At 43.1% G+C, this 121,896-nt stretch overlaps 15 protein-coding genes across 29 annotated transcripts; 7 read left to right on the top strand and 8 right to left on the bottom strand.

The window, feature by feature from the left end:
* The first annotated feature begins 905 nt into the window (after positions 1–905).
* Positions 906–6,345, top strand: bcl6ab (BCL6A transcription repressor b). The gene is made up of 9 exons (XM_028427662.1): positions 906–944; positions 2,473–2,644; positions 2,725–2,946; positions 3,031–3,792; positions 3,896–4,014; positions 4,102–4,269; positions 4,360–4,490; positions 4,576–4,713; positions 4,895–6,345. Exons 1-9 carry the CDS (start codon positions 914–916, stop codon positions 5,033–5,035), a joined length of 1,884 nt encoding a protein of 627 aa, XP_028283463.1. The 5' UTR covers positions 906–913; the 3' UTR covers positions 5,036–6,345.
* A 235-nt stretch (positions 6,346–6,580) lies between these two features.
* cmpk (cytidylate kinase) lies at positions 6,581–11,243 on the bottom strand. The gene is made up of 6 exons (XM_028427663.1): positions 10,977–11,243; positions 8,917–9,063; positions 8,626–8,778; positions 8,433–8,509; positions 8,052–8,148; positions 6,581–7,166 (listed from the first exon to the last, which is right to left on the bottom strand). The coding sequence occupies exons 1-6, from the start codon at positions 11,118–11,120 to the stop codon at positions 7,125–7,127; spliced, it is 660 nt and encodes a 219-aa protein (XP_028283464.1). The 5' UTR covers positions 11,121–11,243; the 3' UTR covers positions 6,581–7,124.
* A 950-nt stretch (positions 11,244–12,193) lies between these two features.
* fam78ba (family with sequence similarity 78 member Ba) lies at positions 12,194–13,813 on the top strand. The gene is made up of 3 exons (XM_028427979.1): positions 12,194–12,557; positions 12,702–12,981; positions 13,571–13,813. The coding sequence occupies exons 1-3, from the start codon at positions 12,223–12,225 to the stop codon at positions 13,811–13,813; spliced, it is 858 nt and encodes a 285-aa protein (XP_028283780.1). The 5' UTR covers positions 12,194–12,222.
* Positions 13,814–15,579: 1,766 nt separating this feature from the next.
* On the bottom strand, positions 15,580–33,260 carry slc35a3b (solute carrier family 35 member A3b). 5 transcript variants are annotated; one of them, XM_028428068.1, is made up of 9 exons: positions 29,185–29,283; positions 22,397–22,439; positions 19,540–19,786; positions 19,264–19,418; positions 18,431–18,553; positions 18,165–18,339; positions 16,997–17,115; positions 16,755–16,888; positions 15,580–16,367 (listed from the first exon to the last, which is right to left on the bottom strand). In XM_028428068.1, exons 2-9 carry the CDS (start codon positions 22,406–22,408, stop codon positions 16,274–16,276), a joined length of 1,059 nt encoding a protein of 352 aa, XP_028283869.1. In that variant the 5' UTR covers positions 22,409–22,439; positions 29,185–29,283; the 3' UTR covers positions 15,580–16,273. The 5 variants fall into 5 exon arrangements, with proteins under 5 accessions (XP_028283869.1, XP_028283870.1, XP_028283872.1 ...); XM_028428069.1 differs by lacking the exons at positions 22,397–22,439; positions 29,185–29,283 and adding an exon at positions 33,115–33,260; XM_028428071.1 differs by lacking the exon at positions 29,185–29,283 and having other exon boundaries at positions 22,438–22,653.
* A 1,322-nt stretch (positions 33,261–34,582) lies between these two features.
* Positions 34,583–37,033, top strand: imp3 (IMP U3 small nucleolar ribonucleoprotein 3). The gene is made up of 7 exons (XM_028427058.1): positions 34,583–34,828; positions 34,951–35,058; positions 35,826–35,900; positions 35,987–36,066; positions 36,175–36,226; positions 36,359–36,431; positions 36,563–37,033. Exons 1-7 carry the CDS (start codon positions 34,692–34,694, stop codon positions 36,587–36,589), a joined length of 552 nt encoding a protein of 183 aa, XP_028282859.1. The 5' UTR covers positions 34,583–34,691; the 3' UTR covers positions 36,590–37,033.
* A 174-nt stretch (positions 37,034–37,207) lies between these two features.
* Positions 37,208–39,060, bottom strand: sec22ba (SEC22 homolog B, vesicle trafficking protein a). The gene is made up of 5 exons (XM_028427057.1): positions 38,872–39,060; positions 38,413–38,522; positions 38,085–38,245; positions 37,859–38,005; positions 37,208–37,772 (listed from the first exon to the last, which is right to left on the bottom strand). The coding sequence occupies exons 1-5, from the start codon at positions 38,944–38,946 to the stop codon at positions 37,618–37,620; spliced, it is 648 nt and encodes a 215-aa protein (XP_028282858.1). The 5' UTR covers positions 38,947–39,060; the 3' UTR covers positions 37,208–37,617.
* Positions 39,061–39,085: 25 nt separating this feature from the next.
* On the top strand, positions 39,086–44,067 carry LOC114449418 (uncharacterized protein C1orf21 homolog). 2 transcript variants are annotated; one of them, XM_028427065.1, is made up of 7 exons: positions 39,086–39,142; positions 39,256–39,469; positions 40,486–40,624; positions 42,331–42,410; positions 43,225–43,295; positions 43,369–43,432; positions 43,931–44,067. In XM_028427065.1, the coding sequence occupies exons 3-7, from the start codon at positions 40,534–40,536 to the stop codon at positions 43,967–43,969; spliced, it is 345 nt and encodes a 114-aa protein (XP_028282866.1). In that variant the 5' UTR covers positions 39,086–39,142; positions 39,256–39,469; positions 40,486–40,533; the 3' UTR covers positions 43,970–44,067. The 2 variants fall into 2 exon arrangements, with proteins under 2 accessions (XP_028282866.1, XP_028282865.1); XM_028427064.1 differs by lacking the exons at positions 39,086–39,142; positions 39,256–39,469 and adding an exon at positions 39,744–39,816.
* Positions 40,939–46,629, bottom strand: tsen15 (TSEN15 tRNA splicing endonuclease subunit). Of its 4 annotated transcripts, XM_028427061.1 has the most exons (5): positions 46,470–46,629; positions 46,314–46,395; positions 46,024–46,159; positions 45,719–45,932; positions 40,939–40,959 (listed from the first exon to the last, which is right to left on the bottom strand). In XM_028427061.1, the coding sequence occupies exons 1-4, from the start codon at positions 46,533–46,535 to the stop codon at positions 45,758–45,760; spliced, it is 459 nt and encodes a 152-aa protein (XP_028282862.1). In that variant the 5' UTR covers positions 46,536–46,629; the 3' UTR covers positions 40,939–40,959; positions 45,719–45,757. The 4 variants fall into 4 exon arrangements, with proteins under 4 accessions (XP_028282862.1, XP_028282861.1, XP_028282863.1 ...); XM_028427060.1 differs by lacking the exon at positions 40,939–40,959 and having other exon boundaries at positions 43,621–45,932; XM_028427062.1 differs by lacking the exon at positions 40,939–40,959 and having other exon boundaries at positions 43,621–45,932; positions 46,314–46,389.
* A 730-nt stretch (positions 46,630–47,359) lies between these two features.
* Positions 47,360–51,599, top strand: LOC114449687 (procollagen galactosyltransferase 2-like). Its single transcript, XM_028427508.1, has 12 exons — positions 47,360–47,601; positions 47,820–47,930; positions 48,014–48,131; positions 48,206–48,340; positions 48,423–48,627; positions 49,418–49,537; positions 49,817–49,890; positions 49,968–50,074; positions 50,642–50,774; positions 50,875–51,002; positions 51,088–51,294; positions 51,383–51,599. The coding sequence occupies exons 1-12, from the start codon at positions 47,360–47,362 to the stop codon at positions 51,597–51,599; spliced, it is 1,797 nt and encodes a 598-aa protein (XP_028283309.1).
* A 2,206-nt stretch (positions 51,600–53,805) lies between these two features.
* Positions 53,806–58,025, bottom strand: LOC114450175 (Krueppel-like factor 9). The gene is made up of 2 exons (XM_028428142.1): positions 57,215–58,025; positions 53,806–55,678 (listed from the first exon to the last, which is right to left on the bottom strand). The coding sequence occupies exons 1-2, from the start codon at positions 57,726–57,728 to the stop codon at positions 55,443–55,445; spliced, it is 750 nt and encodes a 249-aa protein (XP_028283943.1). The 5' UTR covers positions 57,729–58,025; the 3' UTR covers positions 53,806–55,442.
* A 30,554-nt stretch (positions 58,026–88,579) lies between these two features.
* Positions 88,580–92,807, bottom strand: LOC114449979 (V-type proton ATPase subunit d 1-like). The gene is made up of 8 exons (XM_028427858.1): positions 92,678–92,807; positions 92,042–92,213; positions 91,044–91,222; positions 90,565–90,644; positions 89,305–89,382; positions 89,051–89,227; positions 88,878–88,955; positions 88,580–88,801 (listed from the first exon to the last, which is right to left on the bottom strand). The coding sequence occupies exons 1-8, from the start codon at positions 92,805–92,807 to the stop codon at positions 88,628–88,630; spliced, it is 1,068 nt and encodes a 355-aa protein (XP_028283659.1). The 3' UTR covers positions 88,580–88,627.
* A 1,438-nt stretch (positions 92,808–94,245) lies between these two features.
* LOC114449996 (agouti-signaling protein-like) lies at positions 94,246–100,051 on the bottom strand. 2 transcript variants are annotated; one of them, XM_028427882.1, is made up of 4 exons: positions 99,928–100,051; positions 99,727–99,838; positions 94,858–94,934; positions 94,246–94,576 (listed from the first exon to the last, which is right to left on the bottom strand). In XM_028427882.1, exons 2-4 carry the CDS (start codon positions 99,830–99,832, stop codon positions 94,409–94,411), a joined length of 351 nt encoding a protein of 116 aa, XP_028283683.1. In that variant the 5' UTR covers positions 99,833–99,838; positions 99,928–100,051; the 3' UTR covers positions 94,246–94,408. The 2 variants fall into 2 exon arrangements, with proteins under 2 accessions (XP_028283683.1, XP_028283684.1); XM_028427883.1 differs by having other exon boundaries at positions 99,939–99,990.
* Positions 100,052–104,170: 4,119 nt separating this feature from the next.
* On the bottom strand, positions 104,171–107,983 carry LOC114450141 (sorting nexin-16-like). 6 transcript variants are annotated; one of them, XM_028428098.1, is made up of 8 exons: positions 107,877–107,983; positions 107,346–107,427; positions 106,969–107,270; positions 105,924–106,010; positions 105,513–105,661; positions 105,369–105,438; positions 105,146–105,282; positions 104,171–105,067 (listed from the first exon to the last, which is right to left on the bottom strand). In XM_028428098.1, the coding sequence occupies exons 3-8, from the start codon at positions 107,254–107,256 to the stop codon at positions 104,953–104,955; spliced, it is 846 nt and encodes a 281-aa protein (XP_028283899.1). In that variant the 5' UTR covers positions 107,257–107,270; positions 107,346–107,427; positions 107,877–107,983; the 3' UTR covers positions 104,171–104,952. The 6 variants fall into 6 exon arrangements, with proteins under 6 accessions (XP_028283899.1, XP_028283898.1, XP_028283901.1 ...); XM_028428097.1 differs by having other exon boundaries at positions 107,346–107,458; positions 107,877–107,975; XM_028428100.1 differs by lacking the exon at positions 107,877–107,983 and having other exon boundaries at positions 104,171–105,043; positions 105,151–105,282; positions 107,346–107,497.
* A 149-nt stretch (positions 107,984–108,132) lies between these two features.
* Positions 108,133–116,284, top strand: ripk2 (receptor-interacting serine-threonine kinase 2). The gene is made up of 11 exons (XM_028428095.1): positions 108,133–108,709; positions 109,598–109,751; positions 110,124–110,279; positions 110,531–110,688; positions 111,073–111,122; positions 111,199–111,360; positions 111,595–111,680; positions 113,280–113,375; positions 113,516–113,612; positions 113,753–113,941; positions 114,229–116,284. The coding sequence occupies exons 1-11, from the start codon at positions 108,468–108,470 to the stop codon at positions 114,615–114,617; spliced, it is 1,779 nt and encodes a 592-aa protein (XP_028283896.1). The 5' UTR covers positions 108,133–108,467; the 3' UTR covers positions 114,618–116,284.
* Positions 116,285–116,559: 275 nt separating this feature from the next.
* On the top strand, positions 116,560–121,328 carry LOC114449995 (Y+L amino acid transporter 2). Its single transcript, XM_028427881.1, has 10 exons — positions 116,560–116,722; positions 116,875–117,417; positions 118,381–118,506; positions 118,570–118,714; positions 118,788–118,911; positions 119,130–119,233; positions 119,328–119,424; positions 119,493–119,642; positions 120,085–120,268; positions 120,512–121,328. Exons 2-10 carry the CDS (start codon positions 116,898–116,900, stop codon positions 120,604–120,606), a joined length of 1,545 nt encoding a protein of 514 aa, XP_028283682.1. The 5' UTR covers positions 116,560–116,722; positions 116,875–116,897; the 3' UTR covers positions 120,607–121,328.
* Positions 121,329–121,896: the final 568 nt, after the last annotated feature.

The following is a 121,896-nucleotide window of genomic DNA, read 5'->3' as shown; positions in this document are numbered from 1 at the left end:
GCCACCACTAGTTATGGAATAAACAGGCTGCTCTAAATTAATCAGACATAACAAGGTGCACAGATATCTAAGCACCATTCCCACACTCGTTCATACACTCTTTGATCAATGTGTTTGTTATTATCATACTATAAATGGTTTATTGGGGACTTTTGTGTTATTTGTTTACAAACTTATCAGTAAGTACTTGGGACTTTGTACAAGAGAATCTTTGCCACATTAATATACCGCTGTGATGGTGAGACAGGAAGTGGTGGGAACACAGACAGCGAGTGAACTTAAAGGAGAGATGAGCGCACGCATTTGCTTTTGGTATCTTATGTGTGTCAGTAAAAGAAGATTAGTAATTGGAGCTGTTAGTATCACCTATAGGAACAGGACACAACTGCAGATAATATATTTAAGGATCCGATGTGAAACTTACATGTAGCCTACACAGAAAGTTCAAATATTTTTGTAAAAACCGTAAAGAATACAACAAAAAACAAATACACACATATTAAAAAGTGAAATTAAATCATGTTTTTGTTTTTTTTCTAAGTGCTCCTCTCAGTACCTTGCGGGGCTGTGGAGCCACAACAGGCGCTCATATTCCCCACGGTATTTATAACTCGGTCAGCTGACCTTGCACTTGGACTCATCCACTATAAGGGGAGATTAACTCAGGCTGAGAAGAAAAACACTTTAACTGTTACAATATTCAACACACTCGACACTAAATGTATAAGGTTGTATAAGAATGCTTTAATATGAGCAGATATTAATCATACCTCGGTATAAAGCCGTCACAGGGCCGAGAGCGGCAGCCTGCAGCGAGCAGCTCCCCCGCTCCGGACAGAATGGTACAGCCCGCTGTTGAAATTCCGAGAACTAAGCTGCTGTGTTTCTTAGAACTGGATTCTGAGAATTGGTGATGCACAGAGTTTCGAGGAAACTTTTACAAGGTGACTTTTTTTCCTTCCTATTTTCTCAGCATTAGGTCAGAAGTGTAGTGAAGTAACAGATGCTCATGTGGCTGCCTCGGCTGTCACAGGGCTGCATTTCTTCTCAATATTTTGAATACTTTCAGCTAAAAGTGAACCACTAACTTTGAACTATGATATTTGCTTTTAACGGCTTCATTCTATTTGACTGTATTATAGACGGAAGCGCGGTTTTAGGCCGTGTGTGTGGCTTTTATGTTATCATTTGTACAACAGACAGTAACAAACTGCTCTGGCAGCGTTAACTTTAGCCACGGAGGCATTGTGTATTTGTAGCTCGGTTAATTGTGTTTTTCTATTTATTCAGGTGCTTTATTGTTTTACTTTAAAACGAATTTGACGAGTTAGGAGGACAACCCGATGGTTTTGTCACATTTAATTTCCTCTGCGCATGTCTCATCGGGACACAATCTTTTTATTTGACTAATAAAGCCGACGACTTTTCACCTTTGATTAAAACCGAACAAGCAGACTTTTAACAATGTGAGTGAAATTCTGACTTGTGCTGGCCTGCTCGAGGGCTTAACTTAGAGCCGTAAAGTTGCGAAGCAGGAACCACTCCTTGAAATCACATCCTAAAAAAAATCATGCCTTCTCACTTTAGTTTAATATTAAGAGGCTTAGAAATAACAGGGGGGATTAGTTTAACAGGAGGGAAGCACATGTTAATGGGTTAAATGAGATGAGTTCCACTTATATCGGGCGAACAGGAAGCCTCTCTGTGTACTGGCAACCTAATCTGAGCAGGCAGGACGGAATGTGCTCCACGTCAAACGCGCTTACACAGAGCAGGCTGCCAGCAGACGGTCTGCAGAGAGCAGAGACGACACTGGGCCTGTTGAACCATTACAGCAACGGCTCGGGATGTACCACGTCTGCATGGCTCCTAACTTTACCTCAGTGTTATGATATTTAGATGTAGAGACGTCGAAAAATACAACTGTTTACAGAAATAAATGATAATGTGCTGCTTATGTCCCCTGTAATAACAAGGCGAGGGGTTGCGTGAACCTCACTTCTAGTTTTGCAATGGCGCCCCCTGTGGGTCATACACAGTTAAGACACGTGTTTGTTTTGATGGAAAACTTTGAAGACACATGGCTTGTATTATACGGCAGTAGAAGCCAGAAGTGATAAAAAATAATAGGTGTCTCTCTTTTATGCTGCTTCATATATTGACTAACTAGCAGTTATTATTTCATGTAGGTATTTTTTTGTGTTGAATTTTAGTTTGTAGGCCTACTTTTTCTAGTATCCCTGTGTGCAGTGATTTTTATTTTACTCATATGTTATTGTTTATAGACAGTTGTACAGTGGTACCTTTCAGTTCGGGGCCCACGTCCCTCCTATTTTAAACTTTACTTGTTGTTATTCATAAGTGCCCATAATTGGCCTCTCATTGGGAATAATGTGTCTGTCTCTGATCTACACTATGTGTATTTGAGTGATGCAGGCTCTCTCATATTAAACATGCATGCACTTTGCACAGATTGTGACAGCATGGCCACAACTGCTGATGGCTGCATTCAGTTCACACGCCACGCAGGCGACGTCCTGCTTAACTTCAACCGCCTTCGCAGCAGGAACATCCTGACTGATGTCACCATTCAGGTGGACGGCCAGTGTTTTCATGCTCACAAGGCCATCCTGGTGGCCTGCAGGTAACCACCGTGAAGATGCCTGTTTATTTCACACACACACACAATTAAACCAAATATTTCCTCTTTTTCTTTTTCCACAGTGGATTCTTTTATTCAGTGTTCATGGATCCTGAGAATGCAAACCTTAGTGCCATCAGCCTAGACCCCAAAGTGGACCCCAAGGGTCTCTCCCTCCTTCTGGACTTCATGTACACGTCTTATTTGAACCTGAATGACAGTCTGGTCATGGCCACTATGAATACAGCCATCTACCTCCAGATGGAACACGTGGTTGACACCTGCCACAGATTCATCAATTCAAGGTAAATAAGAACAGAAGATCTGGCACTTTGTGGTTTTGGTAAAACCTGAAGGGGGCTGACTTAACGTTTAATGTGTTTGTCCAGGCGCCAGTCTCTGAGTATGCAGACTGACGAGGTACAGAACAACTCATTTGAAGAAAAAGACAACAGCACATCAAATTCATTGTCACTCCAAGAGGGCAAGGACTACATCCCCAGTGTTTTCAGGGGGATCAACACCTCCGGCTCCTATCATGTCTATGAAGACTTCCATGTATCTGCTGCAAAGCTGGAGGGGTCTCAAAAGATCAGTTGCTTACAGGTACCTAGCAACAACATAGCTCGCAAGGAGTCCACCACCATCATCTCTCACTCTGTCCCATCTCACCCAAATTTCCCATCCGCTATTGTCCACAAGAGCCTACAGGGGCCTGTTGCTCCAATGGAGGAAGACCGCATTCAGCACCCACAAACCAGCTGTGTAAGAATGTCCCCAAGCTTTAACAAAGGCGTCATTTGTAGCCCTCAGAGTCCCCTCAGATCTGACTGCCAGCCAAACTCGCCCACCGAGTCCAGCAGCAGCAGAAATGCAAACATGAGCTTCAAACAGCCCTCAGACTGCCACAAAGACGCCAAGGCCCGCAACTGGAAGAAGTACAAGTTCATTGTCATGAACCAAGCTCCTGATGAGAGTGAAAAAGAGGCTCACGGAGGCGGTGCTCAAGTTGGAGCCCTGTCCCCTACGCTGAGCTCCTACAGTAGCAGCGGTGTGGGTGGACACAGTGAAATCCACCCAGAAGAAGGAGCTAGTGAGCACAGAGAAGAAATCACTGTGCCTCACAGTGTGGACAGCTGCAGCAGCGTCAGGTAAAATTACAGCTCACTGTCAGAACTAACAATGAGGTGGCACTTAATGTTGGTCAGTTGTAGAAGATAACTGTGGTCCTTGTCCTGTGTGGATCCTCCACAGCTGCTCCTCCTGTGGCTGTGACAGTCCTCAGCGCATGGATGTGGGTCACCTTTCTCCTGACTCATACAGCAGAGATGACACTGCCAAGCTGCATTCTGATTACTCCCCCTCCAGCTGTGGTTAGTGGACTCCACAAGTGCTAGACTCAAGTTCTATTTATAGATTGGATTAATTAAAATAACATGAGATTTACATTTTTCCTGCAGAAAACAACTTTTACTTCTGCAACGGGTGTGATTCCAAGTTCACAGATGAAGATTCCCTCAAAGACCACATGGTACAGGTCCACAGCGACAAGCCGTACAAGTGTGACTGCTGCCAGGCTGCCTTCCGCTACAAGGGCAACCTGGCCAGCCATAAGACTGTTCACACCGGTGAGTCCCTGTTTTCATTTTTTGAAGTGAGCTTACTTGATGGATGAAGCCCATTTAATCATCAGACAACCTGCCTCTTTCCATCTCCAGGTGCGAAGCCGTACCACTGCAACATCTGCGGTGCTCAGTTCAACCGACCTGCTAATCTCAAGACACATACACGAATCCACTCCGGAGAAAAGCCATACAAGTGTGAGACATGCGGCTCCCGCTTTGTCCAGGTGACAGAATGAGAAAAATCACACTGTTAGAAAAAAATAGTTCTCTTGATTGTACGTGGTTGTAATTAAAATGTTTTTCTTCCAGGTGGCTCATCTTCGCGCCCATGTGTTAATTCACACAGGAGAGAAACCATACCCTTGTGAGATCTGTGGAACACACTTCCGCCACCTTCAGACTCTCAAGAGTCACATGCGCATTCACACCGGAGAGAAGCCTTATCATGTAAGCTTCCTTATCCACTGTGTCTGCTGACTAAAAAGGAGTAATCCACTCTGTATGCCTATCAATAGTTATAATTCCTAAGTGGTAATCCAGGAGTGTGGTGATCTATTTCTGACAGGGTCGGAGGGGTGAAATTGCCTATTTAAGAACCCGCTCTAAGCCTGTTTTCTTCTTCTCTCAGTGTGAAAAATGCGATCTTCACTTCAGACACAAGAGTCAGCTGAGGCTTCATCTCCGACAGAAGCACGGCGCTGTCACCAACACCAAGGCTCAATATCGCAGGTCTCCCAGCAACCTCATGGCAGGCATGGTGAACTCCTGAACATGTCTTTTTTTTCATTATTTTTTTTCCACCATGCTGTTAAAAGATTTTATTTTTTCTAAACACAAACAGAAATCTTATATTTTTGCCTTACGTATTTGTAAATGATGCACAGTACTTTGTGTAAGCTCTTTAGTATTTCAAAGATTGTAGAGGTTTAGACTTTCATGGTGAATGTCGAAGAACAGAATGTACGTTTTGAATGTGAAGTTGAGAAAGTGTTTCTTTAAATGACTCGACAGAATGTCTGCATCAAAGATCAGTCCTCCTTTGTCAAGACTGAGAGTCACTGTTACACTTTGGCTTCAGATATCAGTATGAATTTGCCCAGAGATGTGGTCTTATGTGGTTATTTTCCACAGGGCTGCTTATGTAAATAAGAAAATAGATATTTTCAGATTCAGAGTACGAATATATATTAAGTACTATTTCTTACATCCAGTAAGCTTCACTGACTCAGTAACAAGTGTTTGTTATTTCGCCATGTCACATTGTGGTACATATTGTATGTCATGTGTACAGATTGTATTTTTTTTTTCGATCATTTCAAGGTTCATGTTGGTATTTTGCACATACTTATAATGCTGTTATAATGCATATATTTTCATATGTAAGCATTTCTACTTAAAATGTTCTTGACATGTTGAATCAGCTCCTTAAAACCCCATTCCCAGCACTTGTTATTTATATTTGTAATTTGCTGTATTCTGTCATATCTGGTGCTGCAACCATCCGTTTCTCTCCGTGGAATCATCAAACTATGACCATCTTTTTTTAACCCTAACCATATGTAACATAGTGCACTCATATAGACTTGTAGTGCCTTACATTCATACATTTCTATTGGCTACTTTCCCAGATAACCTATTAACACACTTTACTCATGACAGTGACAGCCGCAGTAGTTATGAGCTGCTTTTGTGATGCATTTCTCATTTGGTACTGCATGTTAAGCATGTTAAGGTACTGTTGTTTTGTAACGTGTGTGTGTGTGTGTGTGGCTCTTTAAATGCAGATTCACCAGGCCTCAAGCTAAAAACACTCAGGAACATGAATATGTTAGCAGATGTCTTTGTAACTGCAGAATATGTATATGAAAAAATGTATATTATGTATTATATACTCTAATGTCTCTTATTTTTATTTAGGTTATTATCTAAGGTTCTCTGGATAACATGAACCTTTCCTAAATGAGTATTTGAAGAGTTAAAGTGGTTTAATCGGTCAATGACTTGCCTACAGGAAAAGGTGAATCCTGCTTGACAAGAATGGTGAATGATTGTGGTAAATTAAAAAGCCAGTTATTTGTACCTTTAATCCCAAAATATATTTTTGAATGTGTTGAACTGGCCTCAATAAAATCCAGCTCAATGGTAAAAACACCCCATTTAACCTACATTTATATGTTGACATCAAGCGCCCTCTGCTGGTTGAAAACAAGAGAAGGCAGGAGACCAGGAGAACAGGTCTTCTAATAATATAATAAACATAATAATCAAATATCAGGGGTAAACCACTAAATACATTTTCATGAGAGTGGCAACATTTAGGTTAAAGACTGTTTTTATTTTTCGTCTTTGTGTCCTTCAAGCAGATACAGTACATATTTAACATCTCTCCGTTTCTCGATGCCTCCTTCCTGTGGTGCTACCCATTAAACATGAGACACATTCTGTGTTCCTTTTATTGGATGCCAGACTGTTGGGTTTTGGCTGTTCAGTCATTAGGTCAAACAAGTATTTGGTCAGAAGCATGATGGCTGTTTCTCATGACATGACATGATAAATACCCTTTTTAGAGACTTCAGGCAAAAAGGAGTGTCTAAGCTTTGTTTGATTGCAAAGGCATCAGACTGTAATGAATAAACTGTCCCGAATAACAGCTACTAGGCATCTTTGTCTCCCATTCACAACAATACATTTTTGTACACACATTCAAACAGTGAAGAATTTACAAAAGACATTGAAAACAAAAATAACCAAATGTAAAAAGTCTTATGATTGGACACATAAATGTATTTTAGCGTATTTGCAGTTGATAAAAAGAAAAACTAAAAAGGTAAATGAATGTTGTTGGCAGTTTGAGAAACTTAACCCTCTTTGTCTAAGATGGATTTCACATCAGCAAACACCTGGAAGAAAAGAACAGATCAGTGTCACTACACTTTACTGTATTTCAAAACTTATTTACTATTCAAAGCTGTGGGTCTGCTGTGAGGGCTGAAATAAAGAGATCAGACAGGTTTATTTTTGGTTATAATGGTTGTCTAATTATACAGTACTGTGATAAGCACTTACAATAAAGGCACTACAGTCCTGAAATTTTCTGGACTTCAGTGAGAACAAAAAACTTCCAGTTTATTCGGGCACTGAGATGATTTCAACCTGTCAGCGGTACAAAGAATCCATTCTCATTTCTTGTATAAGCACTTTGAGTTGCATTGTTGCTAAAATGTGCTTTATAAATTCAGTTTCAGTTACAGAAATGTTCATATTCATGAGCCCAAAAACATCATTCCAATGAGTCCTCCTTCTCCAAATCTAAAACTAATCTAATCCTGTGCTGTGTGCACAACCTGTCTCTCAAGAAAAACTTTGAGTCCCCTCACAATTTATCACATTATCAGTGCCAAAAACAAGATGAAGAACATGATGTTACTCAGGCTATTTCATGCAAGTCTACTTAAACCAAGAGAAACAGCTGTGGCTTCCTGTGATGAAGACAAAGTGCGTACATCCAGGGGAAGCACCAATGAACCGAGTAGGCAGGCCTATACAAATGCCAACTAGGCTAACATGCATAAGTAATATATCAATTTATTACTACTTTAAATAGAAGTCACACTTTTTATTTACTACTTTACAGCTTTGTATTTTCAGGCCTTGTGGCCACATTGTGCATCCTCCTCCTCTCAAAAGTACCAGGGCCAGTTTGCCTTGACTGACATGTTTCTCAGGCTCCACTCCTTACTTTTGAAAACTGAGTGGCGTTCATGGTTAGACTGCCATTTACTCACCTCGTCCACAGAACGAGAAGCATCTACAGTGCGCACCTTGCCGAGTTTCTCATACTGTTCTATGATTGGTCGTGTAGACTGCAGGTAGGTTTGGATTCTGCGAGACAGAAAACATGGCTGGTTAGTTATTGGGGTCAGAAGACACAGGGGACTCAAAGGAGACACAAATTAGGTCAAAACACACATGCAGGTATCCAGCAGACAGTAAAATGGGTCAGAGAAACTATCTGATACTGATCAGACATGCTTGTTGTACTTTGTTACAGGCAGAGGGAACTTCATAAAATCTTCTGCATGAGATCATGTCCATTTAAAAATGTTAAAATGTGTAGTTTAGTACTTGTAAAGTCTAAAAACTGCGTGTGTAACTAAGGACTGCACCTTTTTTCCAAGCTTTCTCTGTTGTCATCTGTGCGTCCACTGCTCTTGCCTCTTTCTAAACATCTGTCGATGCAAACCTTTGGACATAAGAGGTCACACACTCAGTGTAAAATGTCTGAAAAAGATAACAGCATGTGACTCAAAACAAATAGGGGGGGGGGGGGGGGTCAGCTCTCTTGATTCCATGACGTACCTCATCACCACAGTCAAAGAAAAGCACAAACTTGACATCTGCTTTGCCATCCATGACACTGTTCCATCCCTGGAGGTTGTCCTCATTACGAGGGAAACCATCGATGAGGAAGCGGAACTTTTTCTCATCGTTCTCTATAGTCTCCTCCATGGCCTAAAGAAACACAACAACAACAAACATAATCACTGGCTAGTTTCTGCAATGTGTTGAAACTTCAGCCTTGATTTATACAACCAGAGTAAAACTCTGCCTCTTCACTGACCTGAGTTTCAGCCTGTATTTGGTACATACCTTTCTGAGGAGGTTGATGGTAATCTCCACTGGGACAATTTTTCCCTCTTTGATATAGCTGGCAATGAGCTGTCCAAACTCTGATCCCTCTCTAGCTCGCTCTGCCCTGAGTAAATCCCCTGCTGACAAATGGGTGTAGTTGTAGGCCTGAGAGACAAAAACAACAGCCATTATTTAATGTGACTATATTGCTTGTTTTTGTATTGAAAAAGGCATCTCAAAGAAAAGCACATCAAAACAGAACCATCAAAAGATTTAAAACTACAGGTGACAAGTATGAACGCTTTTGATTTAACACTAAAACTCCAGTCTTAGTACAAAAAAAGGTAAATTTACATAAAGTGGGGAGGACTGCCTTGACAGACAGGGTAAATCCTTCTGACTCACAGGCCAGGAAAAAGTCAGTCTCTGTGTACTCAATGAAAGGGGCCTCTCTGTGTAGCTGCAAGTCTGGCCTAACCGCTGCACTTGGAGCAGTGTAGCCAACACCCAGGAACATCCGGGAACAGAAGGAGTTATAAAGTCTCTCTTACTCATTCTCACATATAAAGAATCCACAGGGAGTTTAAATTTCAAACAATCCTCCAGGAGAATTGTGGTTTTTCAAGCTTTCAGAACAGCTTGTTAAAAATACATTTCTGCTTAAATTATAGAGAAAGCTTGACTCAGTCAATAGCTTTTTTACAAGTGGAATATTCTACTCCACCTTGCTCTCCAAACCTATCCTGTTCACAGACTGAACTAGTTTATTAACTAGAAAAGGGCATTTCCTGAAGAAAATGCAAGTTTGATTGCTGCAGCTGAAGTATTGCTTTGAATGCTGATGTGAAGGATTGCTATAAATTGCTGGAGAATCAAAGCAATTCAGAGCTTTGTATGCCTTTGTGTGTCAGCCTGTCACCATGGTAACAGCAGAGGAGACCTCAAAAACCACTCCAACTTTGAGAGCCTGGCGTGTGGAAACGATTCGTTATTGGAAAATTCTGAATACAAGTTTGATAGAGCAGCATCTAATGAGCGTGTTAATGAGCGTGTTAAGACTAAAATGGACCCTGGTTGAAGGGCTCTCTCATAGACTCCCATGTTAAAATGACACTGAAATTGCTATTATTATTGCTATATTGCTATATTTAAAAAACTATAATTGTTTGAAAAAAAGTTGACCCGGAATGTCCTCTGTGAGATGAACATTTTGATAGTTGAATGGCTGAAATCAATGTATGCTGAAAATACGCTGCGCCAAAAAACGTATGGAAGAATAAGAAAGAAGAAGAAAGAGGGTGAAGAACAAGGGTTTGATTGATTAGCAACGGCAATCAAACTAACCAATACATATGTTGATAATCACAGAATTCACGAACAGCACAACAGACTAGAAAAAAAAACATGGCAATGACTGAAAACTGTTTTTGTGTTAAAGTCCAAGTTGAATTGACTGAACAGATTGAAGTGTGTCATATTATGTGCTAAACATGTATGGGGTGATCAGTTCATCCTCCAATATAATGTCAACATGTGTTTCTGTTTGTTCAAAGTCGATGAAGTGTACTCCAGACTCACACTGACCATTACATAACCCCAGCTGCACACATAAGTCAATGGTAAGCAGCATGGTAAAGCAAGTAAATAATAGTCAATAGAGTGTCTTTTGGCACTCTATTGGCATTAATTTCACTGTAACACAATCTATAATTTAGCTCATTCACTCATTGGCTTGACCGGATACATGTGACTTAAATACACACTAAACTTAACACGTTTGACTCAGAAATGAACACTGGGAGAGTTTAAAGAGTAAAAAAAGCACTTAGTAGCTGTTTATGCCAGCACTTGCTTGCTTATCATCACACTAACTGTATATCCTGCGTGGCTAACAAGCTAGCTGGCTAACACAGTTGTGTCTTTTTAGAGGACAACCGGAAGTCACTGAAATGTATTACACCATTAAAAAGCTGCTACTAAAAGACACAGCCATTTAGAAATCGAGTAAACATTGTTTTCATCGCGGCGAACTTAACCCTAACCATCAACGACCGTTTTCACTGTCATTGTTCCCGTACCTCCACAATTTTAGAGCACTGGGTCCCTTTGCCAGCGCCAGGCCCGCCCAGCACGAAGACAACCTGCGGCTTCATTATCAGCGATACCCGGTACAACAAGCTCGGCACCCTCTGAGACACGTAACCAGACAAAAGGCCGATCATAAACCAGCACCAGCAGGGACAGATGTGAGGCGGTGATGTGTGAGCAAAAAATAATAAGCCGAGTTGACCGGTGAATGCGTGTCAGGATCGGTCGATGAGCCTAACGTCACCACTTCCGCTATTGACTTCAGTGACCAATGAGATTTCAGATAGGCGTGATGCAGGCACGTAGCCACGCCCTCCTGCACTTGTTATTTTTTTCAATGCAGAGGTCGGGTGACGCCCCTCCTCCTCTGCCTCTCCACAGCATCAGCACCTCCAAACCGAACAGGGCGACCCGCCGCTGGAAGAGGATGCTCCCCGGTCCGTGATGCTTACCAGCTTGAAAAGAGGTAACGATGAGGCGGCTAACCGACAGGCTGAGGGTATAGTCAGTGCTTTCTTCATGTTTATGCTGCCTCGCTGGCTCCATTCATGATGCACCATTCATGCATCCCCAAGAATGGAAGCACACAGCGAAGAGAACATTAAAATAGCCCGTTACAGCCCCGTTGGCTCTCTTTTGTAGGGTACAGTGTAGCTCGTTTAGTCAATCTTCTTTTCATGTAGGTCAAAGTGATGAAGACCCCGATTTTGTCTTTTGAGGGCGCCGCGCGAATGTAGGGCTAATAAATAGGAAAGGCAAGCAAACAAAAGGCATCCAGCCCCCTCCTCTGGCGCACCTGGCTGCCCTGTCGCCACTTGACATGACAGCGCAGAGCCGGGAGCAGAGCAGCAGGATCAAGGGGCACCGACGTGCATCCGGACGCGCGGACTCGACGAGGAATAGAGGAGCCTGCGGACGGTCGGCGGAGAAGCAGCAGCAGCCCAGGGGAGGCCGGATTGCAGTTTCTGGGGACGAGCGCCAAGGGCAGTGCGGCAGTCAGCAGGCAGACCGGGGGGAGGAGGCTGCAGAGATCTGTGATACTTCCCCCCGAGTCAAAATTACCATCTCACCTCCATATCATCCTGAAAATATGATGGTGGATGTTTCTACGTTTGATCAGTGGTGACTGTGACACTCCCCGTCATTTCTCCGTTTTCTTCCCAACCAATCACTGATGATGTGCAATTAAAAGATTAGATCTGCTCTTCAGGCGAGGGTGGAACCCTGAGGGGACTGATGTGCATACTGGCCAGGTATCATTTGTTCCCTTCTTCTCTGGTTTTGCTCACTTTGCTCGTGGCCTGCACTATGGGCTGTATTCAGAGCATCGCATGCAAGCCCCGCATCAGACGGGAGAACATTGTGGTGTATGAGGTGTCTGCCTCTATTGACCAGTGCCCCACCATCATTGAGGAGAACTCACCGATCGTGCTCCGTTACAAGACGCCTTACTTCAGGGCCTCAGCAGGAGTTGTGATGCCACCAGTGCCCCGCAATGAAACCTGGGTGGTGGGCTGGATCCAAGCCTGCACCCAGATGGAGTTCTACAACACCTATGGTGATATTGGCATGTAAGCGCTCAGTCTTTAACTTTGACTCTGTGTACATAGACACCACATTCTCACATATAGCCCACAACTCTGCACCTGCCACTGCCAAAAAAACAAGCCTCTCACCCTCTTTCTCTCTGTGTCCTCTTCCATTCATTGCCGCAGGTCCAGTTGGGAGTTACCGGAGCTGAGAGAGGGTCGGGTCAAGGCCATCAGTGACTCGGATGGCGTCAGCTACCCTTGGTATGGCAACACCACGGAGACGGTCACCCTGACCGGACCCACGTCTAAACCATCCCGTCTGACGGTCAGCATGAACGACAACTTCTACCCCAGTGTGACCTGGGCCGTGCCCATCAGCAATAGCAACACACCCATGTTGACCCACATCACCCGGGACCAGAGTTTCATCACCTGGCTGGTGGCTATGAACTCCGTCACCAAGGTAGGAGCAGAGCACAGAGAGCAGCCTGACTCATCTGTGTTTGTTTGAATCCTTTCCCTGTGTATCCACTTGATGAAAAACACCAGCAGATACATGTGTAGACTGTGATGTAATCAGCTCCTCCTACACTTTCCCTTTCCGGTGTAAAGTTTCAAATTACCTCCTGAACACAGCCCCCTACATTGGCCATCAACAGTCAGTCCAGCATAAAATGTTTCAAAGTGGCTGCAGTCATCATGTATTCAAAACAGTTACAGGATGTTTTAGAGAAGGTCTTATTTGTTTATTTGTTGGTAGGAATGGCAGGAGAGGATGCCTGTATCAGTCTGGTGTTGGTGGCTTATTATAGACACACATACTCGAGTGTCACTCACATCATAATTTAGTGTCTTAGGAGAATGGTTTCCCGTGTCAGTCAAAATTAAATGATCACTCATTTATTACTCTTCACACATCTCTTAGTCGTACAGCATAATGCACAATCCAATTAGGCTTCAGCAACACTCTTAACAGACTGCAGCATCTGTGCACACATGCACATTATTGATAATGTTAATGCATCTCTCTACTACTCCTCCTCCTCCTCCAGGAGCGCATTGTGTTGCAGACCGTGCGGTGGCGGATGCGAGTGGATATTGCAGTGGATCCAGACATGCCTCTGGGCTCTCGGGCCTCGCTGGTGGGTCGTCCCTACCAGGAGCAACCACAAATCCTCAACTACCAGGAGCCCATTCCTCCCAACGCGCTGGGGAGGCCGAACGCCAACGACGCCCAAGTGCTCATGTGGAGGCCACGGAGAGGGGCGCCACTCGTGGTTATACCGCCAAAATAAAAGGTCAGATAGATGCACTGACAAATGAAGACTTGTTCCCTTTTGCACAAAAGAAAAAAGGGGGTGGTCAGCTGGACCAGAAGGTGATGTCATAAAGGTTTGCCTGTATGTCTGAGATATTCTTTATAATAAGCTGGAATGGAACATCTTGGATCTGACGATGTCAGAAAGAGAAATCAAGGACCCGGAGTTGCATCAAGGCTTGTTTGACCCCTGACAAGTTTTTGGACTGCGGTGAAGAGTTCTGCTTGTCTTTTAGCAAAGAAAGAACACTGTTTTTAAGCGACATACCACAGAGGTATTAGACAAATACCAGAACTGCATCCCGCATCCTTATGTAGACCTTATTGCATGAACGTGAGAGGGAGACAAAAAAAAAGACGGTCTTTGAAGAACTTTAAGCATAGCATTTGTTTTGTATACCTTGATACCTGAAGACAAATTGATTGAAGTCAGCCAAAACCTCGTCAGTGCCAACAAAGGCCTTCAGCACACTCAGTACCAGATTTAAAGGATGTATTCAGATCATTTAACAAAGTAATATATGAATCTTTTTAGGTTAAGAATAACTTATACCTTCTTCAGATTGTATTAAGAGCACCCACTTGGCATAAAAGTCTGGAAGAAAAAAAAACAACAACAATGCTGTAGTTTTCACTGGAGTTTTGCCACTGCACCAACACATCTTCACTCGCCTCTGCTGTGCAGCTGATGTTGTATTCAGATGGGTGTCAAACCCATCAGAGAGATGAGCTGGATCTGTTACTACATTAAATAAATAATGTCAGCCATGCTTTCAATAAGTGCAGTGTAAATGACTTGGAGTAGTGCCACACGACAGATTTAAAACAAGAAGGTGAGAGCAGTCAAGGCACATTTATCATAGCTGGAATGGGGCCGAACTGTACTCAGACCAAGGGTAGATTTGATTTGGCACTAATCAGGTCATGTTGCACTACAAAGTTACATCAATCTTCCTACAATCAGGGAATCTAAATGTACTCTTAATAGTTTCCTTGGTGTGGAGTTAAACCAGACACTATTTCGGAAAGGATTTATTTGGATCGGTGCCAGTGCTGGTTCTATGAGGTCATAGCACAGTTTCTCCTGGTATTTATTGTGCATGATGATCATCTTGTGTCATGGATCTGGTCTGTCCAGTGGCTCATCCCCGGGCTCTGCCTGCCTCTCCACACACAAATCACATGACTCATCCTCCATCTGTGCCTCTCTACAGGTTCACGCCTCACCTTCCCATATGCCTGCTCTTTTTCCTCCCCTGTCTGTCCACCTCATCACACACACTGTTGCCAAATTTATTAACATGTCTTAAAAAAACACAACTATGCAAATATGATCTGTGTGTAAAATATATCTGCTAAAAACAGCAAAAATAGGCAAAGTGTGCTTGTTTGTTACTCTGCTTTGATTCTGCTTTTATTTATCAGGGTCGCTGTTAAATAAAAACGGTTACTACTATTTACATAAACACTCAGAGGTTAAATAGGTTATATCAATTCAGTGTGCCTACATTTGTCACAACACCTCAGCTCATCCAGCCATCTGTTGCTATAGAGACTGGTTTGGTTTTCCTGAGTGCTCTGCAACTGGAACTGAAAAAAAACCTGTTCCCAAAATATTCATGGGTGTGCCTAGCTCTGCGTGTGAATGCTTTAATACGTGTGTGTGTGTGTGTGTGTGTGACAGGGCGCTTACAACACACCCATTGACTTTGATGTAAGAAGAGATCAAGGCAGAGCTGGTTCTTACAGCATAAACGATTCTTTAATTTATTCATTCATTCTTCAACAAAGATCTTTTTTTGCATTTAAATAACACTAGATTGAGTGCTTTTGATATGAATACTCAGACTGTGAGCAGCAAGGTCAAAGCAGTCAGATCCCTTTTACAGAGTATCTTATCTCCTCACATATAGAGAAATTAAAAAAGGACATTCAGCATGTTTGGGCAGCAGTAACCCCTCCTCTTTGCAGCAAGTCTGCTCCTTGATCTGCCACTAGATGGAAGCTTAGTCAAGGATGTGCCTCTCTTTGACTAAGGCACTTTTTCATTCACATTACCTCATATCACTTAAACACAGTTTCATTACAGTCCCTTTAAATTGCACAGTAGTTGTCTGTACCACTCTGTGTTGACTTATAAGATAGCTGCACTGTCCTCTTACATACAGTGCAGCTATCTTATATCTTGTTTTCACAGTTTTTACCCCTCATCTTTGGTGCAATGTTTCATTTTTTTCGAAGCAGTGTTCACCCCCTTTCACACACAGCTGTTGCTGTTTGGCAGTGACTAGCTGTATCACCTCTACATCTCCTGCATTTGTAATCTCCACCCAAGCCAAATGTAAATCCGCCGTCACAGTTCACAGAGTCCTGCTCCGTCACTGCCGGGCGGCCTGCGTCTCTGCTGCCAGGTGGCACAGTTCACGGAGGTCGCTGACTACAATTTGATGGCGCTGCTACTGGCAGGTTGGCGCTCGTAGCTGTAAAGAAATGTGGCAGCAATAACCATCACTGCCCCAAAGAAAAATACCCTGAGGAAGAAGCAAGAACAGACAAAAAGTCAAGTCAATAAACAATTTGTTTCAAAGGATGTTTCAGTGTTCCAAGACCTGCTGTTTTCAATATGTATGGGAACTTGCTTAGTGCCAGTGAGTGCCTGGAAAGTGTCATAACAATGTGAGAATAAAATAATCTCCTTCTTTAGATGGCTGCCATCTTGGTTACATAGTGGAAAAGTTGAATTCCAAACAAATATTCACATAATATTGAACATAATTCATTGTTGGATGTCTGTTGAAAAATTTAATGAAACCCAGTGATCCAGCAGCTCTTGATATTGGAGCCTGGAGTAACTACATGCTGCCGGAAAAAGAAACTCCAGGATGCAAGATTGTGTGCATAAGTGTGTATGTGTTTACCCAGTGGGCTGAAAGTCCATCAACAGGAAATATGAAACCAGTGTGGACAAGATGATTGACAGAGAGGTGGCGAATCCCTTAAGAATATTGTCTGCATACTTAATGACCACTGCAATGACCAGCCCGCCCATTGCCTGTAGACAGATACTACTGTGTTTCAAATGCAAAACAACAAGACAACAAACACAAATGCAAATCATCAAGTGAAATCAGGAGAAGGAAATGAACGACAGCGACCAAACCTGTAAGACAACTACTGTGCAGGTGATACTGTTGTAGCCCTGAAACATCCCTGACTGGCTCACTTGTTCACCGTCATACACCATCATCCCTATGAAGCCCAACACAATGCTGAACGCACCTGAAAGAGACAGGCGTCAGACATTAGGCCGAGACTGGAACAAAGGCAAGGGATGGTTCAGTAATGATTTACGTCAATAATAATAGTTCTGCCATCTTGAACCAGACTGCTGTCCTCAGGTGATGACCTAATTCACTGAATCACCCCAAGAGGTCGACGCTCATACACATGCAACATACTTTCATCATGTCTAACAGATGTCCCGCCATAAACCCACAACCATAAACACACACACACACTGAAAGGTTGCATTACATCAATGACACACAGTTGATTGCTTTGTTGAGACTTTTTAAGGTTATAAATCTTATTTGACTGAGAAGCTCTAATTAAAGGAGAGAAAGAGAGCTGATTTTAACCCTCACCTTAATCAATCAGAAAATTATAAGGCCATAAGTGTCAACTCTTCATTTTGTTTTTATGTAAAACTGTGAGTGAAGACATACTCTTACAATTCATGGCCTATTTCATTAAAAATATTGGCTGTTAAAACCTGTTTCTGTGAATGCGGACACAGTCCACTGTTATCTTATCCATGGCACATCAAAAACAAGTGCACAACAGCGGCTTTCATTTGGAAGAAAGCAGAGCCGTGTCCTGAATGTGTCCCAGTTATGGTTAATACAGAAAGCAACAGAGTAGCTTCTATTGGATTAACTGTGAAAGTCTCTAGAAATCAGATATCACACAAGGTTTTGAGTGCTTTGTGTCATAAAATATTAGTTTTGTGTTTAGCATTAAGGTCTGGTAGGATTCACAAAAAGGACAGTGTCTGTCTGTCTGTGGACACAGAGTGTGTAACACAGATGAACTAACCTTGTGGATGTGAAAACAGGAGTGGCATTGTCATTTTGGCTGGTGCATTGAAATAACAAGGAATTGTCTAGTGATTCTTTTCGTTTAGCGAAGTGTGACCAGATAAGGTGTGTTGAAGCAATGTTGTCAGCAGTACATTCTCCTGCAACTCAAACATATAATAACCCCACGTGTCTTCTGAAAATACCAACCACACAACACCAACCAGACAAATACAGTCTGTGATGACTCACCCAGCTGTATGTTACGGACCCACACGCTCTGTTTAGTCTCCTTGAGGATCTTCTCGAAGTAAACTCCCCCAAAACCGCTTGACACACAGGCCACCAGCACCGCCATGACCCCCACAAACCTGGAGCTCGCTGACAGCACCTTCTGCTCAGAGTCACCCTCAGACCCTGTGGGCCACTGTTGGGGTGATAGAAACCACAGAATTACCACATACATAGGATGAGAAGAGTATTTTACATCTTTCTGGTCAGGACAGTGTAAGAGGTACCTGCACCAGAATAACCCCAGCCATGAGTAAGAGCAGTGAGAGCCACTGGTAGAAACCCAACCTCTTCCCCAGCATGGAGACGGAGAACAGCGCCGTGGTGAGTATCTTCAGCTGGTATGTGACCTGTGACACATGAAGGATACATTCACCCCAAATGACAGCACAAACTAAGAAGAATCCAGCTAACACTTAAACCATCTATACAGGATTCAGCTCATTCCACTGAGGACACCTTTAAAATGTTGCCACTGTCTTTCAAATGCAGTTATAAAATAGCAGGGTTTAACGAGGACTACCAGCTTAGTTCAAAGCAAACAGTGAATAAAAAAAATGAAAAGGTTTGTTTACAAGGAACTGCAGACCTATTAACTACTATCAAAGTGGGTGAGCACAGGACACAGGAGCACATGAGCAGTTCCATTAAATTAAATTGTTACAAATAAAGTTGTATTATTGAAATAGGTGTTTGTGCTGTTTAAGTTGTGAAACAGGCTGAAAAGACCTGCAGACATGCTTTCTCTCTCAATAAAAAAATACGTACATAAGAAGTAAAATAAATAACTATAAGCTTGATATTTTAATACGTTTTAAAGTACATTTAATTATCTCTTAATTTTCTCTTGGCTATTTTCTCTTGGCTATGTATCATTTAAAGCACTTAGAACAAAATAACAAAAATCAGGAAATAAAAGAAAATGGTAGATACGGGCTGATAAAAATGTTTGCCTTACTATTGTACTTCTGTAGGACTAACACCAGCCTGTACAGAAACCAGTTCAGTTACATGCACAGGCGGTGAACTTGAACTATGAGTACATTCATTCATGTGTCACCTGATAGGTGGCTGCATCCAGATTGGATAAGGCAACATAGAGCAGGTTGTTCTGCAGTGTGTAGATCCCTGCAGGAACAGCCAGCTTCATGGTCTCCATAGGTTTGTTCACAATCTCCTCCTTCAGCAGCTGGTTCAGTGCCCACAAACTAAAATCTGACAAAGAGAGTGTTGTCAGCAGAGCGACCTGAGGACCACCCAGAGAACATATGAGCATCAGAGGCACCACATCTACTATCTGCAAGAGAAAGCAGATTTAATGATTTATCCTACTCACTGTTCTCCCTGAAGACCAGGCAGACACAGGTAAAGATCTTGAGGGCCTCAGCTGACACCACAGCAGAGGAGGCCAGGTAGCGTGGGCCCTCTTCCTTCAGTGTACGAGAATAGCGCATGGTGAGCACCAGTGACGCCGTTTGCAACACCAACACCCCCAGAGAGATGTACTTTAACCTGGAGGAGCCTGATGTCGGCAAAACCATAGTGGGGGACTCTTCTTCTGAGCTGGCAGACGAGGAGCGGGCCTACAGGATGGAGAGGAAGAAAGTAAGACAGATCAAACACAGTCAGAAAAAGCACTCATCACCCTTAGCTATCTGTGTTTGAATGAGATACAGTGACAGCAAGGCTGTGACAGCGTCCCTGACCAAGAAGCTCTGTGAGCGCGAGACCAGACAGAGAGCGACTGTGAAGAGCAGGGCTGTGATGACAGGGTAGTTAACAGGCTGTCTGTCCTCTGACTGCATCCAGAGCAACAGTAACAGCTGAAAACAGCTGTCACACAGTTCTTCAACAGGAAGCAGCGACTGGTCAATCATTAGTGAAACTGTGAGTGACCAGACTTTTATCTACTTTATTTTTCACTTCTTGTTAACACTTCACGCACTGACCCTTTAACAAAACCTCTCCCAGCAGCTTCCGTTCCATTTCCATGGCTACCATGGAGGCAGCTGAGAGATGTTACCTGGCTTTAAGAGTACTAAACTCGGAACTGCTCTTGTTTTCCTGGCAAGGCCATGTGAGCATGTTCTCTGACGAAAGCTACATCTTAGTGTGTCATAAAATGAGGAAGTTGTAGCTGCCACATGTTGGTACCAGAAGCTCTCCCTGGCTGCACAAAGCTACTGTTTTACACAGCTGTGTGGTACTTTCAGTACAGATTGTGTCACAGTGTGCTGAAGCAACAACTTTCCTTTTTATTTACTCTATTTGTTGCTCATTAACATCCGGCTGATTTTGTTATAACAGTGGTAAAATTGTTACCAGTCGCATGACGCCGACGTCCTGGAGGTTTGAAGTCAGGCATTCTTCACTTTGTCTTATATTTCCTGACTGAAGCATCTTGAACAGTCACAGCTGCCACTTCCACTTTTTGCTATTCGTCACTTCATCCACATGGTGCCAAATTAAAACGAGACAGGATGAAGTAAATGTGTGCAGCACGGTCGCTTTCAGACTCTCCACCAGCCCCCTTCAAGTGGTGGGAGGAACAGAGGGACGTTCTCTGGGTTTTACGAGGTGAGACTTTGGGTCAGGTGGTTTGTTTGCATTGGGTGGCTTTTAGCTGCCAACAGCACTGCCACTGTTTCACTGACTCCAGTCACTCTTGTGGCAGGATCAGCACAGAGTTTCAACACCTTCCTGATGTTTGTGTGAAGTGTCATTCTATCACACAATGACTTTGTTATTTGGTGAAATGTGATGCGAGAGTGTTTCACTTCTAGTAACCAGTTTAGAGGAAAAAGTCCACAGAATGTCCAGCATGTCATAAAGCAGTCATAATTTTTTTAATGAGGGTGAGCTATGCACTTCAGTAAAAAGAGGATGTACAAGAAGCCACGCGGGCTGAGGAAGTGTTGACAGAACAGGAGGTGTGGTGTTCGACACACTGATCTCCTTATGCAGCAGCTCTGCTTAGCAGAGGATCATGGCTGCACAACCCCCCTCTCCTGTGTGTGTGTGTGTGTTTGCAAAAATGTGTGTTCTTACACAGCCACCCACCTACTCTCTCCGAACATTTTCTTTGAATATCATTTTCTGTTGACAGCTGCGCTTCATTTTTAGTTTCTCTACAGTTGGAAAAATACAATTATTTTTTGCCTTTTTAATGATCTAACCACACCTTCATACCTCTAAGGTTCAGCTGACCGGCTGAATGTGGCACAAAGAAACTGTAATCCAGTATAGCACAACTATACACTGACAATCTAGAACATTATCACATTACTGATATTGGTTGGGCTTTATTTCTATATTTATTTGATTGTTTTACATATATTTTTTAGCATTTTGTGTGGTTGTCTCCTATTTTCTTAAATTGCTCCTCGGGGCAAATAAAGTTTTTGTTTCTTATTTCTTGTGTAAAGCACATTCTCTTACTCATTTCTCTTATGAAGCTGCATTTTATGTGATAAAAATGCCACATAAACAACATTTGTTACTAATATTCTACAGTACTGTACGCCACATGAAACTAAGTCATATTTATGATGGATCCTATGAGGTATATTTAGGCAGAAGAAACTGGGAAACAACAACTGAAAATTAAAGGAAGGGCGACATCAAGGAGCATATGTTAGAATAAAACGCTGTTTACACTAATAAGTATTCATAACTGCATTCTCCTACAGTTTGTAGGTAAACGTATCTGAGTATTTCCATGTACAGCTGCTTCCACATCACTGCATTTCAGGCTTTAATAAGGTTAAAGATAAAATAGATAATCAAAACAAACTCCTAAACTCCAACATTGACAGAGAACTGACCTGTCCTTTTTCTCTTCATCTTACAAACAGCAGTCTGTGGCCGGCCTCTCAGTCCACATGTCCATGGTTTCAGAACGTCACACATGGTTTCATCTCAACAAATACAAAAATGTCCAAAAACAGATCTGTGTATCAAGTTTCTCCCATTAATCCTCTGATGTGTGAGTTTTCTGAGCGCGTCCTGTATGAAAACACTACGTACTGTAACCTTAGACAATGGAATACTGTGTAACACTGCAGGCGCATTAAACCACCACCACCACCCATGTAAGGACAGAACTGGACCAGAAACCAACACCACAGCCTAACATGCTCAAACCTGTCACAGACAGTACATAACAGGAAACACGGGCCTCCTCCTCCACTAACCTGTGTGGACATATTCCAGCAGATGTCTTATCAAAACCTACGTGTATGGTCCTTTTCTCTGTGCTCAGTTGGAAGGTTGATCTACGCGTGCCGTTTAGTGCAGAAAATAAATCCAGTGTCCATTGAGTTTTTGTTGATTTATTTCCAAAGGTGCTTCAACAACAAGGTGGCACGGTCAAAGTAACTAAACTACTAATGAAACTAAAACTTCTGCGGCTATGGTCACGGCTACAGCTACAGTAGAAAAACTGTGTGCCTTCCTACCAACTAAGACCAGAAAGACCAGAAAAGGTGTGGCTTTTAGAGGTAAAACAAAGGTGCCCTCTACTGGCAGAATCAACAAATAACATAGGCCACAAACCATTTAAACCAAACTCTGAATAACACAAAAATTGGTCCCTACATTTCCGGCCCCTAATTGTTTAATTTTACAAAACACACAAAATGAACAATTACTCAAATAAGTCCTTTTATGGCTGCTCAATCAGTAAAGCAGACCTTTGTGATAGGTCTAATGAGTTCAGTGGTTTGAGTCTTTATTTTGACGCTTCTTATCAGTCCATGTTCATCCGGGATGACCTGGATTATCCTGCCCATGGCCCAGGAGTTTCGGGGAGCTGACTCATCCACCAGCAGGACAATGTTCCCTGGAGCAAAGTTCCTCCTGACTTTGGACCACTTCTGCCGCATCTGGAGTTCCGGTAGATACTCTTTGAGCCACCTCTTCCAGAAGAGATCCGCCATATACTGGACCTGCCTCCACCTGCGACGTGCATACAGGTCCTCTTCCTGAAACAGGCCTGGTGGTAATACTGGTTTAGACTTAAGCAGGAGAAGGTGGTTTGGAGTCAAGGCCTCGAGGTCATTAGGATCATTGGAAGGGGTGGTGACAGGACGACTGTTGAGCGTCGCCTCGGCCTCACACAGAAAGGTTTGAAGGCCCTCCTCATCTAGACTCTGAGTCCTGAGAGTGGCGTTGATGACCTTTCTTACAGATCTGATGAGTCGCTCCCATACTCCACCTTGATGGGATGCAGATGGTGGATTGAACCGCCACTGTATTCCTCGCTGCAGCAAGGTGTGTTCAATTTTTGATGTGTTCCACTCCTTTATTGCCTTCTTCAGTTCACGCTCAGCCCCCACAAAATTGGTCCCATTGTCACTGCGGATCTCACAAACCTGTCCCCTTCGTGCAATGAATCGTCGTAGCGCGTTTATGAAGGAGTCTGTGTCCAATGAGGAGGCTACCTCCAGGTGGACCGCACGTATGGCCAGGCAGGTGAAGATGACGCCATACCTTTTGACTGTGGATCTCCCACGTTTGATGTCGAAAGGACCAAAGTAGTCCACTCCAGTTCTTGTAAATGGCGGCTCATCTGGGATGAGGCGATCCTTTGGCAGGTCTGCCATCAGCTGTTGGCCTATGGCACTGTGAAGCCGTCGACACACAACACACCTAGACAGGACCTTTCTGATGGCTGAGTGAGCGTTGGGGACCCAGTATCTCTGGCGCAAGTGAGACAGCACGTGGTTGCGTCCACTGTGACCAATTCTCTGATGGATGGCTTCGATGAGAAGCTCAGTCACCTTCAGGTCATGGGAGAGGATAGTGGGGTGCTTACCCTCTTCAGGCATGGCTGCACGGCTGAGTCTACCCCCAACTTTAAGAACACTATCTTTCAGGAATGGATTGAGTTTGTAGATGTGACTTGATTTCTTGAGGTTTTCTCCTTTTTGTAGAGCTTCGACCTCGTCTGGAAATGAGTGTCTTTGGCAATGAAGAACAATCTCCAGCTCTGCTTCCTGAAGATCGGCCACGGTGAGAGACTGTCTGCTCCGGATCTTTGTTTGGTTCCTGGTGGTCCTTCTAGTCTGCAGGATCTTGGAGTCTTTGACTGACTGCAGCAGGAAGCTCTTTACCTTCAAGATCCACGCCACCGCCCTCTTCAGCCGGTCCCAGGAGGAGAAGTGCTGCACCAGCTGCTCCATCGGCTCAGTCCTGCCCACGGTAAGTATGTTGACTGTTGCATTCTTTTTCATTTCAGGATCTGTAGCTGGAAGTATTTTGAGATCGCCCGGGCTTTGTGGCCAAGTCTCTGTGGACTTTGTGAGGAATGGAGGTCCATTGGTCCAACTCCGATTATGGACGAACTGTATTACCTTCTGTCCTCTTGATGCATAATCAGCAGGATTCAGATGTGTGCCGATGTGTCGCCACTGAGATACTGTAGTTAATTTGAGGATTTCTGTCACTCTGTTGGCCACAAAGGTCCTGAATCTTGTGGTTTCGTTGTTGATGTACTTTAGCACTGCCATGCTATCGGACCAAAAGACCGAGTCTCTGAGTTGTAGTTGTAGTTGTTTCTTTAGCATGTGGTCTATGCGGACTGCCATGGTTGCTGCGGTGAGCTCTAAGCGAGGGATGGTAGTGAGCTTGAGCGGTGCGACTCTAGCCTTTCCCATAACGAAGGAGCAGTGGGTCTGGTTGCTGCTACTATGCTGTAGCAAGTAGGTCACCACACCGTATCCTTCTTGGCTTGCGTCGCAGAAATGATGCAGCTGGGCAGAAGTTACCTCTCCGAAATCTGCCGGCTTGAAGCACCTTGCCATCTCGTAGTTGCTTAGCAGGTGCAAGCTGCCAACCCACTCATGCCACTGATGTGCCAGGCTGCCGTGGATAATGTCATCCCACCGAGTCTTTAACCTGCAGAGCTCTTGAAGGAGTTTCTTGGCCTGTAGCACCACTGGGGAGACTATTCCCAGTGGGTCGTATATGGAACTCACTATAGAGAGAATGTTTCGTCTGGTTGGTGGTCTGTCTTGAATGGTGATTTTGAACTTGAACTGGTCTGACTGGACACACCACTGGACTCCCAGTGCTCTCTCAACAGGAAGACGATCTCGATCCAGGTCCAGCTCTGACACTTCCTTTGCCCTTTCCACCTCTGGTATGGCTGCCAACACCGTACGACTATTGCTGATCCACCTCATCAGCTTGAAGCCTCCCTTCAGACAGATAGCTTTGAGGTCTTGATACAGCCTTATAGCTTCAGCGTCCGTTCCCACTGACTTCAGGCAGTCATCTACGTAAAAGTTCTGCAACACTGTGTCGACTGCAGTGGAATCAAACTGGTCTCTGTTGTCCTCTGCAGAGCGCCTAAGGGCATAGCTGGCGCAAGCTGGTGATGACGTGGCACCAAATATGTGGACAACCATCCTGTACGTGGACAGCTCTTTGTTGAGATCGCCGTTGGTCCACCACGGGAAGCGGAGGAGGTCAGCATCTTCAGGTGGGACCTTTACTTGATGGAACATGGCTTCCACGTCAGCCATCAGAGCCACTGCGGCTTGGCGGAATCTGAGAATGACGCCGATTAAGCTGCTGGTGAGATCTGGCCCCTGGAGTAACTGGTCATTGAGAGATGTACCTTTGTAGGAGGCGCCACAGTCGAATACCACCCGTATCTTGTGCTTCTTGGGGTGGTACACGCCGTGATGTGGAATGTACCACACTTTCCCATCATCCCGAGCGAGATCTTCCGGTGGTACCTTTACTGCATAGCCCTTGCTTATGACGTCTGCCATGAATCTGATGTAGTCAGTCAGAAACACTGGATTCTTGAGTAGCTTTCTTCGTATGTTTAAAGCTCGTTGTTCTGCTAGAACACGATTGTTTGGCATGCAGACTGTCTTGTTCTTCAGGGGCAGACCTATGCAGTAATGTCCATCCACCATCTTTGTTGACTGTGTGACACTCTCCAAGAACTGCAGGTCTTCTCTTGACATCTCAAACTGTTCTTCTTGTTTACTTTCGGGGAAGTCGCACTTGAACTGCTGGTGCCACAGGTCGTCCAGCTTGGCAACAGATAGTCTGTTGGATGTAACAGCCACTGTAGCCCTGCTGTCTGCAATGTAGCCCTCCCGCAGTGGCCCATTAATCGTCCAACCCAGAAGAGTTCTCACTGCGTACGGTCCATCATTTACGCTCTTGATGACCTCTTGTGGCTCCATGGACTTTGGGACGTTTGTTCCAATCAGCAGCTCTATGCCAGCATTTAAATGTGGAATAGTCAACCCCTTCAGATGTGACCACCTGTCTACATCAGCCTGCTTGGGAATGTTGCTTTGGTGAGCTGGTATATTCTTTTGGGTGAAGACTTCTGGCAGCTGGATGAAGTTGCAGCTGGTCAAACTGCCCACCTCCAGCCCAGTCACCACATTAGCTGGAACAGCTCTTTTGTTCCCCATCGTTGTAAGAAGAATGTTTATCTTTCTGCCTTGCAGTTTCAGCATATTCATTAGTCTTTCAGTACAGAAGGTAGCTGTACTGCCTGGATCAAGGAAGGCGTATGCTTCAACAACCTTAGTTCCTTTGATAGCCTTCACTTTAACTGGAACAATGGGAAGAATAATGTCTGCACCTCCGGCCCCAGTACCATCACATGGCTTGCCTTTAGCATCCACAAGACCACTTGTAACTGGTCGCTTGCCACCTTGATGCCCTCTGTGTGCCTCCTCCTCTTGCCTTGGCCTGTCGCTCGTCTTAAAGTGAAGAACAGTTGGGTGAGTCTTTGAGCATAGTTCACAGCTCAACTTCTTGCCACATTGCCGGCTCATATGGCCAGCTTTTAAACAGCTGAAGCACAGTCCATTGCTTCGAAGAAAGCCTATTTTAATCTTGTTCAATGCTCGTCTCATCTTGTTGCATTCGGCCATGCTGTGGTTACCTTGGCAAAACAGACAGGGCTTGGCGAAGGCATCCTTGGAGCTGGAATCAGTCTCTACTTCGTCCAAGAGTCCTTTAAGGCTCCTAGATTCAAGCTGATTGATAGGCACGTTGTTTGGTGATGCAGCGGTAGTGAAAACCGATTTGTTTCTTCTCTCCTTTATAGTGTGTACTGAAGACTTGGGATGTCCCTTTGAGCCCTCCTTTAGCTCACCAAACAATGGATGCAGTGCCACCTTAGCTTGAGTACTGATGAAGTTCACCAGGTCCTTGAACCTTGGTCGTCGTTCTTGCTTCTCCTGGATGTCATAGGCCACACTTCGCCACCTCTCTTTCAGCTTGTATGGAAGTTTGTATATGATGGCTCGCATATTAGCCACATTATTCATCTCCTCTATGAACTCCATCTCTGTCACAGCATTGTTGCAGCTTGCCAGGAACAAGGCAAATGCATTCAGGGCCTCACCGTCATCTGGCTTGATTGTAGGCCAGCTCAAAGCCTTGTCGATGTATGCCATCGCCACGCTGTAATTATTTCCAAAGTGTTCTTTGAGGAGCTTCTTTGCCATCCGATACCCCAGTTCTGGATCCATATGTAGGCAGCTTCGTATCAGCTCTTTAGGTTGACCGCTGGTGTGTTGCTCTAAAAAGTACAGCCGATCTTCATTGTTATCAGTTTTGTTCTCCACAGCATGCTCAAAGGCTCTTATGAACAGTCTATAGTCCAGGGGGTTACCCTTAAATATCGGGATGCTTTGTGGTGGAAGTGTAGCAAGTCTTTGCTGCTTCACCAGAAACTCTGTAATGTCATTTTGACGCTGGAGTACACTGAAAAGAGTTTCAGCACCGCCAACCTCTTGCTGAGCCGAGTAGTTGCTACTACTGTCCATTAAAGGATCACTAAAAGGTGTCAGGTGACTACCTTGTGTTCCTTGTGGCTCTGTGCAGTCAGGGATTGTCCACTGGAGCTGATGGGCGGCGACTTGAGGCTGCGTGGGCTGCAGCTGATGGGCGGCGACTTGAGGCTGCGTGGGCTGCAGCTGATGGGCGGCGACGTGAGGCTGATGGGCGGCGACTTGAGGCTGCGTGGGCTGCAGCCGATGGGCGGCGACTTGAGGCTGCGTGGGCTGCAGCCGATGGGCGGCGACTTGAGGCTGCGTGGGCTGCAGCCGATGGGCGGCGACTTGAGGCTGCGTGGGCTGCAGCCGATGGGCGGCGACTTGAGGCTGCGTGGGCTGCAGCCGATGGGCGGCGACTTGAGGCTGCCATTAGTGCAACTTTGTCCAATTCAGCCCTCAAGCGTGCTGAAGATGCTTTGGAGCGCACAGAACTGCTGCTTTTAGAACCTTTAGTCCGTCTTGACACCACAGAAACACTATCGGCAGGAAACACAGTATCGTCCATTTTTCTTGCTGCCTCTACGCGAACATGTGCTTCTTTGATCCACACATCAGCCTGATCAATAAAGTCACAAAATACAGTCTCTTTGGGCTCAAACCAGCTCTGTTGGTCGTACTGCATATTTTCTTCCAAGCCCATGCATATAAATTGTTCCTTGACTGCATTATTGGCCTCTCTGAAGTCCTCAAAACCCGGAGTAAATTCCACTGATAACTTTGTTTTAACCAGGTCCATGTTACAGTCATTTTCCATAAGCTGCATCAGCTCATTCTTCTTTAAGGTAAGTTGGCTTAATTTACCTCTTCTGTTGTTCATCTTTCTCTGCAAGGCCTCCTCCAAGGCTCGGAGAGTAGGCTTCTCAGCCCGTTTAGGCCGCGTGCACACGCCGCCGTTCCCCTCCTCCATGGCTGTCCCCCTGGCTTGCACGCTCCGTGATTTCTCGTGCTCCACCACGCGGACCATAGGTGCCCCCCCCCCCCCCGCCCCCCCCCCTCCGCTATAAAGTCCTCAGCGCCGGGATGATTTAGTCCATGATGCGTGCTCCCGGCTCCTTTGTATCCCAAACGCGTGGCTCCTTTACTCACGGTCAATGCAGCGGTGCACGCAGATCAAGGGCCTCGTTTCCATACGTAGCATCAACGAGGGTAGTTTTTCTACTAATGTATGGTCCTTTTCTCTGTGCTCAGTTGGAAGGTTGATCTACGCGTGCCGTTTAGTGCAGAAAATAAATCCAGTGTCCATTGAGTTTTTGTTGATTTATTTCCAAAGGTGCTTCAACAACAAGGTGGCACGGTCAAAGTAACTAAACTATTAATGAAACTAAAACTTCTGCGGCTACGGTCACGGCTACGGCTACGGTAGAAAAACTGTGTGCCTTCCTACCAACTAAGACCAGAAAGACCGGAAAAGGTGTGGCTTTAGAGGTAAAACAAAGGTGCCCTCTACTGGCAGAATCAACAAATAACATAGGCCACAAACCATTTAAACCAAACTCTGAATAACACAAAAATTGGTCCCTACACTACGTCCGTCACAAGCTGCGCCACGGACAGCGCTCAGGCGTAAGTAAACAGCTCAGTTTAGGAATACATCCAGATATGTCTTTGTTTGACCAATGAAAAGAAAGGCTGGCACAGAAGGCAGATTCAACCAAAGTAACAGTCATGATAGAAAAAGAAACAAAACTCCTCACTAAGATGTGGAAAGAGACAAACTGTGCAGACTGTGCTGCTTTTTTTTAGGTGCAATGATCGGACGGAAATCTGCACCAATAGTTACATATTTCTGAAGCAAAGGTAAAGAGAAGTTAAGCTGAAGACTACTTTTTAATAATAAAATACGTTTTTATGATAGTTTTGCATATTTAACATAAAATACTGTACTGCAGGTATACATCATATTCACAGAGCACAAACTGTACCAACCAGCTCAGAGGGGAAGGAGAAGGAGCAACACCACATCAGGAAGGCCCTGCAAACCTGTGGCTACCCCAAGTGGGCACTCATCAAAGCCACAAAAACAAGACCCCCCAACAACAACCGGCGGAGAAAGAACATCTCCATTCCATATGTGTCAGGAGTATCAGAGAAACTCCGCAGGATCTTCAACAACCATGACATCCCGGTCCATTTCAAACCAATGACAACGCTGAGACAGAGACTGGTTCACCCAAAGGACAAGATTCCCAGGGAGAAACACAGCAATGTGATATATGCAGTCCAGTGCAGTGAGGAATGCTCTGATCTGTACATTGGAGAAACTAAACAACCACTGCACAGAAGAACGGCTCAGCACAGGAGAGCCACCTCCTCGGGACAAGACTCAGCTGTTCACCTCCACCTCAAAGACAAACAACACTCCTTTGAGGACAACAATGTTCACATTTTAGACAGGGAGGAAAGGTGGTTTGAAAGAGGAGTCAAGGAAGCCATCTATGTTAACCCTTGTGCAACGTTCGCAAACACTACCCTTATGTGTTGTTCGGGACAAAAACGTCACCTAACTTTAACGGTTTTATAAATATATCAGATAAATATTTTTTGAAATATTATTGCATAGACCTTTTAATTAACTTCAGTTCTAATCAAAAGTAGTGAAAAAATCATTTTCCCCCAGGATTTTAACCCTTTAATCACCAATTTTATAAGGGGTGGTGCTGAATATCTGAAAAAACACACAAAATGGCTCATTTTTCATAGAAAAGGTGAAGGTGGACTGGATTGTTTTAACCTTTATTACAGTCTTGGTCATGTCAAACATCAGTAAAAAATCAACTTTATTGCATTATTAGTTTTTGCACAGCACTGGATTTTCATTTTTTCTCCCTAATGTGTTGTTCGTGGCCATTTTTGTCCCAAAATTTGGGACAAGTGTAACAAATTTTACCTCCTACCAACAGGGTAAACCACCAACAATCAAGAATGCATAATTATGTAGTGCCATGGCTGTGCAGTCAAAAAATGTGGTTATAATGGAAGTCTATGGGACAAAAAATGGTCACGAACAACACATTTGGGAGAAAAAATGAAAATCCAGTGCTGTGCAAAAACTAATAATGCAATAAAGTCAATTTTTTTACTGATGTTTGACATGACCAAGACTGTAATAAAGGTAAAAAAAATCCAGTCCACATTCACCTTTTCTATTAAAAATGAGCCATTTTGTGTGTTTTTTTTCCAATTTTCCACCCCTTATAAAATTGGTGATTAAAGGGTGTAAATCCTGGGGGAAAATGTTTTTTTCACTACTTTTGATTAGAACTGAAGTTAATTAAAAGGTCTATGCAAAAAAAATTTCAAAAAATATTTATCTGATATATTTTTAAAACCGTTAAAATTAGGGGACGTTTTTTGTCCCGAACAACACGAAAGGGGGTAAAATTTACCCACAGTGTACTGTTGACCTATGAAAAATTTTAAAATCATATTAACAAAATGTATGTAAAATTAAGCTTGTTGAGCAAAAATTATTCAATTTGCTCACATATTGACAAAGTTATGGCCAAAATAAACAGAAAAATTACTCTCAGAGGACAAAAATGTCCCAAACAGTGCATAAGGGTTAAGCTGGAAAAACCTTCCCTTAACAGAGGTGGTGGCCTCAGACATCATCTTTCTACCACATACAATGCAGTGATTCCATCCATTCTTAGGAAGTTAGCACATACTGACAGCAAGAACACGAAACTGCCGGAGGGGGGCTGTCAACCAGTCCCCCTCCGGCAGTTTCATAGTTGTTAGCCAGTTGTTAGACACCCCTGGCCCAGTCAGCCAGATCATCACAGGTAATTATGGAAACATTTAGTGCTATTGTTTTTTTAAGTTTTACCCAGACCCACCCACTGAGGTCTGCAACCACATATAAACCATGTTTCCCCACCAAACAGTTAGAACTGATGAAGCTTCTTGGATGAGCAGCGACACGTCTTCAAGAAAACTCTACAAGTCCAGACGCCTTGCTTCAATCTTCTCTACGTATGATGACCTGGATGACTAAGAATCTTCATCAACACATTCACAAATCCTGTTTTGTTGATTCCCAGACATTTTTTAGACATTAATTTAACATGATTGTGCCTCTCACCCATAGATAGCTGGGATAGGCTCCAGCCCCCTCCCCCCGGACCCTGCACTGCAGGACAAAGAGGGTTCAGATAATGGATGGGTGATCAGGATTATGACTTTTTAGAGCTCCCTCTGGTGTTCAACGGAGACTCTTTCTCCTACACTGTTTACAATGAAATTAATCTAACTGGGATTTTACCTGATGAAGCTGTAATCAGATTACATTTAATGTGCCACAACCTAATGGGGACAAAATGCAGGCAACAGCTGCTGAAGATGAACGTGTGGATCACGAAGAGTTAACTAAATATTTTAGACCACCCTTTTTCCCTGAATTTCTTGTTCTGTTGCAACTTGTTGTACCTGTTATTTGGAATTAGTTGGAATGTGTTAATGATAACAACAAAAATAGCTAAAATAGTGTTCTAGGGCTGATATCAGCCATTGTTCATGGTTTTCTTGATCAATGGCCAATATAACTTAAGTTCTTACATCAATAGCTAAAACAGTGCTTTATGGCATTCCCTGTTATCTTTTCTGTCTGTTTTCCCATGGTACACACAGGAGTTAGCACTTGATTGTGTAACCATTGTTCTGATGAATGCAGCCATGCAGTCACACTCTCCACCAGCTTCTGGTACTGTTCTTGAATTTGGGGGGTTGGATCTGTTCAGCAGAAGGCAGAGCGGATCAGACTACAGGATTCATGTCTTCATTTGTGTAATGGGAGTTGACTTCAGCAAATATTGACTTCTATTCTCAGTGCATCAGGATGTAAGCCAACAAAGTTTTTTTTATCTACAGGTCCAGCCAGAGGCTCCTCTAACAGTAAAACATGACTTAATCAAACAGTCCCTGAAGGTATCACAACAGATTGAAATCACTGACAGAAAGCACAGACTCAGCTGCAGTTGTTTCCTCACAGACACTTTCTTCTGAACGTATGATAAACGCATTTATCGTCTATTTACTGTCCTCCATGTCTGAAAGAGACCCTTCATATAAATGTCCATCACACACACACTTACCTGTTAAATCTCAGCGGAGGATATACAGCGCTCATTCACTGGACAGTCTGCGTTTCTTCCTGTGTTATGCCAACTGTAAGTTGCTGTAAGTCCGCAAAGAGCCGGAGACGTGTCTTAACTGTAAGATAAACATAAAGCACGCTTTGTGTGTACTTGTGCAGTTTACGCTGCTGACGGAGTGTCCCCTCCTCTTTCTCTGAATGAATGAATGAATGGACGGGGTTGCCAGATCTGAGTGACAGTTTCCTGCCCAAAATGAACGTAAATTCAAAACAGTCCAAATCACAACCTCCCTAGAATCTTAATGTTCAGACTGCCACATGCAATAAAACACGTCATAAGCACACGTGACTTTGCTGCTGCACTAAATAACGAAATAAAGTAACACAAACAAGCAAGTAGTGCAATAAGGCAACGGCATAGACCACTCAATACCAACAGAAATGGGATTAACCAAACACTACGCCCAATCTGGCAACACTGTGAATGGCTCATGTACGGACTTCATACTGCAGCGGTTTGCTGACACCTGCTGAAAAAAATACTGCACTATTTAATGTAGAAAGTGTGGAGAATAAGAAGGAACTAGAAAAGGGCATTTCCTGAAGAAAATGCAAGTTTGATTGCTGCAGCTGAAGCATTGCTTTGAATGCTGATGTGAATTGAAGGATTGCTCTGAATTGCTGGAGAATCAGAGCAATTCAAAGCTTTGTATGCCTCTGTGTGTCACCATGGTAACAGCAGAGGAGACCTCAAAAACCACTCCAACTTTGAGAGCCTGGCGTGCGGAAACGATTCGGAATTAGAAAATTCTGAATACAAGTTTGATAGAGCAGCATCTAATGAGCGTTTTAAGACTAAAATGGAGTCTGTAGCTTAAAATTTGTAGGAGGAGATACATTTGGCAGATGACCCTCGTTAAAGGGCTCTCTCATAGACTCCGATTTTAAAAATGACACCGAAATTGCTTGATATTTGAAAAAAAACTTTAAGTTGACCCGGAATCTCCTCTGTGAGATGAACATTTTGATAGTTGAATGGTTGAAATCGGCCAATGTATGCTGAAGATACGCTGCGCAAAAAAATATATAGAAGAATATAAAAAAAGAGAAGAAAGAGGGTGAAGAACAAGCTAATCAAGTGGTGGAAAATTTTATGAAATTGTATGACGTTATTCTGAAAAATAAGCATCAAACGGAAAAATAATAAGGCACTACAGAAGAGGATTAGGGCCATTAAAAAATGTCATGAAAATTTATTCTGACTTTTTTCTCAAATTTCTGAGATTAAAGTCAAAATATTTTTTTTCAGTGGCCCTTATCCTCTTCCGCACGAGTCCATCTTCATCTCAAAGAAAAATGAGTTTTAAAATCGCGGATATAAAGTTATGACACAAAAAGATAGAGGGAGTATTCATGGGTGATGTTTACCTTTGTTGCGCGGTAGATGGCGCTGTTAGCGGCGGAAACTTTCAGTAGAAGAAGAAGAAGGGCGACCACGTGAGTCCTGTTTCCTCCTGAGTCTGCACTGGATGATGTGCTCCGTTTTTGAGTAACTCGCTAATAAACGGAGTGAAAATGGTTCGTAAGTTAAAGTATCATGAACAGAAGCTGTTGAAGAAAGTAGACTTCATCAACTGGGAGGTGGACAACAACCTGCACGAGGTTAAAGTGCTGCGGAAGTTTCACATCGAGAAAAGAGAGGACTACGCTAAGTGAGTAACAGCATGCTAATTTCAGAGATTTAGCGCATGTTTTAACTTTGTTTGTTTAGGATGGAGAATAATAAAACTCAGGATACCACGTTAATTATTTGTTTCCACCCCTGGTGTGTCAGGTACAACAAGCTGAGCAGAAACATCAGAGATTTGGCTCAGAAAATCAGAGACCTGGATGAGAAAGATGGCTTCAGAGCCCAGAGCACACATCGCCTACTAGAAAAACTGTGAGTGCCTGAGAGTTATATTCACTGCTGCGCAGTAAACGCAGGTTTAAAAGAGATAATATGGAAGTCTGGATTTAGCTACTGTATCTTTGTAGGTGATAAAATAATATGTTCTTAGTATATTACCAGTAATTTAATTGATTGGCTCCTATAAATATGGGATACAGTAAATATAGAATGACAACTCTATCTTTCAAATGTTTCCCAGGAACTGTTTATTGGAGAAAAGACGTTTTCACACATTTTTTACAGTATTTCTATCGAGAAATCAGACAAACTAATTGTATAATAGCTACTTGTTTAGCTATAGTAGAAAACACTGTTATGTGCTATGTTTTAACATTGTTGCATTTGTTTTGGGGAAAAGGAGAGGCGTACAACCCAAATAACTAATTTTCCACAGTGGTGGTGGAAGTATAATGCTGTGGGGATGCTTCAGTGCATCTGGAACTGAGAAGCTTGTCAGGGTGGAAGGACTCATGAAAACAAAAAGATATGAGAATATAGTGTAAGAAAAGCTAAAGCAGTTGGCAGCAAAATTGGGTCTTGGTCGTTGTTTTCTCCTCAAACATGACAACAACCCAAAGCATATGTTTCATTAAGTTAGGAACAACCTTCACTGGCCTGCACAAAGCCCTGACTTTAATCTAATTGAATATCTGTGGAGTGATCTAAAGACGGGGGTCCATGCCAGGGGACTCTGGAGGAGCTTGACTGCTCATTCTTAACGCTTACTGACATCACACCGTGCTGTTTTCTCACATAAGGTACAGCATCGGTCTCATCCCCACCAAACAGAATCTGTCCCTCACAGAGAAAGTCTCAGCTTCTGCATTCTGCAGGTAACTTACTTACTTAATTCAGTTCATTGACACAGCCTTCCATCGCCGGCCAGTTAATGTACCTGACAACTGTGTGACTCCTGCAGGAGACGACTGCCCACCATCATGCTGAAACTTCACATGGCACAGAACCTGAAGACAGCCATCACGTTCATCGAACAAGGACGTATCCTCCAGCAGTTTGTTTTGTCTGCACAATTTGTTGTCGAGTATCTCTTTGTCTGTGTCCAAGAGTAGGAATTGTTTTGCAGTGTTGTCCTTGATTCAGTCCCAGATGTGCGTGTCGGGCCAGACATTGTTACAGATCCTGCTTTTTTAGTTACAAGGTTGGTTTCCAGGCTTTTTCCATATTCTCAGTTTTGTTCTGTACAAAAACTATTTGCAGCAAAGCCCATTGTATTAAAGATAGTATAAATATACATAATCAAGTATTGACACTTTTACTGCAACATTTTTAGAAATATGGAGGATTTTGTCACGTGGGTGGATTCCTCAAAGATCAAGCAGCACGTCCTGAATTATAACGAGGAGGTGAGTGATTTTTCAAGACATCTTTTGTAAAAGTCTGTGTGGGGTTTGAATCATAAAACACCTGCTGATTACTTTGCTGGCTGCTGGAAAAAGTCTGATGTGTAAATGATCACTGTTTATTTATTTTGCAGAGAGATGACTTTGACCTGTTGGCATAAGTCTGGACAGAAACAAGAACTCTGCTTTTTAACTGAATGACTGAACACAGGACTCACCAGTTTGAATCTTATGGAGCTCCTCAAATATTCACTTGACTACATTTGTTTTTCCTCACACTGTGTTGGTCCTGCCCAGGTATTGTACCACTGGTTTGGGGAAAACCACACTGTATAAACTAGAGAAAGGTGAGGTGAACCATCCATAATTATCATTTTAGTCTGTCAAGGGGGATGAAAAAAAATTGTTGCCCTGATGTCTCTGGATGTTCATAGGGTCTTTTAGGAGCTTGAAAAATTGAAACAGTGAGGACGGGAGGATTACTACGTTTCATAGTGTTCACCATCACACCCATTGGTGTTTGAAAATTATAATTGAAATCTGACAACTGTAACAACATGCAAGGCACCATCAGTGCAAAATTATGTGATTTTGAAGGTCACTAATATGTAATATGGGATTTATATGATACTACAGGATTATCACACGTGAACATTGTGTGAACAGGAACTACGAGGGTTAGTGTGTTTGACTATGGAAAATTGTGTATATATTATAAATGGAGGACTGTAACAAGCCATTTGTCATATCTTATGTTCATGAGGTGTCATGAAAAAAAATACAATTTGATAAATATTTAATATGTTAAACAAGGTTTTTTGTGTGTAAACTTTGTAAACAATAAACATTGTTGTCATCGCAGTTGTAAGACTTTGCATTGCATACACATACAAGTTTTCCACTCAGTGCTGAAGCTCAGACCAAAGCTCCAGTATGAGTGTGTAAACATAAGAACTTTTCAGAGTCCCGTTTGTGATTTTTCCGGTTAACAGCGAAACCTGAAACTTAAGCTTTCATCCTATGAGACATGACCCAATCCAAAGCTGAATGAAGCGTAGAAGGAAAAACCTCAACATGGACAGACTATGTACGACCCCAAAGGCACCCTGGTATATAAATGAAATGTAACAACAACAAATGCAGAGGGAAACACCTTCGTAGTGTCAAAGTCCTGGGGTGGTCGGGTCCATCAGAGCCACCAGAAACGCACATAAATGATGAGCGTGACGAAGAATACTGCCACAGCAGCCACCTTGGCATAAGTAGAGCGGGTGTTTAGGTATTTGGCATCACTCCGGTACTTTTTTGACAAGGAGGACAAATTGCTGGCTTTCGTGTCCAGAGCTGAGGAAGAAAAATCAAAAATATTCATATAAATTACACATTAAAAAAAACACCAACTGCCTGCATTTTGACGCTGGTATCCTCACCAGAAAGAGCTTCTCCTCTTTGCAGAACTTCCTCAATATTTGCCACCATAATTCTCTGGACATCCTGCAGCTCTGAGTTGATGCTGCCAAAGTTCCTTCGAGCTCTGCTGTCAACATAGGACTTCTTCGATTTCTGGATGTAGGTGTCTGGAACAGAAAGTCACATTTTTGGATGTTTGTGTAGACAATGAGTGTGAACACTAGAAATTGTGTTTCCTCGTCTTACCAAACTCGATGAAAGAATATGGCCTCATTACTGTGGCTACTCTTTTTCCATACTGGTCATAGAACTCATTGTGGATATCTTCTAAGTATGCAAACGCCATCTTTTTGGGGAAGGAAGCTTCACACAGACACAGGTAGCAAACCCCATGGGCTATTAAAGAGCTGAAAGCACATCAATTATATATTTAAATTTATTGTGGTGTGTTAACATGTTGAAAAATGTAGTTATAGTTATCTGTTCAGCATCACTGCATGTCAACCACAGGTATAAAACCATACATATGATATAAACCTTCAAAAATGGAAGAGTCATTTCTGTATTGCCTTACTGGAAGTTCATGTCCCCGGCCTCCAGGGTGCAGCGGTCCGGGCTCTGAGCGTTGAGTTTACGGCACAGCTGCTTGGCCTGGCTCTGGTAGTGCTGAAGGTCTCTTCCTGACTGACAAAGATAAGCAAAAACATCTTGGAGCAGACCGATTTTAAATGACATTATGCTGTGGAACCTGCATCAACTTCAGCACTCAAACAAAAAAGCTCTGCTTGGAGCTGACAGGACATTTACAGTTGAATCGATTACTTTAGTCCCCTGTAAAATAATAAACGCATGGTAGCCAGAATTACTTTTACAACACTGGTAAATGATCACTGCAAGTATTTGACACCCTTAACTATGTTTCGAGTATTATTTACTAATGGTTCCCGTAAACAACCAAAAATACGACAGTCGCTAAACATCACAATATCTGACTGGAGTTCGGCGTGTACATGGAGCTAGCATTCATTCAAACCTGTTCGTCCTCCTGTATGGACGCAGCGAGCGGCAGTCCGTCCGCTACCCGAGCGACCATTGTTAGTAAAATCATACTGATCAATATCAGTACTGTCAGCTGCCTGTTTGGTCGAACAGTGGACTTCTAAAACTTGTATGTTTTTGTTGTTAACTTTGGTGACGCCGAGGTAATGCGTTAGACGGAAGTGCATGGTGCGCCGGTGAAATAGGTCCGGCTAACAACTAGTGGCAAATGATTCCGTAGTCATTTTTTCCGTCGCATTAATGAGGTATGGTGTGCCATTCAAAATCGCATACACAATTCGGATGGGTTTTTTTTAATGTTTTGTATTCTTCCTCAGCATTATTCATCGTCTGAATCCTTTCTTTATTTTCCAACCAGCCGGCGCTATTTTATCACTTTGACAGAGTATGAGGCCATGAGCTCCAGCAGTCCGACCAGACAGCTGGCAGACGGACTGACTGCGTCTCCACTGCTGATGCCTGTATTGAGCCGAGAGATGCAGATGCAGTCTGGCTGGCTCCTCCATCTGGACTAAAGCCTCTCTGAACAGAAACCAGCCGACGGACACCTGAACCATGGATACACCAGAGAGGTAATCTCGTCCAATAATAACGTTTTTCCCCCCAGTGTGGGCTATTGTTTGTTGATGTGGTTCTGTCTGTCTGTGTGGAATAGTCTCGGTGTTGCTGGCCGTGGAATGGCTGCGCTTTTAGCATCTTTTGTCATTATTTGTGTAAAGACCCTTCTTCTTGTTCCTCTCTGCGGTGTTGTAACATGAGAGGATGGCTGGCATTACGCAGCTTTAACCTTTTTTTATATTGCATTTGTGCCTCATCTCTCTGGTTAATTTGCTTGCTCACCACTGTAGAGTAGTGATGCACCATTTACGGGACGCAGCGGCGGCTTTTATCTGGATAGATGAACAACCTGGAACCAATGGTGAGGACAGTGATGGTTCAGGAACAGCTGACTCGCAGCTGTGCGCTCAGTCTGCCATATGGGGACGAATCTCTGCGTTTTAAGAGCCTATAATACAAAACACTAAGTCTGTGATCAAGGATCAGTCATTTGGTACCAGTGGGCTGTCGTGCCTGATATCGCGGAGATGGGAACACTTGCGCGCAGCCTGTTTAATCCTCTGCAGAAACCCCCTCACTGATAAAATGACCCCGCGGCTTGGCACTGTGGCACCCTGAAACACCATGAAAGGCCTTATTGTTGCGGTGCAGCTGGCACCGCCGTGCGCACGTTGTGATTGGTGTTTTCTCAGCCCGGCGTGTGCGTAATTCACAACCTGGGTAAAGCCTCCATATTATTGTTTTATTAAAGAACACACTGAGCGACCTGCAGGTTATAATGGCCGGGTGTGGCGCTTCATGAGTAATTGATTAAGGAAATAGTGATGCTCATAATGGAGTGCGGGGGATTTTTTCACTTATGAAACTGAGACTTGTTTACTGTATCACACACAGATGCTAAAGGTGAGCTGCCCAGTGACGTAATCAGACGCCTGCCTGTGGGGTTTCAGGGGTTTTTCTATCCTGTGAAGGGGGGGGGGGGCTGCTGATCCAAACGTGTCTAACCACTTTCTGCTGCCTGTCCCCACAGGTGTGCCTGTCATGCTCAGCGCTGAGGAGGAGAGCAGAGCAGAAGGAGATGGGCTGCACCTCTGCTAAGCAGGTGTCTGCCGTGCCCAACGGTGAGGAGGGCCAGAATAAATCCTACAGCAACGGGGACCTCCATTCTGGTGAGTCTGTCTGCTTTGGGATAGGAACACGCATAATGTGGCTGCTACATTAACAGAATCCCAGAATAATCCACCATATTAAAGGCCATAATACGCTTATTTCAGGATGTAACGATGTTACTTGGCCTGATAGGGTAACACACAATAACAACAATCAGAAGGAATGTAAGTAAGAATGTAGGATGGACGGCATGAAGTCGGATTTACAGATTTGACAAAGTTCATTCCATTCATATTAATACATAAACATGCACATATTGATACAATGATCCCACCTTGTTGAAGTCAATGAGCTCATTGGTAAAGATGTTGCTGTCCTTTGGAATGAAATCTGGCTAAAATAAGAAAATGGTGTTAGTGAATTACTGAAATAAAGTGATGAATATTCATCCACATAATTGTTTATTACAGCCCACTTCTATTGTATTTGCTTGGAAATATTGTCCATATATAGGCTGAGAGATGTTGAGAGTGCAAATATCTGTGGTTTGCAGAAAAGCCATAATGACAACAAATGATCCTGCTGACTGGGTTGTTCTGGTCCTCCTTTTTTTTCCCCACCACACCCGTTTTGTCCTTTGCTCATCACAAACAACAAACAAGGGAAAAGTCAAAGGAGTTATTGACGTTATTGCATCACATAATTTCTGCAGATTTATCAGCTGCACATTCATGCTGTGTTCCACCACATCACAAATGTGTTCTATTGGATTCCAGTCTGCTGACCTTGAAGGCCAACTGAGTCCACTCATTGACATGTTCATAAAAGCAGGTTGCACTTTGTGACATTATCAGGCATTATCCTGCTGGAGCCGGCCATCAGAAGACACTGAACTGTGACCATTTATAGTCAGAAGCAGCACTCAGACTGTGGTATTCTAACCATGACTGATTGGTATTAAAGAGCCCACACTGTGCCAAGAAAACATTCCCGCCATCGTCACACCAGCAGCAGCAGTTTGGATTCTCAGCAGCCTCAGCAGAAATGTCATTGGAACCTGATGTTGTCAATGTTTGGTGAGATTTCAGCCCGAGGTGTTTTTCTGGTTACCATAGCTGTTTTCTGTCAATCACCTCGGCCCTTATCTTCTTGACGTCTCACATCAGTAAACACAGAACTGCTGCTCGCGGCGCGTGTTTTGTTTTTTACGCCACACATGCCGAGGAAGGTCATCAGTTTCAGAGATGCTCACACCAGCCCACTCAAATTCAAGCCATGGTCAAAAGTCACACAGATCACTCTTTTCCCTGATTCCTGAATGAAGTGAGGCTCCTGTCAATAATCTATATTATGGCATGCACAGCACTGCTTTAATGTCAATAGATTCGCTTCTCATTATAGTACTACATCTGGACAGTAACCTGCCTTACACAGCATGAGTGTATTATGATCGTCCTTACTATGCTGTGGTTACATTGCCTCTTTTCTAACTGCGTGGGAGTGAGATGAGAGAAAAGATGGAGAGAATCAGGCTGACAGCTCATGTGTTTGCATCTTGCCAACCATTGTTAAGAGAGGATTTAGTCTGGCGCGTGAGAACTCGAGCACATAATTACTTTGCCCAGTACTGAACTGTGAGAACTATTATCCTCGAAGGACCGTGCTGATCAGAGTGGGTCGTCCTCTGTGTGCCTGCCACTGCCATCCTGTATTAATAAGAGACGACTTGCTCCTCTCTGCCTCTCTGTCTCTCACTCTGTCACAGATGAGTACAAGATGAAAGGAGTGGAGAAAGTCAAGTACATCAGTGGAGAAGAGGCAGGAGTGGACGGCCAGGACAGCACAGTGCGTAATTCCTCTTATGTTCTTTATATTTTCCTCTATAATAATGTTTAATGTTCTGTGTGTGTGCAAATCCAGTCATTTTGTTTTATTATGAATAGTCGTCACATGAGGAGATTTTAAAGGATGCATTTATTTGCATATTAATACGGTAACACGGCCCTAACTTAGAAACAACCAATCTGATCTAATCAATCATTTTAAAACAATGTTTTAAGAAATGGCTGTTTAATTGATCGTGATCTGTCACCTTCATGTCAGACAAAATGTATGTGACTGTTCAGTTAACAGCAGCCACACCCTGTTGAGTTTACACGTGGGCTCAACATGTGCGAGCACATTTCTGTGTGACTATCATATAGTCTTATAATTAGCAAGTCATTGTACACATTGGTCTTACAATTCCTCACTAATGAGTACAATAAAAAAGTTTTAGTAACAAGCTGGTGATCAGCAAGTCATTAAACATCAGAGAGCAGGGTTAATACTGACCTAATAGCATTAGATGTTAAAGTGATTTAAAGTGAGCCAATTAAATCACCCTCAGGAGTCTTGATGCTGTTAAACAATAAAGAAATCATTTTGGTTGTGAAGCAGGTGAGTTATAAGCTTAGCCAGCTATCTGCGATTTATAACCGCACTTTGCCAAATTTCCTTGAGTTACATTACAATCCATCAACACATTATTGCCAATAAAAACTGGTGAAAGCACTTTTCAGATGATGGCACCTGGAACATATGCATGCTGCGTTTACATTTTTCTTTATAATGGAGGGTAAAACAGCTATTTATCTACATTCCTGTCTCTGTCATGTAGGAGAAAAGTGCGCTCCTTGGTAAAAGTCAACACATGGATGAAACGGGATCAGACGGAAATGGGAAGATTCTGTGAGTATGACTTATTAGTGACGTTACAGCAGCATGTGTGAGCCTCTAACAAGCTGTACTGTCCTCCTCGCAGGAGCATCCACTCCTCAGAGAGTCAGCAGGAGTTCTTCCGGATGTTGGATGAGAAAATTGAAAAGGTAAAGACCGGTTTTTGTAAAACAGTGACTGATTAATGACATAATGACAACACACTCATGCCTAATACAATCCAACAGTGCAGGTATTTAAAATAAAGCAAGAATAAAACCCTGAACTGTCTTATTACTTTGGAGCTCCATTGTTGCCCAAAAACTATATATAAAAAAGAACTCAGTGAGTCATGCTGTTTCACAGGAACTGGAGTTTATTTTGAGATTATCCCACATGCACCATCCTGCTGCCGGAAATACTCACTACAGCCCCAAATGTGAATTAATCCACGGCTAAAAATATTTCATAAGAGTTACAGAGTGGCTTGCAAGTCTTACTTTTAGTAAATTTAGTAAATCTATGTGACTGAATGAAGGGAGCAGTGTTAGTGTCAAAATAAAGACACATATTTTAATTTGAACCGTGGTTTATTTTGTTTATTTTCAATCAGAGTATTGACTGGGCTGATCAGGCTACGCCTCTCTGTGTGCTCCTTGTGTTTTCAGGGCCGGGACTACTGCTCAGAAGAGGAGGATATGACATAACTGTGTGGTTGTGTGTCCGCCAGTACTAGTGTTTCATTCCAGTGTTACAGATGGACATGTGAGACCATGTGATGTGACGTTAGGACACGCTGAGAAGAATGGATTACTGACATGAAACAAGCACCTTTTTGCCCTCCTGCTCGTCTGATCTGCTCAAAGACAGATTACTACCAAAATCGAATCCGGGGTTCCTCCACAGTGAGAGAAGAGCTATACTTCCTTAATGAAGGGTGAAGCTGTTGCGTTTCTGTCCCTACCCCTGAGATAAAAGGTCAATACAGTATATGACTGTCACATATAACATACTGTCAATATAACATATAACTGACAGCAGAAGCGACAAGCGCTCTTGAGGACGCTGACTAATAAAAACGTCTTTGCATCCTTATGAATATTTCATCCTTGAACGCCTCCCTTGACAAGTCAACGGGTTGGAAACTTCCTGCATTCCAAGACACAGTCTGAACCTCTTTTTTCTACATTATGTTGGTCAGCACAGTGCGTTTGTCTGTCCATGTTTGTTTCTGTTCTGATGTAGAGTATTTATGTTGAATAAGGCTCAGGGTTGAAGTGTTGTAATCTTTGTCTCAAACAGTCGAGTCCCTCCTCTCATTAAGACACTGTTACACCATTAAAAAGTGACACATGCACTCACACACATGCACCAGGGTTACTGATTGTTCCCTGCTTCAGTATCTATTCTATGTTACCCTATAAGACGGACACTGCAATGTCACGTATAAGTCTGATTATATATTTCGCTCACCAGTGTTATATCATCATGTTCAGTTTGTATGTTAAATTTTTGGTTTTCTAGAAAAATAAAAAGTGTTTTTTTCGGTAATATGTCTGCAGTCCTGTTAGGGCAACTCAGGCTGGTGATTTCTGCATACACTTACTTTATTTTGTTGTTGTTTTGGTGGCACTTCCTGTCCTCACAGTGGAGATTCACCAGCTGTACTAGATTACATAAATGTATGGACAGTCTCACACAGTCTGGATTAAGTGCAGTCTCTTCAGCTTGTGTACCTGGAGGTACCAGGATAAGTCTACGGCTTGGGCAGACATACCCAGATTCTGCATCAAATCTATGCAGAAAGAGTCATTGGCGGCAAAGTTTCTGTCACTCTGTTGAGTTTTTAAAGTCTTTTACCTAAATTGAAAATTCACACATGCAAATCTGTTAAAATGAGACCAAAATAACTTCAACTCGTGCAACTGGTGAGACCTAAAACAGGCCAGTGCAACAACACAAAAGTGTCTCAACAGTGTCTCCCCGTTTCTGTCATCACAACAGACACAATCAATCTCAGATGGACTGCAGTGAGGCCCGCTGAGGGCAAAGTGAATCAGCTAATGACAAAGAGGTGACAGAACCACTGAGTACTGTGGAGTCAGACACAGCTGAACAATCTGATGCATGTGTCACCTGAGGACAAACACAGATTAACACATGCTCTGCTCCTTTCAACTCAAATCACACCCCACCCGCTCAGCTTTGGTTATTGGAATGGATTCACTGTCCGATCCCTTCGAAATAAGACACTTGTTCTAAGTTATCTTCACATAAACCCATAGAAAAGATGGGTCACAACTCAAAAGGCTAAATGTCTCTGCACTACCCTTGACTGGATGTAGCCTGAGGACTTCCAGGGTGGGCTTGATGCTCACATACCACCATGAGGGCCACTGTTCTTCATATTGTGAGTCTGTCTTCATGTTAATTGTTTGTGTAGCTCACAGACAAACCTCGCTCTTATGATTCATTTTCTCCTCAGCCTCAGCTGCTCAGTGCTGCTTCTGTCGTCTCTTGCGGTGTTGTCGGCGTCCCATATCCTGAAAAGAACCCGCAGGAGGGTCCGGCGTCACCAACCCGTCCGTCATCCTCTGGTAGACCAGGGTGGAGTCTGACGCCACAGCACACAGCAACATGGGAAAGCCTCTGTCCAACACGTGGCGTATGCTGCACAGCAGAGAGGGAGAACTTTGTGAAACACAAAGGAAAGTAGATTGTGGTGAGTGAAAGTGAGGGAACGTCTCCAGCGTCTCATTACCTTCTGTGATTCAGAGATCGGTGAACGGGCAGGGGAAGGACGGACTGGACAGGCCCTCCTTCCTTCTCTTTCGCCTCCAGTAGAACCAACTGCAGCTCAGGACTCTTCACACAAGACACCTCCTTCCACTGACGCACTGCAGAGATGAAGAAACACAGAGAGAGTTGACACAGCACAGACTACATGTGCACGCAGCCCTCAAACATCAAAACTAATGAAACTACTTCTTCTCTGCTGCAATATTTCTAAAGAAATAAGAACTCAGGCTCCTATAAAGTGTCCACACTCACCCTCAGTAAGATCCATGTACACAAGAAAAGCTGCGTGAACCTGCGCGCTGTCTGCAACCTCCAGATCCTTCATCTGCTGGTACTGAAACGAGAACAGCCGCTGGTTACTATTACTAACACACACACGCATACACACGCACACACACGCGCACTCACCGCCGGATGATGGAGGATCCAGTTCGGAGGTCCGGACGCCTCTGCTCTGTCTGACGCTCCCGACATTTCCGTCACTAAAGCAGGAACAGTGACTCAGTAACAACAGTCTAATGTCGGACACACTGCCGCTACCGCAGCATGGCTTCTGTTGTGTTTTTAGGTTTTGCCGGCGTGCAGCATCAAAAGTCGTCCGGGTGGAAACGTTTCTGTCTTTCTTTCTTTTTTTTTTATTCCGCACAGTCACCAGTCAGGATCTGACCTTTCCACTCACTTTGTCTTTATTCCTACAATGAGATTTATATAATACATAAAAACACTTCCTCATTCCTATTTTTATTTCTGTCTGTTAATGGTTATATAGCATTACCTGTTGGTGGATGAACGGCACCACAGTTTTACCACTCATGTTACTGTGACATGTGAAGAGCTTAACTGTAGAGTAAATGGTGCATTTGATGACGTGGAGCAGGTGAGTGTTGGGTGGGTGTTACACAGTTTGCTGTGTGTGGTGTCCTGTGCACCATTGTCATTACATTTTAGACCCATTTTGTGCCCTTTCAGTTTCCACTTGGCCCAGTGAAACATTTATGGAAATAAAGTCCCACAAGAACAGAACAATACTACTCAACAAAAGCAAGAAAGTGCAAAAAAAGCCCAGATGGATTTCAATAAAGATAGACTGCAGACTGACCAAAGAAAACAAAATTATTCATATCAGACTATGTGACCCTGGTAGTGGGTGTGAGACAAAATACAGACTTGTTCTCTCTCTCTCTCCTCTCTCTCCTCACTTTCCTCTCTGCATCATGTGCGTGTGAAACTGTCTCTGTCCCTCAGTTGAACTCATCCTTGCCTGCAGACACATACAGTACAGTTGCCCTGTTGGAAATATGCATTTTGACTTTGTGGGATTTAGGTTGTATTTTGTGATTTTAGCAGGAAGGCTCTTCCTGCACACCAGCACAGAGGAGCTGGCAGCTGACCTGCACCTCCAGCCTGCTCGGCCTGAGTCCTCCCTGCTGAAGCCCACAGTGCTGATCACCATTCTCGCACGCAATGCACAGCACAGCCTGCCGTACTTCTTAGGATGCATTGACAGACTGGACTATCCAAAGGACCGCATCGCCATCTGGTAAAAAGGCTTCTATTAACTCGTCGACTTGATTTGATTTTGAAAATATGTTCGTCTATCTGAAGAAAATGTAATAATGTATCCTAAAATTGTGTTGAAACATAAAATAACAGTAACAAAACATTAAATTACAGTCTCTACATTTATCAGCAAACAAACCTCTCAGGCAAGTGAAAGAAAGAAAGATCAGTGTTCGGTAATGTCCTCTGTGACTTCAGGGCTGCTTCTGACCACAGCATGGACAACAGCACAGCCATGCTCCAGGAGTGGCTCAGAGGAGTGCAGCACCTGTATCACTCTGTGGAGTGGAGACCTGCAGAGCAACCCAGGTGAATCTCTGAGGCCACCATCTTAATGTCATTTCATGTGAACCTGCCTGATGTTTTCCTGAAGCTTATGTTTTTCCTGTCAGCTCGTTTGCAGATGAGGAAGGACCAAAGCACTGGCCCAACTCTCGGTTCACGCATATAATGAAGTTAAAGCAGGCAGCCCTCAGAGCTGCCCGGCGGCTCTGGACAGACTACATATTGGTGAGACAGTAAAAATTAACACAAAGGAATTGTCAGAATGTGTCGCATCATCTCTGTCTTCTTTCCCTGTTCAGTTTGTGGACAGTGACAACTTGCTTACAAACCGCCATGTGCTGAATGACATGATAGCTGAGAACCTGACAATTGTGGCACCCATGTTGGAATCTAAAAGCCTTTATTCCAACTTCTGGTGTGGCATCACTCCGCAGGTAGACAGACCACTTCCTGTGCATTATAGTGGGTAAAAGCTGCAGCACAGTCACGGTTCTGGGTCTTTGGGTTTGCATGCAGGGCTACTACAGACGAACCCCAGAGTACATCCCCATTCGTAAGTGGAAGCGGCAGGGCTGCTTTGCTGTCCCCATGGTGCACTCCACATACCTAGTGGACCTCAGGCGCAGAGCCAGCCAGGAAGTTGCCTTCTACCCTCCTCACCCCCAGTACCCTTATCATCTGGATGACATCATGGCTTTTGCTTTCTCTGCAAGACAAGCAGGTCAGAACTAAGATGATGTTTAATGCCCAAACACTGCTGAATTTATGTCTCATGAGATTTTAAGCTTTGACTTGGTTGCAATACTTAATTTAAAAAAGACTTTTAAATAATGGTCATATAGATTTTTATGGTCATGACAAGATTTCTTATTAATTCATTTCTATACAACATGAACATACACACCATGCACTGTAAAAAATACTTGTGGAATCCACAGTCATCCAGAATAAAGTTTACAGTAACAGACTGTGTATTTATATAGAAAATACATCATTCAAGGAGTTGCTGTAAAAAAAAAAATATGTACTGTGGAAAACTATAGTAAACAAAAAAGTACTGTAGAAAATCACACTCTACCAAAAACTCTACTCTACTAAAAATGAAAATGGCCTCCTTTGGAGAAAAGTTCCAACTCAAAGAGTCTTCAGCTTAGGAGTGAAGTGCCCATGTCAGAGAAGGAGAGAAATCAAATCAAACCAAACAAAACATAACTAAACAGAGAATAAGTAGAAGAAGATCGAGAGCGCAAAGACAAAGAGGAGAAAAATCACCAGGAGGCAAAGAAAATAGAAAAAGAACAAAAGGAAAGAAAAACAGAGAAAAGAAGAAAGAAGGAAACAAGAGGACAAAGAGAACAGAGGAGAGAAAAAAACTGCTCAAATCAAAACATGAAATCAAATCAGAACACATGAAATAAAATAAAAGCTGGGAAACCATACACATAAAAATAACACAAATAAAAGCAAATGTATGAATATGTAAACCTTTTTTTCCATTTTCACTGCTGCAGGTGTTCAGATGTATGTGTGCAACAAAGACCACTATGGATATTTCCCAGTGCCCCTCGCACAGGACCAGACTCTGAAAGAAGAGGAGGAGAGTTTTGCCCACACGCTGACAGAGGCCCTCAGTAAGCACTTACTCTAATTAGAAATATAATGTGGTTAACAGGAGGGATTACAGTGCTCCCTGTCTTCAGTCTGTACTCACTATTTAGTCTCATTCACTCTCAGGGTCATGACACATTCCTCACTCTTGTGCCAAATCCCTCTGCCTCAGTTCATTTCGTCTTCCTTTTATCGGAGAATTTCACATGTTCCCATACCAAACTGATTCCAGTGAAACCAAAGGACTGTCCATTTTTTACTGTATTTCCTTTGAAAAGTGGATATCTGCTGTTTATTTTCAGTTGATTACACCATGGATCCATCACAGTATGTGCACACTGCACCCAAAGAACCCGGAAAGATGGGATTTGATGAGGTACCAGCATGTTTTTAAATATCAGATGAAACATGTTCAGCTGCATGAATGAACCTTTGATGCTTCTACACATGTAGATTTTTCTCATTAATCTGAAGCGGCGCTCAGATCGAAGAGAGAGGATGCTGAGCTCTCTGTCCGTCCTGGGCATCAACGCTACACTGACAGAAGCTGTGGATGGCAAGTATGATACTGAGTGGAGATCACTGAAAATATAAACTATAAAAAAATCAATTGTGTCAAAAATACTTAAGACCTCATTGATTACAGCTATAATTATACTGAACTGAAACCGCTCAATAAAATTACCCTAACAGAATTTAAATGAAAGTCGACCTCATGACAGGGACACACAGCAGTGGTCACACATTTCCATATTACAAATCACTGGATCATCGTCAATAATTCTTCTGGAAATAATTTGATGGAAATCACATCCAGTGCCATGCTGGGAGAGGCTGGAGCCTATCCCAGTTGTCAATGGGTGACAGGTGGAGAACGCCCTGGACAGCTTCTACCACAGGGCTAACACAGAGAGCTATAAAATGATGATTAATTACATATATTAACATTGTGGAGCTGTCATTATATACTGTATGTTCTGTATAGTCAGCTAATGTAAGGATTACAGTTGGGGTTTGACCTTGTTAACAAGCTTCCTAATGCTGTTAGAAACAATTCACCAAATCAGGTCAGGAAGTGTTTACCATGTGTTACACTGATAATGGGCAAACATGCATTGTTCCTGCAGAGCCTTGAACTCCTCTGAGCTGCAGTCTATGGGTATAGATATGCTGCCTGGGTACAAGGACCCGTACTCAGAGCGTGTGCTGACCAAAGGGGAGATTGGCTGCTTCCTCAGCCACTACAACATCTGGAAACAGGTGCAGCGCTTCTTTTTGTTCACCTGTGACTATTTGGTGACAGCAAAGCTGGGACAGTGTGGGCACATTTTCCAACAGGCTGTCATGTGTTGCCCTCTAGGTGGTGCAGCAGGAACTGCAGCTGGTGCTTGCCCTGGAGGATGATGTGAGATTTGAGCCCAGGTTTTACAGCCGGCTGGCAGCCATTATGAACAGTGTGATGGAAGCAGGACTGGAGTGGGACCTCATGTAAGAAATGTCCTCCACCTTTTCAGCATATCCATTTTGCCTGTCAGTGTTTAAGCTTCCCTAGTGGCTGGCCTTGTCTCTGTAGATATGTAGGCCGAAAGCGTCTGCAGGCGAAGCAACCAGACCACTGGGTGAAAGGAGTTCGTAACCTTGTGCACCCAGGTTACTCATACTGGACCCTGGGTTACGCCCTGTCACTGAGTGGTGCCAAGAAGCTCCTGCAGGCAAAACCCCTGAATAAAATGCTGCCTGTTGATGAGTTCCTACCTGTCATGTTCAACAAGCACCCCGAGTGAGTCCCACATACTGAATTTCAAAACTTTACACAGCAGTAAGACGACTCTGGATTCAGCCTAATGTCCTCTATGTTACCCCTTCAGACAGGAGTACATGCGGTACTTTGAGCAGAGGGACCTGAGGGTGTTTTCAGTGGAGCCTCTGCTGCTCTTCCCCACACACTACACCGGTGAGCCCGGCTACTTCAGTGACACAGAGACTTCAACCATCTGGGATGATGAGAAAATAGAAACAGACTGGGACAGAGACGCACCCAAACACAGGCATGAGCAGGAGGAAGCAGAGCCTTGGAGTTTGTGAAGTCACAGCTAGTAATTCAGACCACCTATCTAGATCCAGTTGGACAAATAACAGACTGTGTCATTCAAAAAAGTAAGATTTCTCAGTAATAAGAGACTAAAACAGCTAAAAATGTTGAATTCAATTGAAGTCAAAATTACAGTATTTTAGTGCAGTAATGAGTAAATGGTGTCTTTCTATATTAGCCATGCTATGTGTTGTCAACTTATACATTACTTGCTTGAACTTAAAACGCAGACTCAGACACAAAATAAGCAACTTAAGAGTTTTTATTGAAAAAAAAGCACTGTTCAAGCAAACATTGGAACCCTTTAATATTAGTACTGTTCCATATCACAAAATGAGTTATGAAAAGAATAATTAAGCCACGCAAATGATACGCTCTTTGATACGTAATAAATTAATCAGCATAACAAAAGAAATAAAAACATGCTTGTACTTCGGTGTTGCACGGGAAATATTGAAACTCCCGATGCTTAAAATGTAAGACACCTGAGAATATAAATATCAAAACAGCTTTGTTGCAGCAATAATTTAGTTCCACAGCTCCTCCTGTTACCTTAACTAAAGCTTTGGGAGGAGGATTTTTTTTAAAAAAATTACATTAATGTAAAAATTAGGCATTAATTAAAAAAAAACATCCACTTCTGTACAATGTGCATATCTGAATTAGTGTGGTGATGAGAGAAATGATCACTCAAGTGAAGCAGCATCAGTTAAATCCTGATTGGATGGCACTCAGCTGTCATCAAGCCACATTCAGTGATATGAACAAACAGATTTGGAATCAGCTTTTCAATTAATATTTCAGTGAATTGACTTGAGTCAACTTTGTACTTCAATGCCCCCTTTTTTACAGCCTCTGCTCCAGAAATGATAGTTCATTCAGAAGATTTTTTTACTGCTGTCTATAAGCAACAGAAGTTGAGAGAAATTCTGCTGTGACACAGGTAGTAATGATGTTGCATATTATCAGTAAGGACAAAGGTAGACAACAGACCATCTAGCTGATAAAAACAAATGTCTGAAATTCAAGGCTCAATGGCTTTATAGGAATTTCTGAGAGACAGGTTGGATGGATTTGTGTACAGACACTGCTAAAAAAACTGTGAGGTATGTTGTTCTTGTGATAGCTTTGAGAGTTTGTGTTGGTTGACACTCCCATCTACAAGGAGATGGAAGGAAGAGATTCCATTTGGGGAAATAAAACTATATTGTGTGTTTGTTAACAGTCCATATGTTTAAAGTTGCTGCCAGCAGCAACCAAAAACCTTCAACAGAGAAGACCTCCAGAGACAAAATGTGTACAAAAAATGTCAAAGCATCACATTCACTTCAATGAGCACGGCTCCTCATTGAAATGAAATCAACAGTGAACTGGTATGTGAAGATGGTGAAGGAGGAAGACACCTGCAGTTGTTCTTAGATGAATGTGTGCAGAAGATTAAAGTCAACAGATCAACAGTGAATCTAGAAAATAAACAAATTCCACAACAAGAGATGGCCTGGATCACTATGCAAACACACACACACAAAAAAAACTACCCAGTTATTTATCACGCTTTCTAAAGCACTTGGAAAAGGCAGTTTCTTTTTTTCTATCTTTTTTCTTTTTTACAAACCAATGGTTATTAACACATAAGCAAAGTTCCACAGTGCTTGCTTGTAGAAAACACAGTAACAGTGCAAGCCATTACACTATACCCCCAAAAACACCTGTAAGAAAAAGTGCCATATTGCATAATGAGTTTCTGTAATGTACCCACAACAGGGGCATATATACCTATACAATGACCCAACTGTAAACATGGTGCAAAGTAGTTATGACATAGTTTAAGGCTTTCTGAGTTTCCTGAAGAAGTGTTGTCTCTGAGATAAAGGAATATGTCCATGAGTGGGACCTAACAGTGTGAAAACATTTATAGAAAATTACAAATATTTGTGTTTGCTTGATTTGGTAAAATGTGACTCTTTTGAGGGATAACTCATGGAATACACAGGTCAATGTTTTGGCAAGACAAATATCTAGGTACCAGTTTGTTAGCGAGGACAATTCTGTTTGTGGACATTTTCCCTGGTGGAACATTTGGAAATTTACAATTCATTGACATCTACACAGAGTCACTTTTAAGGAGTTAAAATGTCCACCAAACACTTTATGCCCACACAAATATAATCAATCAGGTTATTGGTTTTTCTGCTGTTGCAACACCTGCTGTCTGGATCCACATCCCTGACAGGTGGGCAGAAGGTCAGGTGTGTGCATGTGTGAGAGCTCAAGTCATATTTCATATAATTGCATTCACACTTTTCCCACTTCTGTCACTAACAAAAAAAGTAAATAAAAACCATACACACAGACACTGACAGGCGATGCCATCCTATCAAGCGTATAATGTTACCCCTAATATAAGGACTACGATTCATCACATGTATTACTTCTGCTGCTAGTAGCATTACCATTTGTCTATATCAGAAGCTTAAAGCTTATATACATTTTCATCAGTATTAGACATAATACTGCTGTGTATTATGTGTCAGCATTTCATGCATGATAACTGATTTAGCTTTAAGGATGGCGTGCAAACAGCTCTTCTACAGTGACATCTGATACACTTTCTTGCAAAATTAAGGTTTGATCTATAGTTAAATTGGACATACAGCAAAAAAAATGATAATAATAATAATAATCGCCTCAATGATTATGATTACTAATGGAATAAAACAAATGAAGGAATGTGTCACCACTAAAACTTAGAATTAGCAAAGCTAAAACAAAAACAAGCAAAAAATTTAAAGCTTCTAGTCACTGCCTCACTATCTAATATAACAATATTGTGCTACTCGTAGTAAATAAGAAACACAATAATCTACAAATTAACCACAAGAAACCTGAAGAGTTGTGGCTGCTGATGAGTGTGTGGAAAAGGTGAAAAAAAAATCCCTGCATTTTGTGAAAGTGTTTGAGACGAGGTTATGTTTAGGGTTGGGTTTATTTTATGGATTGAAATCTACTTTATGATTCACAGATTCCTGAAATAGAAAAGAAACAAAAGTATTAAGGAAAAAAAACAAATGTTTATTGTCAATAGGATTTATGCTGCCATAAACAATAAGGTATTTGTGATTGGTTGTGGTTGAAAGAATAAATCTGTTGTGCCAGAGGTAACATTCAATGGCATTAAACCTAATTATGGCGTTAGGCAATCTTGTTAATTACTGAGCCCGCTTTTACAGATGGAAAGTTTTTGTATCCATGAAATGTAATGAATTATCCTATTTAATGATGTCTCAGCTATAATATTAAATATGACTATTATTGATATGGAACATGGCATGTATTCATTTGCATTTGTTTTGTATGAATCCAGTCTTTTGAAAGTTAGCTCCAGTCTGCCATCTTGTTACACTTGTAACACTCTACACACAGACAAACTGTGATACAGCTGGCAATCTAAATGGAAGTGCAGTAGGTCCAAACTTTTCTTTTTCTTTCAGGAAACAATAGCTGGAATCAAAAAGCACATTTCCTAATGAACCCCCTGGTCTGCTCAGTTTACATGTGGAACATCCTAAAACCCAACCCTCCTTAAGTTGAGCAGGTAGATAGTGGTCACATGACTCCATCTATGTTAAATGGATGATGAGGCAACTGCTCTGTGTGTGTGTATTGGCTTTTGTTTGTGTGTGTATGTGCACATGTTTTGAGTACAACACAGCAATGCTAAATCCTAATCAGTAGATCTGATTGTAGCTGGTTAGCCTGAAAACCCAACGTGACCTTCTTTGTTCCAGTTGACCCCTGAAAACAGGGAATCCACGACCCATCCTAAGAGTGCACAGCTACTGCAGGTTAGAGGTGGAGGATGTGCACTTGTTGCGCCCCAGCATGGAGGGCTGGAAGTCAGGATGACGGCGGGCGTGCTTGATCAGGTGGTCGCTGCGCATGAAGCGCTTATCGCACAGTGGGCACAGGAAGCGCTTCTCCCCTGTGTGGGTGCGGGTGTGGCGGGCGAGCTCATCAGAGCGGGCAAACTTCTTCTCACAGTCGGGCCAGGTGCACGGGAAGGGCCTCTCACCTGTAACAAGGAAGCAAAAGAGCGCAGAAGTTCGTGACAACTGTGCAATACATTTGTTTAATGAAGAGTAGAAGATGAAACAGAGGGCAAGACAGCTACAACACAGTAGTATTTCATGCATGCACTTTACTGAGTGTGTATTAATTATTAGCTAATTTGTATGTCTTTCAGCTTGAGGAGGTACTTTAAGGACAACTTGGGTATTCAAACCATCACACACAACACAAAGACGCACTGTGAGCACTCACATTTGACAAACTAAAGTAGGAAATGTTTTGTATATTTGCCAGTTTGACTAAGACCTGATTAAGTCATTCATCTTTAACATGAAAAATTGGTGTATGTAGCCCATGCATTAGGACAGGCCAGCATTTAACTACACTGCTGTCATAGCACCAATATGCTGAATGTATACAGAATGTATAAGCACTTAAAGCAATGCCACAACACGTTAAATAGCGTAAAAATATTAATCTCTACTCTGTTAAATGCGTGACAAAACATCTTCAGATTAGTCTTCCTAAACTACTACTAGCCTTAATCTCCTGCAGGCAACACGAGTCAAATCCAGGATAAGCGAGTGGGATGCTCGGTGCCATTTTCAAGATCACAAAGCCAGGCCACGTTGTTGTTACAGGACTCTCTGGGGGCGTTCCCACCGTGGTTTCTCTGAGCCCTTTCCTGCCCTTAATCCATTTGCGCCTGCTCCGTCACACTGACCGATTCTACTCATTTGCGTGAAAAATCACATGCACAGTTCAAATCGGTACAGTCGTAAAGTTGTCTGGTCGTTGTGTGGTATTTTTTTGAGAGAGTGACGAAATGAAACTGATAGTATACAAACGGATGTGTAGTAAAAAATGCAGCAACAAATTCAGGAATATTTCCTCTGCAAACCCCCAAAAGTGTTGAGAATACATAAATTAGACACAGAGATAGAGGCACATCCATTATCGGACGGGGCTCTTCCTATAGCCTTCTCCAATCGTGTTATCAATAATTTACACACAACAGGGAATGCAGCAGAATTCAACTCGTCAGCAGACGCGATGAAGAAACTGAGGAAGAGGATGTGATGCCCAGAAAGAGAGACTAAACAACTAAACAACACCCCGCACTTGCCGCGTCCACTGACGTGTGAGACCGTGAACACAGCGCCATCGCCGTTAAGGTTTCGTCTTACGTTCATTTCATATGCAAATCCAGTCGGGAGGAAGACTTTCGTCACATGTTTTAACGTCCAGCCCAGTTCTTTTGTTACTTTACTTCTTTGTCAGAGTCTCTGAGCAGAGTTGTCTTTCTCTCTTTGTTTAGTGTATCAAACATGTGGTAACATGAGAAAATGTGGCCGCAGCTATTCTCCTACAAGTTAATTCCACCAAGCAGAGAGCTCGACACCCCCCAACTTATGTGCCCGATATATGATAATAACACTATAGGCGTGCACCGAAAAGCAGGACAAGGCTACATACTTTAGCTACATATAGCTAACGTTACGTACACACATGGACTGCTGCTGTTTGTTGTCCTTCGTACCTGTGTGTGTCCGGATGTGTGCCTTCAGGTGAGACGATTTCCCGTAAACTCTGTCGCATCCCTCAAAAGTGCACTGATGTCGCTTCACCGGGGACCGCGGGGGCCCCACACCTCCTCCTCCTCCTCCTCCTCCCCCCCTGAGCTGTTGCTGCTGTCCGGGGACCGGGGTAACGGTGGGGGTCATGGTAGGGGTGGTGGGGTCGGACAACGTGGTGTAACCGCTCTCCCCACCACACGAGGAGTTGCTGCTCTCAGAGTAGGCCGACATAGGGCGGAACTTGCCGTGCAGGTCGGTGAGGATACCGGCCACCGCCATCATGTTAGCTCCCTCCAGCCTTAGCGTCTCCCGCACTTCCCTATCCTCGCTCGACCCGTCGGGCTCCCCAGGGAGCAGGCCCACCGTGGCAGGCTGGCTGGCGGGGGCGACCGGGGTGGGTCTGTGCAGGACAGGACCGCTAGATATCGATACCAGACACTCGGCAGCGAAATAATCAGATGAAGCAGTCAACGACATTGTTATCTACTTTTCTTTCTTGTCTTTAAGTAAAAAAATAACGAAAAAAATCCACCAGGAGGAGCTAACGGTAACGTTAGTCTGATCCCGACCTCGTTTTCATCAAACACGACGAACGAACCGCTTCCAGCCGAGCCCTGCTACCGCCATACAGCGGGCCAGAGGTTCAAAAATTACAAAGTAAAACAAAGAAAAGGCACAACAAGGAATAATAAGATACTAAAACTGTGCTAGAGTCTCGGGCCCAACATGCGTGCCCCCTCTGTCTGACGGTTCATTGTGTCTGAGCCTCGGAGAAGCCGGTCAAACCTACGCCCCCTGGTCCGGTCTAAAGATGCGTTCAGGGCCCATCTGTAAAAACTAAGTTTAGCTTTTTGTTGTGTCAAATAGCTACAAGGGTCGAGCTTCTTCTTCAATGTTATTCTCACTTTTACTCCAGTATCCACCCAATAAGTGATGCATTTAAACCATTGTTCTGCAGCATGCAAACACTGGGATATCTCATTTTTATTTTTTAAAATTGAAGTTTGAATTCTCTCTTATCCTAGTTTTCTATCGGATTACACGCATAACTGTTTGACATACTATCGTATTTATCACTATGAGTTTAAATATATGCATGATGACGCCTTTTCGTTCCATAAAAGCCGAGAAGATAACAAGTTTAGGATGTTTGTTTTGGAGAAGGTCCTAAATCTGATTTTTGTCCGGATCTTGAATGCAGCTTGAACCAGCAGCACGCAGTGACTGACGTCGCAGCCACGGGCGTGGACCGCGCCTGTGGGTGCATCGTGGAAAGTAGGTGGCACTGGAAGGAAACTTGGGTAATGATGGGGGGAAGGATATGGGGATGAAAGCCGTGTTGGGTGATTTAGCTTTAACTCAGGCTGCAGAACGTGGCTGAGTGGCGGGGGCCAGAATGGCTCTACAAATCCGCCACAGCAGCATCCAAAACCTCCACGTTTCAAGCCTGTTTTTGTCCATGAGACTCAGACACTAGATGTCCCCCTTCTCTAATGTTTGCATCTCTCAGATGTACTTATTTGTCCTGAGAAAAGTTTATGAATCATCTTCCAACTGATTAAAACCCACATGTGGTTGTGTGGCTTATTGATTAAAGGACAGTGTCCTCGAGGAGTTATCTACAATGTCTGTAGTGTCTGCTGTACATTGTAAGGTGTCCTTGTTGTTTTGTCTCTCACTTTACACTGCACCAAGTCATCACTCCTAACTATCTGTTTAACCCTTCCACCTACAAACTAAAAAAATGTTCTCCTCACACATCTGTCCAAGTCGTGGGGGGGGGGGGGGGGGGGGCAACTTAATGTTATGTGAGGAGGGCAGGGCTGTGTCAGTGAATGTTTGTAGCTCCATCGTGGAAGGTATTTCCTGATTGGTCGCTGTAAGCAGTGTGGGTCACTGTGGAAGTCCACATACAAGCCCGGTCATTCAGTGGCTGTGAACAGTGCTTGGTTTTCATCCCTCTTACATGTGGAGGCTCGGAGGCAGGCGGACTGCACTGACTCTGGGTTGCCATGGCTGGGTCGCTGTTATTGCTTAATTGTGCATATGTTATACTATTTTTTCTCCTGCTACATGGTAAGATTTATGGTTTGTTTTATAATTTTCTTTGTGTGTCTTTTGATTTTCTACAGAGTTGACCTATATGGTTCAAACGATGTTCATTCTAGCTTTGTTTAAAAATGTTATAATTGAATGTGCAGTATATGTAAGATATTTTCTCCTGTTTAGAAGGTGATTGTCATCAGGTGGAACCCAATCTCTGTGATTCAAGTTGTGCCGGTGAGAGTTTTCTTGGTTGCTCAGTGGATTGCACTTCAGTGCTCAAACTCTGTTCTCTTTAATATATATATATGCAACTATTATATATATATATATATATATATATATATATATATATATATATATATATATATATATATATATATATATATATATATATATATATATATATAATAGTTGCATATTACCCTATGTCTGTACAGGGCTCCCTGATGCTCGTCTGTATTATCAGAAAGGGGTGAGGTACACTTACAGGTATAGCACAACAATTACCACCACCCTTCATGGTTCCAGTGCTGGCAGGAATGGGCTGGCTTTGGACTGTGTGGTTGATATCGACGTGGTCTCTAAGTGTCACCTCATGATGCAGGTCAGCTTTGTGAAAGCTGTTTGTAAAGTATAAGAAAAAACACACAGATATTATGGTCTCATGCATATGCTTGTCCAACAGATAAGGAACCCCCAGATAAAGCGGCTCTCCCCTCAGAAGGAACATTCTGTGCAACGTTTGAAAAGTTTGAGGTAATACCCAGCACTGCCGGTACAATTAATTGTTCTTTGTATGGGATTTTATCTGCTTAACTCTCTGAAAGTGTAAGCTTAGATCATTTTGGAATGCTATGACTGTTTTTACTATGAATGTGATACTCTGCTCAGATGCTCCTCTTGTCTGTGTTTTCTGGTCTCGGGGGGCTCATCTGGTGTTTTTGTTTCCCAGGGAGTCACTGGAGAGAACCCGCCTCAAGTTCTCCCTCCAGGGGGGAAAGGTCACGGCCCTCTGTCTCCAGGAGGGGGAGCAGGTGTGGGCTCTCAACATTAAAAGAGCTCTACTGAGCATGCTCCAGACCTCCCCAATGGCCTCAAAACTGGAATTTGAAAAGGAGGTGTGTTGATGGTGATTATATTCTGTTTAATGCGTGTCTGCATGATGCACGCATTTGAAGCAGCAATAATGGACACAGCAACTCCTTTGTTTCACTAACCAGCTCTACCCCAGCTGCTAACAATACCTGTCAGGATCATCATGTCATTATGCATCAGATTCTGTCCTGCTTCTCTCTCAGACCGATGTGTATGGTACCTGCACCAGCCGATATGAGAGGCGAGGGCCAGTGCTGCTGAAGACCAGGGATCTGAAACAGTGCCATCAGCCCAGGCTGGCAAACTTCTGGCCTCATTCAGTGCCTCTAGCAGAAGACACTGTGAGTTAAAACATTAACAGTCTGTCAAATGGAAATGTGATGTCAGTGATGGGAGGAAGGTGTTGGCCAAGTTTAGTTTTATTACGAGCAGTGTGTAGTTTTATTATTGATTTTTAAAAAGCAGGTGCTCATATTGTTCCTCGTTGCAGGGTTTTGTAGTAGTCTGCGCTTGTAGTTTCCTTTTATTTACGTCTTTTTAGTGTTCGAGTTCAAGAAAAGTGGAAGTTAAAACAAGATGATACTAGTTTCACTTGGAATTTCTGAACCACTCGGTAAGAAATGTTCTTTTGCATTCTGTTACAATATAATCTCTGTTTCTTGTTTTTGTCCCCCTCTAGTCCATGCAGTTGGAGCTTCGCTGTACTCAGCGCCTTGGATCTGCAGTGATTCAGGAGGTTAACTGCACTGAGGCAGTATCTATGGCAACATGGTCCACGTCTGCAGGGTTGGTGAAGACCCAGAGTGTGTCTACGCTAGTCCTGCTCCAAGCCCAGCCAGGAAGTCCTATAGGAGCAGGTATTAACAGGCTAACAGTTCACTGAGATACTGCACTGTGTGAAACACCCTGATGCATGTTCTTCTCGTGGCTCCTGCAGATTCCTTTGGTACAGGCGTGCTAACTGACCTGCAGTTTGAAGATGAGGGGGCTGCCAGGCCAGGAAAAACTAGACCCTCAACACCAGAGAAAGTTGGTCAGACTGTCAGGATGCTATGCAGCCTCACCTCAGACCCACAGCTGGTAGGCCATGAATGCAACAAGTCTCAAGTCTTCTGTATTTATAGGATCATCTTTGTGTTAATGTTACATACTGTATACTTGAAATGTCTTTTAACAATAAGAACGGACCCAATTCAAAGCCTTTTCGGTGTATGAACCAATCATTTGCGTATCTGTTACTGATCTGGAGACATTAATCAAAGTCTGTATTAATAGGAGGAAATCTTCACACCTTTGTAAGTAGTAAATTGTTTCTGGCTGAGTTTATACGTTTTGATTTTATCTTTTCTAGGTCTCACAAGAGTTCCTTCAACTTGTGTTCCAGCTGAAAGATCTAACCCTGTTTCAACTTAAGACACTTTGGCAAGAAGCATCTTTCAAATGCCGCAATGACTGGTCAGTATCTTCTGGCTGGCAGACTGCTGCTGTGTCCACACAGTGCATCATAGAAAGGAATTATGCTTGGCTTAACTAAGTTAAAACTGAAAGAAATCTTGTTTATGTATTTATAATGACAAAAATACACAGCCTGCAACCATGTCAACAAGTAAACAAAGGAGACTGTGTGTGGGGCAGTAACAGACTTAATCAGTAAATACGCTGTGACACAGATGATCCAACAAGCCTCAGCTGCACGGGGTCACCACTCTGGTAGATGTTATCATCTACTACTGAACAGAATAAATACAATTTGGCTGCAGTACATTCTGGATGCTTCTTTCATGTGTTTACATCAAGTTAGCACTTCTTAGCAGAAACTCAATGACATCTCAGTGGCCAACTAAGAATTGATTAGTGAGCCTTAGTTTTGTCTTATCTTTAAATTTTTTTGTGAAACTTTTGGACAGGAATGCACACTTTTTGTTCGTTAAGCTGAACTACTTTTACACGTACATTTCATTTCAAATCAAATCATCACATAAAATTCAAACTATACCTGGTTAATGGTAAATAAAAAGGGCCAAAAATCTACAGGTCAGCAAAGTATTCAGTGTGTTTTGCATCAGTTTACACTAACAATATTCTTATTTTCCACTGCTTTTTATCATACTATCATTTCATGTTGTAACACAGGTTGCAGGTTCTATACAGTTTGATATTGATTGGTAACTGTTTGGACAGGCAGCCGCTGTTGGAAGCACTGCCGGCATGTGGATCTGAAAACTGCATTATTCTACTGACGGACCTGATGAGGAACAAAGAGTTGGAGGAAGAGCAGGCCGTATCATTTCTTACCACCATAGCCCTCATCCCTCATCCATCACCACAGATCATTGGCTCTATCAATGTAGGAACCTCTAGGGGGGACATTGGCAATGACCTGCATCTGTCCAGAAAGCTCTTTTAGTCACTCATCAGACATGATAGTGAAACAATGTCTGCTCTTTGTGTTAGGCCTTACTGGTGGTCCCAGAGCTGCAGTCCAAGGCGCTGCTGGTTGGATCTTCTTTGGCCTTCCAATTGTGCAAGAAGGCTCCAACCCCCTGTAGTGAACTTCCACAGGTTCAGACCTTGATAGAGACACTTGTAAATACCCTGAAGGAAGGCTGTGAAGGAGAAGATTCCACTCGAGAGAGAGAAGTACAGTGACTTTTAATCTGTGGCGAGTTAACGTAATAAATGTACAATAAAAGAGATGCATTAATATCATCAAATTTCTGTTTATTCTGTTGCCCAACAGCTTTTTTATGCACTGAAATCAGTGGGAAACACAGGTTTATCTGCTTCTACCTTCATTCCACTGTTGAATCGCTGCCTGCTGAGTCCCTCTACAACACTGAAGCTGAGGCTCGCTGCCATCCAAGCCTTCAGACGCTTTCCCTGCTCAGCTGATGTGAGTTGATTCTCAAAATAATAGTAACAAATGCAGTGATTTTTGATTCTTGATGTAGGCATCTGCTCATATTCTGAGTGTCTAAATGACGTGATAATTGACTCATGATGAGCTGAGGTGGAGGTGAAGAGGTGAGGAGGTGAGTGGGAGTCTAACATCAGTTACTGACAGCAGTTTCCTTCCATCAGAGGTCTGTGCTGTTGCAGCTGTACTGCTCATCCCAGGAGGATACTGAGGTCAGAATTGCTGCATACCAGCAGCTCATGCGCTGCCCTAACCACAACGTGTTTGAAGTGGTAAAGGGGACGCTGAGGAGTGAAACCTCCAGCCAAGGTCTGGTTTAAACCTCAGTGGTTTGTTGAAGCTGATGTCCATAACATCTCCCAGTGAAAAGTGCCTGTTTCTCTCCCGTCAGATTGGTAGCTTTGCTCTTGTTCTGCTTTTGTAGTGGGCTCCTTTGTGTGGAGTCACCTGACAAACATCCTGCGGAGTGAGGACCCCATGAAGCAGGCCTTAATCGAGTCTCTGCCTGATGACATTGTCAGCCGAGATTTTGAAGCTGAGTTTTTGAAATACTCCTCCTATTCAGACTACACTGTCGCCTCAGGTAATGATCCTTTAGTTTTTGTTTTAATGAAGGGATGCGGTTAAACACTATAAGCAGCCCAAAGCCTTTTTTATTTTTTGTTTCAGGAATTGGTATCGAAAATGTGGAAACTTCCCTGATTTTCTCACCAAAATCATTTCTTCCAAGATCGGCCTCTGCCAACTTGACTGTGTATTTACATGGCAGAGCCCACAACCTTCTGGAAGTGAGTTTGATATATGATTGTCTTCTTAGCAGGACAGTATATTTGTCGTAAACAATTACACTGTATTATTACATTTGTAGGTGGACCTTCATGTGGAAAATGCTGAGCCACTTTGGAAGAGCATTTTCGGTCACCAGACGGAGAGTGAACCTGCTGATCAAACTGTGAAACATGAGGCGAGGAGGACAAGAAGGAAGGTGGATGATGACCGTAGAGGAGAAAAAGGAATGTGTTCATCCAGCATCAAGAGTTACCTGGACCAGGCCAGGGCCATGGTAGGGTCCCAGTGATTGTCCCTGTTTTAAGACAAGCCGATAGTTAGATCATAAACTTCGATATATGTAAAGTCAAGCAAAAGACAAAGATCAGTGACATTAAAGTTAAAATTCCATAAGCCACTGTCAGTAAATTTAACTAATTTAATTTTGTTTACTGTAGTGCACCAAAAGTACAAGAAAAGAAAAGCAAAATCTCACGTATAATTGATTTAACATATCTCTGTTTGTTTCAGTTGTTTGGAAGAAGAAAACTAGAGGAGAACAGGCTGAAGTGTTGGCTGGGTGTAAAGGTGTTTGGGAACGAGCTCAGTGTGATTACATGTGACGATCTCTACGATCAAATCAACCAGGTGTCACTGAGCATGGCCGGACTGGCTGTCAAACTGCTCAAGGTAGCATGGATGCTGTTGTGTTCTTGTTACTCTGACACCTGCCTCTCTCTTTGCATCTGTTTATCTCCTGACACTCCTCTCATCCTCCTCTCCATCATCTTCATCTTCCAGGGTCAAGATGTTCAGTTGACCCACAGGGCGGTGCTGCTGACGGAGGAGGTGGTTTTACCGTCTCTGGCTGGTGTTCCCCTCAAACTGGGCATCAACATGACCTCACTTCTTTCGCTGCGTCTGAAGGGCAATGTCAGCTACAGGGATACATCTCACTTCTCTCTGAGCGGATACATCAAACCCAAGTACTTTCATGTTAAAGAAATTAACCTTGGACTTTTGATAAGAATCATTTTCCGCAGCCAACAGAGTGTAACTAGTGTCTTTGTTGTCAGTGCCTATGTGGGCCTGTCTGCCAGGATGGGGGTTGACAGTGCTCTGGGTCAAGCTGCTGTGGAGTGGGTGTCTGAGCTGAGCAGCTCTACCAGTCTGGATGGCAGCATTCAGCTGCAGGAGGGGCGGGACGTCAGAGTCACACTCAACACACCAGAGGACTTAATGGACATCATCTCTCTCAGGTACAGTCTTTGGAGTGCTGAGTATTTGTTTTCTTAATTTCACAATCCTGACTGCAAGTGTTAAAGGAGAGGTTAAAGCTAGTGTTTAAATGTTTGAATTAAAGTTGGGCAAAAAACGGTTTCTGTTTACTGCAATCTGCATTACTGTACAAACTGATGAAAGTTTTCCAAAACATTAAATATTACTACTACTTTCTTGTCCAGCTCCAGAGTGTTTCAGCTCAGTGGAGACCACAGAGAGGAGATAAAGGGACCAAAAGGTCGAGTCCAAAAGACCACATGCACACCAAAAACTTGTGAGTCCTGTCATGCCGTGTGTGGCATAAAGACTCTTCATGTCAATCAATGCAGTCACACTGTCATTGTGAATATTTTCATTTCTAAAGTCAAATATTGTCATTGTTAAGCACCATTGACACAAACCGTGGTGATAACTGATTTAACAGTGGTATTAAACATTGTAATAGTAAAAATTATAGACCAAACACTGATCAATCTATTATCTATCACAGGGTCCAAGATGGTCGGCTGGCAACTATGCTCCAACGCCTCTTACCCATCACCTGTCACTGGTATTACTTTCCCTCCCTCTGGACCAGCCCATATCTCCCTCAGGCTGCTGAAGCTGGACAGAGGTCTCCACTACTACCTGCTGGAGGCTGCTTACTCTCTGCTTCCTCAGGTATAGTTTATCTTAAATATGTACTCTAAGAGGATGGTTTTCTGAGACCATACAATAATATGGTTTCAATATTGTATATCATTGGTTTACTTAGTCTCACAGCAGCCACTTGTCATGTTTCAGAGAGGCACCTGGCTTCCCCGAGAGGCATCCATCCACCTCTTGCTAGCCACTCCGCAGTCCTCCATCCCCAGGGACATGTCGCTGGACCTGGCCTTCAACCCCCGCAGGCTTCTGCTAAGGGTCAACCATCCTCTGAAAACCATCCTGGTACAAGGTTGGTCCCAGAGGAACACTGTAACAAAGTGCATTTCTCATGTTAAAATGTAATGCTGCATGTGTTATTCTGTCAGGACAAATGGAACAAGAGAGGAATATTAAGTCAGGAAAGCTGGAGCTCTTGATTGATGGTGTCCATTATTATATCATGGTAAGTATTGCACTGGAGTTTTTTACCTGCTTGATAGTTAATACTTTTTTCCAGAATACACTTAAGTTGTTGTCCACTACAGGGTTTGGTTGACACCCAGAACCTTCTGTCAGAACAGAGGACACGCTACCACCTTGAAGCCAAGATGGCTCCTGATAGAAACCCCATGATCGTGTCTGCTAATGTTACTCGTGGACTGGGCAGGAAGACAGTCCTTTCTGCTACTGTGAAGAATGTGTTCAGGGACACTGCGTCTCTGTCAGGTACCTATGTTTTATGTCTAGAACCTGCAGGTTTTATACTTAGCACAGAACAGCACATATGTAACTGAGGTGTGTCTTCAGTTGCCCTTGAGCGCAGGCGGGACAGCAGCAGCAGGCAGTACTCTGTGGAGGCGGAGCTCCTCCTACCTGGTGTGGTTGGCAGCAGGATGCTGGGACTGATGGAGCAGAGGGGTTCACTGTGGAGCTCTGTGCTTAGGCTCAAATATGGGCTGGGAGGTGAGTGATTGAAAAACATGCAACAGTGAAACATTCTGTGATGATAAAACATCAAGCATCAGTGTTATTCTGCGGTTTATTTGAAGCTTTAACCACCTCATAGGTGATGCCCGTCACCTACGTCAGGAGTGCTACACATCCCAGAGACTGAGGAGGGAGAGGGACTCAAACCTGACATATGTCATGAGAGCTGATCATGAGTTCTACTGCACTAACACAGCTCCTGTCAACCATAAGGTAACATACAGTAAGACAGAAGAGAAATTAAGGTTTCATGCAAACCTTAAAAAAGTGCCAAATAAGAGGGTTCATTTCAGACCTTTTCTGTTTGGTGTGCGACTGAGCAGCCACAGAGTTGACTATGATTATTGACATTGTGTCTGTCCATTTTAGATCCACCTCAGGCACGAAGAAAGCCCCAGGCACATTAAATCAGCTGTCGACATGAGCTACGGCAAACACTGGGATGAGATAAACAACAAACACACACTTCACCTGAGCCAGTCCTTCAAAAACCAGTCCACACACAACCACACTAGCTACACACTGGAGGTAAACACGCATGAGGTCTCTGGTTTCAAATTCACTAGAGGCTTATATTACCAACATACAGATATTTATAACACGTTTCCAGCTGTGAGTTTATCATTAGTTTTATACAAGCAGTAAATTAGTATTTAATCATGCCATGTGTGGTTCCAGTTCAATCTCCAGGTACCAGAGAGCAATTTGCACTACAGGACTCAGCTTCTGCACTCTCACCTCACGCAGCTCGGGTCTGAGAGTAGCACTAACTTAAAAATCAACTACAACAACCTGATGCCCCTGGTCGCTGGATTACACTGGAAAAGCCCTCCAAAAGACAGCCATCAGAAGAAATGGGAGGGTAAAAAAAAACTCTGCTGATTTTATTGTCTCAGATTCACTGACACAGATGAGACTCTCTTATTGTCATTCAGGCACGTTCAACATGGACACACCATGGCTGTACATTTACACCGCCCACAAGCTGAACCAGCCCCACCGCCACACACTGCAGCTCACCTCAGAACTGACAGCCAGCAAGTGGCTCACTGTTCATAACCTCATCCTGGAGGGTTTCTACAGGGACAGGGGCAGGGAGAAGGAGGCACGCATGGAACTCTACACACCAGCCATCATGTACCTGCAAGTAAGAACAGAGCAGACTGAGTAGTCAGACTGTTATCATATGTTTTTTATCCTTTTAATTATGCTTGCTCTCTGTCTGTCATCCTTCATTTCTCCTCAGGCAGGTGGGTGGGGTGTTGCAGGGAAGCGGAGTGTGAGAGCCTCTGGTTCCTTGAGCTCATTGTGGACTCCTCCCCTGAGAGGCAACATCTCTCTGGAGGCGTCTAAATACAGCCACATCCTGCAGATGTCCTCCACCTATGGCAAGCAAAACATCAGTATAGCTGCTGCCCTGAACACTGTGGATAAGGTGGGTGCAGATACTGTACAGATACTGTGAAGCTTGAATTGTGATGATCTGACAAGCTGGGCCTGTTTACTTCCTCGTTTAAGAATCTAAAAAAGAGGCAAGTTGTTCTGAAGATGGCATTTTCAAAGATGAAGACTCCGGCCACTGAGCTGGAGTTTGAGGGGGTGGTGGAGGAGCTGAGGAGGGACAAAAAGATGTACCAGAAGACAGCAATGCTCCGGCTTAGGTCTGTACCTGAATTGGATCTGTAGCTGTGTTTTTCTTCTGTTCGTTGTTTCCTTGTTATTTTGTTGGCAGTGAGAACATTACTGACTTTGATAGAAACCGTCTTGCACAGACAGCCTCTGCAGAGCTTCCCTCAGACTGTCCTCCTCCGGGAAACTTTCACTGTTGACCTCCTCAAAGGCCTCTACATTCTGGAGTCTAAAGCTGGTTTCCATGACAACAGAGAGGTCATCCACACCCTGACTCTGGGCTACCAACCACCAAGCCCTTTTGTGAGTCGACTTAAATTATTGCCTGGGTGCTATAGGGGTGGAGGGTGGAGGTATTGTTGATGTCTATGAGTGTAACATATGGTCTTATATTTAGGTTTGCTCTGCACTGATCCATCCTTTCAGCCCAGACACTGTTCCATCAGACTCAGAAATATGTGTCACTGTTACCAGCAACCAGGTAAACTCTGCTTTTAAGTATATGTAAGACTCAGCATCACTGGCTTCTTAGTCCATCATTGCTAATGTTGCATGCAGTGTCAGATATTGTCTGTATACATGTAGTGTCAGAACAATCAAAATGAATCATTCCTGGACATATTTCGGACATGCTTTCATGTTCCTCTTCAGACCCACAAAGATCTACAAGGGAGGTTACGGGTTGGAAGCAAGGAGAGACTGACTTTTCTCGGGCAGGTTCAGTTTAGTCCTTTGCATTTGCAAAGTCGTCGGGCATTAAAAGTTAAAGCCAGCTTCCTCCATCAGCTGCAGGTAAACAAACCTTTGAGAACTATTTGATAAAACAATGTCTGGTTAGGGTTACATTGACACAAAGTGATGAGTGATGTACATCCACTTCCAACGGTGTCCAGTCTAGTTTACAGTAGAAAAGGCCAACATTGTGACCAGATTGTTATTGCTGTTACAGCTGCAGCTCCCCTCCTCTGCTATAATGGAAGGAGATGTATGTTGGAACCAAAAGAACAACAATGAGTTTGACTATCAGGCCAGAGGGAGACTGAGAATAGGACAGCAGGAGTGCCAAGTGAGTAAAACAAACAGCATTTGAATGATTGCTTGTTTGATGAGTTCCTGATACATGTCTGGTACTGAGGTGTTTATTCTTCTTCTCAGCTTTCTGTACAGCTGAATGGAACATCCGGCAGAGTTGGTCTGTTTTCCTCTCTCAGTCACCCCTTTAAATCAAAGATTCCCCGAACATTAGAGGTGGGTTATTTTTGCATTCAGTGCTGCAGAGGTCATGGTTATGTTGTTTGGATTTTCCTTTCCTTCAAAGTTACACAGCTGGATTGTAAAATGCAAATAGAGAATTATTCTTTTCATCAGTTCTCCTGTCACACCTTGTTTGTAGACCAGTGTCTTCTTCTGGTGCATTATCTTGCGAAACAGTTGTATATATCAACTGGCAGAACATACTATATATCCCACTATGGCATTTCAGCTGAATTCCCAAGCCAGAAAAACTTCACCAACCTCACCTTTAAAATCCAAGATGGCAGTTTCAATAGAAGAGTCAATATAATTGATATAGCAACATATTGAATGCGCAAACCTATTCTGCTGGTTATGGAAAACATGTCATATTTACTGTCTGATGTGTATATACATAGGTGAACGCCACTGCAGACAGGGTGCCTGGCAAAGGGGGAAGCTTGGTGTATGTGAGAGCCAACGGGAAGGACAGAGTGAAGCTGGACGCCCAGCTGTCACACTCTGTACAGGGGGAAGACAGAGCTGTGGGACTGAGGCTGAACTTGTCTCAGAGCCTGCTGCCTGCAGCCACTGAGCTGCATGTAAACATGGCTGCTAACATGACCACAGACAGGTCTGTCCATCATTTTTATGTCTGAAAGCAGTTCAACAAACTGTTTTACATGACTGTCTTCTTCTTCCGTCAGTGTGTTTCTACATGGCTCCTTCAAACAGGGACAGGAGGCTCTGCTAGCTCAGGTCAAAGGGTCTCTGAAAGACTCTCAGAGTCTCCAGCTGGTTGTATCAGGAGACTTGAGGCACACAATGACCAGCCTCAATGTTCTCCCTTCGGTCCTGGGTTTGGATGGGGCGCTGGGCTTTTCTGCCAGTTTAGTGGAAGGTAGGTTAAATCTCTTATTTGTGTCATTCAGTTTCATCATAATGTACCAATCATCTCCAATGATGCATGTGTTGCTGCAGGTCAGCTGAGAGTTAGAGTGATGGAGGCTGTGTACAGTGCGGAGCTCAGACATGAGAGAGATCCTGGGGATGTTTTGGACAGAGATGATTATGAGGGCATGATGAGAAAACAGGCCATTGATTGGCTGTGTGTTTGGTCTGGACCGGAGCATTTGTGTGTAAATGTGAGCCGCCTGCTGGGGAATCACGGGAGAGGAGAGGTTCATACTCAACTTTCTCACTCTTTCCAGCTGCTCAGTGCTACAGGTGACTATTACTGTATCCATGTAATATATTGTGTGGATGTGTGCGTGTGTCTTCCCGTCTCTAAGTGTCTTCTGGACACAGGTGTACCAGCCAACAACAGTGCTCAGGTGAAGTGGACCAGGGAGGACAGTGAAGTGTCAGTCCTGTCAGAGCTGCAGGTTGGACTTGAACAATTTAAAGCTGAGCTTCATGGAGGGAGGACAGATCATGTCAATCCCCGATGGCAATTCCTCTCCACGTTGCAGCATCAAGTCAAAGCCCTGCTGAAAAAAGGCCTGCCAAGCTCCTTTCAAGCCAAAGCACACTACCAGGTTCACGACTATCTAATTGTCTGTTCACAAATATGCCATCCATGTCTGCATGAAGACATATGACACCTGTGTTTTTTATATTGTTCTTCTCTCTGTTAGTTAGAAACAGAAGGACTGGACACAGGCTTGGCCATTTACATGGAAAATATGAGAATGGTCGACATCCTATTTAATGTTGGATCAAAACACAAAACTGCTGTTTTGGTAGTGTCTCTATGGCAACAGATGAAGATGCTCCAAGGGCTCATACCCAAGTCTTTACAGGTATATAAAACATACTGTACTTAACATTCATTTTTAAATATCAGCGATAATAATTCAACCACAAATGTTCTATAATAAGGCCTCAGATTAGGGCGGTGCAGCTTTTGTGGCTGGTCTAAAGTTTGGTAAATGTTTCCATCTCCTCCAGAAAAAAATAAACTTTGCTAACAGGGGGTTTTGTTTTCACAGATGAACTGCACGGGGGACACCACCGCAGACCGGCTCTCTGCTCACTGCTATGGAAATGTGGTAGACCGCTCTGTGGAGGTACAGGCTTTTCGCTCCTACAGACCACACAACAGGCTCTGCTATGGCCTGTTACTTACTCACCTCAGACTTAATGCTCAAGCTAAAGCCTGTTACAGTCCCAATGGTCAGAGCGAGCTCAGAGCTAACATCTCTCACTCTTCTGTGCTCCTGCTGACCTATTTGGGTGTGCCCACAAAATCTGGTTTTAGGCTCGTCCTGCGGCCTGGGCCTCAGAGGTGGGTCCTAGGGATCAGGATGGTGGTTGGCCCTTGGAGAACAGAGTTGCATGTCGGGCTGAGGTTGGAGAGGCCTGGGCTGTATGGCTGGCATGGACTGCTTGAATATGGGACTCACAGTGTGACACATAAGGCTGCAGTGACAGGTCGGGTGAGAGTGGAGAGCTGGTGTCACATCTGGGCAGATGTCAGCATGGAATGGGACTCAGCCAGCTCCAGTGTGTTGGTGTCTGTGCGGTGTACAGGGGTAGGGAGGCTGGCATGGGTGCAGGTCGGAAGATTTGAGGGTGGTGTACTACATAAAACGTCTTTAAATGTGCATGGACAAGCAGGAAAAGACGGACTCAAAGGATCTCTGAGCTTTGAAAACCAGCAGGACTCCCTACAGTGGCTGTTGTCTGTTCTGCTGAAGGACTATAAAGCTGAGTTGGGTTGGAGCCTTCAGCACCACTGGGCCTCTCTTGCCTCGATCCTTCCATACAGAATGGACCTCCAGGGGTCAGGGCAGCTTCGCGATACCTCTCTTTCTGGAAGTGCTCAAGTCACTTTCAATACCAGGTCGGCTTTAATTAACATCACTGCTGCCTGGGAGCCCTCTACCTCCCTTCAATTCAGGGCCATGCTTCTGCAAAACCTGGCAACTGCTGCCAGCATGCCAGAGATGCTCACTGTTAGTGGGTTGACCACAGCCAATCAAGTCCAGTTTGAGGTGGAAAGTGAGCCATGTTCCATACTTCTCCTGACAAATCAGCACACAGGAGGAAAAGGCAGCAGGACCAGCTGGAGCGTTTTTGTCCATCAGCGTTGTGTCTTACTGAAGGTCAGAACGGAAACAAGAGAAAGCAAACTTGTTTCCCATCAGAAGGAAAATCAAAGAAACATCTTCATCACAGAGATGATTCTTGCCTTTCCATTGTATTAATAATAATCAAAATGTACTTAGTCTAGTCCTATGTTTTATCACCAAGTATCACTTTTGGTTTTCCACTAATAAGCTCAGTGTTGGCGTTCAAAAATGCTAAAAATTGTCGATAATATAGCTGCTTAGTTTTCTACTCTTTCATGTAACATGTAACTCTGAGATCCTGTGTCTGTGGAGCAAATAATCCTAAGAAAGAAGTTAAATTCTGCTTGACTGAACAGTTCAGTCAGTTCAGTAGAAAGTCCACTTCTAAAATGTAATGCAGTGGAGGCCGGTAATCCTTTCAGTAATGGTGTTCAGTAAAGACTAATGTTAACTGTACACCTGTGTGAATGAATGTGAATTTATCTGAAATACACATGAGTACATTCACATATATGTCTAACTCATTTTGAAAAATAACTGCTTGGTTCTGATTTTCCTTTTTATTACTTGTCTCTCTTTAGACACTCCTTCCTCCACAAACCTCAGTCAACATCTCCATCGCCCGTTCCGGCTGCTTTACAAATCTGAATAGTGTTGTCCAGGCTGAAGGGGCACAGAAAGGCAGTCTGAGTTTAACCCTTTTAACTTGCCACCCATATATTAGTCTGAGGACATCTGTACAGCACTCTATAGAGGCTCTAAAGAAGCTTCAGTTTCCCACCCATGGAGCGCTGCTCCTGAATGTCTCCACTGCACATCAGCCTGGTGTGGATGTTGGCCTGGAGCTGGGACATTGTTATTTCAGGGGGAATCTGGGAAGATTCAAGGCTTCACGGTCAGACAATGGACAGTCTGCTTACTCTGCCAATGTGACCAACTACTGTCCTCTTCTGCAGGTAAAACAAAATCATATTTCAGGATATTTTGTGGAAACCTGATTAAACTGATAAGTTAAAAATATTGCTGTTGCCTCTAACTGAGATGATACTTTGCCTTTTCTGTCATTTCCTCCATGAATCATCTGTTTGTGTTACTTTGAAATACAGTTTCCAGCTCATTAGTAGGTCAAACTACAGCTCGTTTGTCATAGCAGCAGAGCAGAACAGCGCCATATAGCTGCTAGGCTTCTCACCAAATCCTGCAGAGCAATAAAGGAGTCAAAGCTAATAAACATTCTCATCTTTGTACATGCCACAGGGAACCATCCTCCCTGTGTCCCTGACTCTGCAGGGCCTCCTGTCACTCACATCCTGCCAGCAGACTGTGTCCTCCTCTCTGAGGGTGGACAGCCAGGACCTCTCTCTTGAGCTGAGTCAGTCCTGCAGGAGTCCACATCTCTCTGGGATCTTCACTCACTCCTTCACTGGCCTGAGGAGGCAGGGTTTACCACAGATCATCACGATCGAGGCCATGGCTCCCACAGGGTCCGAGCAGGCTGGGGAGCTGCTCATTAAAGTTGGGACATGTATTATCAGAGCCAATAGACTCACAGGGACCAGAGGACGCACACAGTGGCTTTGGGCTCTGGAGTCCTCCTGTCCACTGTTACAGGTAGAATTCTTTGGTTTGAGGCAGTTAATATGTAAGATATATTGTCAGTTAAAATAACAGCAGACTTCTAATCTATTAAAGGCTCATTTGAATGGCTCTGTGGGGAAGGACCCTCAGAGTGTGTGGACAGCCTTTCTGGATGCTGATCTGGAGGGCAGAAGGAGTTTCCTGAGACTTAATGTAAGGCCCTGGCCAGAGCTGAATGTGGAGGGTGAGCTCAGCCATAACCTTCCTGCTCTCAGACATCTTCCAAAAAACAGCAGACTGAAAATAACTGGCAGGTCCGGAGAGCAGCAACTTGACGCTGAAGGCCTGCTCCAGATGGACGAGTGTGAGGTCAGAGCCAGCGGATCTGTGATATCACAGTCTGACCTGCAGGGGTCGCTGGTGTATCACAACAACTGCACAAGGATCCAGGTACCACCCAGTGCAATCTTTCATTATTCACATATTCCCATAAATTACTTTAGTCTGTAATCACTTTGTTTGTGGCTTTAGGAGTGGGGTAGTCCAGACAGGGTGCAAGCTGCTGGGTCCCTGCTTGTGTCCACAGCTACTGTTGAATCTCAGGTCTCTGTGGTGATAGACGATTCAGAGTTTCAATCATTGGTGTCTCTCAAAAAAACCAAGGTATACACAAAAGCATTTTACATTTAAAAACTTAAATTAGCTGCCTTTAAATGCATCCATTTTTACATTTTGTTACATACAAGGCTTTTGTTTCTCTTGTAGGATAAAAATGAAGCGGCGCTGAATTTAAACCACTCCATGACCCTGTTAAAGAAACTGGGAGTCCCGATAAATGCTGCACTAACAGTGAATTCTAGTAGTCACAGCAATGGCTCATACTTTTACATATTGAACAGCAGTGCAGGGAATGAAAAGGTAAGGTGGCCGTGCTGAAAAAGCACTGCATGTTTTGATTAGAACTCATGTAACAAGTTGAGATGTTTTTATTGATTTTACTGATTTTATTGCAGTTAAGTCAGGGAATGGCAGTGGAAAAGATGTCTGGCTCAGTGACAGTGAGGAGTCATTTCAGACACACTGTGAGCTACCTGAAGAAGCTGGGAGTCCCTGCAAACAACAGCATCCAGGTGAGTTACTCAGAAACAGATCTGATCAGATGGACCTGATGAAAATGAAGTGATTTCTGCACAAACCCTGTGCTGTGTGTGCAGGTAGAGCTAGGTTCTGCTCAGGGGAAGGCTTTAAATGTACAGGCCCAGACCGGAGGTCAGCAGGCAGGAGTGAGACTGAAGATGAAAAGTTTCCCCATGATCAAAGAAATAAGAGGAACCATGTGGCACAGCTGGTCATGGCTGCATGACAGAGGGCTGCCACTTAATGTAGAGGTACAAACTATATAATTATATAAATCCTTAAAACTGAATTGATGATATTTCACTGTGACTGACAGAAAATGTGTTTTTTCTCGAAGGGACTGTGTTCCATCCAGGGGGTGTTATCTCAGCTTCGGTCCAGGGCTCTGCTCACTGTGGACGGACACAAGCTGGTCGCCACTGGCTTGAATGTCAGTGTCAGTGATGGACATCTGGCTGCACTTCTCTCCTTCTCGTCACAAGCTTTCAATCACACCAGGACACATTATAATCTGGACACTGTGCTGACTGCTCAGTTCAAAGGTCAGACTTCACACATATATATCTCTGCAGATGAGTTTGTTGATAATTAGACAGAATATTCTAGAAGAAAGTAGAAGATGTAGAAGAAAGATTAGTGCCTCAATGATTTTTTCTCAGCTCTAGTTGTCTAGCTCAGTCTAGTTTTCTCAATATTAATTTTTACATACCGGTAACTTGTTTTTCATATTTGTATTAAAGCACAATACTCAAGCAGACCAGCAGAGGTCACTATTTACTTGTAATGGTACTAAATCCAGTTTAAATATCAGTAAGTCTCGTTTTGATGGATGTAAGGCAGTCTCTGGTATATATAGATACTTTATTCTTGCTTTATAACTCTCTGCAGGTCCTCTGCGGAGCGCCTCATTAGATGTTCACTGTCAGGACTGGAGGATCCGTGTGCTGGGGGACGTTGGAGGGTGGGGGACATACAGTGGGACCAAAGAGGCCAGAATCACAATGAAGCACACTGTACAGGGACAAGCTAGCCCTGCCTTGCAGGTGAGGTCAGTATGCATGTTAGATTTATACAATATTATTCCTCTGTGCTGACGTCCTCTCTGGCTGGTGTAGGTGGAGGCCTGGGGAAGACTTACTGAGTCACAGCTGAGGTGCTCCATGGCTGTAAACCCTGAACTCAGCTCCTCACTTGCACTCATCATCCAGGGACACCAAGGGACTCAAAGGTAATGCTTTTTATTACTTTACCACAATATCAGACTTTCTATTCATCAAACAGCATGACAGACACACATGTCATATTCTTAGCAAGGACCTGATGGTGAAGGTGGTCCAGAACATCCCCCAGATGTTGGTCTACCTGCCTTCTCAGCTCAATGTTCGTTCTCAGGTAGGAACTCTCATTAAAGACAATTTGAACCTTCAACATATTTATATCCTCTGCAGTTGTAACACTGACCCGGGCTTGAACTATAAATGCTATGTGTTGCAATGTGGTGCCTTGTATTTCCTTCAGCTGAACCAGACTCAGTCTACAGTGGGAGGTCTCGTAGAGGTGTTGTCAGGCAGGAAGAGGCTGTGGGCTGTGGGGGAGCTGGCAGCCATCGAGAGCGGATACAGACAGTCACTGGAGGTCAAACACTCGTATCCACAGGTATAGCGCTCATATATCACCTGTGAACGCATACAAAGAGGTTATATGGCCAGTGATATGGTCATCAAATAATAGCATCAACATGAGTTGATGTCACTGAGTCTGCGAACCGTCATTTATCAAATTAGAGCACAAAATCTCCATGACATATTCAGTGACCATCTTGGTTCTTGGTGTTATAGCTGAAGCCACTTCCCAGGACTATGGCAGTGAGGACTGTATATGAGAGCAGGAAATGGAGCTACCAAGTTCAACACGCAGCTGTGTGGGGTAACCAAGAGTTCAGCTTGTCTGGCCTGTACTCTGCTCCTCCAGTACTGGAGATAGGGAACCAGACATTGAAGGGTAAATTATCATTTTATATTCAAAAGTCAGTAACCTCATCTTCTGGCTGACTACAGATGGCTCTCTTGTTCTTGACATTAGTTCAGATTACCTGTGTTCCCCGCTTGACCAGTCTGGAGGTGAACCTGGAGCGTTCCTTACATGGAAGACGAGACAGTGTTTTACTTGGCTGGACGAGGCACGGACAACAGGAGCAGGTCAGAATGTGTGTGTGTGTCATGGCCCTGATAAAATCAAGGACCCTCTTCATGCCATGTGGGTTTTTTGTGAAGTCTGCAGGAGTTTCTGGCTCAGGCTCTTGTGTCTTCTGCAGTCCAACTTGTTTTTGTTCAGGTAAAACTAAGAGAAAGGCAAAGTAAAGTTGAAACTGTACAAAATGTGTGCATGCTCATAATGAATCACTTGAGCACAACGGGATGCTGTTGTTGGTGACTTTATGATTGCAGGGATGCATCTACAGTGCTGCTTGTGAGCCCTGTAGAGTTTTCTGTATTTCTGCATAAATATGATGCAAAACATCAGCTGATTTTCACACAGGCCCTGCAAGCAGAATTTTTTCTGCTTGCAGGGCCTTCTCAAAACCCAATCAAACAAATAAAACTAAAGTATTATGGTATAGTACATATATGTGAGTGGCATAAACCTTTGCTTTTATAATCATCTGTGGCTCCTTGTGCAGCAATACCATCAACTACCTTTCTGCAGCATCATTCTTCCAACATCAGGCTTCTCATTTTGCTCTGGGTTCCTTTGTGACCTTGCAGCCTACTGCTTGACTTGCCACTCCTGTAGAGGGTGGGAGTGGAGCTTAACCTCCTCCATTTATACGAAGTCTGTCTGTGGATTTGTGGAGTCCAAACTCTTTAGACATGGTTGATTGGTTGATCTAGCCTGATGAGCAGCAACAACTGTTTTTATGAGGTCCTCAGAAATATCCTTTGATAATGCCATGATACATTCCCACAAATCAGATCATACTTTCTGGGATCACTGTGGTTTAAGCTTAGCAGCTTAAACCACAGTGAGCTTTTCTCACTGAAAATTCGAATGGGTTCACAAACTTTTAAGCGGCACCGAACATCTGCATACTTATAAAATGCCATACTGACACTGTCTGAAGTGAGTGAGAGTTCACTGAGTTTGATGTTAAATGATGTGTCATGAAACCTCTGTAAATACCAAGTGTCTGCTGGATCTCTCCTCTTCTCTGTGTGGGCTGTTCATCTGAAGGTCAGAGCTCTCAGTTCGTGGAGTCGCTCAGAGGAGACAAATGAGACCAAGCTGGAGCTGAGACAGCCTTTCTCCTCCACACTCAGCCAGCTGTCCCTGCACACACTGTCGCACAGTTTACAGAGGGAGCAGCGCAGCAGCCACCAGGTACAAGTATGAAAAATGACTGTCAGCTCAATTGCAATAGTTTACTGTAATAATAAATTAATTAAAGTAAATTTTTAAAGTATATGTTTACATCAAAATGATCATCAAAACAGGCTAACCACCTGTGACCATTTTAGGGCTCTTTCACTTAGTGATTGTGTGTGTGTGCAGACCCATCTGTCCTGGGATAGTCCTGTCCCCATCAACATCTCTCTCAGCCTGAACAGGCAATGGCAGAGTAACTCCAGCAGGGGGCAGGCATGTGCTTTCTTGTCAGCACAGCAGGTTGGCAGACCATCAGCATGTTTTCATGGATGAGGCTGTGTGTGTGTTTGTAGAGCATCTATTTTTTGACGTGTGTGTGTTTTGTGTGCAGATGGCGGTTTCTTCTGTTAAAGGGTGTGTGTCAGTGGGCCAGGAGGGAAACTCATATTCACAGAATGCAGAGTTAAGATGGGACAACAGGAGTGTCAAACAAGGCATGAAGTACCAGGTATTCTGCTTTGCATGGGATGGAAAGACTTGTGTTTTGAAAGAGATTTCATGTTTTCTTCCCCTTGGTGTTTTTAGAAAGGTCCACGGGGAATGCACAGCCTTCAGGTTAACGTTGGCCTGGACAGAGTGTCTCCTGCACCCTGTCCTTCACACACACTCCACACCAAAGTTCAGACCAACCTCAGAGACCGTTTGGAGCACACCGTGCTGTTAGGCCTCTGTCCATCACAGCCTGTGAGTCCACACATCGTCTCTCCTCTGTGTCTCATTATACATACATGTCTCTTGTCATGTCCACAGGAAGTTTTTTCTCATTTCCTTTTTTTTTGTTTTTTTGGTTGATTGCCTGCATGTCTCTCAGACTGTGTCATGGTCGGGGTCCCACAGAGTGAACTCAGGAGAGGAGCTGTTCTACACTCGCTCTCGTCTGTCTTTGACAGGACGTCCATACCAGTGTAGCTTTACCATTGCCCTCACCAACTCCTCTACAATTCAGGGAGCCAACATGTCTCTGTACACTGAGGTAAACACGTGTTTTATTCAACAATAACAACTAAATGTCAGTTTAAGAGAGGGCAGTCCTCACTGTAGAAATGTTTACATTACAAGGAGAATCATAGTCCTGTCCTGAAACCCGCTGGCTTTCTAACAAGACCCCAGAATGAGACACACTAATGCACAAAACCCCCTAAAACCGCAATAATGCTCTTCTGTCACTCATGGGCCTCATAAGTGCACAAGAACAAGTCTGTGTGTTTACGCTCCACAGTCTAGGATCGGTAATTGGAGCTTAGAGGTGGGGGGCAGTGCCCTCTCTTGGCCTCGGGGGTCAGCTCTCCTGGTTCATGCCACATTAGACCGCACAGAGAAGATCTGGCTGAATGGGACAATAGGTGGTCAGTGTCTTCAGACCACAGCAGGTTATAAGAACGGTAAGTACAGACGAATGTCTGCCAAAAAGTCCAAAATATTAAAGGAAGAATTTTGAAATTAATAAAGTATTTCTGATTCTGAAGGGTTCTGTCTGTTTGTTCAGGCCTTAGTGAGGATCTTACTGTAGCAGCATGTGCGGGAACCAATCACAGTCTTATGCTGGAGGTGCAGAAAACGGATCACAACAGCAAGTCTGAAACTCTGGGCAGTTTGTCTGTGGGAGCAGCCAATCAGAAGCTGAGGCTGAGAGCGAGCGGCTGTTTGGACAGTTTAACAGCAGCAGAGGTATCGCTAATACCATCAAAGTATCATAATCCTGTCAGAATAGCACCTTTTTAAAGTACTATTAAAGTGTTCTTTTCACAGGAACGAGTTCACTATGTGAGCTCTCAGATCAAGAACAAACTTGTGGAGAGAATCAGGACACTGCAGCGTCTCCTCATCGACTTTAGACAACAGGTACAACTACAGCACATAACCTCAGAAGCACTATATACACAGAGGCCTGATGTGCTGTGCCTGGTTCCTCTTTCTTTTCTCCAGTCCAGAGAGAGTCAGCTGCTCCAGGAGCTGAGTGCCGTGCCTCTTCATGCATCACAGCAAGTTGTGGCTCTGCTGGGGCAGAGGGACGGAGGATTGTTAGCTACGTGGGAGAGCAGCTCCCTGCGTCACATTTTGACCGACAACTTGCCTCGCCTCCTGGATCTGCTGCAGCATGCCTCACTGCTGGGACAACAGGAACTAAGGAGTGAGTGCTTCTTGATTCTACAGCCTCAATAAACTGTTGGACCACTTAGACATTTTCCCCTCACCACTGTCCCTTGTAGCACTTCAGCACTGTACATTTTTTCCACAAAGACAATAAATGTTTCTCTATGGAAACATTTGTCTGTTCTGACGTGTGTGTGGCCTGTTTACAGTATGAACAATTTATTGTTTAGAGGCAAATTCATTGCCTCACATTCCTATATGTATTGAATATCACTCCTTTTCCTGGCATGTGTCTGGGATAGTTTTGTTAAATTTGTGCAGTGAGCCACATAAGCCAATAAGATTGTCTAGTGCATGATTGTCCTTACCATTTGAATACGGGCCTGCAAATCTTCCCTGCAGGCATTCAGCTGGCCCACAATGAAAACCAAATCGCTGTATGAGAATGAAATTTGACCTTCACTGTATTGATAAACTGAAATTGCTTCCTTTGTAGAAAACATGAGAGTACGGTAAACGTTTGACTTTTGGCTACAGCAGTTAAGTTTGTTATTATGTGTTTAAGGATCTCAAATGTTGCTTTAATGTCTTCAGACATCATCATAACCTTGTAATCTTACCAACCCACAAACAAAAGTCCAGCATCAGCTCTCTGAGGCTGAATCAGGATAAACAGAGGTTCATTTCTTGTACTCTGCACCAAATTGCACTTAATTGTGTTTAACAATAACTCCTTTCATACAGCCTGAAAATGGAGGCTTTTTTTGTCTTGCAGTTCTGTTTGAATGCTGCTTGCAGTGCTGTGATGGAATGCCGGGGCATTCTTAGCCACAGAGGTCACAGTGAATCTTGCGGGGCAGCAATGAGGCAGCATTATGTTTTTTGGTTCTGTTTAATTGAGCAAAAGCAGCATAATGAGGGGGGTCTTCATAAGGTCAGAAGGAGCAGCAGAGCAGACAAAGAGACAAGTTAAAACACATTTTAAAGTTTTAGTCAGTCCTCCTCCTCCTCCTCAATAGTTCATGAGGGACTCATCTTTACATAAAGGGTCCTCTAATGAGCCTGGTTAACCTCATGGTGTTTGAGCTGTTTGTGGGCCACCTGTCTTTTAGGCATTTTATTACATGCCGCTTACTATAGAAATCATATCTTGATCTTAATCAAAATATTGATTAAATGTGATCTTGTTACATATAACCACAAATAAGAAACCCCAAAGCACCAAGAGGATGGTGTTCTGTGACACTCAGTGTCTAGGAAGCTGTCAGTGATGCAAGTAGACCAGGAGCTCAGGCCTGGTATATTCAGAAAACCAGAACAGTATCTCAGGCTGCTTCTTTCATTCGTAGTAAAACATTGTTCACCATCTGCAGCTCTGACTTCAACTTGACCATACACCACTCAGATTTAGATGATCATAGGAGGAAACAAAGCACCATCAAATGACAACAAAAGTGGAGCTTTTTTTAATCTTCAAAATTCAATAGATGAATGGACTACAATGCCAGTGTAGTGCATTGTGTTTGTGTGCCTGCAGTAATAAAATGAAAACCAGTTTTCAGAAAGAGGTCAGCTGCAGTATTTCCCAGAAAGAAATCCTCTCCTCCTCGACTTAATTATTTGAACCACAAAAACAATCTTCTCTGACTCTCCCACCATTTTTTGGAGGCCTCTGTGAAACTGGGAAAAGCCCAAATCTTTGATGTTGTTTTGCTGTCTGTCTACAGGGCCTCTTGCCACTCTGGCAGGTGTGTACCAGGATGTGAAGGGCCAGAGGCTGGACATGATGTGGAGGGAGTCTGTTTTATTGTGGACTGACGGGCTGGTGGAGGTCCTTCCTGTCCTGCTGGAGAACCCTCAGTTAAGGCCGCTCTCACAGGCTGGTGTCACCACGCTCAGAGTCGCCCTGGATGTGGTAATGAAACTGCAGTCTGGTACCTTATTTGACGACATTAGACATATTATGTTAATCTTCACATGCAACAAATTTGTCGTTCCTACCTTGATGTGAAGTTATGTATTGATTATTGTTAAAATGAGGTCATATTCAGGGTTGCAAAAGAACCGAACACATACAGTATTATGTATTTGGAATACAAAATATGGCTGACTGCATTAAGTTACGTTCATAAAACCAATCGATTACATACAGGAATTGCCATATAAGTAGGCATCACTTAACTGAATATAAAACTAGTAGTTTAATTGAACATTTGCTGATCAAACTGCTACCTAGCGAGCTACTTACTCAGCTAAATTGTTAGCTGATTGTTAGCCTGTGAATGGAGAGGATGAAGACTTGAAAGGCTGTTGGTCCTGGTGTCATGTCGATGGAGGTGTGGAAGTGTGTAAAGAGAGACAGCAGTTGAGTTTCTAACTAGTTTGTTTAACAAGATTTTAGAAAGTGAGATGATCCCTGAAAAAGAAGTGTGAAAGTACAAGAAGTGTGGAAGTAGACGAAGAATTTAAATGCTTATCTAAATGTCTGGAAATTGAGCTGGCTTCCTCGCCCTGTGCAGCATTGCAGATTGATATTATGTTTTTGACTGTGTTGCTGTGGGTAACAAGAGGATTAAATGTCCACTGCCATTTTATTTCCAGAGAATTAGTGTAGTTACATTACAACACAAAGAAAAGCAAATGTTCTTAAAACATCTGAAAATAAAGGTTATTGAAAAAAATGGACCTTTGTTGTCAGAAATTCTCGTTAATGCCTTTAATTGTTCTGTGTCCATCAGGCAGGTCAGCATACATACCAATGGGTTGAGACCAGACTGGCCATGGCTCTGTCCGGTGTCAGGAAACGTCTCGGCTCTGTCTACAAATTCTCTGCGAGGTACTGTCTGAGGCTCAGGTGAAGGTGTTTTCCACAACATGAACATGTCAGAGGTGAGAAACCTGTTTTTTCACCCCCAGCGATTGCTCAGTGACCGTTTCAGTGCCTCTGCTCTCCTGGTCCAAAATGGCTGAAGCTGGGCTCGTGGAGGTCCTTCTGGAGGACTGGCTCCTAAGGCCCCTGCAGACCCTTGTCTCTATCAGACCCACTGCTGAACTTTATCGCCTCAAGAGGAAGATCATGGACAGCCCCTTTATACGTAAGATACATATTTAATGGGAACTGAACACCTCTCTATATTCTCCTGTTTCATTACATAATATGTGTATTGAAGCACCTGGGTTCCTTAGTATAACCAAAGTTCACCGTCCTGACGTCAATACCTACTTTTGCCAGCTTTAGCTAACTTGACAGAGAACTATCTGGGAAGGAAGCTAGCAAGCTCCAGCACCAGCTGTGCTAAGTTGGCCCTGTTGCCCCGTGGCATTTACTGCAACATCATAACACAACAATCAGAAAGGATGGAAGCGTGACTAACGTGGTAGATTTAAGACAGGAAATTTATGGTAGGGCTGAACCATGATGAAGGACAGCTGGATGCCCGACTCCTGCACACCTGTCTCCACACTCTCTCTCTCTCTCTCTCTCTCTCTCTCTCTCTCTCACACACACACACACACACACACACACATAGATGGAGCAGGAGAGTGGCTGCAGGCTAGAAGGGAATAGAGGGCGAGGCTCGCTGTTCCTTGGATCTTTTGTGAATTCCTGGTTGAGCTGCGTTTTTGGAGGAATTTTGGAAAGTTGGCTGTTTCTGAGAAGATTCATTATTATTCAAGGTTCATCATGTGGATAAAGAATCTATGCTCCCCTCAAAGATCATCATCCGCAGATAGATGTTTTCGTGAAACATATTAGGTTTCCCGCAGCAATGATGAGAAAGTGGTTTTCCATCGTAAAGTTTCAATTTGATCATTTTAAAACGGCCATCACATTTATGTTGTTTATCACATTTATGTTGTTTCTACCTCAGTAACAAGAGACGTTTATTGTATGTGGGAGAAGAAAGAAACAGCTCAGGCTTGATGTTGATCAGTTAGACCCCGAAATAAACAAAAGAAAACGACAGTAACTAGTGAAAGTCTAAGCAAGGAGAGAATGCTTTGATGGCTTATTACACCTCAGACCACATTGGGAGATACTGATTTATTACCCTTTTGTGAAATATTGTTTATTTCAGGCTCCTCTCGCTACCTCTTTCGCCAAATAAGTGATGGTTATTTGGATCAATTTTTCAGCCATGAAATCCTGGCAGCGCCACTATCTTTGTCTGAGGGAGGGAGGATGCAGACCTGTTGTGCTACTTTATAACAATTCAAAGTGATGTGAGCGAGCTACACAGTCAGTCAGTGTTACTTTGTGCTGCTCATGTATATGCCACCCACCCTTTTGGGTTGCAGACATCATATTGAGTCAGGCAAAAACTGCTGTCTGTCAGTTACATCTCAGGATCACCCTGAGGGAATTTCTTCATATTTTATACATAAAACTGGACTCAGTGATGAGTTGATTACGGTCTGTAGTGTGACAAAAGCATTTAAAAAAATGAAACTAATCCGATATGCCTCCACATCTGAAAATAAACTTCATGGTTTATAGAAACCCTGAAGAGGGTTTCATTCTCTCATAAAATGCACAATTCCTTCACAAGCATTTGCATCCAGGTATTAATGCAATTTTGCAGAATTTTCAACTGAACTCTTTTTAAAGGGTTAATGCCTTTTTAAGTCAAGCTGCCTTCATGTCAGAATTTCAAGAAATCAATTTAGTATTCAAAACATATGCATTTTGTTGCCTTTGTTTATGGTTAAATTGTTAATGAGCTGCATGGATAGTAGGTAGGGTTTAAATATTTCACAGCGCTGTGAAGTCTTATTTTTAGTTTTAGTTGTAGCTGAAAAATATCTCTGCACTGTGTTTATGTTACTACCTTTAAGTTTTTGCATCATATTTTATTATATGCGTGTATGTGCTGTGCATATTTGCGGTGTGCTTAGAGTTCTATTGTCCTTTCTCAAGACTTGGCAAACCTGGAGACAAGACATTGAAATATGATTGGAGGTGCATGTCAGAGATACTACTGTAAAAACATGCTCACACTTTGCTGCTGACCTGACACATCTGCAGATGTTAACCATGGTCATGACTGAGAATCTGTGCTTCTCATGAAGCTGGAAGTTTTACCAGCCAAAAGCAGCTTTAACACTGCACAGTGTTGATGAGTAAAAGTTATGGTGAACATGATGAAATAGAAGTTGAATTGTTTTGGAAGAACAAACATATCGTATGGTGTCAAAAGGGCGCTGCATACCGACATGAAACCATCATTCCAACAGTGAGCTGCGGTGAAGGGAGCAGCATGATGGAGAGCTTCCTCTGGACCTGCATACTCCACCATCACTTGATGGGAGCTTTATCATTGTGTGTTTAGCTTGAACTCAGGGAAAATAGACAATGTTCTTTACTGTCAAACTTTATTATATACCAGCAAAATAAAGTGTTAAATCACAAAGATGGTAACAGTCTGCTCGTCTCTCTGTCTTCATCTGTTTCCAACAGACCAAGCTTTGCTGGTGTCAGATCAGTTTGTAGTGACGTTTGATGGTAACCTGTATGAGCTGCCAGGTTCCTGTCCACTGCTCCTTGCCCAAGATGTCAGCACTGACCCCTCATTCACTCTGCTGCTCAGCACAGACTCACAGAGCCTCCTCCTGTTACAAATGGACAACCGTACCATCAACATTCAGCGCAATGGACAGGTATGCTGTGACGTCCACTACAGCTCAGCTGTGTAATCAGTAAAGCAGCAGACTTAAAGATAATATTTGTGTCACAGGTGAAGACCGACTGTGGGTCCCACAGGGATAACGGCCTGGCCATCAGGAGGGGGGTAAACAATGTGCAGGTGTCTAATCAAAATGGAGGGTCAGTGTCATGTGATCTGTCACTTGAAGTATGCAGCTTCACTCTGGATGGATGGCTACATGGTAGGAAGGATGCAGTATGAATAAGCACATCCAGGGTCCAACCAATATTTCACACACATGTTTCTGTCTGCACAGGATCCTCCACAGGTCTGATGGGGACCAATGACAACGACGCAGGAAACGACTTTCCTCTGCGCAATGGATCTCAAGCCACAGGCCTGGAGGAATTTTTTAATAGCTGGCAGGTAGGAAGAGTTACAAACTAGTATTTGGTCATAATCATAATCAGAGACTGAGGAATGAATGTTTTGGGATCTAACATCAAAAATGGGCCAGTAAAGTTGCCTAAAGAATTTGTGAGCTGACACCTCGGCCCCCTGTGGATACCTGCTCTGTGAAAAGGAGCCCTGTCCATGACACCATGATTTCATGGACCTCCTTGGTGGTAAAGACCACAAGACAGATGGATAAGATGACCGAAGTAATGCTGAAAGAGATGACTTTCAATTTTGACTCAGAAATACCACAGAAGTTATAACATCTAAGACTATTTAGAAGACTAAATTCTAACACTTTGTGTCCATAAATATTTCACACATTTGATGGAGATCTCACCTTCAGTTTTGTCTGTGTCTTTTAGATGAAGCCAAAGTGTACAAAACCTCCAGCTCCACCAGCACCCATGAGCCCACTTCGCTGTGACTTTCTCTTCTCTTCACCGGATTCTCCGCTAAGTTCCTGTTTCAGGGTGGTAAGTTTAAAAACACAGCTCCCATTCCTCAGCATTCTTTAGAACTGTAGCCAGTTGAAACTCTTATCACCATGATGTAAGGTGAATCTCATGTTGAGAACACACCACACAAAATATCAGCTGAACACCTAAGAGGGTAAAATATGACGTGTGTGTTTACAGTGTGTCTGTCTTTATCAGGTGGATCCTGGACAGTTCTTGTCGGTGTGTGAGTTGAGCTCTTCCAGAGCACCCTGCAGATTGGCATCTGCTTTTGTTCACCTCTGCCAGCAGAATTACATACCACTGGAGGTCCCTGTCCAATGCAGTAAGTCGTACCATCACACAAGACATGCAGGATGACATCCGAGCCTTCATAGTGTGACAGCGTTTTAAATATTTGAATTCATGTTTTTCTTTTGTTTCAGTTAAAGTGTGAAAGAACACTGAAGAGGAAAGAGGAGGTTAGCTGCTAAAATGGACACATTTACATTTGTATACCACTGGTCACATTTGTTATGTAGTTAGATTTTGTATTCCGTTGTACACTTTACTATACCTCCTGTAATGTGCTGTTTAAATGTGCAGACGCGAGGGCTAATTGATGTTTGTGGAGTCCATTTTAGTTCAGACCACAGCTGCACTGAAGCTGTGTAACATCTTTTACTCTGGGCCACACACTTATCAATCACCCCTCACATCATTCCAATACTGTGAATGTGAACATATGACGACTAGTTTATTTTATAATCATAAGACTTACTCTTTGTGTTTTATAGTACACACACTGATGATCCTGAAGACTGACTTTAGTGCTAACACAGGAACTAACCGTCACAGCCATAGAGAGATATTTTTATACGGTTTGATAATGTGCCTTTATTGTATACTCTGCATGGTAAATACACGTTTATTTCTCTTTACTGCTCAGTTAGTTTGTTCCCTTGAAGATAGGTATGTAGTTGTGAATCTTGGACTTCTGTCTCTGTGTGACGCACTCAGCAATCCAGATGATGTTGCGGCTCTCCTGCTCCTTCAGTTTGATGTAGGAGTAAAACACTCCAAAGTGGAACTGCTGCAGGAAGGCCAGTGTGTTCATCTTCACCTGTGAGAAATGAACACACCTGAAGCTGAGCAGAGGGACATCACTTTGGGCATCCTGCTGACAGACAATATATTACCTCCTGTTCAAAGAATCTGTCCTCAAGAGTCTTACAGTCTGATCCAGACTCAGGGTCCTCAAAAATGACTTTAAAGTCCTGCAGGGAGGGAATTCTGTAGATTAACCGCATGTCTGACTTAGAGTTACAACACAGCAGCTCTCAGAGTCCTCAGAGAGAAAGATGAGACTCACAGGGTAGCAGTTGGCCACAGCTTTGACCTGTTCGTGGTCCTCTGCCTTGGCCAGGAGCTGCAGTCCTTCAGGGTAAAGTTTACCACAGGATGGATACAGTGTGCTCCTGTCTGCCCCACTGAGGTCCGTCCCAAAGGAGTTCACTGTGATGATAAAGGCCCGCCTGTCTGCCTCAAACTGCAGCACACATACATACATGAAAATTTACCAGCACAGTGCAACCAGCACTCATACTGTGTGAGGTGTCAGAGTACCTCCAGGACAGGGCACATTATATCCTTTGTGGCACCACCCAGGTTCTTGCAGAAAGAGTGGAAGGACTCCAAATATGCCTTTAAAACACACAGAGAGCAGACAGTTTTATGTTACCGTGCTAAGATAACCATGATGTAACAATGCTCACAGTAAGACATGAACTAACAGTCCATACATTTGCCTCATAGTGCAGCTTAATAACATAACAAATCATGCACACACTGAGGTCTGTAAGGTAAGTGCAGAACAGTTATTACAATGGTGACATCATACACCAGCACCATGGACAGCACTAAAATAAGCAAGACTATCACAGTCTGCATCCATCTGGGGACGGTCCACTCCACTCTGTCACACATAAACAGATACATCAACAGATGATTTAGGAAAGCAACCCAAAATACCCCGAAGAATGTATACTACACTCATGGTTTTAGATGTACCACCTGCCATGAGCTGTTTAAGTCCAGTCTCACTTGACACCCCACTGTCTGCTGTACAATCCTCCTCTGTGAGGGAATCATATATCAAGTGAAAATATGCAGACTCCAGTGTTGTGATTAAACCATGAGGATTGCCATCACACCTATACTTTAGTCTGGACAGGTTGCTGCTGAGAAAACAGCAGTGTATGATTGACTGCATACAGCTCCTGAGCTCAATATTTAAAAATACACTGAAGAAAGTGTATTATTCTAAAAAAAGAAAATTCTTTCAGGAATACAACATCCTTCAAAAGGATTCCCCAGAGGGAGATTTGGACTGGACTATAACTTTTTGTGATGTTGAGAGATTAGATTATCTGTTTTATGACCGAATGCGTCCCATAGTATTTATGTTTATTGGTTGTTCTCCAGGAACACCTGATTGAAATATGAACAAGTCCAATGTCTGAGGCAAATTCAGTCTGCAGTTGTGAATTGTAAAATGAAAGGCGTCCTTCTTTACCTCTCTTTCACTTCCTATCATCACTGAGCCTCATGACAGAAAGTGGTGTGTTAAAACTGCACCTGCTGTCTACTGATCATCTTAATTTCATGTGAGACAGATAAGTGCTATTAGTTAAACCCAGTTAGTCACAGAGCCTATAGCTGAAGTGAAATGTTTTCTACTAGCGTCTCTCAAATTCCTGAAGGGTGTGCCTGGCACCCCGGGGCCCAGGATGCCAGGACTGCTAGGGCGGAAGCTGTTAAACACGTTTGACACAGTTGACTACAGTACAGAATGGATGTTATAGTCATTTGTCATGGTTTAGTCACCTTGTAGAGCTTGTTTCTCAGGATCTCAGCTTCCATTTCATCCAGGTTTGACTCAGACACAGCATCCTGGAAAAACTGAGCTACAGCGCGCACACACACACACACACACACACACACACACACACACACACACATACACACACAGCAGTGGACCTCAGTTTGTTAGTAAGTATGTGGTAAATATTTTCATATGGAAGCCTGTTTCTGACAGTAAGCCTTTTTTCTGATCTTTAATCAGCTCATTGTTTTCTAGTACGTATAATGTAATAAACGTTAATAAAAAGCAACGTAGAGTTTAAAGGACTGAAGACAAAATAATTTCACTTTGTAATAAACCTTTAAGTAAAAGAGTTGAGTAACGTTTTTCCTCGTAAAGCACAGATCTGCATAGCATTCTGTTGGTGTTCAGTATGAGTGAAGGTTTATTATCACTGTTACTACTAAACTTTATCATCTTTTGGGAATAAAAAGCAGATTACCTAGTGGTGTGTCTACCAGGATGGCTGAGTACAGTTCTGACGGAGTGCGGGCGATACCCACAGCTGCCATTTGGTCAAAAGCTCCCAGTGGGTGACAGCGCGGCAGCAGCTCTGCCACGTCTCTGTGTTTCAGAGCCCCGGTGATCAGCATCACCACATTGTCGATCATGTAGCTGTAACTATGGCAACACAGAGGACACAGTAAATGGGTGTCCCTCTCTGTATGGAGGCGACTCATGACGATTTTCCTATGAAGGGCATTTTTTTACAGAAATGCATTTTAAGGCCTGTGTTACAAGGTTTCTTCTATACAAGTGCTTTTCAGCTGCAAGTGAAGAATCATGATCCTTTTTTGGGTTGAAGGAGAATTAACAGCATATCTGTTTATCTCTCTACTTTTTTTATTGCAATTTGTAGTAGAGAGGGGGATTTTGTTCTGTTGTCCAGTGGACAGTGGTAAAATGTTTGATCCTGTTTGGATTGTACCAAACCATAATCTTGTTAAATTAGGAGATTTGAGATGTAATTCCTAACACCAAAAAACATTCTCATATGTAGTGATGCAGAGATACAGTAAGAGAACCCGATCATGCCAAGGGTTGATTTAAAATGAAATTTGCTGGACTTCTTTTGCTGTTTGGATGTGCTCCTGTCGCTAGTTATCAGAACTGTGTGATATGTTCATTAAACAGGAGGTGACTCCTAGTGGAATGATAAGAATGGACTAATAACTCACCTACTGGACCTGCAGGTATGGCGCACAGTATGTGGCGACTGAGAACTGATACTGTACTGGTGCATCATTATAACCAAAAACATTTAGAAAGAATACGTTTCATAAATACATTTTGGCACATTTCAAACAGGATCAATAATTACTTGTCTCCAACTACTTAACATTCTCCATGTTTTTCTCAAATAAGGGCCCATCATTGGACAGAAACCAAAGCTGCAGGACCTCATCTGTCTATGTAACCTCATACAGTGATGTAGCGTACGTTATATAGTCAAGGAAGGTCGAGAGCGGAGGCAGAGCGTTGGTGCGCAGGCAGCTGAATTCAGTCACCAGAATCTCCTTCAGCTTGCTGTCCACCAGAGACACAGTCAAGTCCTCTTCAGACGAGGACAGCAGTTTACCGTAGTCTGTACTCTGAAGGTGTAACTTCATGTCTGAGGAGCAGAGGTCAGAGACAGACACTCTAAAATCAGCCGCTTCCTGTTGGTTTACACTTATAAATAAACCAGGAAGTGGTCATACTGCATTCACACACAAAGCTATTCTGATAATCGACTCCTTAAACAAACTACATAATAATATTCTCAAACACATTTGGTGCCAAATTCTGAGTCTGTTTTTAGTGACTTATCTTGAAGACTTTCCATGGATCATTTGCTCCAGAGATGACACTCTTACACGACTGTTAAAGTGGGAGTATGAACATATTTCAAATACAATCTGTGCTTCCCTCACACAGAGAATTCCTGGAAAGAATATTCAGATTATCTGCTTGATAAATGAGATCCAGGTGAAGAGTCTGGGTAGACAACATGATCAACATCAGCACTCCACTGCACCCACACAATACGCAAGGAAAATATAGCTGCAGGTATAATACAAACAAAGTAAATCTCACCTTCCAGCGTGTCACACTGGGACAGATTATGATAGTCTGTCTGGGTCAATATTCCAGCCTTCATTCCTCGAACCAGACCTTCCAGATAGCCATGATCTACATTAAAACTGAGCTCCTGACACACTGCCATCGTGCCAAATGATTATCAACCAGCCCAGCTGCAGTTAATGTCACTTCTGCATTATTTCCTCCATGACTAACACTCATGCAGTCTTTTTCCCTATACCCACTTTAGGACAAACAAATTCCACAGCGGCCCTAAAGGTCTGTCATGTACATTCAGGCCTGGCTGTTGGGGCTGATAACACATTATTCAGTGTAAGTGTGTGTAAATCATCACTAGGTAAGAAAGTCACGTTATGTGCAATCAGACTCAGCATATTTATAGCATGAATGTGAGCCAAATCCCACAGCCGACAGGTAGCTTATGTGTGCTGTTCATCATTTGTATTCAAGGCAGATTTACTGAAGGCTGAGCGTAACACTGACTTTTCATCATGTGTCTCAGCCAGCTGTCTTAAACTCCTCACGGGTATAGAAGAAATACTGAAAACTGGATGATCTCCAGAAAAAAAAAAAGATTGTTACTTAAGATAGAACAAGCACATGACATCTGATGTGTGTATTTGTGCAATCAGACGGCCTTCTTCCTCTTCACTTTGCACCAGAATAGAATCAGACAGTGTTCCAGACAAGATAATACAGTATGTGCTCCACAGATTTCTGGGACAGAATTTAAAAGATGCTTTATTTTGATATTCACACAGACTTGACATCAACATGTGTCTATGCACGTCTCTCCAGGATACACACTTGACCCCCTACAAGTAGGCTTATTGTTTATTATCTTTCTGTTTTTCATAAAATCACCCCAGAAAATTGCAAATCAAGTCTAGTCCCTGGTGAGACCAAAAATATCTGCCAGCAAACACTTTTAAAATTACTTTTTTCTTTGCTGTTATTTGAGCCTGGGTCCTCAGTTTCCTCCTATAAATCAACGAGAAGTGTCTTTCTACATTTCTAGCACTTTGAGGCATTCCAGCTGAAAGGATGTAAGGATAATGTAGGCTTACACTGTATTTATTGAATAGTAACAATATAAACTGACTTTAACATAAATCTTAAAGCAGAACCCAACTCTATTCATTAACGCATGGTCTACACACACACAGGCACACAAAAAGAGTTTTTTGCCATATTTATTTTAGGTCGGGGAGTTAAAAAATGTATATTTAAATATAAACCCAATAATTAATGTCTCTACTTGATTAACACGTCACAACAGAGAAACAATGGAGATATTGAAAAGCAGCAATCCAAGAAATACAAGAGGCACCGCACAGTTGCCATGCGATTGTCTCCAAACATGACAAAGTATAAGCCACCCCACCCTTTGTTCCTTTATGCTGGGTTTTCTGTGAATATTTAATTCACATTGAAATAAAACAGGAAAAACTCTCCATCACATGGCTTCATTCTTTAATTTACCTCTGCCATCACTTATGTGTGAAAGCCGCAGACGATGGGAAAAGCTTTTAACCTCAGTCATGGTTTTCCAAATGTTTCTACTTTACTCTGAACTGTTGAAATATTCTCTGAACTGCACCTGTGCTGCCAAAGAGAAAAACTCACACAGGCCAGCAGGCAGTGTGTGAATACCTCTGTGTGTATGTGCTATATATATATATATATATATGTGTGTGTGTGTGTGTGTGTGTGAGTGTGCTGCATCTAGGTCCTCTTTAGGCACAGAGCATTCATCTTCCAGCAGTGGCAGATGGTGTTGAAGAGCCGACAGCGGCAGGAGGCGCAGGGGTCGCAGCACGGTACGTGTGAGGAGCAGCTTTCCATCAGACGGCCGCAGCGACGCGCAGGAGCCATGAGGTTCGACTTGTGTTTCTAAACCAACACCACAGAAAATACAGACAGTATAAGTCATTGAATCCCCACAAAATGTCTTCAGTTCCCACTTCAAAGCTCAGACCTGATTGATCAATGCTTCGGTTAACAGAAACTCTAAAGGGTTCCACCATCTGCAGGTGGTTTTGAGAAGTTATTTCAAATCCAATCAGAGAAAACGGGGGAGCAGCCGGTTTCAGGCGGATCATAAACCCATACAGACAGCATGGCACAGTGTGATGTCTGTGAGCATGATGTACGGGGACATGATGAAAACTTACAAGAATGTGGTGCTGTTGCTGCGGGGGAGAAATCTTCTGCCTCGCAAACAGTCGCCTGGTCTTTGCCTGGCTCCAAACTATGATGAGAAAAAAAGAAAAAAAATCTTTTTATTGTCAATAAAATGCATCAGCAGTTTTTATTGTAATCATCTTTCTGATTCAGTGGATTTCACTGCCCTTAAAATGTCAACAACCCCCGTGTGGGGAGTAAACAACAATGCCGCTCCTTGTTTATTTCCCCCTCTTTGTTCTGTCTGGTCAAAACTTGATATCCTCAGAGAAGAAGTGAACATGTGTTAAATGCTGAAAAGACTGCACCAAGGTTCCTCATCCAGACGGATATGTCTGGAAAGCCTCCAAACATACATAGAGACGCCTTAATCATACGTCCACACCACTTCAGCTGGTGGTGTGAAGGGTTTCTATTCCACTCTGGGCTTCTTTTGGACGCCTTCTGATTGTGGTGAAGCAGACCCTGCCAGACAGTCACTCCTAGTAGGCTTTCTCAAGACAAAAAATTAACAACTCCCTATGAAACAAATGAACATATCCTAACCTCTGCCGGAGGCAGAGTGTCAGGCTGTGACAGGTAAAGGTTGTAACCCTGTGGTCCGATCAGCTGGGTGAAGTCAGAGAACTTGGCACACTGACCTGTTTACAGAAACTGGACCTTTGAATACACTTTCAATAGATGAATATTTTCCCTCTAAACAAGCCAAGAAACTACAGCTTTACCGACTTTGGGCATGCTTCCATGAGGAGGCCGTGAGAGAACAATTACTCTGTCATCAGGTCAGTTGACCTCTGTGGGACCCCCTTCTCTCAGAACAATTGGAGGTTTCTTTACTTGGCTTCAAGGAAACAGAAAATGCTTGGAAAAGATGTGGTTCTGTCCATTCATGTCATCCAGGAAATACATAAATACATGAAAAAGTTGTCTTTCTTACTAGAGAAACAGTTACACAACATTTGTTTGCTGTATTCTTTGAACCCCTCTTTCATCTTTTCTTCCTATCATTTGTCACCCAGTTGTAAGGAGGATTTATGGCTGGTCAGCTGCATGTCTGCATCTCCTCTCAGGGAGAGTCAAAGAGACAGTAACAGATTCTTAAATGAAAAACACTTGTCTGATAATGCTGGGCCCACCGGTAGCCTTTGACAATGTAAGATTCATTTTCAAGATGTTGAAAAGGTTAGATTTCCAGCTGTTCTGGTTTCATACAAATCTGTCTCCACAACTGAATACTGATGTAATGGCTGTCTGTGCTGTGTTGGCTGGAAGCATGTGTACTTTTACCTGGGACTCACCTAACCACTAAATCAGAGAGAAAACACCCTCTGTCCAACACCTTTTTAATCTTGTCAACCAGGAATGCCCTCAAAAAAATCAAACGTTGAGGTCTATAAATTCTGAATTCACATTTCCATCAATGTCATGGCTCGTTGGCAACACTGTGGTGCAGTGGTTAGCACAGTCGAACTGTCCAATGTTCTCCCCGAGCCTGCATGGGTTCTCTCTGGGTGTTCTTGGTAGCTCCCACATACCAAACACACATGTTAGGTTAACTGGGGACTCTAAATTGGCCCTGGGTGTGATTACTTGTCTCTTTGTGTTAGTTTGATAGACTGGCGACCTGTCCTGAGTGTAACCCCGCCACTTACACATTGACAGGTGGGACAGACCCAAGTCCCCCTACGACCTTGTACATGACTTAGTGAGCTAAGAAAATGAATGCATCTTCTTCATAGTCAAAGAACTACTAGTAATAGCTACAACAACTAAAAATGGCATCAGGCTCAGCCTTGTTAAGCCCACGAATGTTCCACAGAAACATGTTCCTAACATGGCCACTTCAGGTTGCCTCCAAAAAAACGAGTCAAACCCATATTAAAATGCACAGTGGCTGGTGACAGCCTGTACGAAAACGAATAATTCTAGCTTTTCTCAGTTATAACAGCAGCACCGGAGGTTGTTCTTTATCTCACTTGGTTAAATTATATTGAGGCTTAAAGTGATGGGTGGCCGCTGTGGAGAGAAAGTGCTGATAGATGTTATAAAACAGTACAGAGTATCATGGAAGCCAGTGACCTGTTCTCACGCTGCTGTGAACAACAAATACAGCTGTTAGAAGGTAGAAAACAATAAATATTCCTTGCTGTGCATTTGCCAACATCTAAACCTTTGACCCAAGAAAAGGGGTGAAAATTAATATGTTTCCATTAGTGTTGGAACTGGAGACAGTAAACACCAGTTGGCAGTACAGTCTCCTGCTCCAGGAATGAATGCTGACTGTGCTCTTTCAAAGACAGAAGACATGTTATGTTAGTTGATCGTCATTAGTATGAATTTATATTCTGTGCATAAGTTTATGATATTTCCTCTGATGTTTCAGTTATTACTGCACTGTATATCCACAAGCACTTTATTATGGTGTGAAAATGACAAAGATGATATAAATAACAGATTCGTTGGGCAACTAAATTTAATTTATGTCATGTGATGGCTAAACAACTGAGCAAACGCTTTCACCTGAGGAAGGCTGTGAGATGTGAGATGGTCTGAAATCATTTTTGCTGACGGACAGTTGAGTTGCTGCCAGTGGTTACCTGCTGATTCATTTTTCATCTCTGCACTAGAAGCAGGAGCATTTGTTCTCTGGCTGCAACTGAAGATACTTTCACACATTGGAAATGGATCGTGATAATCGATGGCTCTGTTTTCTACATTTAACATTGCCAGACAGCAATGAAAACAGTGTGTGGAATACAATGAGTAAGTTGTGCTTCTTCTTTTCCTCTAAATTATTTCACCATGTCCGATCTACATCTGTGCAGATGGACACGAACAACTGTAATGTTTGCTTTGAAGTGTGTTGGTGCTGTTCCCACAAACATATGGAGCTGGACCACTACTACTCAGGGCTTGGCAGCGTTGTGTTATTTACAGATAAAAACAGCAGCAAAGATTGTGTTCAAATGAAAATCCAAATGGCTTGACCTGTTGGAAGTCCTTTTGATCATACTCAAAAAACTTCCATCATTCTACATCAAACAAGCAGCAACCCGGACACTGGCACCTGCGGCAAACTTCAACACAGCTGCAAAGGTTCTTGGGATTTGCTTATTTTTACAGGAGGTTTATCAGGAAATACAGCACCCTAGCAGCGCCTCTTCATGCCCTCACCTCCGCAGGTTTAAGTTTGAGCGATGTCTCCCATCCTTCAAATGCCCTAAGACCCTAAACTCTGATTTATTGTCGAGGTGGATGCCTCTGAGGTTGGTGTGGGGCCAGTACTCTCCCAGATTCCCCTGTGGATAATAAGGTACACCCGTGTGCTTTCTTTTCTAAGAAGCTCTCCCCAGCAGAGCAGAACTATGATGTAGGTTACTGTGGGCTGCTTGTAGTTAAACTGGCTTTAGAAGAGTGAAGCAGATGTGAATAGTAACAGACATCTCACAAGGAGTACAGCATCCTAAAAACATACACAGCACCATAAACAACAACTCGTACAATAGAAACAGATTATTAACCTGCAGTGATAGCTGAGGGGACAGAACTTTTCTTCAAATGGGCTTTTTCCAGTCCTGGGCTCTGTATCTGCGGCCAGAGGGGAGTAGAGTGAAGAACAGGTTCAGAGGGTGGTCAGGACTGTTTGCTATGGCGCGTGCAAGGCGTATGATGGCTGTGTCATTTGTGTCAGTCAGGGCTGGGGGTGGGAAGATGTATTATCTTGGATGATATGTGTGAGATTGATATGTGTGAGCAGTAGAGTAGAAAGTGTTGAATAATACTTTTGTAAAGGAGGGAGTGCCTGAAGAGAGGTCATGGGTCTCTTCTTGTGACATTTTGGATAAATCGTTAATCAGGAACTTTCAAAGCTTGTTATGTGTGTTCAGTTTTCTGTTTGGTCTGTGATCCCCTGTGCTCTATTGATCGCTCCTGTTCCATTGACCTGAGGCCTTCTTCAACCATGTGTCTTCACCAGATTGTTTGGGCTACCTCAGTGTGCCAGCAGTCAGTCGTCTTGTGAGCAGGTCTTGTTTGCATTTCGACTACGATTCTCTGCTATACCCCACTTGAACCGTTGCCTGATCCATTTGACTGTCTTTGGTTTTGAACCCTGTGTGCTTTGCTTGGATTTTCATTGTTGCCTGTACATATGCATGTAGTGCAGTAGTGTTTATCTGTGACACAGCGGGCAGTTGAAGTGTCATGATGAAGAGTAGGAGTGGTCCATGATGGGGAGCAGTTTGGTCTGTCCAACCATTAACACATACACTGATTCAATGATCCTTTGCGTCAATAAACACAAATGTGTAATTATAGTGCAGAGCTATTTAACAGTGTGCTGGCTTACACAATAGTCCCACAGTTTTTGTATTAACTAAATGCACCTTTAAAGTGTGTGACCTCAGTTTCTCAGGTTTAAATACAGCACTGGAACACAATGATGCTGTCATATTCCCAGCACATGGTTACAGTTTTGTTCTTGTAGTAATCATTCCTCCTTTGCTTCCTGAGTAAGTAATGGGGAACAAAACCCATCATTGCAGAAACACATTCCACAGTTTATCTGAAGGCGATGTGAGTTTTATAGTTGTGCCTTTTATATTAAAAACTGTTGCTGCTCTCGCCTTCTTGTTAAAGGCATGATCAGAATTAATAATAAACCTAACAATACTGCTGGTAAAAACTATAAGCCTGTAATAAAAAAAAACTTTTACAATCACCAATTAATTAATAAAACACAGACACACGTTGTGTAATGGCCGCATAGGTTCCAGGTTTCTTTTTCACCTGTGCAGCATGTGGTTTGATGCTACAGGCTCACAGCACACATACAAATAAAAACGTTCAGAATCCATTACCTGTGATGTTCTCAGTCTTCCTTGCATCTTTCTTCGTGTCCTCTGCCCAGGACAGCGGGAAGGTAAGCAGGAGGAAGCACAACAAGTGTTTCCCGGTGATCTTCATCGCGATCTGCAGATGACACGGAGGAAAATCAGTGTGTCACACTCAAAAATAAAATCCCGTCAGGTGATTTAAGAAGAAGAAGAAAAAAAACATACGAGCCACGTACGATACTTCTTCTTCTCTGGAGAATCCTCACTTTGGCTCCCTCCCGTGTCTCTCTGGCTGTGAGGAGGTAACACTAGAGACAGCGCAGGGTGGGTGATGGACGACAAAGACCGAAACGCGCCGCCCCCACGTGACGGGCTCCAGACACTGCAGGAGATGATGCTGAGAGGAGTGATGGCCCCCAAACCAGAGCCACTCAGCAGGCACTACTTCTCCCCAGCAGTATGGAGGGAAACATTTCTGAGTAATAAAGACATGAAGCCAGTTAATGTACATTAATTATTTGTTGTTGTTTGGGTGCACGGGCAAAATAATGTATAAACACTGAGACAAAACAGCATCTACATCCTGAGCTATGTGCTGCTACAACCGTCCCTTACATTAAGGTATTATAAGTATGAGACCCTCAAAGGGAGAGGAGAGAGAAAAGGAAGAGAAGAGGGTTGAATGGATGGGAGGGGAGAGGACAGCATTTATCAAGACTCATTAATGACCTGTTGTTATTAGTCAACAGGTCGACCTCATGTTTAATGGCTACACTGCAGTCTAACACTCAGGTGCTGTACCTGGACTCCACTGGAGAGTCTCTCCCACAGCTCTTAAAGGTCCTGTTACACACTTTATACCTCATCCTCCACATCTGCTCCAGTTCTCTCTCAGCTCCCGGTACCATGTCTCTTCTTCCCGATAGTACATCTACCACAACAGCTGCTTCTGCTCTTCATCAATTATCACTTTGTCAAGCACAACATTAGTTTTCTAAAAAGTTACAGGTAACATAACATTTTTTTTGCAGAGAATACTTTTATCACCGTATATGTTCAACACTGCTGAATCCATGCAGTACAGTTAACAGCAGAACCAGAGATGTGGATGTTTTAATTCATGCATTCCTCTTTCTCAAAGCCCAGTGTCTACATGCCAGCTCAGATTCGCAGCAGAAACAGAGATACAGATCTGTGATATGTGCCAAGCTCAGATTGTTCTGTGTAAACAGACCTTTGATATATATAAAGTCTTTGTAGTTTTAAATAAATCTATAACCACACTCGAGTCTTATGAGGTTTGTTATTATTAAACTGTAGTCTAAGAAGGTTTGTTTCAGCTCTGTTGCTATGGTTACCCACATCTTGCATCACTGGCCTTTAGGTGTATTAATTGAGAGCTCTCCAAGACTGAGAATGAAGGACATGAATATCTTAACTGATGTCAAAAAGAATCAGGGTAGAAGGTTGAAATGTAAAGGTACATATGTTAAAGGTATGCTCGGCTGTCTTCAGCCATGTGTCTTTGCATCTCTCAAAACGCGGGTAAAGTAACCTTTCTGAAGAGTAAAGTAAGAGTCTCTTCAGATCTCCCTGATAAATCTTACAGACCTGTTGGAGGGTGAAGACACAATAAATGTAGCTCTCAGCGTAAGTTCAATCAGGAAGACTCTATTTCCCATCATTCACCATTTATCCCTATCCGCTTCCTAATCTTTCTCCCTCTATCCCTCACTCCTCTGCTCCCCCTCTCTTCTGCTCTCTTAGTCAGGTGCTTAATAGAAAGCACCTCCCTCACCAATCAGCTGTCGCTTTCCATCCCTCTCCTGACCAATCACAGCTTAGCACGAAATTTAAAAGTCTTCGTCTCTTCTCCAGCTGTCTTCTGATCGAACCCGGCAACCCTCCTCCACCCCAAGCACCACCAGATCCACGCCAGTAAGGCCTCCTATTTCCTGCCCTCCAGCTCTCCACCACCACCAGGTCTAGACCCCGGGGGGGATCTTATGATCCAGCAGCCTCTCCTCTTGTGTTTTCCCCCCTTTCCGGATGTGGTCTTCACGATGGGGTCTAGGACGCCAATGCACATTCAAACTTTGTACTTAATACATCTTTCTCATTCAGTTCGCTGAGTCTCTCATGATTGAACTGGCTTTAATGCAGAAACCAGCTTTTCTGTTCATGGAAGATCACCACTCTGAAGATAAGCGCCAACCCATCTCATTTTTGCAGCTTTACTGTTACATATTGAATACATATTGAAGTATAGTCATAAAGGCTTCACACAGATTGATTTATAATCCCTACAGCTATTCAGTGGAGCTGCTGCAGAAAGCAGACATCAGTTTCTAAACATCAGTTTCATTTGGCAGCAAACTGATGAAATGAACGAGACAATACACGTGTAAAGCAGACATAAGAAAAAATATTAACAAGTGTGACTTTTCATCTGGCACATAGAACAGTCCCAGACAGACACAGGTTCAGTGGATCCCATTGATCAGAGTACATGTTTAGGTTTCTGAAAACTCCTCTTAAACAAACTTGCTTTGCAGGAACATTGAAAAACTAAAGGAAGCCAACAAACCTTGGATCTGTTAAAGGCCATATCAGGCAGTATGTACAGCATGTTTTAACATCTAGAAAAGCAACAGGGCCTGATGGCTTCCTCAAATACTCACAAAAGTCAAAACTAATGTTTCTCTTACAGATGCCTTGATCTCTGTATTTCCAACCCAAGAACAGCCTCATGCACAATGTATCAGATCTGATACTGTAGAGAACTTTGTGTCTTACGATGAATTCCCAAGCTCGCTTATGTAACACAAATGTAATGAATACACCCATGAATGATGAATTCTTGTCTCGGTGAGTTTGGGAATGTGAGATGATCTGGGAATTCCGCACAGAGCAGAATAATGATCAATTTGCCTCTGGAGCTATTGGTTCTAATTTTATTACGGATTCTCCTCTGCTGTGAACATGCAGTCATGTTCAGAAATGTCGGAACGATGAGAAGTCTTTCTTAGCATTTGGCTTTCATACACCACAGCACATATAATTACTATAATTACTTGCCTTTTATATTCAGATAATAAAAAAATCATCTGCAGTCAATGATGGCCTGAAGTGTGAAACCCATGAACCTAACAAAGTGCTGAGTCTTCTCCTTTGAGGTGCTTTGTCAGGCCTTAACTGCAGCTGCCTTCAGCTGATGTTTGTGCTGTATCCCCTCAGTTCTTCAGGTGACTGACTTGGTCAGTGAAGAAAATCCAAGTTCCTTTTGAAAAGTCCAGAATTTCTTCCTGCTGTTTCTAGCAGCACTCACTTCGTCAGTAAACAGCAGTGACCATGTTCCAATCAGTAATATCAGTTTTCCTTCTAATAACTAAAGACAGGATCCACTGACTGTAGCCTGAGGCCAGGTGGATAACTTTATAGGCTTAAAGTAAGACTGCTAATGTTATCTGGCAATAAACTGAACTAAGAGCAACATTATCACTGGTGTACCATTACAGATCAGCCAACAATATCTTTATCAAACAAGCCCCTGGGCTTCCCAGTTGGCATTGACAAGATATTCGCTAAACATTACCAATGTACAAGAAAAGGGCAACATGCTGTTCTAACATCCCCTGTGAGGCTGGATTACTGAGAGGGTTGTGGGGCCATTTGCCCCCAGGGCTCCAGGGCTCCAGTGTAACATTTATAAAAGACTGAAATCCAGAGCAGTTTAAGGAGGCCCTGGTTCCCACAGCATCGGTGAGGACGTAAAAATAGACTAAGACACAGCAAATTGGACATGACAGCCTCAGGAGGTGCTCAGAGTGGCAGTGTTAGCATTGTTGCCTCACAGCAAGAAAATTGCTGCAGATAAGCCAGCGGATAGATGTATGAATGAATGAATGGGTGGACAGGTGCTGAGAAGTAACAGAATACATCCACATATGAAAAGACTGGAAGAATAATGCAGACCAGCAGGAGGGGTTTCCTGGGGTGTGGGTGTGCAGCTCTACAACACTTCCAGGACCAACACTCTTTGGTCATTTTGTGTCTCAGTGGGTGCACTCTCACCCTGTGTGGCCTCAAAGTCCCCTCAATACTGTAGGCCCTATATTATAGATATTGTTTCAAGATGATGAAGTATCCTCACCCACAAACAACAGTCCTGCAGTCATAGAAGCTGAAATTAATCTGGGATGGGTGAGTGATGGTCTCACACTGCATGCCCTGTGTGAGACCTTAGAGTCCAATATCATACTCAAAATGAAAAAAAGTCATATATTACAGTGGTGTAGTAGTGTAGTGTAGTGTAGTGGTGCTCCATCTTTCTAACACTGGTTTATCACTCATAGATTAATGTACATGTTGCAGGTAATAATCCAGTTTCTCAGAGTCAGACTTTGAGCGCAGGAGCCACACATTTCTTTAGCAGTACTCTGAAAATAGAAAAATAACAACACCTGAGTATGATTTCTCTTTGCTGTGAAACCTGAACTGTCTACTATAGAATATATATGTCTGAGCACGAGGCTGCAGCTGGCTTTTATTACACATCTAATCAGATCTGAAATGCCAGGATAAGATTTAGCTGCCTGTAACAGGCGTCTGGAAGTGGAGCACTCAATATGACCCCTATTTAACTGCTTTGGTTCTGGCCAGGCTGTTTTATTATCCTTGTGTGTGTTTGTTTGTTATCATTACATCATTACAAAATTAACACTGTGGAGTATGTGCCCAAAACCACTAAGTGCAAGTAAGGAATAATACTATGGCCTAGTGTGGAATGTTTCTGTTTTCACTTGGTTCTGCACTTCGGTCATACATGGTTGTTAGATGTGTTGTGTTACATATTGCACATACACACTCTCTCATCGATCATGAATTGGTTTACTTGAGAGTTAAACATCCCTCTTCTGCCTCTGCAGCACTCCAGGCTTTTATAGATGTCCTTGAATGACATGAAAACAGAACATCAGGTTCCCTTTCTGTGCCGTTCATTCATATACAACACTTTTAGAACCTGTTACTGTATTGCAGCACCACCTTCTGGCCATGTTTCTTTTGTCCCTTTTGTCCAGGATTAAGGACACTTCATGTCAATATTTTAAACCAGTTGCTCTTTCCTCTTAAAAAGATATACTATGAGAAAACAACATGGAATGTTGCTGTGCTATGTAAGTGTTAAATGACATGAGAAGTTAATAGTTAAGATTACATTCATGCTAATCTTTGTAATGATTCCATTGTTTACTTTTCTTCATTTTTTGTGTCTGTATTTAAACTTCTTCTGTGTCCCCTCCTCTCTGTGTCCACTGTTGTCTCACAGGGGCTTTCGAAGCTGTCAGAGGACAGTGACAGGGATCTGTGTAAGAAGAAATCATTTCAGGACAGTGTATGTTAAATGTAATGCCTCTACCACACTGCTTAAACACATATTTACTTCACTTTCTTCAGCAGCTGGTGTAAATGGTTCTCCTTGTCCTCCAAAGTCTTCTTCAATGTGTCAAATTCTCTCTGTTTTTCCAGAAGTTCCCTCTGAAGATGATGGTTAGTTTCCTCCAGAGTCTCACAGAATGCCTGTGCTTTAAACAGCAGCCAGTGTTGTTCAACCCTCTTGACATTTAGCTTGTTCGAAAACACTTTAGTGAAGATAGTGACCTCACCCTGCTCTCCTCCAGACTGTCAAAAAGACTGGGAGGGTCAGCCAAACACAGGAAGTGTCTCACAGCTTCACTGGGGAACAAATGATGAATGGAATTGTCAAAAATGGTTCAGGGCGGGCTGTTGAAACAACTCACAGTACTCACCTTCTAATGACATCTTTGTGTAAAGTTAAGCTCTGCAGAAATGTCTGCAGGCCGACCTGCCTCTCCTCTAAAAAATCCTCGTCGTAGTTGTCTTTGAACCAACGCTTTGGAGGCAGCGCCGGATGAAATCTGGGAAACAGCTCTTTAAGCTGCAAGCAAAGCCACAGAAAATGGAGTCACTATGGCAACAACATCACTCTCATGAGAGCTGAAAGTGTTGGTGGGTCATGGTGCCACAGAACAATCACAGCACTTAGAGCAAGATGAACTTAATCAAGATTGAAGGGGCGCTGAAGTGAATGTGAGGCTTTCAGACTCCTGGGCTCTAATGTCTGTGGCGTGTATTGTTGAGTAAAAACTGCTCGTATGTGCACTGATGGCTCATGCAAAAGTGCTGCTGCTGGTTCTCACCTTGTCACTGAGCCTGCAGAAGTCTGTGTATCTTCTGAAGATCACCCAGTTGTCTCCCTTACTGCCTGTCACCAGGATTTTATACACCTGTAACACAGAGGTGTCTGTAAAATTATTAATCATCAACATCATCACTTTGAGCTAAAACATCTTTTGTCAGCCTGTGATTGCAAGACAAAACTCAAATAATATGCAATTAAAACAACACAAAAACTCAGAATGATGATGGAGTGTTCTTCAGTTAATACATGAATAGGAACATTCATTTTTATCCTATTTTTTTAAATACATATTAGCACAAAGTGCTGGTAAAGGTCATGGAAAACTTTTTTCATATCTCCAGAAAACAAGCTTGTCTAGTTGCTGACAATTATTTTTTATTCTATCAGGACTAGTCACAGAGCTCCACAGAGGGATGTTATAGGCATAAGGGTCAAAATCTACAACATCCATTTCTCACTTCGAGGCTGAATCACAGTGATGTCTGGTGCAGGTTTGGTTGTGGCTCTTTGGACAGGAAACCGAGCCTCTCACCATCAGGCACCTCTCCTTTGGTTAAATCCTGAGATCAGCTGGTATTGTCTATGAAATGTTGTACTCAGTAGTGTACACTCCACACCCCCACAGCCTTTTAATATTGATTTAGGAATACTCTGTTAAATTATTTCAGCAAAAGCACTGTTAATATCCAATATTACAATATTTCAATATACTATATATACTAATAATATGCTTTGTGAGGGACATCCCCATGTTGGTTCATTTCCTGTTAGTTCTCTAAAAAATGGGGATTTTAAAGTCCAACTGCTGTTACAGCATAGAGTGACATGCCCACATGTGACTGTAGTGGAGTTTGCTCATTCAGCATTACTGTGCAGTAGACACACACTCACACAAAGAAAGAGGGAAAATTAAAATAGGAAAAGGCTGTCTACCCTAAAAACATGATATTCACACAACTTTGATAATCCTTTGAACTAAACTCCTTCATCTAAATGTGACCTACTTTCTGGAGGAAAAGCAGATTTCGTCTTTAAATCCTTACTGTGAACTTTGCCCTTTCCTCCAGGATCTTGTAGCCCAGCAGTGTAGGAGTGATGGGTCTCTCTATCCAGCTCCCCCCAAAGCTTTCTTCACACAGAAGCTGCACAGGTGCCCCTTCCAGAGAGCCCCCCTCGGATCTATCCCAGCTTTCCTCTGAGGTAGCACTTCCAAATGCAGCACCCCAGGGTCTCTGTGGAAGTGAAGGCTCAACGTTTCCAGATGTGGGGAAATCCCTCTTGTAATAGGACAAGTCCCCTGGAAAGGGGATGGGGACAAAGGGGGCAGCCATCTGTGGTGGACGTCCTGTGTATAAAACCAAAGTTTTAGTATAAACACTGAAACACAGGAAGACACAGACAACACTGCAGGTCCACTCACGATAGATGAGTCCAAACTATCCCTGTGGGTCGGATCTGGGAAACAGCATGTGTGTGATCCAGGCTTTGGTCCTCTGTGTGAGCTGTGCAGAAAGTTTCTTGTTGATATTCTTGCTGGTTCATCAAAAATAGGCAAGTTATGTGACGTAAGCAGTAATTTTAACGTGACACCTGATTTGTTGGCACCATGTACAGAGGTTTCAGATTACACACACACACACACACACACACACACACACACACACACACACACGTGATACACAGAGAGAGAGAGAGAGAGAGATACAGTCATGTGATTTACAGCTACTTGTCGTTTCTATGGACAAGAAGAGTTTATGGGATAAAAAACAACAAACGGTTTTTAAACATATACCACAGGAACAGTATAACAGATTTATCGTTGTGGTCTTTATTCACCTAATAACTGTGTTTCTAATACTTAATAATTAACGTGGTATTCACCATCGAGACATACAAAACTTTTTTTTTAATTCTAAAAATTCTCTTCTCTGGGGGAAGGAAAGCCCCTCACATGGGAAAGTCCAGCAGGTTAAATCCCCTGTGTCAACAGCAGCGGATGCTGAAGAGGCGTGTCAGGCGAAACTGAAACTGTAAAACGTGTTGTAAATGTTTCTGAAATAAATTTATACAATCTGTCTCTCTGTTTGTGTTTGTTTGCGTGATTCTATAAATATCTGGACTTATTATTTAAAAACACTAAAGCGTATTATATTGTCTGAACGTGCATGAATGCATCACGTAAAACCCGGAAGTGTGTCGTCATTAGCAACAACAAACCACCTGCCTTAATGACAGCGGTGCTCAGCCGCGTCTTGTTTTTGTCCCGCCGTGCCCGACAGTCAGCTGGCTGGCAGCATATCATGAGAAAACGAACAAGTTAACGCGCACAGATTTAACGGTGTTCGTTGGGTGCGCGGCGTGTTTTGTTTTGCTGAGCTGTTTATCGACTTCTCTCTTTCAGCGTCACGCCTCCCCCGCCACATTAACGTTAGCTTAGCTCGCTAACAGGCAGCGAAATTGTGGCAAGTGTGTGAATGGGCGAGCTGTTCCTCATTGCGTTTACCAAAAGGGGCAGTTCTGCTTTCAGAGGCTGAGCTAGTGCATGATAAATCCTCAGACACTTCTTGTAAAAGACTCTAGAGCTGCCATGGAGCCGCAGACTGTGGGCCGTATGAACATCGGCAGTCTGACCAGCACCTTGCCTGTGATCCCCTACCAAAAGCTGACGGACCTCTACTACCTGAGCAGAGGGGGGTTTGGCACCGTGTTCAAGGCACAGCACTCAGACTGGAGGACCACAGTGGCCATCAAGTGCCTGAAGCTCGACTCTCCTGTTGGAGAAAGGTACGCTGTCATGCACAAACTAGGCCATCTGCACACAGCTGGAGAGATGAATTAATGTAGTTTGGACTCCAGCTAACATACAGATCATTTATATAAATGAAATGATGCAACCTGTACTTATTCAGCTGAAGATAAGCTGCAGCGTTTGTGTGTGGATCAAATGAACTCTGTTCCCTCCTTCAGTTCAGGTTGAACCAGATTTGTTCAGATCCACACGTTTTAAATGAACCTACTGACCTCTTCAGGTGCACTAGTCTATCCTTGTTTCCAGAATTTAGCAGGTGGTTGCTGCATTTTTCACTGATACACACACACTTTATTTTGAGTCACCACTCTCCTTAATTAATACAATGTTTTTATACTGTTTGATATGGAGTTTTTCTGGGTTGAAAAAGCTCTGTTAGAAAGACAATATGTCTGTATTAACTAAACTCATCTTGCCATTTTAATATTGTACTGTATGTCAGTATGTTGATATTAGCTAAACACATTGAAGCAGTTTGTCAGGTTTTGTATTGGCCTAGGCATTGTTTTATCACTGTCTCTAGATGACATCATCAGTCTGCTGCTTCTGAATCTGCACAAACTCAGCACTAAGCACAGTAGTCACGAAACAATGTGAAGGTATATTATTATTATTTGGAATCTTGTTTCTAGAAACAGTGTGTAACAGTGCAACACAAGTCATTACTTGATGCACCAGAGACACTGTTCTACATATGATTTGGTCATCATTTATGATAAAAGCTTTTTGATGAATATCGTAACAGATATTTTACCCATTCAGTCCTAATGGCAGTCCTCTGTCAAACACCCACCATTAATAAATGTTACTGTTTTTGCTCTGTCGGAGTGTAAACATTGACTCCGATGCTGGCTGTGTTTCAGAGAGAGGAACTCCCTGCTGAAGGAGGCAGAGGTGCTTCACAAAGCCCGGTTTAACTACATCATCCAGATCTTTGGCATCTGCAATGAGCCTGAGTTCTTCTGCATAGTCACGGAGTTTATGAGCAATGGCTCTCTGGACCTTCTTCTGCACGAGGTAGCTTCATAAGAACTTTACCCACTATCCTTAAGTGTATGTCCACATGTACATTAACACATGAAAGTGAAAGAAACTCTTTGTTCTGCACCTCATCTCACATCATGTAATTGTGTGTTGCCAAGTTCCTGCCAGTGGTAATGCAAACAAAAGTGAAACCTACAGTAGGATTTTTTTTTTTTTAGTCTGATGAAACTCACCCACAAGCAGACAAAGACGTGAATAAGTGAGGAAAGAGAAAAACAAAGTGGGGAATTTCCCACTCCTCTTTCTACAGTCATTTTGAGTTCTTGCATAGATTTGTAATTACAACATCAGTGTTCTCTGTATTGATATGCTCTTAATATTTTGTCACGTTGTCTCTGCCTGTAGAAAGACATGTACCCTGTTCTTGCCTGGCCTCTGCGCCTAAGGATTCTGTATGAGATCGCCCTCGGCGTTAACTTCCTTCATAACATGAACCCACCTCTCTTACATCATGACCTAAAGACACAGAACATACTGTTGGATGGTGAATTTCATGTCAAGGTATGTGCAAGAGATGTACGAGCTGCGTGAAAAAACATTTTTAAATTAAAAAATAATTTTCAGCAAAGATGAGGACATAATTTGCTTTTATACTTAATAGAAAAAAAAACAGTTTATGAAACTTTTTTTTCACCCTACTAGCAGTGTTGGCAGCTACACTTTGTCTCTAAAACTAAACACCAGAGAAAACGCTACATTTCAGAAGAATTCTACAAATGTACACTTTCATCTGCTCTTACTTGTCTCTCCAGATTGCAGACTTTGGCCTCTCAAAGTGGCGACAGTTATCTGTCAGTAAAGGCTCAGGATCCAAGCCCACAGAAATGGGGGGCACGGTGATCTACATGCCACCTGAGGAGTATGAACCGTCCAAGAGCCGTCGGGCTGATGTCAAACATGACATGTACAGGTGAGGCATCAAGTTAGAAATATGTTGGACGGTGTTTGATTTGAATCTGATTGGAAATGAGTTTTTCCTGATAAGACTTTTGAGGCTGAATTGTTTTCATTCTGAAACAGAATATTGCAGCCATGGATTAACCACAACCGACCAGTTATGGTCGGAGTCCGTTAAAAATCGCAGTGGTGATTGTTAACAACAGAATTCCACTTTTATGTTTGCCAGAATGTGAATCTCTCCTGGGGTGTGTCTCATGAAGTCTTTTGGGGTTTTGATTATAACATCGCTGTTCCTAAAGCAGCCTGTGTGCTATGCTGGTCATGGATTTCCCTGGCTCTGAAGGGGAATGCCAGTGTAAAACAATGGCCTAACTCTCTGATGTTTACATTTTAGCTATGCCATCATTATGTGGGAGGTGCTGTCCAGAAAGATTCCATTTGAAGGTACTTTCACTTCTTTTGAATTTTTTTACTCTGTTCATTTTGTTTATTTGAATGACAAATGGCTGTGTTTGTTCAGAGGTGACAAACCCCATGCAGATCATGTTCAGCGTACTTCGCGGGATGCGTCCGGACACCAGCCTGGACAGCCTGTCCCCCGACATTCCCAGCAGAGAGACTCTTGTCAGCTTAATGATGTGCGGCTGGACGGCCAACCCCGATGAGCGACCTTCTTTCCTCAGTAAGCTCATAAGTATACGTGCAGGAATGTTTTACATTGAATAGGTAGAATTTTACAATCTGGCTGTACTGGCTTTTTCACAGTTTGTGATGGCCTGTGTGCCTCATGTTGAGTAACCACAAAATCATTAGCTTCAGCTCCTGACTGTGACTCAGACTTCTTTGTCATTGCAAAAAAACTCTGATAGAGCATTTGATGGAATCATCAGGGTGGTGTGTGTTTTTGCTGTTTCAGAGTGTCTGATCGAGCTGGAGCCCATGGTGAGGAAGTTTGATGAAATTGACTTCCTGGAGGCTGTGCTGGAGATCAAGAGGTCAACGGTTAGTCAGAAGGCTTCTCATATGTCTTTGTTTTACATATGTTTGAGGTCATCTCTAGCACGGAGCTATCTAAATGAAGACATGTTTGTGAGGACTTGGCATGTCTTTACAATAACCTTTGCTTTTCCTGTGACCCATTTGGGAAAGACTGATCTGTATTAAGATACATCATAGCCCAGTCAGTGCTCGCTCAGCCATGTCTGCTCAGACATGAGACTACACTACCTCATGTAGAAGCTAAACGGCAGGAGACTAGCTCAGATCATGACAGCAACCTTGTGATGACATAGCTGTCATTACATTGTGCCTGCAGCCATAGCTTTGCTTTGGTTGCTATATTTATGGCCGTGACTCATTAGACTTCAACGCATGTAATGCTATCTATATGTGGCAGCTGTATGAGTACAGTGACAGCAGCAGTGTACTCTCTAAGATCTGCCCTCCTGCGTGTGGTGCAAATATTATACATGTTCCAGGACTGAATTTGTCTGATTGGCGGAATAGTGTCAGATTCATGGATTGATGAAGCCAGCATTGTTCCACTAGCTTGTTTGGGAGGTGCTTCGATTTCCTGACTTTACTTTAACCTTATGTACTAAATAGGTTCTCACTGAAATTCATGTATTTGTAACACCAGGCAGGAAAGTGTACAAGTTATTCATTGAGTCTATTACTGCAGTACTGAAACTGTCTTTGCAGGCTAAATGGAAATAAGGCAAACACACTGTTAAATATTAATGGTTGTATTGATTATTTTTATCCAGATAGGGTTAGAAATCCCCACGTACACTTCTAAACTTCTAAAGTTTAATACTGCTTTTAGACAAACACTGACGGCAAAATGTTTAAATGTATGTAATGTGGGACTGTTGGAATAGTACCGTGACTAAGATAGGATGACATCGAATTTTCCCCCCGAAACATATCCTTCCTCTTTTCACTTGTAGACTTGTGCACACATGAGGAAGGTCATTGTTTCCACTTTAAAAACACTTTTCAAGAAAGGTGTTGTTTGGTAGTAGAATAAGTCCCATGTGGGGTTATTCTGGTGAAAGAAATGGGAACAAACAAATGCATTAAAGGTTCATGGTCAGCCACAGATATAGTACAATCACAGCTGTATATGAAATATCAACATTTTCATATTCTGCTGTTCTCGGCTGATTATTCCTTTTTAACAAAGCAAACTGAGACACAAAGTCACATTTGAAGTACAGTATAGCTTTCACACTCATTCCAGATACACAATTTGGGGACTAAAAGGCAGCAAAGATAATGTAGGAAGCAGTGAAGTGAATATTTAACTGTGTGGTCAGAGAAGTCAGAACACTTCTGCTCCACAAACTGCACTTGGTGTCAGTGTGTAAATCTCATGTTCCTTTTCTGTGTTCTGTTTGTCAGGGTTTAATTATAGAGTTTGGTAAACATGACCCTGTTCTAACTTTTATAATTCAAAATAAATAAAGATCTTTCAGTAACTAACGTTTTATATTTTGCTAAAAATATTTCTAAATATCATGGTTTAAGGAAAAAAGGTTGAATATTGAATATTATATTTTTATTTATATTATCTGCTTTGTCTCTCTGGCTCCTCCACAGCTGAGGCAGAGATCTGGCTGTTGTTCAGCTCCATCAGTGTGTGAGAAGAGTCAGGAGGGACTGAACATGCTGAAGGACAGACCCACTCCCTGGCCAGTCAGTATCCACTTATCCACACCTACACACTGGAAGTACTGGTGAAAATGACTGGTATTAAGCCAGTCTTTTTCACTTGGTTGCTAATGACACAGTGATAGTGGGGATGCACTTGTATTAAAGCCTTTTGTCCTTCACAGGGGAGCTCATCCTCAAACTCAGGGTCCGGCTCCTCCCAGGACACAGACATATCTCTGCCAGGCCATCTCACCAGCAGCAATGCTGCGCCCTCTAAACGTAATGACGTCAGCAGTTGCATTTCATGTCTTGGCACTATTTAATCTATGAGTGTCAGCACTGATTTGCAGCATTTAGCAGACATGGTGTGCTGTATGTCTGTATGCAATATAAGCTTTGTTTTTCTCTCTCTCTTGTAGTGAGCCTTCCATCATCATTCTTTGCTCATACTCTGGACCCTCCAGACCCTCTGAAGGACAACTGTGTGGCCAACAATCTGAACGGCTACCAGAATGACTTAAACATACCTGTCAAACCTGGCCTGCCAGTCACAGAGTGTGAAACGCAGCTGGATAACCTCACCCTGAAGCCACAGCCTCCTCAGCAAGGTAAAAGCACTTAAAGCACCTGTCTGTCTCAGCAGTAATTTTGCTCTTGTTTGTGTCTTTTAAACATCCGTTTCTCTTCCTGGTGTTTCTTCCTCTTTCTGCATCAAAGAGGGAGATTAGCTCTTTTTACATATCCTTGTATTCACATTATAGAGAAGGTAGACTAAAGCCATTTTCTCACAATGTATGCAGATGTGTAATGCAGATTGAAATGGAAATTTTCATAGAAGTAAACACTAAATACCAATTACTAATTTTTACCACAAAATGTTAACTTTTTGCTGCAGAAGATTACTCTCCTCCCAAGAGAAACTCCTCCCCATCAGAAGGCCCCATCGCCCAGTGGATCGCGACACGGCGTGAGGAGATCGTCTGCCAGATGACAGAGGCTTGTCTGAACCAGAGCTTGGATGCCCTGCTGGCCCGCTCCATGCTGATGCAAGAGGATTATGAACTCGTGAAAACCCAGCCAACACGCACTGCCAAGGTCCGCCAGCTTCTGGACAACTGTCACAGACACAGTGAAGACTTCTGTCGCATCGTCGTCGGTAAGCTGCACGACAACAAACAGATGGGCCTGCGGCCGTACCCGCCTGAAATCAGCAACGCCATCACAGTCCTCACTCCCAGCGCACCACCGCTCCCCATGGCTTACAATATCCCGAGGAACATGTAGCAGCAGCCACAGCACAGATCACAGACTGTGCCAAATCTACACTACAGCTAACTTTTAACTGGTTCCGCTGGCATCAGGACGATTGCCATGGAGGTACATATCCAGGCATCAACTAGGGATTACATTTTTTTTATCCTGAAAATCAAAAGATTTTGACTGAACCAGATTGTATTTAAAATGTTTTATTTTTACTCCCTTCTACTCCTACTCCTTTTTATTTCTTGCACTTACTGTGTGTAGTCACGTGTATGCATGTATGCGTGCGTGCGACCTGGATGACTGCCAACATGCTGGAAAAGCTGCAGTGGAAAGGAAAGGCTTATTAAATTATAGCAGTCTTATTCCTGGGGTATCTTTCTGATGTCGGAGGGAGTGTAAGCAACAAAATGCAGAGTCAAGTATTACTTTGTGCTCTTGAGTTGTGATTGAGGTTGCGTGGCTGTATGGAAAGTGTTTGTCCCCACCTGGGCTCAGCTGGAGTAAAAAAGCAGTTGAGATTGGAATATAACTCGAAGAATGTGAAGCGTGTGTGTGCCTGTGTGTGTGTGTCTAGATTAAAAGTGGACCAATATGATCTGCCAGTATTCTTAATAACGTCCACTTGAGATGCTCCAGACTAATCTGAATACTTCCACAATTACAGTTCTTCCACAGACTCTGAGTGATCGTACTGAGGTTTTCTACATTTTTATTTATAAAATCACTTTCTCTTTGTCAGAGAGTGAGCCACATTTAGCAAGGCATAATACTGTTAAAAGCAAGACACACTTGTAGTCCTTTGAAACAGTAGCAGCAGTTAGTTCATCTGTATATAAGCACCTGTTTGTCTGCATTCATACATAAAGCATCTATATAATCTAAGTTAAGTGACAAATAGTTTCCGTTTCATCGATACTTGTGTTTGTGTGTGAGATTCTATCAAACAAGAATTATTAATGGACTACTTGGTTGTCTCAGCCCTTGTATGTGTGTTTGTACTGTGTGTGTGTTTTTTTATTAAGGGCCTCATCACTGCCTTCACTTTTCCTCTAATAGGTGCTTAAACTGCATCCGTAGCATTAGCTGTCCCTACCATCTCTACATTAGTCACAGTACGACCCACGTGTGTGAATAAATGCACCTCATCACGTGGAGGTTCCCCATCAATCAGCCCCAAATTAACTACTGTTCAATAAGGAGCAGGAAGTGAGTCACTGAAAATTGTACACATCAATGCAATGTCAACCTAAAGGCTTGTATTGCCTTGAATTTGATTACTGTGCCTCATATTCTGCTTTTGGTCTCACCTCCCGTAACCAGTGAAAAAGCCTTTTTACGCATATCAAGCACGTAAAATGCTACAAATTTGATAGCCTAAATATTGATGTAATATATTTTGTACTGTAGATAATGGTTTCATCTTTTTATATAATATATATATATATATATATATATATATATATATATAAATATATTTTCATCTGTGATCTCTTAGTAAAAACTCATGCATTGTTTTTGTGAGGTTGGTTGATGCCTTCTGCAAATTGCAGTCTAGTTTAGTAACCATGTCATCATCAGTGATCACACATAATAATGTTCAACAGAGGGTTGATGTGCAGCTGTGGTTCCAGCTGACTAGGACTTTTCAAATGTATCAATCTCTTCATTAAAGGGGTTTGCTGTTTTTACTTCTGCCTGCTTCCTTATTTATTTATATTAACACAATCTTTACTTTGTTACCTCAGTTAAACAACTGATGTTTCTAAAAACCTGACAGCTGTCGGGCCAATCCCAGTGTCTTAAAGTGTGCTTAATTGGAGCACACATCACAGTGTGTTTCCTCTTTATGGGCCCGGAGGCCATTCGTCTGCCTCTGTTTTAGCTGTTGAAGGCGTCCTGGGGGCAGGAGCGAGGTCTGCTTGTCTCTGAAAATAGCACAGGGGGGAACACGAGAGTGCAGTTAACTTGGTGATGGAAAAACACTGCTTGTGGTTTGTGCTGGCCTGCAGGGATTGCAACATTGGTCAATGGGTTGGCACCTCTCAGACGTGATCTCAGCAGTGTCTACATGGTGGCCTAAGTGAGACTTTGGGACAAACGGATTCAGTGATCTTCTTAAAAACAAGGTAAGTTCACAGACATGTTGTATTTGTTATTTACTTGCTTGCCTGGATGCATAAAAAGTCTTCTTTAGGAGATAATGTTCAGCTTATTTCTTCAGTGTATACTTATGTTGGACAGAAAGGTCTCCTCCTAACTAATCTCTCTCTGTCTCTAGGCCCCAGCTGCACTGCTGGAATAATGGGGGACCTGAGGCAGAAGATTGGGGTCATATCCCAGACAATATGTCCCGGTTCACGAGCCCCATCTGAGGAGGACTTAAAGGCCCCAAATGGTGGCAAAGAAGAGAAAATGCAGATGAAGAGGGAAATTTCTCTCATCAATGGCATCTGCCTTATTGTGGGTAACATGATCGGCTCTGGGATTTTTGTCTCACCAAAGGGTGTCCTGATGTACAGCGCCTCTTACGGGCTGTCGTTGCTGATTTGGGCAATCGGTGGCATCTTCTCGGTGTTTGGGGCTTTGTGCTATGCAGAGCTGGGCACCACCATCACAAAATCTGGAGCCAGCTACGCCTACATCCTGGAATCCTTTGGCGGCTTCTTGGCTTTTATTCGTCTGTGGACGTCTATCCTGCTGATCGAGCCAGCCAGTCAGGCTGTGATCTCACTGACCTTCGCCAACTATCTGGTGGAGGCTCTCTACCCAACCTGTCAGCCGCCTTATGATGCTGTGCGCCTTATTGCTGCAGCCTGCCTCTGTAAGAAACACTCCCATGTCATTACCCGGAAACAAAAGCTTACAATTAAAACAATCTGGATTTGTTTTTGGCTGTAAATGTGCATTCTAGGGTCATAAATGTAAGATTCAGAGAAACCCCTCTCAACAGTGACACCTCTGGCCGTTAGCTGAACTACAGTCAGCATGTTGTGTGTCTTGTGTGTGTGTTCTGTGCATGAATTTGATTAGCACTTCATTCACCCTGCACTGTCATGCTGCACTATGTTCAGCGCTGTTTTGTTACTGAGAAACGGGCTTTATTCACAAAGGTGCAGCTAGCTAACACTTCACACGTTTGCCAATTATCCTGACTAACATGGTTAATAAAGTTTCTTTGTAAGGTGTCAATCAATATTAAGTTAGCAATGTCAGATTTGTAGCTGAGTTAAAGCTGGCTGACCTTTAAAATGTGTGCAGGAAATGCAGTTTGCTGCATAGTCATCAACATATTCAGGGCTTCATATTCTGAGCTTCTTTATGATTGTTGACAAAAACCCTCAAACTACTACTATGATGTTTGTAAGTTTAACATTTCACTGTGTATCGGTTACAGCTAAAGAAGAACATTTCAGGCATTTGATCCTGTATATACAAAAAAAAGACATTGGTGAGAATGGCATCAGCTATAGTTAGACTGACAGCATTGTAAGAGGTACGCCTGTGGTTTACAACCTGGCTTTGTGCTGTAAAGACCGCACTGAGCAGTGGTGGTATTTGGGTGAGAGAGCAGGAATGCCAAGACTCTGGAGCCTCTTTCGAGCCACTCTTCCAAGAAGTCAGTCTCTGTTTCTGTACCCACATACTTTCTGTGGCCCATGTGACTGAAACGGAGCAGCCACAGAGGCACAGGCCTCAGGTTTTGAAATCCATCTGATAGCTGCTGTGTCCGTTTTTACAGTGTAACACCTTCCATTCATGTCTTTAATCCTCTGGTTTGTTCCAGGTATGCTCATCTTCATTAACTGTGCCTATGTGAAGTGGGGGACTCTGGTGCAGGACATCTTCACTTATGCTAAGCTCATGTCCCTCTTCCTCATCATCATTATAGGGCTTTTGAAAATATCTACTGGTAAGTGATGATAAACATATCAAACAGGATACAACATGCTTTAAAAGACGTGTGTGTCTATAGGAGAGACGAAGAGCTTTCAGAATTCGTTTGAGGGCTCCTCCACGGAACCTGGAGCCATAGCTTTGGCCCTCTACTCTGCTCTCTTCTCCTACTCCGGCTGGGACACACTCAACTTTGTCACCGAGGAAATTCAGAATCCAGAGAGGTGATACGGACACACATTGTACACCTGAGCTCACACAAGCACAGGTGATTTGACCTCCTGGCTGTCATTGCAGGAATCTTCCACTGGCCATTGCAATTTCAATGCCCATCGTGACCATCATCTACCTGCTGACCAACGTGGCGTACTACGTGGTCCTAGACATGCCCTCTCTGCTGGCCAGTGACGCTGTTGCTGTGGTAAGTCACCTAAGAGAGATGATTCACTCCCTGCTGCTAAATATAAGTTCTACTCAGAAGTGGTTCACCCAAGATGTTTTGCCCTCTGTGGTGAAAACAGAAGTGCTGACATTAAAGTAGCTTGCAGTCCACCGTGTGTACGTGCGAGGCACCTTTTCTGTGATCACATCCCCTCCTCCTCAGTGTGGACAGACTGTCTCAACCTTCTGTCCCCACAGACGTTTGGAAACGCAGTCCTGGGTCCGTTCAACTGGATCATCCCAGTTTCAGTGGCCATGTCCTGCTACGGAGGACTCAATGCTTCTGTCATCGCTGCCTCACGGTACAAACAAAACACTGAGCGCCCCACAGTGTGATGACACACACACATAGGGTTTCCCACTGACCTTTGCTCCTTTAATCAATAAATGCTGCAGGCTGTTTTATGTTGGAGCCAGAGAGGGCCATCTCCCCAACACTCTGAGTCTGATCCACCTGAAGCGCTACACACCCGTCCCAGCACTGCTGTTCAATGTGAGTAACATAACGTGCAAACACCACCTGTGTGCGTGTGCTCTGATCATTGTGCTGTGTGTCTGCAGGGTTTGATGGGTCTGATCTTCCTGTGTGTGGAGGACGTGTTTCAACTCATCAACTACTTCAGCTTCAGCTACTGGCTCTATGTGGGTCTCTCTGTAGCCGGACTCATTTACCTGCGCATCACTCAGCCAGACAGACACCGCCCGGTCAAGGTGTGTGTGTGTCTTCATTAGATTCATGTGTTCTTATATACAGCATGTTTCCTGTGAGGTTTCCTTTAAATACATCCATATTTACCACCGACATCTGTATACAAGTATTTACAGTTGCATTTTAATGCAACTTGAGACTCCAACGTCTTCATTTGTTACAGCCTGTGCGCTGACTTGTGTTAAATAGAAGTGAAACTTGTATCTGAGGGCTTTTCCTCACTGTGTGACCCAATTCACCCAATTCACTTGCCAGCTAAGCTCAGGCTAGTGTGAATGCCTGCGTTAATATTTAATATTTAAAATTATTTTAGTACAATGTCAATGAATGAGGAATGTGAAGTGTGCGCATGTAAACAGCTGTGAGTTTAAATGTCTGAGTGATTGTTTGCTGGTGCTCTCCTCATGAACAAATATAATTTGCATCTTTTTCGTCTCTCCACAGCTCACCTTGTTCTTCCCCTTCATCTACTGCCTGTGCAGCCTGTTCTTAGTCATCGTCCCTCTGTATGGAGACACAATCAACTCCCTCATAGGCATAGGCATTGCACTGTCTGGGGTGCCGGTTTATTATGTAGCCATTTACCTGCCTGAAGAGAGGAGGCCCAGATTCATATGCAAACTAAACAGTAAGTTTTACATGTTTCTGATAAAGGTTCATATTTTTTTTTCATTTACTACAGAGCTCTTTGTGTTCACACACATTAAGAAGGCATTTTATTACTGATGTGAGATTATAGGATTTGAGTGCCTTGCTTATTTATGTCAAATTGCCAAATGTCTGCTGCACGTGATTTTAAAATAAGACATTAGTCACACGATGAGTCAGCTTTTACTAACCTCTCACTGTTTCTCGCCCACCCCTCCTCCAGATTTAGCTACCAGATACACCCAGATATTGCTCTACTGCTGCCTGACTGAGTTTGACACCGACACAGAAACACAAGCTGGAACTAAAACACAGTGAGCGGCAGACATGACACCTCTGACAACTCTTTATGGACACAGTGATGAGGTACATGAACAGACTCACAGCATTTGGCATCTCAAAGGACCGAACATGAAGGAGAGATGCTGGTAAAACGTTCCTCTGTGAATGCAGTATACTTTTTTACTAAGAATATCTTCTATGAGGATATGACTGAAAAAAAAATGTAACTGAAGCTCCTGTTTCCTTGTTTTAGGCTTGTGTGGAGATTATTATTGATATGCTTGTCTATGTATCTTTTCTTTTTTTGCTGAGTGCTTTACAGTTCTTCTTTTTGTAGAAATGTATGCATCAACATCAGACACTGAGTTATGTGACTGATGGGAGCTGTTTGTCTGCAGCTGCTGCTAGGTTTAGGTTTTGGAAGCGCTTCCTGCTTCCTGCTGGGAAACTCATTCATATATAGCGTTCATTACTGTCAGACCTGTTCATCAAGTCAACAGCTGCACCTTCTACAGGAACAGGAAAGAGTCATGTTGCTGCTGGTACAGTTCTCGGTTGTAGGTGGTGCAGGTTGACGTATTCACTCTTTATGTCCATTGGCATTCACAGGGGAAATTCAACGATATAGTGAAAGCAGTTCAAAGATTAAACCACTGAAGCCCTTCACAATCACAGGGTTTTTTTTACATTGTTGTTCAGACAAAGTGTGTTTGTCTCAGTGTCATTTTTAAGTCTGATTAAAGTATATTTGTGCATCATGTACGTCCACAGTCCTCATCACAGAATGATTGATAAGTTTGTAGACTAAGGTTGGAGTGAATTATAGAAAAGATTTTTTAACCTACATCACACATTTAGTCCTGTGGACATGGAGCAAGCATTTCTCTCTGGTTCAGTGTGGTCCACAGCAGCAATGACATCATCATCAAAGCCAAAATGGCAACCACCGAGCCCCGTCTTCATCTTACAAAAAGAATATAAGAACATCTAAGACATCTATTTAAAAAAAGAGGAATCTAAAATATGTTGATCAAAATGTCATGTTCATTATATCACATTAAAAAAGACTTAGTACACAGGATGACTGAAAAAAGCTAATTTACATGGAATATTTGTGGAATTGTGTTAATTTGGTGGCACATGAGCGTTAACTGAGGATGTGGTAAGTGAGAATTCATTACAGAAAACCACTAACATTATTCTTAGTACATTGTGATCAATAATTCATGATGTATCATTATTAATTCATTTATTAACTCATCGTTGGGCCTGCATTCATTAAGGATTAATTTAGTGTACTGAATCTGTGCCATGAATATAAAGTCT

Source organism: Parambassis ranga, chromosome 17 (assembly GCF_900634625.1).
Source record: "Parambassis ranga chromosome 17, fParRan2.1, whole genome shotgun sequence".
Taxonomy (NCBI): domain Eukaryota; kingdom Metazoa; phylum Chordata; class Actinopteri; family Ambassidae; genus Parambassis; species Parambassis ranga.
The sequence above is the reverse complement of the archived record's forward strand: the minus strand, read 5'-3'. Positions and strand labels throughout refer to the sequence as shown.

Bases quoted from the DNA above. Each gene is read 5' to 3' on its own strand.
- bcl6ab (XM_028427662.1), top strand. From the start codon at position 914: ATGCACAGAGTTTCGAGGAAACTTTTACAAG. The intron at 2,645-2,724 runs GTAACCACCGTG...CTTTTTCCACAG, and splicing joins GCCATCCTGGTGGCCTGCAG to TGGATTCTTTTATTCAGTGT. The intron at 4,491-4,575 runs GTGACAGAATGA...TTTTTCTTCCAG, and splicing joins GCGGCTCCCGCTTTGTCCAG to GTGGCTCATCTTCGCGCCCA.
- imp3 (XM_028427058.1), top strand. From the start codon at position 34,692: ATGGTTCGTAAGTTAAAGTATCATGAACAGAAGCTGTTGAAGAAAGTA. The intron at 34,829-34,950 runs GTGAGTAACAGC...CTGGTGTGTCAG, and splicing joins AAAAGAGAGGACTACGCTAA to GTACAACAAGCTGAGCAGAA. The intron at 36,432-36,562 runs GTGAGTGATTTT...TTTATTTTGCAG, and splicing joins TCCTGAATTATAACGAGGAG to AGAGATGACTTTGACCTGTT.
- LOC114449687 (XM_028427508.1), top strand. From the start codon at position 47,360: ATGCATTTTGACTTTGTGGGATTTAGGTTGTATTTTGTGATTTTAGCA. The intron at 49,891-49,967 runs GTACCAGCATGT...CTACACATGTAG, and splicing joins GAAAGATGGGATTTGATGAG to ATTTTTCTCATTAATCTGAA. The intron at 50,775-50,874 runs GTGCAGCGCTTC...GTTGCCCTCTAG, and splicing joins ACTACAACATCTGGAAACAG to GTGGTGCAGCAGGAACTGCA.
- LOC114449979 (XM_028427858.1), bottom strand. From the start codon at position 92,807: ATGGCAGTGTGTCAGGAGCTCAGTTTTAATGTAGATCATGGCTATCTG. The intron at 92,214-92,677 runs GTGAGATTTACT...TCTGCTCCTCAG, and splicing joins CCAGTGTGACACGCTGGAAG to ACATGAAGTTACACCTTCAG. The intron at 89,383-90,564 runs GTGACTAAACCA...TGTGTTTTAAAG, and splicing joins TGAGAAACAAGCTCTACAAG to GCATATTTGGAGTCCTTCCA.
- fam78ba (XM_028427979.1), top strand. From the start codon at position 12,223: ATGTGCATACTGGCCAGGTATCATTTGTTCCCTTCTTCTCTGGTTTTG. The intron at 12,558-12,701 runs GTAAGCGCTCAG...TCATTGCCGCAG, and splicing joins ACCTATGGTGATATTGGCAT to GTCCAGTTGGGAGTTACCGG. The intron at 12,982-13,570 runs GTAGGAGCAGAG...CTCCTCCTCCAG, and splicing joins CTATGAACTCCGTCACCAAG to GAGCGCATTGTGTTGCAGAC.
- LOC114449995 (XM_028427881.1), top strand. From the start codon at position 116,898: ATGGGGGACCTGAGGCAGAAGATTGGGGTCATATCCCAGACAATATGT. The intron at 117,418-118,380 runs GTAAGAAACACT...GGTTTGTTCCAG, and splicing joins TATTGCTGCAGCCTGCCTCT to GTATGCTCATCTTCATTAAC. The intron at 119,234-119,327 runs GTACAAACAAAA...TAAATGCTGCAG, and splicing joins TCTGTCATCGCTGCCTCACG to GCTGTTTTATGTTGGAGCCA.
- LOC114449996 (XM_028427882.1), bottom strand. From the start codon at position 99,832: ATGAAGATCACCGGGAAACACTTGTTGTGCTTCCTCCTGCTTACCTTC. The intron at 94,935-99,726 runs GTAATGGATTCT...TTCTCATCATAG, and splicing joins GAAGACTGAGAACATCACAG to TTTGGAGCCAGGCAAAGACC. The intron at 94,577-94,857 runs GTAAGTTTTCAT...GTGTTGGTTTAG, and splicing joins AGCAACAGCACCACATTCTT to AAACACAAGTCGAACCTCAT.
- cmpk (XM_028427663.1), bottom strand. From the start codon at position 11,120: ATGATCGGCCTTTTGTCTGGTTACGTGTCTCAGAGGGTGCCGAGCTTG. The intron at 8,149-8,432 runs GTGCAGTCCTTA...TCTGTCTCGCAG, and splicing joins AGAGAAAGCTTGGAAAAAAG to AATCCAAACCTACCTGCAGT. The intron at 7,167-8,051 runs GTGAGTAAATGG...CTTTTCTTCCAG, and splicing joins CTTCTCGTTCTGTGGACGAG to GTGTTTGCTGATGTGAAATC.
- LOC114450175 (XM_028428142.1), bottom strand. From the start codon at position 57,728: ATGTCGTTGACTGCTTCATCTGATTATTTCGCTGCCGAGTGTCTGGTA. The intron at 55,679-57,214 runs GTACGAAGGACA...TCCTTGTTACAG, and splicing joins ACACATCCGGACACACACAG to GTGAGAGGCCCTTCCCGTGC.
- LOC114449418 (XM_028427064.1), top strand. From the start codon at position 39,796: ATGAACAACCTGGAACCAATG. The intron at 39,817-40,485 runs GTGAGGACAGTG...CTGTCCCCACAG, and splicing joins TGAACAACCTGGAACCAATG to GTGTGCCTGTCATGCTCAGC. The intron at 40,625-42,330 runs GTGAGTCTGTCT...ACTCTGTCACAG, and splicing joins CAACGGGGACCTCCATTCTG to ATGAGTACAAGATGAAAGGA.
- LOC114450141 (XM_028428098.1), bottom strand. From the start codon at position 107,256: ATGGCTGCCCCCTTTGTCCCCATCCCCTTTCCAGGGGACTTGTCCTAT. The intron at 105,439-105,512 runs GTGAGTACTGTG...TTTGTTCCCCAG, and splicing joins CACAAAGATGTCATTAGAAG to TGAAGCTGTGAGACACTTCC. The intron at 105,068-105,145 runs GTAAATATGTGT...CTTCTTACACAG, and splicing joins CAGCTGCTGAAGAAAGTGAA to ATCCCTGTCACTGTCCTCTG.
- tsen15 (XM_028427061.1), bottom strand. From the start codon at position 46,535: ATGTCGGGAGCGTCAGACAGAGCAGAGGCGTCCGGACCTCCGAACTGG. The intron at 46,396-46,469 runs GTGAGTGCGCGT...TTCTCGTTTCAG, and splicing joins GGATCCTCCATCATCCGGCG to TACCAGCAGATGAAGGATCT. The intron at 46,160-46,313 runs GTGAGTGTGGAC...TCATCTCTGCAG, and splicing joins GTACATGGATCTTACTGAGG to TGCGTCAGTGGAAGGAGGTG.
- slc35a3b (XM_028428067.1), bottom strand. From the start codon at position 20,603: ATGCTTCAGTCAGGAAATATAAGACAAAGTGAAGAATGCCTGACTTCA. The intron at 17,116-18,164 runs GTGAGTCATCAC...TGTCTCTTTCAG, and splicing joins GGTCCGTAACATACAGCTGG to GTGCGTTCAGCATTGTGTTG. The intron at 16,889-16,996 runs GTTTGGTCGCTG...ATCTGTCTACAG, and splicing joins GCACAGTAGTTGTCTTACAG to GCAATGGGCGGGCTGGTCAT.
- ripk2 (XM_028428095.1), top strand. From the start codon at position 108,468: ATGATAAATCCTCAGACACTTCTTGTAAAAGACTCTAGAGCTGCCATG. The intron at 113,376-113,515 runs GTCAGTATCCAC...TGTCCTTCACAG, and splicing joins ACAGACCCACTCCCTGGCCA to GGGAGCTCATCCTCAAACTC. The intron at 113,613-113,752 runs GTAATGACGTCA...TCTCTCTTGTAG, and splicing joins CAATGCTGCGCCCTCTAAAC to TGAGCCTTCCATCATCATTC.
- sec22ba (XM_028427057.1), bottom strand. From the start codon at position 38,946: ATGATTTTACTAACAATGGTCGCTCGGGTAGCGGACGGACTGCCGCTC. The intron at 38,006-38,084 runs GTAAGACGAGGA...TTTCTGTTCCAG, and splicing joins ATATTCTTTCATCGAGTTTG to ACACCTACATCCAGAAATCG. The intron at 37,773-37,858 runs GTGAGGATACCA...TTTCTTCCTCAG, and splicing joins AAGAGGAGAAGCTCTTTCTG to CTCTGGACACGAAAGCCAGC.